The sequence below is a fragment of the Barbus barbus genome (genome assembly GCF_936440315.1).
Source record: "Barbus barbus genome assembly, chromosome: 38".
In the NCBI taxonomy this organism is placed as follows: domain Eukaryota; kingdom Metazoa; phylum Chordata; class Actinopteri; order Cypriniformes; family Cyprinidae; genus Barbus; species Barbus barbus.
In genome coordinates, this window is record NC_136716.1 from 1,587,501 (window position 1) to 1,727,500 (window position 140,000).

General features: G+C 36.1%; 3 protein-coding genes and 1 long non-coding RNA gene across 6 annotated transcripts in view; 2 read left to right on the forward strand and 2 right to left on the reverse strand.

Moving 5' to 3' along the window:
* Positions 1 to 5,931, reverse strand: part of LOC306857639 — a 72,782-nt gene extending 66,851 nt beyond the window's left edge. The window contains exon 1 of the long non-coding RNA XR_013783126.1: positions 5,490 to 5,931. This is a non-coding gene — a long non-coding RNA (uncharacterized lncRNA). The remainder of the gene's footprint in view (positions 1 to 5,489) is intronic.
* Positions 5,932 to 9,913: 3,982 nt separating this feature from the next.
* Positions 9,914 to 120,738, reverse strand: LOC306857312 (zinc transporter ZIP11-like). Of its 3 annotated transcripts, none has more exons than XM_079397203.1 (10): positions 120,591 to 120,738; positions 119,636 to 119,836; positions 118,484 to 118,522; positions 105,384 to 105,542; positions 62,409 to 62,550; positions 48,574 to 48,741; positions 31,493 to 31,562; positions 12,628 to 12,726; positions 11,304 to 11,462; positions 9,914 to 11,228 (listed from the first exon to the last, which is right to left on the reverse strand). In XM_079397203.1, exons 2-10 carry the CDS (start codon positions 119,741 to 119,743, stop codon positions 11,150 to 11,152), a joined length of 1,023 nt encoding a protein of 340 aa, XP_079253329.1. In that variant the 5' UTR covers positions 119,744 to 119,836; positions 120,591 to 120,738; the 3' UTR covers positions 9,914 to 11,149. The 3 variants fall into 3 exon arrangements, with proteins under 3 accessions (XP_079253329.1, XP_079253330.1, XP_079253331.1); XM_079397204.1 differs by having other exon boundaries at positions 119,636 to 119,748; positions 120,591 to 120,644; XM_079397205.1 differs by having other exon boundaries at positions 10,009 to 11,228; positions 62,430 to 62,550; positions 120,591 to 120,702.
* A 1,807-nt stretch (positions 120,739 to 122,545) lies between these two features.
* On the forward strand, positions 122,546 to 126,126 carry LOC306857557 (somatostatin receptor type 2). The gene has a single exon (XM_079397544.1). The coding sequence runs from the start codon at positions 123,276 to 123,278 to the stop codon at positions 124,308 to 124,310; it is 1,035 nt and encodes a 344-aa protein (XP_079253670.1). The 5' UTR covers positions 122,546 to 123,275; the 3' UTR covers positions 124,311 to 126,126.
* A 7,885-nt stretch (positions 126,127 to 134,011) lies between these two features.
* sstr2a (somatostatin receptor 2a) lies at positions 134,012 to 139,354 on the forward strand. The gene is made up of 2 exons (XM_079398488.1): positions 134,012 to 134,255; positions 135,694 to 139,354. The coding sequence occupies exon 2, from the start codon at positions 135,768 to 135,770 to the stop codon at positions 136,908 to 136,910; it is 1,143 nt and encodes a 380-aa protein (XP_079254614.1). The 5' UTR covers positions 134,012 to 134,255; positions 135,694 to 135,767; the 3' UTR covers positions 136,911 to 139,354.
* Positions 139,355 to 140,000: the final 646 nt, after the last annotated feature.

A 140,000-nucleotide genomic window follows, 5' to 3' on the forward strand; every position in this document is an offset into this window, starting at 1 on the left:
CGCATTCCAAAATAATCCTTGAGATCCTTTTTTTTTTTACCTTTCATTGAACTAAACCAATTGAAAATGGGGGGAAATATCATTATGAAATAAATGTTTCTCTCAAATACATGTTAGACACAATTATTGGCACCCCTAGAAATTCTTACGAGTAAAATATCTCTAAAGTATATTCCCATTCATATTCACAATTTTGAGCACTCCAGGGTGATTATGAACAGGAAATTATCCAGCTATGGCTTCCTGTTTCACAAAAATATAAATAGGAGGGAAAACAAAGCCCAGATTCCTTTAATCATCCATCACAATGAGAAAAAACAAAGAATATATTTCTGATGTGCGGCAAAAGATAATTGAGCTTCACAAATTAGTGAAGTGGCTTTAAGAAAAGAGCTAGAGCAGTGAAACTTCCCATTTCCACCATCAGGGCAATAATTAAGAATTTCCAATCAACAGAAAATGTTATGAAACTGCCTGAAAGAGGACGTGTGTCTATATCGTCCTAATGCACGGTGAGGAGGAGAGTTTGAGTGGCTAAAGACTCTCCAAGGACCACAGCTGGTGAATTACAGAAAAAGGTTTAGTTTCAGGGTCAGAAAACCTTTTAAAAAAAATTGTCAAAGTTTTCAAGAAAAATTCTCCTAGTTCATCCAAAAACAAACTCCAGCATATTCAGTTATCAGACACGACTGGAACTTCAGATGGGACTGGCTTCTATGGTCAGATGAAACTAAAAAACACTCAAGATGATGTTGTGGGCCTATATTTCTGCTGGAGGTCCTGGACATCTTGTTCAGACACATGGCATCATGGATTCTATCAAATACCAACAGATAAAAATCAATAAGTGACTGATTCTATTAGAAATCTTATAATGGGCCATGTTTGGATCTTCCAACCGTACAATAATCCAAACACAAACCTCAAAAACAACACAAAAATGGGTCACTGAGCACAAAACCAAGCATCTGCTGGCCATTCCAGTCCTCTGACCTGAACCCTGTAGAAAATGAGTGAGGTGAACTGAAGAGAAGAAGCTGTGAATCTGAAGGATCTGGAGTGATTCTGGATGAAGGAATGGTCTCTGATCTCTTGTCAGGTGTTCTCTAACCTCATCAGACATTATAGGAGAAAATATAGAGCTGTTAAACTGACAAATGGAGGTTTCAGAAAGTATTGAATAAAAGGGTGCCGTTAATTGTGGCCAATGTGTATTAGAGAAACACATTTATTTCATAATGATACTTCCCCCCCATTTTAAATTCTTATTATCCAATGAAAGGTTAGATTTTTGTGAATTTTTTAAATAAAAGACCAAAAGGATGAACAATGCAGATTAATTTTCACAGCCTTCTTTGATCATATTTACCAAGGGTCCCAACAATTCTGACCAAGTGTGTGTGTTTGTATACACACACACATATTATATATCAAGTCTGTCTAAACTGGTCAAATTAAATACAGTAATTTAATCTTTATTTGGTTGAACTTCAAAATGTCTTTGCAAGTATATTTGTGTAAATGTGTGTGATTGATTGCCACTGTGAGGTTCACATCTGCTTGCTGTTTCAGTATGACTGCTGAGCATAAACTAAAACACTGAGATATTACTGTAATCCAGAGGATTTAAGAGTATGATTACGATGTGACTGATGTAGATGAAGAAACGTATCACTGATACCTGCAAACACAAGAGAGTGGAAAAACACAGCTGACAAGAGAAAATTTTGGTGCGATGTTTAAATGGTGTCAAAATGTGCTGTGATCTACCGATGTCACGTGCTTATTCATTTTCTAACACAATGAGATGCAGAAAATTCAGATTGTACAAACTTGTTGCTTCTGCATGACCTCCTGCTCCAGGCGTTTTAGGAATAGAGCACTGCTGCCATCTTCTGGCTGTGTTTGGAACAGACACTGGCTGCTGAACACTAGAAAGACTCAGTAAAAATAAGGCCCAATGCACTAATGTACATTAATGTTAATATGAAGGAATTCTTTGTAATGATTGTTTACAGGAGTTTTATTTGTACTTAAAATTACACATTACATTTGTTTTTTTAGGGTTAGTGGAATTTTTTTGGAGATTTTTTTTTCCGTACAGTTTTTATTGCATTTGAAATTACGCAGCAATGAATATTTTAAATAGCATGATGCTACATCACATGGCATCGTTTGGTTGCATGTTTAACCCTTGCGTTGTGCTGAAAATCCTTGATTTAATCAATAATGACCGCCCAGTCTTTTGTAAATTCTCTCATTCTGCTACATTATGACCAAATATTACATTCAATCTTTGCATTCTTTCAGTTAGCGCAGGTTTTGTATTTATTTTGGTTGTAAGCCCTTATTGATATGATCTTATGCACCTCAGTTTTTGAGTGAAATAAAGCATTATTTGTGGATAATACTCTCAAATGTAATATGTGAATGTGAAGTGCATGAGCTCAGATCAGTGAGGTCACTATACAAAAACATACATGTAACAACAATAGTACTGATACAAATCATGTAGAATCTTTCAATTTAATCAATAATAAAATTCTAAAATTCTTCAGAGAGAGACCTTTTTAAAAATGTATTTTCTGAGTAAAAACATTGTCTAATATCATTTAAAATTGGACAATTATTCTAATAAAATATGTTTTACACTTTTTACTCAAGTCACAAACTGGTTTATCTTCCCCTTTCAATAAATATGAGTCTTGAATATCCAATTCAACATCTTGTGTATACAACCTATGCTAATTTAAAGAAAACAAATTGAAAAAAAGAGATTGAAGCCAATATTTGGAAGTAATATAGCATACTGAGAGATTTATAAGGTTTTTGTCAGACTGGGATATGTCAACAATTGTGGCTAATATTACTTCTGGTTCATCTGTCACAGCTATAGTAAAGTAATGTGCTGTTTCAAATACAGCCATACAAGACACAGTTGAGATAACAATGGTTTAGTGGCGCTGGCTGAAGAGGTTTAACTGGTTACTTGGTTTGAGTGGACACTCCAGGTCTCGTTCAAAGTAAGGGAAGCTCACAGGACTAAGAAATATGAAGCTTTTCAAAATATTTCAAAGAGTCCATGTGGAAAATATTAGCCAAACTATCAGACCGATTCATATTTGAAAAGACTCCAAACCCTGCGTAGAAACACAATCCATATTAGCCTATAAAACACTGCCCTAATGACCAGTATCAGTTACAAACAGTGCGAGTCATTACTTTCATTATAAGCCCACAGCACTGCCGCAGTCCTGATGTTTTGACCTCAGTGGAGACTTTTAGAACAATTAACTATTTTAATGATGTTCAGCATCTTCTGGGAGCATCAGTTCAAGAAAATCCTCACGATTAATAATTTTATGTGCACTAAAATAATGAGAGCAAATACTTCTCATCAGGATTGCATAAGCAATAATGAAAAGTGCATATAGCCAAGCAGAGCTACTGTACACAATAAACAAACTATATATTAGCAGTCAAATGTTCATTTATGACTATATAATGGATCAAATAAAACACTGTCATTGTCACATATTCACCACATTTCTGGCAGCAATATACCCATAAATCACACAATATATGCCCATTCAACTCCAATGAGGAGTGAAATAGAGAAAAAAATAAAACAGTGCAAGTGCTAGCAAACTACCAGCAGATGGAGACAAACAGACTGGTGGAGGATCGTCCTAAAATCCGAGATGCTCCTCACTGCAGAACACAAGATACAGGGGGAGAGGTTGGATCCAGATCCAACTGCCCCCACCTTACATACACCTAAACCCACCCATCTCCAGCCCCTGATCCCTAAACCCACCCATCTCCAGCCCCTGATCCCTAAACCCACCCATCTCCAGCCCCTGATCCCTAAACCCACCCATCTCCAGCCCCTGATCCCTAAACCTACCCATCTCCAGCCCCTGATCCCTAAACCCAACCATCTCCAGCCCCTGATCCCTAAACCCACCCATCTCCAGCCCCTGATCCCTAAACCCACCCATCTCCAGCCCCTGATCCCTAAACCCACCCATCTCCAGCCCCTGATCCCTAAACCCACCCATCTCCAGCCCCTGATCCCTAAACCCACCCATCTCCAGCCACTGATCCCTAAACCCACCCATCTCCAGCCACTGACCCCTAAACCCACCCATCTCCAGCCCCTAGATGTGGATCCAACCCCGCCCCCTGGATCTTTGTTCTGCAGTGAGGGGCTACTGTAAAATCCAGGACTATTGACTGCACCACTGAAAGAGACCAGCAGAGACCAACAGAACTCAATCAGGTTGATCTGCTGCCCTACACTTGAACTTTAATGCTTCTGGTCTCTCATCCAATCAGTTGTCCTGGTGAGACTGAAGGAACAGTTTCTCTGACTACACCAATCAAAGGATTGATGCACCTTCTGCCAGCCAATCAGTGGGTTGTATTTACTGTACAGATCAACAGACTGCTGAAGATGTAGATGTGCTTTCTGTATCAGTCCAGAAGTCCTTCTTCCAATTCAAGGGCAACTGTCCAGAATGGAAGTGGCCATTAAAGTTTCTGTATTTACTTATTTAAGTGGCAGTGGTTTTTGCATTGTTTACTGTCTTACAGAGAGACAAAAGTATCTTCTTTAACTTTCTTGAGGTACTAATATAAAAATGTTTATGCCTGACCCATAAAACTGAAACCTGATCTCAAATCCACTCAAATTCTCTACTTGAGAACAAAAAGTATACCAATAAAATGCTTTCCACCTTAAATTCCCTCACTTTTAAGGTACAAACATTTTTTTTATTATCCTGACTCAACTTGATAATAATAATGTCATCATCACTATCATCATCATCATCATTAAAAAAAAGTTTTGCATTTCTATCAAGTAAAATATATGCATTTTCTTTAGACATGCTAATCAAGTAAGCAGGAAAATACACTTCATATTGCATTTTGTCATACTATATGGGGTAAGTTGTCACAATGAAAGCTGCCATTTAACAGACTTTTAGATTCATTCAATATTGGGACAACATTTTGAAATAATTAAGAAACACAACATTAAAAATAATAATGACTGATTCAATCATCCAAGTTAACAAGAAAAGGTCTCAGCTCTAACAATTTTGTTCTTCAGAATAATTTTAATGAGTGAGTTGATCTAGAATAGATCTGCTATTGAAAACACACGTAATTAAACAAACTTAACTTAAGGAACCACACTATCCTCATCAGACAGGCTTTACTGGTCTAACAAATCTTACAGAAGACGATCATAAATCATATGCAGTGCAAACACCTCTATCATATACCACAGGTGGGGAAATAATAATGATCTGAGGGCAGTTTGCGCAGGTGCATCACATCAGTCCACTACAGCACACACAGGTTATTTCATCTGAGCCACTGAAGAATAAAGTCAAAGTGAGGCTTCAGTGTGACAGTCGGCAGTGTTTATAATACTGTAGCCTTTTTCTAGCATGTCTTTTAAGATGCAATAATGGTCTTACCTTGAGAGCAGCGATGTTCTCCAGTCTCCAGTCTCTTTAGACTCCAGTCTCGTTTAAAGTCCGAAGATAGTCCATAAACGTCCAATAGCGACACGACACGTCCTTCAGTAAAGCGTCCTATCTCTCTCCACCAAACATGAACTCTCCTATAGATATTAATCGATTAAAGGCACGTCTTCTTCATCCTCGCAGTAATGTTATTTATTCCTCCTCCTGCGCGCTGTAACGGAGCGCGTCTGACGCGTAAAACACTAAAGACAATCAACATACACTTCGACAAAGAAAAACATAGTCCTAGAAGTGAAAAGTCAGCAGGAATCCATGTCGCCTGATGATAATGATGATGAGAGAGCTCCGCTGCGTCCAAAGTGAGAAGTTCAAGCCTCTGAAAGTTCCCAAACTCAACAAGTGCCCTTCATTCCACAGGCGCGCACACGCGCTCAGAGCACCGCTGCTGCATCATGGGAGTTGTAGTTTGTCACAAACTTATTTATTATTATTATTCTTTTATATATGCTATATACCAGGGGTCGGCAAGTAAGTTTGGCATCGGGCCAAAAAAAAAAAATTCACCACTAGATGGTGGACCAGAACATAGTCAAAGGATAATTTAGGATATTAATTGATGAAAAATGTAACCAGAATTGCCTGTGACTGACTGTTCCAGTGTATTTTGTAACAGATAGTGAGCTGTTACTCTGTGTAAAATCCTGCGACAGTCATTAACAAAAAGCCACATTTGTGTGGCGGTGTCCGATCAGAGTATGTGAGCTCCGAGCATTTAATAATCACTGATATCAGAAACACCGCTGGAGTCTACAGTATTTCAGTATGTTTGAAATATCACAGTTCTATGGAAGCCCGTTGACTGGAAGGAAGAATTTAGGACAAGAATTTCAACAGGGATGACCGCAGGCTTGAGAATGCTGTCAAGCAAAGCCGATTCAAACACTTGTGAGAGCTTCAGAAGGAGTGGACTGAAGCTGGAGTCAGTGCATCAAGAGTCTCCACGCTCAGACGTCTTCAGGAAAAGAGCTACCAAGCCACTTCTGAACCAGAGACAACGTCAGAAGCGTCTTACCTGGGCTGTGGAGAAAAAGAACTGGACTGTTGCTCAGTGGTCCAAAGTCCTCTTTTCAGATGAAAGTAAATTCCCAGGTCCCAGAGTCTGGAGGAAGAGTGGAGAGGCACAGAATCCATGTTGCTTGAAGTCCAGTGTGAAGTTTCCACAGTCAGTGATGATTTGGGCTGCCATGACGTCTGCTGGTGTTGGTCCACTGTGTTTTCTGAAGTCCACAGTCAACGCAGCCATCTACCAGGAGATTTTAGAGCATTTCATGCTTCCTTCTGCTGACAAGCTTTATGGAGATGGTGATTTCATTTTCCAGCAGGACTTGGCACCTGCCCACACTGCCAAAGATACCAAAAGCTGGTTCAATGACCATGGTGTTACTGTGCTTGATTGGCCAGCAAACTCTCCTGACCTGAACCCCAGAGAGAATCTATGGTTTATTGTCAAGAGGAAGATGAGAGACACCAGACCCAACAATGCAGATGACCTGAAGGCTGCTATCAAAGCAGCCTGGGCTTCCATTACACCTGAGCAGTGCCACAGGCTGATTGCCTCCATGCCACGCCGCATTGATGCAGTAATTAAAGCAAAAGGAGGCCCAACCAAGTACTGAGTGCATAGAAATGAACATACTTTTCAGAAGCCTGACATTTCTGTATAAAATATCATTTTTTATTGATCTTATGTAATATTCTAATTTTCTGAGACCCTGAATTTTGGGTTTTCATTATCTGTAAGCCATAATCATCAAAATTTCGAGAAATAAAGGCTTGAAATATTTCACTCTATGTGTAATGAATCTATATAATATATGGGTTTCACTTTCTGAAATGAGTGAAAAAATATTGACCTTTTTCATGATATTCAAATTTTTTTTAGATGTACCTGTATAATATCTCATCTACTATCGGTAAGTCTAATATAAATGATGCATTAACATATATTAACCAATATTTTCAAAGGGCATTATAATATTTTAGATGCAGTTTTTTATGAGGCCAGATTAATTAGAGACTACATGGAATTTGAACCTTAATATTACTGGCATAGCATCATTGAATCACAGCATCATTGAAAAGAACTAGTCAAATTAAAAATTAAAAAATGAGAAAATTGTAAAGAAAAAACATTTTTACATAAAAAAAAAAAAAAAAAAAAAGTAAAATAAAATTTTTATATGCAGTTACAGCATATAAAACGATTAAATTTGAAAACCCATATAAAACCCTGTATGAAATACTACTTGATATATTTATATTTTTAAGAAATATTAATAAATAAAAAGTTTGCATATGTGTTTGTTTTGTGCTTTGTATCATATTTGATACATTCTTTTCTGGCTCATATAGTCTGATAGTGAGAATATGGTGGGAAAAACACCTTTATTCAGAGGCTCAAACTGAGCTAAAATATGCAATTTGGTGCGGAGTCTGATATTTATATGGACAAAAAGTAGATACATGTAAATGCATGTAAATCAGTTATCACTCTATATCTACAATAATATATGTTAGTAAGATGAGATTGAAATGATCCAAACATATAATGCAATGCAATGCTGATTGAGAGATGAAGAAATAAACGCTCCTCAGAAGATGTGAGATGAAGATCATTCCTCCGCTGAGGAACACTGAAAGTAAAGCTTCTGGAAACAAACGCTCCTCAGAAGATCCTGATGATCAGATTTGAGACGCACTGATTTTTCTAAAAAATGATTGATGGAGAATCAAGTAAAACGGAGCTGCTTCGGTCCAGTAAGTGTTCATCTGGAAATATGACTGCAGTTATTCTGACGTTTATTTGATAAAATAAGTAAAGTTTGACAGCTAAAAGACACGTGAAGCACCAGCTGAAGGAGGATGTTTGTACAATTACACTAAAAGAGCTTTGACTTTGTTATTCAGATGTATGGCTGCATATTTAGGATTTATTTTATGTTCAGATTTAGTTTTGATAGAATTATTTCCTTTACAACACTATATAGTGAAATAAATCTGTAAGAGTTAGTGCATATGTGGTCAAAAGCGCAATAATACGCGCTCACCCACACATAATTCTTGGTTGGTGAGCTCGTCCAAGCTGCATTACTGTGTGACCGGGAGGCCGAATACCAAACACAAAGACATTGTGAGCCGTTTCTCTGTTTAACCCCAACACATTCCTTCACACATGCCATAACCAAAACCACTTCAGTGCCACAGCTCATATGACTGCAGCCAACTATTCCAGGTTATGTGAAAAACACAAAAGAAAGACCTCTTTCTTCATGATCTGGGTCAGGGTGATGAGAACGCCACGAATCATAAACATTTGTTGTGTACCATTGATTCAAAACTGACCTTTTTTTTTGTCTCTATTGTAAGTGGTTTCATTTACATGACAAACTCAGTGCGGTTCATTAATAAAACTGATGTAACTTTCAAGACAGAGTCAGTTTTGTTAATTGCAATAACCAGCTCCAGCCTGGAGTTAACAGTCAGAACAGAGCTCTATTGACTCAAAAGACAGATGAAGGGCAGCTCGGTGCAAGCAGTTGGTCGGTCTCCCTCTTATTCAAAGACTTAGGGATCAACAATGAAATCTTTTAAGCAAGGCTTCTAATGTGATGAAGTATTGATTGCAACCTTCTTATCCACCTCGGTATAATCAGAAAGTTTAGAGGCTGAAATTGAATCCATTGCGGATCACATCAAACTGCTGCCACAATGCATTGTCTGAACTATAAATATGCGATCCAGCTGGCTGAGCTCGGTAAGAAGCTTATGGAGAAGCATATTCAGCTGGTATATGGGAATCTGACATTCAGTTTCTTTGGTCGTCCTGTAGTAGTAAATAAGTAAATGTGCAGTTTGAACAAAAGACTGAAGCTATGTGATGGAGGACAAAAATGAGATACTGAGGGAAAATCACAGGAAGTTCAGACGGGCTGAATATAACTCTATGTGCAGTGTAAAACTTCCAACAAAGAAAAGATTTAGCATGAATGCACTGGAGTAACATGTTGTAGTATAGCCACTTGGTAGAGGAAACCACAAGATTAATGGCCACTTCAAGGGCAAAACATTGGGTTTCCTCCACATTTCGAATACAGAGTATAAAGCAGAGTCTGATTATCATCCAGAAAATGTCCAAATGTCAACCTCAGCATGTTTATACAAATTATATATGCTGTTCTTATCTTCTGTTGAAGCTGCTATTTTTCTAAACACGTTACCAACCTTTGGGACAGATTTGTGTCATTCTATCTAGCATTTTAGCAATTCATATTAAAATAAACATATTTAAATAAAGGAAATTACATTTCCCTTGTGATATATGGTCAAAACCTGAAATAAGCTGAACAGGACATTTTATGAAATATCAACTTTACAGTTCTTAAAAGTGAAAAAGAATGACACTTACACTAACAATCTGTGCCAGAAGACATCAGTTAGCCTCAAAACAACAGCAGTGTGAAATCAGTTTATTACTTCTTTCTCCCTGTTTGAGCAGTGAAATTAAACATTTCCATGTCTTTCACACACAGTGCAGAACAAAGGAAGACAAATGGGTTGTACAGTAATCATTTTACATCATTTACACATGTGCATTTTACCTTACATTTCCCCTATTCATAGTCTTGTTGCATATCTGTAATCATCAGCAATTAAAAAAAAAAAAAAACCCAAAAAAACATTATCCATAAAATGACAACTTCATTTCATAACTTGAAAGCAAACAGCTGACTGGAAAGAATATCTAGAACATATGGTCTTTAAATTAATGATGGGAAACACTCACCTACACACACACACACACACACACAACCCCTCAAGTCACTCATTCAAGTTTGAATAATTTTTCAAGTATCTTTCCGCCCTGTCTAAATAAATGTGGTCCGTGAGTCATTCATAAAACTATGGAAGCTTGTTTCCGCCATTGAGTACAAAATAAGAAAAGATGATCGTCTTTTTATCTCACAATTCTGGATTTTTTTTCTTATAATTATGACTTCTTTTCTCAGAATTGTGAGATGAAGACTCAAATTTTTAGCAAAAAATACTATTTTCTTACAATTGTGACTATTTCTCAGAATAGCGACTTTTATTTCTCAAAATTGTGACTTTATGTCTCACAATTCGGACTTTTTTCTTGTCATTCTGACTTCTTTGCTCAGAATTGTGAGATAAAGACTCAATAATGAGATTTAAAGCCCAATTTAGAGGACAAAAAACTATTTTCTTACAATTGTGACAATTTTTCAGAATTGCAACTTTTATTTCTCCAAATTGTGACTTTACAACTCGCATTTTTTTTTTTTTTTTTTGCGAGTTTATATCTTACAATTCTGACTTTTTTTCTCAAAAAAATAAAAAATAAAAAATTTGAATTTTGAGATGAGTTGCAATTACCTTTTTTTATTTCTAACCAGTGACAGAAACAGGCTTCCATATAAAACAAATAAAATAGCAAACAAATTACATAAAATACATTAAGTAGAAAAATATTCCATTGATCAATAAACCTATACACTGAGAAGAAAGGCTGCTTTGGTCACTTTTTTCAGTGCAGTAAAGCTGACATTCGAAGATTCGACCAATGAAAAGGCTCAGCCAAGCCCCACATCCAGTGACATCATGACGATGAAGCCCAGAATGGACATCCATGAGGCCAGTTTCCCGTTCCCGCTGTAAAGAAACACACACATTCAGTGGTGTGTGAGCATCTGCAGGCTTGAACGCTTTCACTGTGCCGCTGCTCACCTGACTTGGGCTTCAGGAATGATGTCATCAACCACCACATACACCATGGCTCCTGCAGCGAAGGCCAGAGCGTAGGGTAGCAACGGCTCCGCCAGCACCACGGCAACGGCCCCTAGCAACCCCGCCAGAGGCTCCACCATCCCGCTCAGCTGCCCGTACCTGTGAGGCAGAGACACGCATAAAACACTGCAGCGCTCTGAACTCTGAAATCAATCAGGACATATTAGGAATAAATTAAGACCATAATAAATGTTTGTGACTGTGGCCTTGGTCCAAAACCTAGAGAGATGCCTACATAAGCAGCTTCGTTCTAAGATAGCATCCTAACTAGTAGCTGACCAATATATAAGGCTGATATACTGTACTGGCTGAAATTTGGCTTTTTATTATAATTTGTTACATTTATTTTATTTATTTAAATTACGCTATTTATTATTTTTTTTTTGCCAATAATTGACAGATGCATGATTTAAACCGTAATTATTTATAAAAAAAAATTTTTGGCCGATAAGTGTCAGAACCAGGACTTAAACAGTAATATTTATTTGCTTATTTATTTATTTGTTTGTTTGTAATTACATTTTTCTGTTTGGCCAATATCTGTCAGAAGTGGGAAGAGTAATCTTTTTCTTTCTTTCTTTCTTTTTCTTTATATTAAGCTTTTTCGGTGTTGGAAGCAGGCTTTAATCAGCATTTATTTATAAATTATTTTTTTATTAAGTTTTCTGTTTGGCCAATAAATGTCAGAAGCAGGACTTAAACAGTCATTTTTATTTATTTAGTTTTTTATCCTGATTGGCATTTAACAAATAGCCATTTTTATACTTTAAATGAGTCTTTGAATATGTAATAAATATTTAAATCCATGAACCTTGCAAACTTGCAAATTCCAGCATCGGTCATCCAAAAAAATCCATATCTGTCGACCACTAATCCTAACAGAAATGAACCTCATATGTGACAGATTTAAAAAGTTTTTACATTTTACACCAAATAAGGCTATTTACCAAATGGATTGGACCCCAAAACACAGCCTATTTAATAAAACAGATTAGGCCTTATTTGATCAAATAAGGCCTAATCTGTTTTTAAATTGGCAATTTATAAGTAATAAAAAGAATATAGCATTTTTATTTTATGATAATGTTTTTTCCACTGAGCTTGGCACGGTGCATCACTTTATCAGTAAATGTTTGTCCAAATTATAGTCTCTAATCTGTCTGGAGCAGCCTTAGCACTGGAAGTGCAAATGACACCTTAAAACGGCACCCATGCAGGCAGCTCACTAGGTTGTGGATGTGAATGTGTATCTGTCTGGACTCACCAAAAGGATCGCCATGTGGACACCCCAGAACCCCGCAACGGGAGACTCACAGCAAGGCCTTCTGGAAAGTTCTGAATGCCAATGCCAATAGCCAGATTTCTGAAAGAAACAGACATTATCACTAAATCAGTTCCCAACCGTCAGCACACGCAGATCTTTTCAACTTTTTTGAACTATTTTCCTGTTTTGCAGATTGGTATTAAAGTGGTCCAAATGATTCTGCTTCTGAGTCTTCTGAAGCAAAACTGTACGTTTTTGTCTGTTCCTTCAAATTATCATGGCAATTCATAACTATTTTACATTTTGACGAATTAGTGGCTAATTTGTATGAATTTGTACATCTTGAAGAACATTCTGGCTCTTCAACATAATGCATGTGACCGAGGACTAAAACTTCCAAGCTCCAAAATGCCAAAAGAGCACCATTAAACTATTATTAATGTGGTCCAAATGCCTCTTTTTCCAAATCTTCTGAAGAAATATGACCCTGGACCACAAAACCAGTCATAAGGGTAATTTTGTTTTTACATTTGGATTTATACATAATCTGAAAGCGGAATAAATAAGCTTGTTAGGATAGGAGAATATTAGGCTGAAATACAACTATTTGAAAATCTGGAATCGGAGGGTACAAAAAAATCTAAATAAATGGCATTTAAAGTTGTTCAATGCATATTAATAATCAAAAACTTAAGGTGCAATAGGTGATTGTCTTCAGAAACATTTTTTGTTATTCTGGTTGAAAGTCTCTTCACATCCTGATAGCAATCATTAAGTTAAGTGGTCTAAATGTATTTATCTGAAGGTGTATGACCAAGAAATGTTCTCGTGCAGACAGAGCGAGATTGGCAGGCAAACATCAACAACCCGATCTTCCTTCCTAGTATTGTAGTACTTTTAAAAAATTTATAATTTTGACCCATTCAATGTATTGTTGGCTATTGCTACTAATATACCCCAGCGACTTAAGCCTGGTTTTGTGCTCCAGGGTCACAAATGATGTCAATTTTGGTCTGTTTCTCCAACATCCTCATTCAATGATTTTCATACAATCTGTTATTCTGAATGCCAATGTCAATAGCCAGATTTCTGAAAAAAACAGACATAATCGCTAAATCAGTTCCCAATGGTGAGCACACGCAGAACTTTTCAACTCTCTTAACTTCACACGTGATCTCAGCGAGAGATTTAACGGAGTCGACCGTGCCAGGCTAGAGAAACGACTGCTGACTAAAGCTCTCCAGACGAAGGCTTTCTGAAGGGCAACATATGGGTGTGTCGTACCACAAGACCCCGAGAAATGCAGGTTACGGACAGGGCACGAGCTACATCTGGAATCACGCTGTTGTGTTTGGATAATCCTGCGTGAGAGTTTCTCACACAAGCCAAGACTGTAAAACGGCTCACGAGTGTGTCAGCGGGCATTGACTCAAACGAGAGCGTAAGAACAACACTTCATTATGAGGATGGTTTATATTTGTGGGAAGGCGCTGGGAGCCGGTTTCTCTCCCGAGGCGGTCTGAGGGTGGTCTCCATCGCACAACTGATAAGCAGCTCTGTTTGTTTGGCCTGCACTTCTCCGCATCGTAAGTTCCCGGAACCTCCCGGAGCCTGCACTCACAAAGCAAGAAAAGCTGCTCTGTTTTGACTCCCCCTCTCCACCAGCCCAACACTCTTTCACTGCCTTCTTCAATCTCTCCTGCTGTACGATGTGCGCTGGCATGTGCTCAAGGTACTGCCCCCAGAGAAGTCAGATTAATGACAGCTAGTCACGGAAAGGCTTACAGCGCCCATGTAATGCTGGAGAGTTTGAGGGAAAGACTGAAGAGAACTGATTCAACTCTTTCTTACATGCAACACAGAACCAAAGTAATGCAACAAAAATGAATGTGCATAAAGGAGAACTAGGACCGTCAAGCTCCAAAATGACAAAAAACACCATTAAACTATTATTAAAGTGATGTAAATGACTCTTCTTCCAAGTCTTCTGAAGCAATACTGTAAATTTTGGACTGTTCCTTCAACACAATCTCATGGCAATTGCTAACTATTTCACGTTATGGCAAATTGTTGGCTAATCTGCATGAATTCCTAAAATCTTGTTCATACAACTTGAACATTCTGGCTGTTCTTTTCAACGTAATGCACATGAATGACAACTAGGACAAAAAAAAAAGACCATTAAAATAGTATTAAAGTGGTCTAATTATAGTGGTTTTTCCAAGTCTTCTGAAGCGATACTGTAAATATTTGTCTGTTCCTTCAACAATCTCACGGAAATTTGTGACTAATTTACATTTCAGCAAATTGGTGACTAATTTGTATGAATTTGTACATTTACATTTAATGTAATGCACATGAATGAGGACTAGGACTGTCAAACTCCAAAACATAAATAAATAAAACAAACTTCACCTCTAAAATATTACCAAAGTGGACAAATGGCTCTTCTTCCAAGTCATCTGATGCAGTACTGTAAATTTTAGTCTGTTCCTATAACACAATCTCATGGCAGTTCCCAATTACTGAAGTTCCTTTTTGGCAAATTGCTGGCTAATTTGTTTTAATTTGTACATAATTCATACTTTTTTTGCACATCTTGAAGAACATGGCTATTTTTTTCAAAAAAAAAGAAGAAAAAAAAAATTATATATATATATATATATATATTATATATATATATATATATAATATATATATATATATTATATATATATATATATATATATATATATATATATATACATACATATATATACATACATACATATATATATATAATTAAAGTGGTAGAAATCACCCTTCCAACTCTAAATTTTTGACTGTTCCTTCAAGACACTCTCGTGGAGGTTCATAATTAATTTACATTTTGGCAAATTGGTGGCTAATTTGTACAAATTTTACATCTTGAAGATTCTTGACGAATCCTGGCCTGCTCTTTTCGATGTAATGCATGTGAACGAGGACTAGGACTGTCAACCTACAAAAAACAAAAAATGCTGGGCCTTTTTTTTTAAATTGGAATAAAATGAAAACTAAAAGACTTTCAAATCACACAATATTTTATTCACAATAGAACATTGAGAACATAACAAATGTTTAAACTGAGAAGTTTTACACTTTTATCCACTAAATGAGCTCATTTCAAATTTGATGTCTGCTACAGGTCTCAAAAAAGTTGGCACGGGGGCAACAAAGGGCTGAAAAAGCAAGACATTTTGAAAAGATTCAGCTGGGAGAACATCTAGCAACTAATTAAGTTAATTGACGTCAGGTCTGTAACATGATTAGCTATAAAAGGGATGTCTTAGAGAGGCATGGTCTCTCAGAAGTAAAGATGGGCAGAGGCTCTCCAATCTGTGAAAGAGTGCGTAAAAACATTGTGGAATACTTTAAAAACAACGTTCCTCAATGTCAAATTGCAAAGGCTTTGCAAATCTCATCATCTACAGTGCATAACATTATCAAAAGATTCAGAGAAACTGGAGAAATCTCTGTGCGTAAGGGACAAGGCCGAAGACCTTTGTTGGATGCCCGTGGTTTTCGGGCCGACACTGCATCACTCATCGGCATGATTCTGTTATTGGCATTACTAAATGGGCCCAGGAATACTTCCAGAAACCACTGTCGGTAAACAATCCGCCGTGCCATCTGCAGATGCCAACTAAAGCTCTATCATGCAAAAAGGAAACCATATGTGAACATGGTCCAGAAGCCCCGTTGTGTCTTGTGGGCAAAGGCTTATTTAAAATGGACTGTTTCAAAGTAGAAATGTGTTCTATGATCAGACGTGTCCATATTTGACATTCTTGCTGGAAATCAAGGATGTCGTGTCCTCTGGGCTAAAGAGGAGGGAGACCTCTCAGCGTGTTATCAGAGTTCAATTCAAACGTTCAGGTGCTTCATCCTCCTGCTTTTAAACCCCGGTCCTCATTCATTGTAATTGCATGCAAAGAAGCGATGAGTACATGACTCAAAACCGCTCCTTCTGTGTTGCACAGAAGAAAGTCAAATTAAAACAAAATACTGCAATCCATGTGTACCAATCTTTGGAATTACAGGTTGAAAAAGTCCTGATTCAAACATTTATTTACATTTTCATTAGTGGAAATTTACTGGAAATCAAACCCATGACCTTAAGTTCAAGCTCTACTGTTTGAGCTACAAGAATACAAGAATGCATGAACATACAAGCAGAACATTTGATGCAATACGATTTCAGTCTGTCCACACTGAACATGAAAATGCAACAAGATTATACAGAGTATAACCAGAATACAAATATTAAGAAAAAGAAAAGTAGAAAAAAATAAAAGAATAAAATAAAATAAAAGATAAAAAAATATAAATATAAATGTGCAGGTCAGTATGTTGTTGACATAAATAGTAATATAACAGGAATGTGCAAAAGAATGAGCAAAAAAGTTGTACAGGGTATTTAAATAGCAGCAATATGAGGTAGAAAAAATTATGAATAGCTTATAGATATATTGATATTAACATGGAGTCAAGTGATGTTATGACACAGAGTTAGAGTTTAGGAGCCTGATGGCCTGGGGGAAGAAGCTCCTCCTAAGTCTCTCAGTTTTTGCCATCAGGCTACGGAAGCGCTTACCAGATGGAAGCAAAGTGAATAGTCGGTTAGCAAGGTGATTTGAGTCCTTGATGATTTTGACAGCTCTATTTGTGCAGAGTTTGAGGTAGATGTCCTGCAGAGAGGGGAAAGCAGACCCTGAGATGCGCTCAGCTAAGCGCACAACTCTCTGTAGAGCTTTGCAGTCCTGATTGGAGCTGTTTCCATACCACACTGAGATGCACTGAGTTAATACACTTTCTATGGTCCCTGAATAGAAAGTTTTCAGGATTGCTGGTGAGACCCTGAATTTCCTCAGCTGTCGCAGATGGTACAGTCTTTGCCTGGCTTTCTTAACCTGTGTTTGGATGTGTGTAGTCCAAGTCAGATTCTCTGAGATGTTTAAGTCGTGATCAAATGGCAGTAGCAGCGGATCAGCAGATATTGTGATATATATATGAGTCATTGTTGGGAAAAAAAAAAGAAAGGTGGGGACTCAGTTCTGTGCATATGTTGTTGATTGGATGGAGGGGGAAAGGTGCAGGGTTTAATCAAATTAAATGATTGGAGAAGTCCTGCATATGTCATCAGAAAGAAGTGACGTTTCACCAGAAGATCGAGTTATGAGGTTTTGAGGTAGCATTGATCTCAATGTGAAATAATTACCAGATAAACTGAATAAATATCAAGCAAAATGGCCTTTCAAAAAACATAAATAAAAAATTAATAAATAAATTTTTCTATATAAAATAATTATTTATTTAAAATGTAAATATTCATGAATTTAAACCTTTAGATCAACACTGTAAAAAATGACTGAATTTAACGGAAAATGGTTAACGGTAAGTTCCCCTACTATATACTGTGAAAAACTGTACTGGACATTACATGTAATTTTACGGTCAGATCACTCTCGATTGCTTCTGTCTGTTCCTGTCTGTCGTGCTGCTGAGAGGTTTGCAATTGTAGCTCCGTGTAGCTTTGCTTTTCTGTTGAATCTCTATCTTACTTTCACTCTCTGTTGTTTAAGTGGTAAAATATAACTTAATTCCCACCATATTTCTGATATTATCAACCAAACTAACCTGACTATTTTGATCATTCGCTTTTAATCTAAAACCGCGAGTGTAGCGAGTTAACATTTGTTAGCCGGTTAGCTTGTCATAAGTGTTTCTACTCGCATCTATTACCGTTTTATTTTTTTCTTGCTCCGTTTCATTTCTCTCTTGCTCCGTTTTTCACGAGTTCATCAAACAACAGTGGTAAGTTAAGTCGGTATCATTCATCAGTCACGGTGAGTAATGGCTTCTTCTCCTGCTATTGTTGTTTGCACTGTTTGCCACATGTATAGTTTATCTCTCTCTGTTGGCGATGAGGGATTCACATGTGATAAAGGCAGGGAAATTGTTAGGCTGACAGAGAAGGTTTTAGAATTAGAGACACGCATTCAAACTTTAGTTGAGGAGAGTAAGAATGTGAGGGCTGTAGATACTGCTTTGGATGCGACTAGCTCAGGGAGTCGTGTACATTGTTTGGTTCCGGCATTAGAGCCCGTGCAGCAGTCCATTGTTTACCAGGAGCCAGGGAGCCTGACATCTTGGCAAATTTAAAAGTGCTGGCTAATGCTAAATGTAAATTCGGTAAGATTGTTATTCACGTCGACGATACTGATGTTCGACTTCGCCAGTCGGAGATCACTAAAAATAATGTTTTTAAAAGTGAAAGTGACGTGACATACATCCAAGTATGGTGACCCATACTCGGAATTCATGCTTTGCATTTACCCATCCAAAGTGTACCTAGACATTTTGAGGTTGATTTTTTTATGGATGCATGGATTTTGCATGGATGATTAGTTCGCAATAAGATCTATGAGACGCATTTAGAAAGTAGATGGGGTGATTTTCCACTGCATGTTGACTTAAGAGAGGAATAACGGATGAGAGGACAGGAGAAACTGTGGTGTGGCAATAATGAAAGACTGAAGAGAAAACCAAGGGGAGTTTTTTGGAGAAGGGCGAAGCGAACTCGCTCACCCAACTGAAGAGTCCACAGCCTAATGTTCACACAGTGTGGAAACAACAGCCCTTCTCACCATTTCAGAAACATGTTTTCCCATCCCCAGGAATTCTTCTCTGGCATATTTCACTCCTCTGAGGCAGGTCTATTTCTGTGAGTCTATTCACCCACCTCTGAGGACAGGCTACAGTAACCGCAAGCTCTCAGCAGTAAAACAGGGTGGAGATCTCAAAACGTACAATGCCATTCAACACGTCCCTTTCTTAGCTCAGTATATGAGCTTAAGAGCGAAGGGAAATGAAGCGGGATGTGGGTTTGTGATACAGTGTGTGTCTGGGCTGACGTCTGTATTAAAACAATCAAAAGAAGCATAAAGGGAAACATTCCAGCGTTATTGCAAAAGCATGAAGAAGCCTCCATTGAGAGGGGAAGACAGTGGCTCCAGTGTCTGACCACAGAGCTCCTCTCTGGGCACAAAGGGCCTTTGGTGCCCCCCCTCCATCCATGGGGGTCTGCCCTGAATGGGCATCTGTGTGTTGGGAAGAGCATGGGGATCTGGGCGAAATGAGGGAAAATCCCCTAAACCATCTGCACCAATCACTATGGCTTTCCAGCGACCTTTGACCGGCGTACCCAGCGCACCCGCTGCTTTTCACTCACAACTGTGGGAAAATATACCTACAAACAGTTTATAACAGCCACGACATTTCAGTCAAAATGGCCTTCAGTCAAAAGTGGAAGAAGCATTAAATATTCAAGAATTTAAGCAAAATTTAACAAGCATTAAATATTCAAGAATGCAAGGCTTCAGATCAAAGTATTTAAAATTATGAGAAAATGCATATTCTAATGCTCTAAAAGACACTAAAAGATTCTCAAAATACTGTACTATACATATATAAAATACAGCGTTTTATTAGATATTATTTTCTTGTTGCTCTGCACTGCATGGACATTAATGCAAAGTTTTACTTGCATGAGTGTAAGATGGTGATCACAATGTTTGTGCTGGCTTGTCATTTGCCATTAGTTTGTTTCAAAGAAGGCACAGACCAGAGCTTTGCTTTGCTGAACCAGAGCCTCTTTAAAAGATGGCAATGCCACCACACTGACATCTTATACTGTATGTACAGATTCTACAGCATATACCCAAAGACAAAGACCCAAAACCTACAAAACTGCACAAGTATTTGTACAAGCATGAGTAAGTATACTCAAAAGTACTACGGTAATTATAAATTGCATTTAAATCCCATTTAAAATCGCATTATTTATCTATTGTTATTGGATGAATATATGTATGAATTAGTGCTGTCAAAATTAGCACATTAATGCAGGTGTTTAATTTTTCCAGTTTAACGTGTTAAAATTATTTAACGCCGTTAACGCAGGGGCGGGGCCTAGGGATGGCCTTACAATATGAAGAGTTTCAACACTCATAATAAATATGTATATATATGTGTGTGTGTGTGTGTGTGTGTGTAAGTACTTGTTTAGTAAGTATATGTTTGCAGCGCTTATTTTGAAGTTCCAAGTAAAAAAGCTCAAGAAACCTTGTACTTCAGCTACATGAGGGAAAATTAATGTGAACAATTAAGGCTGAACTATTATACAGACATTCTGTGCCATTTTATAACTCTAAGCAATTCACTGTAATGCAGAATCTCACGGTTTCCTCTCTCAAACTGTTAGCTGTTATAAAAGCAGCTTTGAGAATGGCAGGTGCGTCTCTGAAGAAGCCAGACAGAAAGTTGGATTGTGGGACGTATTTCATGTATAAACACACACACACCTGTAGTGTGGAGCCAAGTCCTGCTAAACCTAACCTGAATGACGTCCAAACTCTGATTAACAGCATTTGCTCACAGAAAAACCTTCACTGTTCTGAGGACACCCAGATGCACGCTCAGCACTGATTTTTAGGGAAAATCTGCACAATTATGTACACGAGGCATTCATGTTGGTAATGAATGTGATTCTTTGATTATGGTCAACTGCCATCAACATGCTTTACCTTTTAGGAAAAAAACAGACAAACAAATAATAAGAGGGCAGGGAGGATATAAGAGCCCGACAAACTCTGCCAAAACTCAATAAACAAGAGAATAAAAGCGGTTGAGAGAAATGAATTCTTCCAATCCCTTAAGGTTTCTTAAAGCCCTTATCATGTGAGAGAGATGAGAGACGGCGAAATGAAAACGCAGGAAAGCAGGGTGGGGTGGAGGAAATGGAGGGATGTGGAGAAAGAGGGAGAGAGATGGATGAGAGACAGAGAGCCGGAGAACAGGGGCCCTATGTTTTTGAGATTCAAAGCACAATGTGCTCTTTGAGGACTGCAGAGAATAACATTTAGATAGAGAGCCATCAGTCCAGCCCTCGCCCTGCTCTCTCTCTCTCTCTCTCTCTCTCTCTCCTGCTTTCTTTTCTCACTACATCACATTTTCACTAAATATGTTCACAGCCTGCAGATACAGTACATTTTGAAGCGTAGACTGAACTTTTAGCACACGGTTCTTCTCATAAGTTTACAAACCACCCAGAAAGTCTACGTTAATCGATAGAAACAAAATTACTGATCATTAAATTTGTAAAATGCAAATAATGCTTTGAATATTCATGGCTTAAAATGTTTATTTAATAATTAATGAGCATTCAAAGCTCGCTACTCAAAAATATATAATATATTTATTTTAAAATATATAAAATAAAATTATAATAATTTTAAATCCCACCCTTGTCACTTATTTCTCTTTAGCTGTGTTAGATTTAGCTAGATATCATAATGGGCACTCAATTTTCTTTCTACACAAAGACATTTATACCACTTGTACAATCTGCAAGATATTGATGAACGTTATAAATAAATAAAAATATGTGAAAGTAATGTAATTCATGAGAATTTAAATCTCAATGTATTATGTTTTTTTAAAATTACACTTAAATTATGATCTTGACTTGATTCTTATACTCATAAGCTCATTTATGCATTTATAATAATAATAATATATTTATTTTAAAATAAGCGATCATTCAAATTGTCAAATGTAAATGATATCATTTTGCATAACTAAAAGCAATGCAATTAATGGGTTAAAATGTTTTTAATTCATGAGCATTTAAAGCTCATTAATGTATTATACACACACATCTCATTAACCTGAGATACAATCTTGATATGATCCTTAAACTCAATAGTTGTTTTTAATTTAGCTAGTAAACACAGTGGGTGTTTTTTCCCCATATAGACAAAAAATTTCAAGCAACAACAACCTGAATACTACATTTAAAAAAATCAAGCTCTAGCGGACTTATTCCTGATGGATTTGGGAGAAAAGGAAACAAGAAACAGGTCCATCACAAACCTACCAACCCAAATCCACAAAAACAATGTTTGTTTAGCAGCATTTCTGACCGATTCGTTCACTGAATTCAGCAGATGAGAAATTATGATCGGTTTCAGCCCAGCGTTAGTTGTGCTTTCCTTCTAAAGTAAGAATATACATTTAGAGACATATAGAAGAAATGGAAAGAAATATGTAGCATCCATCACTGACAAATTGATGCATTTGTGCAAAAAAGTCATGTGGACGAGATGAGAAAGAGACTTCAGCAAACAGTGGGAACGTTTCGACGCTGTGACACACAAGATTTCCAGACTCCATTTAATCTTAAAAATCACAACACACAAAATGAGTTCAGAAACAGCTACTTGTTTAGTCAAAAGCAACATAATGTGTGATGTTGAGGAGCACAGAGACGCTGGAGACGAAGGATCGGGACATTAGTGTTGTTCATTATCCTGAAAGCAATTCGTTGACAATCTTAACACGTGGAAAACAATGCATAAAATATGACTTATGAGAAGAGCACAGAGAAGAAGATGCTGAAATGCACAGATGTGCTTATTAGAAGATTATATTCAAGTCGTTAGTGTTGCATGCATCAAGTCTTGTATGGGTGATTTCACAAGCAGCATTAAAACAAATCATACAGTAAATTCAGGCTTCATTTGTCTGAGGAGGGCACGAGCTTCATCCATAATTGCATCACGTTTGCACAAAAGTCTCCTAAAGGCAAATCAGCCAATTTCTATCCAGACAACAAGCATGTCAAAACAATGATAAACTCAAAAATACAGTATCATGTATTTAGCTCAAATCATGCAAAAAAAATGTATATGTCAGACTGCAATAATCTTATTTGATTAATTAAATCAGGTCAAACCCTAATTTGGCAGACTTTTTTTTTTAGATTTTATACCTAATATATTTAGCTGCTGGGATTGAATTGTACAGGTCATTCCACCAGGAGGGAACAGTTAATGTAAAAGTCAGTGGAAGTGATTTTGTGTCTCTTTGGGATGGCACAATAAAGCAATGTTCACTTGCAGAACGCAAACTTCTAGAGGCACATAAGTCTGAGTTAATGAACTGAGGTAAAGGGGTGCAGAGCCAGAGGTGCTTTTGTAGGCAAACGCATAACGTCTGTGAGGAGCCCAAATTTATGTCCCACACTGATGCCCATCTCAACTCAACAAGAAATCAGTCTGGAAGTGTTTCGGTCTTGGCTGACAAGCTGTTTATGATTTTTGCGAAGGTCCATTGTGCGGCAGATTCCTGTCAGCATGTGTGTTTGGTTAAACCCGCTCACTGGCCTAGTAAACACAGTGCCGCAGTTTAACGCAAATAACTCTAAAAGCTGCTAGATCAGCTCCAAAAAACACTGAACGCTGACACCAATGCTTCAGTTTGACAGAGGAACAGCATCAGCTAATGAAAATACTTTTGAGCATAAACTATGATGAAAATGTGTGCTATAAATATTCACCAAACAGCTTTTCTCGCCAAGTAGAGTTAAAAACTAGTTTTAAAAAATGACCATGAATTTAACAGTAAAAGACTAAAAATGCTTCAGTAAAAACCTGTTAAATGGTTAACAGTAAGTTCCCCTACTATACATGGTGAAAAACTGCATTGGACATTACATTTAATTTTACAGTAGTATACTGTTTTTGGAAGTGGAAAAAGAATGTATAATTTACAGTGAATAACCGTAAACTGATTACATTTTCAGTTACATTTTCAACTATGTTTCTTCGTTTTTTTTCCTTATCAGTTTTGTACATTAGGGTTGTATGTTACATCTAATGTTAAATGAATGTTTATTGCATTATTTCAGTTTCATGTGTGTTAGCTACTGTATTTTTTACGGTAAAATTCTGGCAACCACAGCTGCTGTGTTTTTTACTGTAAACTTAGTCAATGTATTAAAGCATATCTAATAACAACTAGTCTAGAAATTAAACAGTGCAGACATCAGTAATGTAATAACTATAAATCATATGAGATTCCCAGATAAATTATTCAATAATGGCTTGATATTAAATGGCAGATGTCTTACTGTTTGGACGCAATTTTAAATATATGATAATACAATTATTATTATCCATTCTGACATTCTTAATCAATTCACTGACCCACTTTGTGTTAATATCTTGCAAACACGTTAATTCCGTTAAATTATTTATTCACAAGCCCTTTGTATATTTTTCTCTCTAACCTTCATCGTTTGAAGTTTTTCATGAGCACATCTGAGGAAATTGGCTTGCTTTCTTTGAAGAAAAAGCATGTATAAGATATATTTCTATTAAAATGAGTTTGTGACACTTCATTATAATTAGTATGTGGACTGATGTTAGTATGATTAAAGGTTTGAGAGAAACACCTCCAGCAGAGAAGCAGGCGGGGGACTGTTATTCCAGCTGAGTTCGTCACATTTAGCTCTAGAAATATTATAAACTTGTTTTGACAGCTCCAGGGTCACGTCACCTCCTCTGCTGAACGTGATGAGGAGTGACTTCACTCATGTCACACTTATCCAGCCAGCATTAGTTAGTTAAATAAAAATAAACCAGTAAAAATACTTTGCATACAATAAATGTTCACTAAAATGAATAAATAAATAAATAAATATTTTAAAACAATATTTGAAACATATTATTTTAGCTATAGTTGCCATGGCAATATTTTTCATTTTAAGTTTAAGTACTAAAACTAAATAAACTAAAAATAATTAAGACAAAATTAAATAAATAAAAAATAATAAATATCTAGAAATATTTATAGATAGACCGACAGACAAATAAAAACTAATTAAAATTAAAGAGAAAATATAAAAAAAACTAAAAATAATAAATAAAAACAATAAATACTATATAGCCAATAAATAAAAAATGAATACAGATGAATAAAACACAACAAATTACAAAAGTAACTAGTTAAAGAGAAAATATAAAAATAACTGAGACTAAATAAAAATAATAAATAGTATATAGAAATAAATAACAAAATGACAAAAGCACAAGAAAATGACTAAAAGTAACTCGTTAAAGAAAAAATATAAAAATAACAAACTAAAACTAAAACTAATAAATAAAAAGTAATAAATATCATGAATGAATGAATGAATGTGCAACAAAATTACTAAAACTAGCTAAAATTAAAATGTCAAATAGACAGTAGAAAAATAAAATCTAATTCAAAATATTAGCAAACGCAATGATAGTATTTTAATGCTACTAAAATAACTCTGATCCCAACATTCCCCAAACTCTATACACTGCATGCCTGGGCCAGTGGGCTTCAGTGGATCCGGTCAGCAACATATGCTCTGTACCTTCAAACGCTGCCTACACTGGAGCTGCAAAAACCAGTCCCCGTTTCTTTGAAGAGCCTCTGAGCATCTGGTTTTAACAGTTCACTTGAGTATGTGGGTACTGGGGAATGCAAGGACTGCTTTGACTGGGAGAAGAGCGCTGGGAAAGAGGGAAGAAACAGAAGAGTGGCTCTCCCTGGAAAACAAACAGACTTTTGTTTCAGAGCGCAGAGAGAGAGAGAGAGAGAGAAGACTGTCTGACTGCCTGTCTGGCTTCTGCGGCTCACGATGGAGAAAGAGACAGTTTCAGAAAATGCACAAACACATCCAAAAACCTCCTAGAGCTCTGAGGCCGTGAGGAGGTCAGATCAAGACTCTGAATAAACAACCAGAGCCAAGGTGAACTAATGTTAGCAGAAGCACTTCAGCTTGTTTATACCTGTCCAATCAGGAAAAATCACAAAAATATGAGACAGGATTCAGCATAAAGTTCAGGCCGAGAAAGTTTATGGTTTCGGTAACATCCCAAAAAAAAAAAGGCAGCAATTCTTGGTTGACTAACGTCATGCTTCGCAAACGTGGCTTTTCAAGAGTCACCGCTGACTGAACAGTCTATAATGTCCATTATTATCATTTGGTGAGGGTTTCTGATGTTTGGAAAACATTTGGAAAGTTTTAGCTCTTTGGTGAATGGAAAACACGATCTGACGTGGCTTCCCTGTGATGCTCAGCCAGCTCACCTTAATTACCAAAAACTAATCACGCTAATGTAAACGCTTTCTCTTCCCAGAAATCCCTTAAAAGAGGGCTGGGATTCTCCTGGTTCCTCGAAACAACAAACCGAAGGACTTTACGCTCATGCAAGTATTGATTCCATCATTGCTTTAACTAGAAAGAACAGAAAGAAGAATACAGTGCAGTAGAATAGAACTGTAAGAGTAGTTTGTGAGATCTTTAATCTTGCAATCTTGCAATTCTGAGAAAAATATATTCTTCCTTCCTTCTCTGATGCAACACAATAAAGACTCAACATTATATGTGTAACGAATGCTATATTTCATTCTCAAAAAAAGACTGCCACAGAATAAAACTTTTAAAATGTAATTCAACTTTTTGCCTCACAATTTCCACTTAATTTCTCTGAGAAAATGTGACAAAATTATGAGATATAATACCAAAATTCTGAAAAAAAAGTCATAATGGAGAGATATAAAGTCACAATTAAGAGAAGAATTAAGAGTTAGAATTAAGTGACATAAACAAGTAATTATAAGAATTCTAGGAATTCTGAGTTTATATTTTGCAATTCTAAATTTATTTATTTATTTTTTATTTAAAATGTTCTTTTTTACATTCCTTTTAAAGTTTATTTTTCAAAAACATGTATAAAGTATGTTTTAATGAAAATCTCCCAGTGATATATTTCAATCGGATAAGTATGTCCAGCTTTTTCCTCTTTTATATATTGCTTTTATTAAGTGATATAAGCAAAATGTACATTGTCGCCCAGCTTTAATCTGCCAAATGCGACATTAAGATATTACAAACATCAATATCACGGTTTCTTGTCAAGCTGAAATGATATGAAAAGCGCTATAGAAATGAAACAGACTCTGTTTCGTTGTTTTCAGGCTGACAAAGCCCTCTTTCTTATGCCGTATCATAAGTTCAACACACCGCAGAAAGCTGCTGCCTGTGTTTACTTATTGAACAAACCATGTATCTATTCATCTTTGAATCACGAGCAAACAGAAAGCACAAGCCCTCAGCTGTCAGTGCGGATGTAAAGAGATTACATGATCGTAAGACTAATGCAGAACAGCTTTCCCTATGGAGAAACACACAAATACTAAATAAAGACACGGATTCTATCTCAACATCTGCAAGCTTCAGCTCACATCTGGATGGCGGTCTCTCACACACACACAGGACCTCATTGAGACCCATAGTGGAGTCCAGGTGCTTCAGCGCTTACAATGCGGCTCTGATTCTCAGCGACGGCTAATAGATTCCATCTGGTGGTGTGATGTGAACACTTGTTAGCCGGTTTCCTTCTCGCTCGCTCGCTCCAACCCTGTCTGCCAGGATTCTCCCGCTTAAACAGACTGTCCCGAGAACATGGATACTAACATAATCACAACAGCACGCTCTGTGTGTGTGTGTGTGTGTGTGTGTGTGTGTGTGTGTGTGTGTGGGTGTGTGTGTGTGTGTGCGTGAAGAGATCTCACCATACCAGCTTTATCCACTTGGTGACAGCAGCACACAATACTGTCAGAAAACACTGCATGTGCCCTTTAAAGAAATAATTCACCCCGAAATGAAACTTATGTCATCTTTTCCTCATCCTCACATCCTTCTGGCCCCAGTATTAGTTTGACAGAACAATTAAGCAGACACTGTTCTGTTCTGCAATACGCCTGACCGAGCTCTCAACTCTCAACAGAAGAAGCATCTCAGCATTTCATTTTCACTCATTAAATCTTAGTCATTGAAAATCAGCTTCTTCCTCAGTATTTTTGCCTTGTTTTCCAATACAAATATCTACACATTCTTAAATCGAGATATGTTTACTTCAGAAGCAAAATGATATCAGATATTAAGTCTTGCTTTCTGAGAAAAGCATCAATTTCTTTGGATTAAACAAGAAAAAAGATACAGCCAATGGGGTCAGAAAAATAATCTTGTTTTTCTGATGCCATGACAATTGAATCTTTCTTATTTTAATGGAATGTTTATGAGATGTAAGCAGTTAAAACCATTACCTTCAATCTAGATGTTTAGATGTTCTTCCAAAGCAACTTTTTTTTTTATTCCAGTTACAAGAAGTAATACAGATCCTGGGTCACTATGACCTAAAACACTAGCACATATTGTCTTTTACCATTACATCATTACATTTTGTCTGCCTTCATTCCAATGTTTTTCCAGCCTCAAGTTAGATTTAATTCAATTCAATTTATCTGTGCAACACAAAATGAGATGTTCAGAACATCTAAGAGGCTCTTCTTCAAATAACAAAATAATGGTGATTTACATGGCGAAGCTCAACAAAGCACTATCAAAGTACATTAAAATGATGACTTTTGCACCGTGTTCTTCCGAATTTAGCTTTTTGTGAGGACCAGAGTGAAAGTCAGGCTGAAAATCTTTGTATGCTCAACATTTATTATTCCTTTCCATTTGCTTGCAGACAACAGAAGCGCAGATGTTCTGCTTTTGTGCTTTGCGAAAGAAAATAAATGTGCTGGAATGATATAGTGGTGATAAAGACTTAAAGAGATGGACCAACGAAACAGACCGGGGTTTACAAGCTTGTTTCGACCTTACTGATTGGAGTGTTTTTGAAGCTGCTGCCACCGATCTGGACGAGCTCACTTCATATATCAGTTTCTGTGAGGATATATGCATTCCCATCAGGACTTATTTAACATTCAACAATGATAAGCCATGGTTTACAGCAAAACTCAGACATCAGGCCAAAGAGGATGCCTACAGAAATGGGGACAGAGTCTTGTACAATCAGACCAGGAACACACTGAATAAGGAGATTAGTGTGGCTAAAAGAAGATACACTAAAAAGCTGGAAGATCAGTTCACTTCCATTGACTCAGCTTCAGTGTGGAAAGGCCTGAAAGCCATCACCAAGTACAGGACACCATCCCCCAGCACTGAGGTGAATCAACAACTTGCTGAAGACCTGAATGAGTTTTATTGTAGATACGAAACCCCCCACACCCGTTCTGATCATCTCTTCACACAACCGTTAACACCTCCAGCATACTTCAGATCAGTGAAGATGATGTGCGCCAGATCTCCAGGTCTTCAGAAAGAACAAAAGAAGAAAAGACACCAGTGTGTCTGAAAACCTGTGCTGACCAGCTGGCCCCCATCTTCTCCCAGATCTTCAATAGATCTCTGGAGTCGTGTGAAGTCCATTCCTGCTTCAAACGCTCCACCATCATCCCCATCCTAAAGAAACCCAAGATAACAGGACTTAACGCCTACAGACCTGTTGCTCTAATGTCTGTCGTCATGAAGTCACTTGAAAAACTGGTTCTGGCTTATCTGAAGGACATCACTGGACCCCCTGCAGTTTGCATACCGAGCAAACAGGTCTGTGGATGATGCAGTCAACATGGGACTGCATTACATCCTGCAACACCTGGACAAATAAGCGACTTATGTGAGGATCCTGTTTGGGGACTTCAGTTCGGCCTTCAACACCATCGGTCCAACACTCCTCCAGACCAAACTAACCCAGCTCTCTGTCCCTAGCTCTAACTGTCAATGGATCAACAGCTTTCTGACAGATAGGCAACAGCTAGTGAAACTGGGGAAATTCATGTCAGACAGCAGCATCATCAGCACTAGGGGTGGTGATGGCGCAGTGGATAAGACACATGCCTTTGGTGTGAGAGACCCGGGTTCGAATCCACTGTGAGACACCAATGTGTCACCAATGTGTCCCTGAGCAAGACACTTAACCCCTAGTTGCTCCAGAGGCGTGCGACCTCTGACATATATAATTGTTTGTCGCTTTGGATAAAAGCGTCTTTTTAAATGAATAAATGTAAATGTGGTGCCTTCTGATCATCTCTTCACACAACCGTTAACACCTCCAGCATACTTCAGATCAGTGAAGATGATGTGCGCCAGGGCTGCGTTCTCTCCCCACTGCTCTTCTCCCTCTACACCAATGAATTCTACTGACCCCTCTGTCAAGCTCCTGAAGGAGGTTAAAGAGCTGGCTGTCTGGTGCAGTCTTAACAACCTGCGCTTAACATGCTCAGCACTGTGGCTGCAGTGGAGACATTCAAGTTCCCAGGACCTGAATTGGGACACTCACATCGACTCCATTGTAAAAAAAAAAAAAAAAAAAACCCAACAAAGGCTGTACTTCCTTCGCCAGCTGAGGAAGTTTAACCTGCCACAGGAGCTACTGAAACAGTTCTACTCTGCCGTCATCGAGTCTGTTCTGTGCACTTCAATAACTGTCTGGTTTGGCTCAGCTACAAAATCAGGCATCAGAAGAGTACAGAGAACGGTTCGGACTGCTGAAAGGATTATTGGCGCTCCCCTGCCCACCCTTCAAGAACTATATACATCCAGAGTGGGGAAAAGGGCTCAGAAAATTAAGTTATCCCCTTTTTGAACTTTTGCCACCTGGCCGGCGCTACAGAGCCCCAAATACCAGGACAGCCAGGCACAAGAACAGTTTCTTCCCCCAGGCAATCCACCGTATGAACAGTTAAATACCCCCCCCCCCCCATTTATGCAATAGCAATGTGCAATAACCTTATATCTATTTGCTACCACCTCCATCCTTGTACATCCCTGCATCTCTTTCTATTCTATTTCATTCTATCATCTATAGCACAACTGTACATACACAATTTGTTTATTTTTCAAATTATTTTTTAAATTTTTTGTATATTTATATTTACATGTGTATTTTTTTATTCTCATCCTAATTTTATTGTCTGTGTGTCATTGCTTCTGTGAACTGGAAGCTTATGACACTAAAATAAAAATAAAGCAATAAAGCTCTTTCTGATTCTGATTTTGATTAAATGTTTTAAATTAAAAAGTTTTGGATGAACTATCCTGTTCATGTCTTACCTGGCTCTTTCAAATGTAGCCGAGGGAGTTTTACCGATTGCTCCAAAGCCCACGCCAACAGCCAAACCCTCTGAAACACACAAAACACACACCTGGTCACGCTTTCATCATTCGTCTGCTAAGAAGTGCACTCATGTTTAGGACAGAATTCCAAAAGAAAATGAAAACTGATCACACAAAATCAAGCCCGATGACGGAAGTGTCCCATCATTCCTGCACTGCACTCCATTTACAGTCATCAAATGTGCTTTGATGGCAGTCTGTGAGATGTTAGTAATGCAATCCATTGCCCACAAGCTAGTGGGAGCAGAGGATGTTTGTTATCTGGGGTCCAAAGTTACTCAGACCCCAACATTCTTCAAAATATATTCTTTTGTGCTCCATACAGGTTTGGAATAACAATTAAAATTTTCAGATTCCCTTTAAAGAGATGTGGCCTTAAAGAAAAACGGAGAGTTTTTGGTCTTTGATTATGATTAGCTAAGCCGTGTTTGAAGCCATTCATAAACACATTTTTTTTTTACATTTTATGTTATTAAATTGATGTTTATTACATTACGTTAGTGTAATTTAGTGTATTTTTCATGCATTTCTGGAAAAATTAAAGTTTTTTTTTTTTTTTTTTTAATAAACAAGAGGGGGAAAACCGTTAAAGAATTATAATCTTGCTTGTTTGCTCTTTGAATTAATTTTAATTTAATTTGTCTTACCTTACTGGCAGAGATTTGTTTTTTGTCTTTTATGGAAGTCTGTTTCTGCCACAGGAAAATAAATAAATAAAATGAAATAAAAATAAAATATCATTTGTCTTACCCTACTGGCAGAGATTTTTTTTTTTTCTTTTATGGAAGCCACAGGAAAAATTAAAATAAAATAAAGTGTAATTGCGACGTGTCAAAATTTGCAAGATATAAACTCAAAACTGTGAGACAAACTAAGAACTGCAAAATATTGTAATTTTGAGAAGAAAAGTCAGAATTGTGAGATAGTAAATTTAATTAATTTTGTTAAATTAAGGTTTATCACATTATTTTAATGTCATTTAGTGTATGTTAGTGTATTATGCATGATGGTGTGTGTTTGTGTGACTTTCTCATCACCACTTGTGTTTTTAAGTTGGTCGTCATTTTATAATAAAGGTAAAAATCAGATTTTAGTAATTTGGCATATTAACATTATTTAAGTTTATGAAAAATAAAAATCTGTAAACTTAAAATGTTGCTACTGTATCTTTTACGTTAAAATAAATTTTTGAGTCATATGTTACTTAACATTTAACAATGCATTGTGTGTTTCTGGTGTGTTCCTATATTAAATGTGTAACGTCGAACAAAGTTCATGTTCAAAATCACTTTCCAAACTTGCTTCCTGTTTACTCTTAGTTCTCAGTTTCCTGTTATCAGCGAGTTATCGGTGCATGTGTGGGGCTGGATTTGTCTTGATCTCGTGGTTTGTTCTGCTATTTGAGTTTAGATTTCCAACATCTCACACAGCATTGAGACATTTGCGCTTTTTCAGTCCAGCAGAACCTCAGCCATCTGATAAACTGACATCCAATCAGAGTCCAATTCAACTCCCATCATCCACCACAGCGCTCCTGCAGCGACACACACCTCCGGACAGATCCGTGTGTGTGTGTGTGTTTATGTAAATATGTAAATTCAAAGCCATCACTCAGACTAATCAAGTCAATCTTATCTTTAGCCAGGAAAATTCATTCTGGGCTCAGAGGAAATTAAGGATATGTAAATGCGTTCGATATCAAATCAACCTGACATTAAATCAGATAAAAGTCTGAAGTAAAAGTGTCAGTTCAGGTTGTCTTTCAGAATCTAAAAGCACATCAGCAAAGCATCTAAGGTGAACCTGCACCTATCACTTTATTAAAACAAGAAGAGACCATGTGGAGAGTCTTTAAGGAAACCAATTGCTTTAAGAAAGCTGAGATTAAAGAGGTGGGTTTGGGGTCAGTAAGATTTTATTTTCCATTTTTTGAAAGAAATAAATACTTTTTTTTGCAAAGAGTGACAGAAAAGACATTTATAATGTTAGAAAACATTTATATTTTAAATAAATGCTTTTCTTTTAAACTCTAAGGATCCTGACAAGTAAAATATATCACGGTTTCCACAAATAACTGTTTGTTGAGCAGTAAATCAGTATATTATTATGATTTCTGAAGATCATGTGACACTGAAGACTGGAGTAATGATGCTGAAAATACAGCTGCACATCACAGAAATAAATGATATTTTAACAGATATTCACATAGAAAACAGTTAGTTTAAATTGCAATAATATTCTAAATATTACTGTTTTAATCAAATAAATGCAGCCTTAGAAATGTCTATATATACAGTTCTCTTTTTTATGCATTTCATGTATATTTATATGTATATTTTTGTATTTAGTTGATTTACTTTTACTTTTTTAGTACTTCTTTAAAACTAGCTGAAATTCATATTTTATTTTATTTCAGTTAATGTATGTGTGTTTGTTTGTTTTTATATTCATTTATTTAAAGCAACAAAAAGTATATATATATATATATTTTTTTTTTTTTTTAGTTAATGATAATAACTAATGACATGAAGTGCCTTCAATTTTTCTCCTCTTCTTCTTTTTTTTTTCCACATAAACATTAACATCAAATGGGTTATTTCAACTTAATACACTTTACTATATACATTATATTTATATTTCATACAATTTTTATTTATATATTTTTTAGAATGTATTAAATTCTGCAGTTTTTCTCCCACAATCAGCAGAAAATGTCCTAAACCTTTTTTAATAACACTTGTCATTAGGACCCACCGCAGTGCTGACGATAAGATTCCTGAGAAATCACATTGTTCTTGTGTGAAATAAATAAACTGCAGGTGAACACACATCTACATGTTAACCCCAGCATCGCCGTGAACGCACGTATCACACACAGGTGTAATCACATCGAGAGATTCATTACAAACATCCCCTCGAGCTGATCTATACTTCACCTCCATCTATAAAACACGATCTTCCCTCGTTTGGCCTCCTCCTCATCACTCACGTGCTCCAGAAGAGAGAAATGAAGACGTCTTATCTCACCAAATCTCCAGCACAAAACAGCCACTTTCTTGACTTGAAGAACAGAGAAAGACTTGACTTCAAATCAATAATGAAAAGACGAGATGAATGGCCTGAAATGTCTAATGCAGTATTAGTTGAGCATCATGGTGTGTTCAGCAAAAGCAGAAGCCGGATGCGTGTGTGCAGTATTTGTGCTTAATAAAACACGATGGCGTATCTAGTCCTGCTTGCCCAAGTGATGCAACACAGTTTCACAATTTATTTTAATAAGTGAGTCATGCACATCATAAATGGACAAATTGTGCTTCATTTCTTTGCCTCGGGACTCTGGCCAGAATAAATGAACAAAAGAAATCTTCATTGTCACAAAAAACCATAAAGTCGCTTTTATTTTCCTCTACAGTGCAGCCCCTTTTGACCATTCAGAGAGTGATTTTACACCATGATGACCTTTGACCTTTACATCACTGCCCTAATTTTTTTATTATTATTCTTATTATTAGGCTATTATTTATTAAGAATTATTAAAAACATATTGCCAAAAGTGGTGAGTGCCTCTGGGATATTTTACATGATCTTTTATTGCAATAGATGTGCAACTCAAAATACTCAATATTATATACTTTTTATATTTCCATTTTGTGATTTATACTTCGATCTAATATACTGTAAGAATATCAGATTTAAATATTATTACAAAACAACTATATTTTCTGTTTAATCCATATTACAATTACACCAGTCTCACTTGTCCTCTCTCTGTCTTTATATCACATCTATATAACAATATTGCATTTAAATTGTAAATATTTGAAAATATAAGAATATAGGAAATATAAGAATATCAGAAAATGTTTCAATGTTACTAAAAAAAAAACTATATTTCCATTTAAACTAATTTGATTGTGAATGTAACTCATTTTATTATAATAGATCCTACATACAAATGAGATGTAATATGAGTATATTACATTGAAAAGGTTTTAAATTTGAAATCTATCTTACATATATGCCAAAATAAATCAAATAAAAATAATAATCTTCCAGCTCACTAGGGCACAATATTAACATGACCCGGCAGTCTCACACCCACCAGACCTAGTCCCTACGGATTCCTGAAATAAATCTGAAAGCAATGACGGCGGGAGAACACTCAGAGTAATCAATAAAACACTGCTTCAAATGCACATTCATAATCATAATCACAATGTTGTCGTTTGAGCAGCACGTCTGCAGCATATATGAAACTACAATGGCTAACTGCCATTGGACAAAAACAAGATGCAGTCGATGCACAAGATCAATATATGACGAGTTACAATGTCTCTTTCACACATCAGTATAATTAAGTGTGTGGCAGTAAAATAGCATCAGTGTGCACGTGTGTGTTTAATTGAGCTCTGGGATGCACAGTCATACTAGCGGCTTCACGCATGCATACTAGAGATTAGAGAGCAATGCTTGATTATACACAAGAGACACGACTGCAAATAACTGAACACTTTATGACCATCTCACCTGTGTTCAGCTCTGACAGCAAACCAATGGGGAACAGAGAGTAAAAGATCTGGTGCAATCTCGCCCACAGGCAAAAGAGCAAATATCATTTTCTTTTCCCGAGTGCAATCTATATATTGAATCAGGGTCGGTTCGCTTTCAAAGGACCATCTGTTTGCTTTTAGATTAGTTGCGATATCTTTTAAGAAGGGTTTTTTATGCTTTGTTCACAGAATGCCTTTGTACGAAGTTCTCAGATGGGAAGTGCTAAGAAAACCTCAAGCCAAATGACCGTATTTCACAAGGTTATTCTCTGCATTTAGTTGCACTTAACTTAATGAACTGCAGGCCCATATGAAAATCAGCCCAGGGTTTTTCACAGGACATGGAAACCACACACACATACACACAAAGATCATCATGCTTAAACTAATAATGTCTACATGTAGCAATGAATGCCACTAGACTTTATTAGACTATGTCATTCGCATTTGATCCTCTCACAACGCCTGTGTGTTTGTGTGCATGAAAAAACGCCAAGCTTATATTAATGATTCACACCTGCATTATTTTTTCAGACTTTGCACGTAAAAAAATTATCTTTGGAGTCAAAACAATTAATGCATATTAAAAATAAACTGAAGTCGGTAATTCTGCATCACATCTGAAACATCTGACTTGTTAACTACTCAAACCCTTGAGTCTGGTGTGACGTTGATGAAACGCAGCAGAAAGAGAGCAGAGAGCATCTTGGGAGATGCAATTTATGCATGCATGCAAACTTAAACTCAGAATCGTGTCTTAATTCTAGGTCAGGATGAAGCATGAGACTGTCACATTAGAGTCAAAGAATGGATGTACAATGAGGAGGAGTTAACACAAGTGGATGTTAAAGTGAGCAGCGCGGCTTTAGAGATGAAACACTCCAGTCGTGACGCACAGAAACGTGACCCTGTACTAAACACAAATCCACTACACTTCAAATGGTTAAATGGGTCATGAGAGTGTCTAAAATCATTTTAAAATAAGGCTTACAACATGTGCCAAGTTTCATTTTCATTCCACTGGGTAAATAATTAAGATATAATTAATAGTTTAATTAAAGTGTCAGAGCTTGACAAATTTCTGCAAGTCTTCTTTAGATTATGACAAAGCCAAATTCAGTTTTTAAAGTACTATAGAACAGGAATGGCCCATTTAAGCCAACTATTATATCTTTTACATGGGTGTTTATTTCTGTTTAACAGCAAAAATACTGTCACTATATTTTAAACAAAAAAATAACCATAAATAAATTTTTAACCTATTTGCTTTAAGCAGAGGCAAATCCTGATCATGCCATTATAATTCATCTCTCAGACTCGTGCTCTCCGTTCCACTCGCCGCTCTCAGAGAAAATCATTTCTGATATAGTGAGGAACTTTCTCCATGTGCTTTACTTCACTGCCCTTCTCACTTCAGCTGCTATCTGTCTGCACAGAATCAGGATAAGCGGCCTGCCTTTGGGTGGAAAAGTGTTTTTACCTGCTTAAAGCTGTCAGGAAAGAGAGAGATTTTCAACAAGTATACCAAAAATCTCTATATGTCCATATGTTAAAAGAATAGTTCACCCAAAAATGAAAATGTGCTGAAAATGTCATCATCCTCAGGCCATCCAAGATGTAGATGAGATTGTTTCTTCATCAGATTTGGAGAAATGTAGCACTTGCTCAGCAATGTCTCCTCTGCAGTAAATGGGTGCCGTCAGAATGAGAGTCCAAACAGCTGATAAAAACATCACAATAATCCACACCACTCCAGTCCATCACTTAACATCTGGAGAAGACAAAAGCTGAAATAAATCCAGCATTAAGATGTTTTAACTTCAAACCACTGCTTTTGGCTAAACTATACTGTAAGTCCATAATCTATAATAACCACTTTTTCACTGGAGGAAGTGTTATTATGGACTTGTATTTTAGTTAAAACATCGTATGATGGATTTGTTTCAGCTTTTGTCTTCTCCAGATGTTAACTGATGGACTGGAGTGGTGTGGATTATTGTGATGTTTTTATCAGCTGTTTGGACTCATTCTGACGGCACCCATTCACTGCAGAGCACTGCAAGTGCTACATTTCTCCAAATCTGATGAAAAAACAATCCCATCTACATCTTGGATGGCCTGAGGATGATGACATTTTCAGCACATTTTCATTTTTGGGTGAACTATTCCTTTCAGTCGTTCAGACTGATCTAATTGCACGTTGAACACATTTTTACAGAATGTACTGTATGAGGAATATTAATAGAGCGCTGCACAGCAAACACTGTAATTATGTCCTGACAAAAGCAGCAGAACCTCGGCATCGGTGGCTGACAGAGGTTACAGCAGGGCTCTACAGCAGACAAAAGCGCTCTCAGACGTCTACCAGCTTATTTTCTGTCTTCTTTATTTCAGTGACATTTAACATGAAGGCAATTTTGCTCTGCAGACATTTGACCTCAACACTGTGAATAAAAGTCTGCAGATGTTTTATACTAACAATAAAACCACAGTCTTCTTCAGGAATTTTCTGAGTAATGGTATTAAAAGGCCAAAGTCTTCATACCATGCAACTAGGACATCAAAAAGAAAGGAAAAAAAGTTTGGATTACAAAGTTTTACTAAACTTAATGTGATGCATATATGTGACCCTGCAGCACAAAAGCAGTCATGAGTAGCACAGGTATATTTGTAGCAATAGCCAACAATACATTGTATGGATCAAAATTATACTTTTTTTTAATGCCAAAAATCATTAAGTAAAGATCATGTCCCATGAAGATATTTAGTAAATTTCCTTAATTTTTGAGTAGTAATATGCATTTCTAAGAACTTCATTTGGACAAAAGGATTTCTAAGAATTTCATTTGAAATAGTAGTGTCTCGGCCAAATATTGTCCTATCCTAACAAACCATACATCAATTGAAAGCTTATTTATTCAGCTTTCATATGATAAATAAATCTCACTTTCCAAAAAGTTGACCCTTATGGTTCTGTGGTCCAGGGTCACATTTGTCAGTCATATTGTACATAAATGAAACAGGTCAGATTTCTGTAATAAACTGAATGTGTTTTTTTCATGCACCTGTCAAATTTATGAAAAACCAAAAAGCCCAAAATCTCAAAGTATTTTTTCAGACTAGTGGAAAGAAAACATCCAAAAGACACTTAAGTGTTTCTTTTATAGCACTTTATCTATTTGTGTCAATAGATTTCAATAACAATACATATTTTCTCTCCTACACTGAGCCATACATCTCCACTTCAGTAGCACTTACACATCTTTACATCTTTATTCTGTCTATATCCTGAAGGTTTTTACAGAGGGATTTGATCATATAGAATTTGCTTGATTATATACAACATTTTATTCCCCCAAAAACTGTGAAAATGTATTGTTTTCTGTCTGTTCTAAGTATTTTCTGAATTATGGAGTGACACAATTAATACTCAGTAAAACCTTTTGACTCTAATATGTCAATAAAATGAAATAAGTATTTTGAAACCAACTTCATCCAGTGTCTAGATTGTTGTTCTAGCAAAGCGCATATTTAATTAAATAATGCATAATTTGCATATTTAAACCTAATATTTTAGAAAGCTTGTAATGTAAAAAATGTTTGCAATTATCAATGTAATCAATCAACTAGGTAAGTAAGGTGATGACTATTAGTTATTTTTTTTACCCTATTCACCTGCAGTGTCTCGCCTTAACAAGATTAATATATTCATCATCAATAAATTCAATTTGATTCAAAATTGATTATTGCTTTTTCCACAGCGTTATAATTTTATAATGTTCATAATTTTGGCTCTGTTCCACCAGAATAGAATTGAAATTATATTGAAGTGCAGACTTTAAGCTTTAATTCAAGTGGTGGAACAAAAATATTAAATGCTTAGGAATTACAACCATTTTTATACCCCCGATAGAATACCCTTAAATTAAAGCACAGAGTCTGCACTTTAAGCCCATATTCATTATATAACTGTAACTTGAATGTGTTTTGGGCAACAGCTAAAATAATAATAAACTGAAAAAATTGTGACTGTGTCCAAATATATATGGACCTAACTGTATGTATGTGTGTGTGTGTGTGTGTGTGTGTGTGTACGTATGTTTGTGTGTGTCTGTGTGTGCGTATGTATGTGTATATATATATATATATATATGTTATGTTGATTCTAAGCAATTTGAATGAATGCATTTTGAAATATGATTATTTAAATGGATGCAAATAGTTGATAATAAACTATGGCATTCATTTTAGAGTGCAGAAATCTTATAGATTTGTATGTATGACTTACAAACATGCATTGCATTAATTTTTTTTTTTTTTTATGTTGCAACTGTATAGTCCAAATGGATGGATATTAGGGGTGGAACGATACATGTATTCGTACTGAACCGTCACGGCGCGGAAATCTCGGTTCGGTGCACGAGGCCTTAAATCAAATACAGGCAATTCACCCTCAATCCAGAAGGGAGCAAAGCCCTGCGCCGTGCCATCAGAAATCATCCAAGGAGAAACACTCAATTCAACCTTATCAAACATCCAGACTGTAGCAGAAAGCAAATCCACATGGGTTATTTTCCCCAAAGTGCATCGGTTCATCTCTTCCAGAGCTTCATTAACATGTCAGTAGAGCCTTGTGGCTTTGCAATCAAGATCTGAGGTTAGAAAGAGCTGAGGCCATCCAAAACCTCAGAATATCTCTTTCTGACCCTAACAGCACAGCCCAGGATTATTCAAGGAGAAGTTGCTCTTTTTTATTCTCTTTGGAGTGCTTCCTATCTTTGATGTGACAAAGAAGAAGATGAAAGCTGGTGCTAATAAGGAAGAAGTAAGCAGCTCGTGTCCTGTTTTCTCACACGCTCAGAAACTGACAGGAACTGGTTGTGCATTGAACACTGAACGCTTTATTGGAGAAAGTAATGGGAGGTCATGATAGCATGGGCTCTGATCCGTGTCGGTAATGATGATGTTCCTGAAGGCATATTTTCAAAATCGATAATTTGAAGGAAGCACTGAATAAAAGAGGCTCTCAACTGAAAGCAAAGTAAAAAATCTAAGAGGGACGCAAGATAACGTAAATGCAAATAAGTTAACACAAAAATTGTGACATTATTGCATTTTAATGAGTGAAATAAGTATTTGATCCCCTATCAATCAGCAAGATTTCTGGCTTCCACGTGTCTTTTATACAGGTAACAAACTGAGATTAATACTCCTTTAAGAGAGTGCTCCTAATCGCAGCTCCTTATATATATATATATATATACACACACACATTTATTTTTTTTATTGCAGATGGTAATATTTATGATCTTTATAACAGTACAGCTTACATAAAATGATATAAATATCAGTCATATTGTTAATGTAAATCTTCACTTCGTCAGATGCAAACCGCCCTGGAGAGACTGAATGACATGTAACAGACTGCATATGTTTTTTGTGACATACTTCTACTGATGCTTCGTTCATATTTCATATTCAACGACTTAATTATTGGGACAAAACAACTAAGCAATGTTATTGTTCAGAGTTTGAGGGGGTAGACGATTAAGGGGAAAACATATAAGGAGAATATAACGACTTAAAGACTGAACCAACATAACGTTAATGCTGTTGCCGCATCGGTGTGCCGAGAATCATATCAAAGCTTTTTGACCTTGCTGTGCTCTTTTTGAATACTCTGCTTTTTTTTGTGTTATATTGAAGCTTCATGTAATGTTTCCAATGAGACAGGGTGGCGATCACTATTCTCAAATATGCTTGTAATATGTTAATTGTAAATAGTTCTGTTTTCTGTTTGACATACTTTATTTTTATTTTTTTTCTCCTCAATGCTATACATGACATCACCGTTCATTCATTTTCTATGGGAACAGCTTTCATGTATATCAGATCTAAACAGACGAATCTCTGGTGATGTCAGTGAATAAATCAATACTAAACATATGCAACTGGAATTTAAAGGGGGTTCAAAATCCAGTAAAAAGAAAGAAAATTCTAAACTATTTAAAAAAAGAACAAATTCATATTGCATTTCTGCAGGAGACACAGCTAACAGCCAGTGAGCACATCAAATTAAAGAGAGACTGGGTGGGACAAGTATACGGCTCGTCATTCACCAGTAAAACAAATGTATAACACTATCAGATATTACTACATACTCCCATAAATCTGGACTGTTTATCCTGCTTAAAGCTACACTAGCGGGACAACCCATTACCCTTATGAATGTTTATATCCCCCCTTATTCAATCTAACAAATTAATTACACAGGTTTGTTCTCTCCAGTTCGCTGAATGGCAATGTGAACACAGTATACTCACTGGGGATTTTAACTGTACACTACTACCAAAGTTAGATAAATCTCTACATCTAATGATAGGCCTACCAACAGAGCACGAGCTCTGCATGAGACGTGTGAAGAAATTGGCCTGGTAGATGTCTGGCGTTCCCTTCATCCCAGAGACAGAGAATACACATTTTTTTCTGGAGTCCATAAAACTGGAAGCAGAATAGACTACTTTTTCTCTCCCAAACCCTCACTTCAAAATGTAATAGATTGCAATATTGGGAACATTGTAATTGTAATAACCTCCTTTGTATCCAACCAGAAAAAAAAGCAGCTGGCAGACCAGAGAAAATTAGAAATGACCCTCCATGGTTTACAAATAAAATATAATACGCGCCCCTCAGATGTACTCCTGGCGGAGATAGAAACAGTAAAAACCTCTCTCGAAGCAATTCTCACTAATAAAGCTGAAAAATCTATATTTTTTGCTAGAAAGCGGATGTAGGAATTCGCTAACAAACCTAAACAACCGGTCTCAAGCGCATGTCATATCCAGTATCAAAGATAAAGAAGGCAGGTGCCATCACGACAACAAAGCAATTAACAACATTTTATAAAAGGCTGTACACGTCCCAATCGGGCTGGTCTTCTGGTGATAATATGAATAAATTCCTTGCAAATTCAAATCTGCGGGAATTAACTGAAGAGCAAAAACAGACGTTAAACAAACCAATTGAACAATTGAAATTTTGAATTGTATTAATAGTCTCCCCAAAGGAAAAGCACCAGGGCCCGATGGGCTTACAGTGGAATTCTTTCAGAAATGTAAAATGGAATTAGTGAGCTTAATGCATGCAATGATACAGTTTTCATTTGATTCTAATAAGCTTCCTGGCTCCATGACAGAAGCCAAAATCTGTCTTTCTAAAATAAAGATCGTATCATCCAATCTCTTTGCTTAATGTGGATACAAAAATTTTAGCTAAGATATTAGCCACCCGACATGAATCAATTCTCCCTACAATAATTAATCCTGACCAGACAGGCTTTGTTAAAGGCAGATCTTCAGCTCATAATGTTAGAAGGCTTCTTAATATAATTCAGTATTCAAATCAGCACGCAAATTCTGGGTTAGTCATTTCATTAGATGAAAAGAAAGACAGGGTCGAATGGCCATATTTATCCTCAGTGCTCTCTAAATTTAACTTGGGTGATGTATTCATTAAATGGGCAAGGATTTTTTACTCCTCCGCCACTGCGAGAGTTATTACTAATGGTCTTAAATCCCCTGAATTTATGTTAGCGCGTGGTACCAGGCAAGGATGCCTAATGTCCATTAGAGACGACCCATCCATTGAAGGGCTTAGACTAGAAAAGAAAACGTATAAAATTTCACTTTATGCCGATGACATCTTAAATTTACCTCAATTCTCCACAACAATCAATTCCATATCTGATTGATACGATTTCCAATTTTGGCTCCTTCTCGGGGTATAAAATAAATCTTTTAAAAACAGAAGCAATGCCTGTAAGTTAATCACATTCCCACGACCCCACAAGTTCTCATCCATTTAAATGGTCTCCGACGGGCTTTGTCTATCTGGGTATAAAGATTACGCCCAACTCTATTTTGCCCCTATCTTTAAGAATATTAGATTAGACCTAGATAGATGGTGTAATCTTCCCTTATACCTATTAGGCCGTGTTCCCCTTGTTAAAATGAATATTCTACCCTGCCTTCTATACCCATTTCAAATGCTACCAGTTCTCATTCAGAACAAAGCACTAAAACAGTTACGTGGCTTCATTATTTCCTTTATCTGGCGGAAAAAAAGACCAAGACTGAGATATAACTTCTTAACACTACCGAGCAGATGTGGACATTAAACTATATCAGCTCTCTGCCCATCTTCGTTTTATACTGGAATGGCACTTAAATGATCCAAACTCAGCTTGGATCAGCGCAGAAGCCATAACTCTCGGGCCAGTTCCTTACGGAACTTACTATATCTTTCGCCCAAAAACAGTGAATTCTAATTAAAGATAATTTTATTCTTAAGAATATGATTAAAATATGGAGATTAGTCCGCAAAATAGAAGGGTTTGACTCCCACCTTTCACTTCTCACACCCTTACATAACAACCCAGATTTCCCCCCGGGGATGAATGACGGCCTAATACATTTGAGAGGCAAAGGAATACATGTCATTGGAGATTTTATGAGAATAAACAGTTAATGACCTTTGAACAATTCACTGCAAAATATGATCTCAATAAGAAGTTTTTCTTGATATACCAGCAGATACGCAGCTTCATAACAAAAAATCTCAGCGTCTATTCAAGTGGCCTCTGCGTATCCCCAATGGAGGAACAATTAAATAAACTTACTTCATCTCGATCTGCATCCAAAATCTATTCTATAGCATTTCGATAAGGGCAAATACAGATAGCATTTGAAGCTTTTTCAACAACATTAAAAGACAAACCTTTTCAATTTGATAAAGTATGGGACCCCTTCTTTACCTATCTGGGGGCTGGAGAGAGACATCTATAAACACTGGGAATACGGAAGCTGGCGCGGAAGGACTGAATAACAACCCAACGGTGATGTGTCAACTATGTTTAAACCCTGTAAACGTCAAAAAGCTTCAATAAAAAAAAAAAAATAAATAAATAAAAAAAAACTCATCTTGAAAAAAGCAAAAAGGCCAAATATTACCAAATCTGCTAATGACTACTGGTATTGGACTACCAAAATGTCCCTGGCCATGATTTTAACCTTGAAATCAGGATCAGGCACAAATCATGTCTTCAGACTCATTCATAGACGCTTGAACAAATGATTGTAATCTGGCTCAAAACCAGACAGAAATCATGTCTTTCCGACAATTTTTCTGCTGATTAACGATAATACAAAACCTTTTCAGCTTACAAATGGCTGTTGAAAGCAGAGATTTCAATATAAATTGGTTGGATAACAATAAAAAAAAAAAAAACTTATTGCATCTAAATATAAATTGCATCAAAGGATAACGAGTCCTACAAGAACCACCCAAACTAAAACTTTGATAGATTTAGTTTTTACAAATAAACCAGAGCGAGTTACTAAAATGTATCATTTGTTAACAGGTCTGTCTGATCATAGCATGACCTTCATTGTTGGAAAATTAACAGAACAACGATTTCAGAGCCATTTTTTGGGTTAATTCACAAATGAGAATTTCCAAGCAGAATTGATCATCCAAAGGAGTGCTGTGATTTTTTTGATGGACACACTTGCAAATACAATCCAGAAGATTTCATGCTCCTTTAAAAGTAACAAGAAAAAAGTAGTTTTGCCTTGGATAAATAATGACATTCATCAGCTAATGAAAAAGAGGGATCTGGCACAGAGAAAATCTACATCTACAAAACTACAAACAGATATAATGATCTTAAAAGGTTTAAGGAATAAAACGGGGATAAATGAACTGAGAAAAGCAAAGTCATCTTATTTGTCATCCTACTCTCAGGGCAATAGCTCACTTATTTGGAAATTCAGTCAAAGTAAAGGCATAATAAAACTGAATATAAATGGAAAGGTCAGTACTGATGCTTTGGAAATTGCAAATTAATTGAATACCTTTTTTGTTAAATCAGTAGAAGAACTCGCAGGAAATTTCAGTTCTGCTTGTTTATCACGTGATACAGTAAGAAATTCATCTTTTTATATTTCACAGATTGATCAAGATAAAATCGGTAAAATTATTAAACCATTCAAAATCTAAAGATATATTCGGTTTAGACTCAATTAAGAAAATGTCTAAGACTATTAAGTCAAATTTGAACTGTTTCCGTATGATAACACCAGGTATATCACTTAAAGCAGCTCAAATGTTTATGCATGCTATGATATTATCACATATGACCTATCGTGTGACAATTTGGGGTCAGGCTTCCCAATCAGTTTTTGAGCCTGTAATTTCATTATACAAGCAAACTTTAAAAATAATGGATCAGAAACCAATGTCAAATTCTTCAAAAGTATGATTTGTTAAGTTTTGATCATTTTTAGAGTTTTAATTTATAAAAACAGTATTTAAGTGTATATACGGCCTTGCCCCTGATGTAATCTGTCAGTTGATGGAAAAATACAGTAGTGATGGGGCGAAGACCAAGTTCGGAGATGCAGAGCTACTGTGGGTCAATCATCCTTTTCAGTGAAAGGTTCACATCTATGCCTGTCGATTTAAAGTTGCAACCAGAACTCAGAGTTCTCTCTACAAAGCTGAAACAATGGCTGAAACCTTTACAGCAATGTGAACACCGAGTAACTTATTCAGGATAATATACATTTTATGCAAGGAAATATATAAAGTTACACATGTGCTAAGATATGTCAGTATGCCATTGTTGATTGTTTAGGAACAACATATACACACATAGTTACCTGTATATACAAAAGTATATTTGTTCCTTGTGACGATTGTGTATGTTTTGTATTTGGTTGCTTGGATTTTACGTAAAAGCCTAACCAAACTAGCTTTATGTTCTATGCCCTATGTACACGGCATTGGTTGTCTGTGTGTGACGATGTCTGGTGTATTAAAAGGCACTTAAAGGCACTTAAAGGTGCATTCTGGACACTGGCTTTGTTCCTTTCCCATACTGACCTATTCACAATCAAATTGGCCAACGGCACTTTAGATCACACATCAGAGACCTGAGGCAAAGGTCAAGTCTTCATCATGTCACGGGGGGAGACAAATACAACTCAATGCTCCACACATTATAAAGACCGATCTGACCTGTGTGGAGACCAAGACCGCTCGCTGGATAGCTGCTCAGATTAAGGTTCAAAGAGGCAAGGCTATAAATTGTACAAAGGTGACGAGGAAGGTAATGAGGAAACAGCAATATAATATTTTGGCAGGTCACTTTTCACACAGTTGGGAAAAAAGTCCATTTGCAATTGTTTTTACTCCATTCAATTCATGAATTTGAAATTAATGATTCCACTAAACTTCAAAATAATTAAATTAAATTAAATTAAATTAAATTAAAATGTAGTATATGGAATTTAATATATTTTTATTTGTTTAGAAATATTAATAATGTACATTGCGTTCAAAAGTTTGGGGATGGTAAGATTTTTTAATGTTAATGGAAAAAAGTATTGTATACTCAGCAAGCCTGCATTTATTTTATTTTATTTTTTTTGAATACTGTAAAAACAGCAATATTATGAAATATTATTAAAATTTAAAATAGCTACTTTCTATGTAAATACATGTTAAAATTTTTAAAAAATCTGTGATGCGCAACTGAATTTTCAGCATCATTTCTCCAGTCTTCAGAGTCACATGATCTTCAGAAATCATTTTAATATACTGATTTACTGCTCAAGAAACATTTCTGATTATTATCAATGCTGAAAACTGTTGTGCTGCCCAATATTTTTGTGGAAATCATGATATACTTTATTTTTCAGGATGTGAAATTATTGCAATATAAAAGTATATTTAAAAATGTTAATGTTAGGTGGGATTAATCGCGATTAATATCAGAAAAATGATTGATTTTTAATTTAAATTTATTTTTCATTTTAATTGAAATGATTTTTTGAATTGATTGACAGCACTATTATATATATATATATAATACTTTGCTGCACATAAACATTTAAAACCCTTTTATATATACAGTCCTATGAAATGTCTGTTTATATATAAATCATGTAAATCAGACCGATGTCAGACTGGATCTAGTTTTAAACGAGCCCCAGTTCACTTGTGCATAAATGTAGAAAGTCTCCTGTTAAAAATGTGTGTTGCACACAGGTGTCCTGATCGAAAGCCTGTCGCTTCGTCAGCATGGTGAGGAAAAACCTGTATTTTTGCATGTTTCATTACAGGATCAAATCACAGTTTGAAGCGCCTGTCATGGGGAAAGGTCACATGCAGATATGGATAATTATGCAACAATCATAGGATTAGGCCACACAGACGGATGACTAACAGTGAGACGGATGACGTGGACCACGCAAAAACCCCTAAATTAAACAATTTGCTCTTAAAATCAATGCTATAATGTTATCTTCCATCATGTGCAACACATACACTACTATAAAGTGTACAGACGTGCTATATGAGGAGACATGTGGACTTGAGTAATGGAGAAATATATGAGGAGAGACTCACCGGGAATGTTGTGTATAGTGATGGCCAGTATCAGCAGAACGATTCTCCTCCAGCTGCTTCCTGTTTGACCGCTCACTTCCTGTGCTTTAGGACTCACGTCCTGCTCCTCCGTGTGGCCCGTGTTGGGACCCCTGCGTCTCTGGTACACCTCTCCATTCTCGATTTTATCTAAAGGAGGAACACAAATTGCATGTCAAACATCTTCTGGAGAACAGCACATTTCCATTAAGCACTGAAAGAATCAATACAACAGCAATTCATTAGTCAGTGTCACAAAATGACATAAATCAGGGTTTAAATTTATTTAGACCCGCTGTGAACAGGGCTGTAACCTGATGGAAAATGAAAAGACATTAAAACGGCTCATAAAATGTGACCTCTTGAGGTTAACCACCAATGTTTTCTGAAGCTATTTCACTGACCATTTGTTGAAGTCACATTAATTCAAATAGTGTTTTAGGGATTGTTTCAAAGCAGCGTCACTATTATAAACAGAAAAATAAGTGTTATTGCAAAAAATCATCAGTTATGAAAGATAACATATGTATTATCGATAGACCATTTTTGAATGTTTTCATTCATATTTCATTTTTATGTAGCCAATATTAGCAACTGCAATAATTCAATAAAATATGAACTATTGGGCTTAGACTAAGCCAGGATTAGGCCGTAGTTCAATTTAGGACATTTAAGGAGTTTTTTATAAACGTACCTCAGAAAAAAAACATTACTAGTGTCCCTCTTGAGACAAAACAAAGGCATTGATAGATTTTAAGAGTTTCTTTCAGTTGAAACACCTCAGACTTAGACTTAAGCCTTGTCTGTGAAACCAGGGGAATATATTATATTTATAAAATGCATATATTATATAAAATATTACAAATGTTTTAGATTTTTTACAATATGTACACTTATATTTTCAATTATTCTTTTTAAGAGTGTTGCAACATCGTCAATTATGAAACGAGCTCTACAGTAGACAATAGTGGAATTATTCAGCTCAATTTAGTTCAGTGTTGACTGAATCTAGTACAATAACTCTGTCGATGTTGTACTTGGAAAAACTTGAAAATTAAATAAATACTGTTGTTTTTGTACCTTGTTCATGAACTGATCAAATCAAACACAAAGTGCAAAATACACTATTAACCAATCAGTTGTTTAGTCTCAGATTGATCCTGTCAAAACTTACAACACTGAGTTCAATACAGCCAATAAATCAACCTGGAGTCTCATTACTGTAGTGCACTGGCTTTCCCATGATCAATACGTAATCAGCAGAACATAACGGAAGAAACGGCTCTTTTCAAAGCAGACCTCTCTCAGATCTCACACTGTATTTATCACAGCTTTAAACGCTAATCATCAAATCAATTATTTCCTTTGATCGCCACAAAAACGATATACGGAGTGCATCTGAAACTCACACCGATAACTACCTGTCGCTTTAGAGCGCATCCGGTAAGAATTAGAAAATAAAAGAGAATGACACTGATGACCCTCAATTGTCCTCCGTGAAGCACGTCTCTCCCGACCACACAGGAAAGCACATAATCAATGCAGATTACTGAGGCTGAAAGGCCACGAGGAGCACATCCGTCATGTGTGATCACCACAGCACATGCAGGAAAAGACCAGAGGATTCTTCAGACGAGTTCACATCTGAACCTGCTTCATGAACGGTAACGCTGTCACACCACGGCCGGATCTAATAGTCCCGTACCTATCCAGCAAATGTTTGTGTTTGAAAAATGTTGCACAGCCATAAAATGAAATAAATTAAGCAATGTGCATTTATGAATATTCATTGAGAAATGATAGAAATAGTTAAAACATTTAAAAAATAATCAATGTTATTAATAAAATATATATATAAAAAAAAATGCATTAAAAATAAAATGCAATAAAATAAATAGAAATGTGGCACATTTGGTGGCATTTTATGTCATAATTCATAATCCAACCACAACTGTTTCTGAGGAACTACATTGTTTGGTAGAAGAATACTGTTTTTTATTAATATCATTACACTTCGCGTCGTGCCTAACAACCTCCCTTAGCTGTTATAAATTCACCGTAAACCATGGCTTCTTGGGGCTTATTGCTTTAATTTAACAGGAGCAAAAGAAACAATATGCATTTAATGAATATTCAATGAGAATTATAAATTTGATTTTAGGAAATATTACAGGTGCACTTTCAGCCTTACTGAGGCTTAATCCTCCGTTAATTAATGAGAGCAGTAATGTAGCACATCTGGATGCATTTTATTTCACAATTTAACTGGATGAGCGACAGAGAAGATAATCACACTGACAGCTGAATTAATTACAGATTCTTAGATGATGCCTGACATGAAAGACCCCAAAGGCCAATAGTTTTCAGGCTGGCAGCCACAACATCTCAAAAAATTATAAATAATATACCAAATAGTCAAAAACTGCTGCTTGGCTGTTGCAATGAAATCCTAGATTTGGACTTTTTTTAGGTGTTTGCCCATGCAAACCTCATCACAATGTTCTTGTTGTAAGTGTTTGTCTGAGTGATTTCTTCTTAACTCGAGCTAACACCCAAATCTCTGGTGTCTAGATATGACTCTGCACTTCCCTTAAATGTAAGTACTTCTCATCTTCTTCACTTGTTTTATCATCTGCCGAAAATAATTTAGAAAAGTACTAGCACACCCTTCCCAAGCCATGAAAATTGAGATATCATTCATATCCGCAGCTCGCCTAAGCAATAATTATTTATTTCATGGATTGTACCAAGCAGAATGCACTCAGGAAAATAAAAACACTTTGCTGTCTCTGTCAGTAACACACACACACACACACACACACACACTGATTCTCTGAGGATACTGAGTCATAACAGCACAGCTTAATAAGCATCCAGTGAATCCGTGCAAACACAGGCCTGATACAGTCCACATCACAGAAACATCAGTGTGGCATGAACCAAAAAATAAAAAAACATATCTTCAGCTCAAACATATTATTACTTAAAGGTCAGAACAGCGAGTCGATCAAACTGTCTCCACAGGCATCCAGTTTTTCCTGTTGATTACTGCTTGTTTGCTGGTTTTCTTGACAATATGCTAATGTGTGTTCTGCAGCTTCATCCCATATCACGACTGATTTGCATACGCTCGGCTTGGCACCAGGAGACTCAAACCTGTCTTCAGCAATCAGCCATAAGACATTTTCTAAATAAATGACACTTGCACAATATGTGGCATAAAGACAAAGACACGCATGTGACATTTTAATAACTTGAACACTTTGTGATAACTGAAGCATAATGAACTTTTTAAAGTTTGAGGTTGGTAAGATTTTGTTCATGTTTTTGAAAGAAGTCTCTTGTGCTCACTTCATTTGCATTTATTTAAGCAAAACTAAAAATTGTGAAATATTATTCTGATTCAAACAGCTGTTTTCTATGTGAATATTTGTTAAAATGTAATTTATTTTTCTGTGATCCAAGCTGTATTTTCAGCATCATTACTCCAGTCACATGATCTTCAGAAATCCTACTGATTTGCTTTTTAAGAAACATTTCTGATTATTATCAATGTTGAAAACTGTTGTGCTGCCCAATATTTTTGTGGAAACCGTGATACATTTAATTTTTCTGGATTCACAGATGAATAGAAAGTTCAAAAGAACAGCATTTATTTGAAATACAAACATTTTGTAACAATGTCTTTACTGTCACTTTTGATCAATTTAATGCGTCCTTGATTAATAAAATAATATGGTAGCTTTAAAACACATGAAATATATTGCATTAATCATATTTACATTTATTTATATACTTTTATGGCCTTTTACGGTATGTCCTTTTTGAAGCATTACAGCCAGCGTCTAATTCCTTTGCATGGAGATTCAGCCCAACATCTCTCCTTTTGTGTTTGACAGAATACATACAGTGACATGAGTTTGACTGATATGCATTTACAGATATAACCCACTGATCCTGTCAAACACAATACAGTTTGATTCGCTGCAAACTGGCTTTATCCAGAACAAAGCAGGAGACATCAACTCCCTCTACTGGCCGGCTCTGACCCGATGGGGCATTTCAACCCAATTTAGGGTCACTGCAATCACATGCACTTCTGCATCTACACACAGAGTCCTTACTTATATTTTGCCTCAAGTATTAAATATAGGAGATGTATAGAAATGAAGTGGGTGCAGAATTAACTCAATACTCCACAAGCATTGACTGTAACACAACTTTTGCCAGAGTGAATATTTTACAGCAGTAATAAGCTTGCTGAGCTTTTGTCTGAGTCCATGATCCAATCATTCAAATGATTGGATCATGGACTCAGATTCAAATTAATTTATCCTGTCATGAGTTTACAACACAAACAATAACATGTTATTATTTTTGTTTATCTAAAGAAAGCACAATTCAATTTATCAGCACTTAAAGACAACCTTTGTCTGACAGAATGCTTAAAATCAGAAATTTACTTCTAAAATGAAAAAGGCATCCAGGCTCAAATAGCGGTCATCATAACAGCAGGTTTGTGGAAATCAATCATTTCCATCTTATTTCCCTTTCAGGCTCAGCCACACATCACCATAGAAACACTCGGCCAGCGGTCGCAGTCGAACCCAAGCCAGCACGCGGCTTGCATAATCACGCTTACATTTATACTGTATATTCATCATGTGTCGCAGTAGCAGTCGAAGCGTGCATATTCCCAGAATCACACCAGCAGCATATGCGCTCCATAATGCAGCAGCAGCTTTAACCTCCGCTCACCTCATCTGCCGTTTATGTGATCAGAAAAGTTGCACATGCATACATCATCAGACCTGCTGTCATTCTGAAAGAACATGCTGCCCTTTATTTCTGATTTTGTCAGCAGGAGTGATGATCACGCCGACTAAACAGCCTCAACTCAATCGATTTCAATCAAAGTTGCATTGCATTGAAAAGCGCACTGTGGGCATCCAGCCAGAGGTTATTTAGTCACTAAAATACATTTCATGACTCCAAAACACTCAAGTAAATAAATAAATATAAAAAATGCCACAAATGTATTTGAATTTTTAATGCATGGTATATTATAAAGGTTGAAACATTTACAACCTGCCTGCATCAAACAGCAATAACACTAAACTAAAACTGAAACTACAAAAATCTTACTTTTAAATTGTAGCGTATCATGGCTTCCACAAACATATTGTTCAGCAAAACTGTTTTCAACACTGATAATAATCAGAAATGTTTCTTGAGCAGCAAATCAGTATATTATAATGATTTCTGAAGGGTCATGTGACACTGAAGACTGGAGTAATGATGCTGAAAATACAGCTTTGATCACAGAAATGAACAGATATTCACATAGAAAACAACTATTTCAAATTATAATGATATTTCAAATTTTTTGTGAATTTCTGATCAAATAAATGCAGCTTTGGTGAGCAGAAGAGACTTAAATTAATTTTAGTTTTTTGAACATTTAACATGAAAAATGCCATTAGTTATCAATAGCACTAAACTAAAGTAAATAAATAAATAATACTCTTCACCAGCCTTAAATATAAAAAAGTCTGAAAATTCAACTAAAACAAACAAATAAATAAATGAGTCGAAATGAATGAAAACTTATTGGAAAGCCAATTCAAAACTCATTTAATGCCATTTATTATATGCAAATGAGTAATATATCATATGATATCATAAATTTGTTTACAAATGCTTTCCTTTTTTTTTTTGAAAACGTGTGTTTACAGAGGAGTTATGATAAACCATTCCTATTAAATATGACTAATTACTAATAAATATTTAATAAATAATAAATTAATGATAAAAAGCATTACTGGTAATGGTATCAATATTAGCATTATAGGTCTTTTAAGTTCTCTGTATCAGAAGAAAAATATTACAATTATTTTTATTAAATTAATGTTATACATTTTTTTAATCTTCAAATTTACTATTAAAATTATTCTATTTTATACATTTATAATAATTATTAATATTAACATGATTAACTAAAATAATCAAAAATTAATTACAATAACACTAAAACAAACACCAAAATTACAAAAACGTTTAAATTAAAATGATAACAATATACAAATCTAATTCCGAATATTAACAATTAATATAAAAACATCAATGATACTAAAATTATACTGATAAATATCTCATTTATACACCTATAAAAGAAAATCTGCTGTGATGTTTGTTCAAATTAAAATGATAACAGAATATAAAAATCAAATTCCGATTTTTATTAGAATTTTTTTCTTTTGTGCCATTTGGTAAATCGCACACAAATGAACCACATCAACTTAGATTTGATAACATGCATAACTGGGAATTCATCTCTCATCATCAGGGGCTTATGATAAGACAATCATAATACCTCAATAATTGCACAAATTGATTACTCAAGATCTGGCATCTCAATTTAATTAAAAATACAAGAGACCCTTATTAAAAATATTATTGGTAATGCTGGAATTGTTTCCTGTACTCTCTGTGAAAGGACTACTTATGGCCACAGACACAGAATCACATTGTTAGGTTAGGTTAACTTTATTTGTCTCCCGTAGGAGAACGTTGTACGGCTGTAACAGCTGCTCTCCGTCAGAGACAGAGAAACACACGGGACAAGCTGGGCTGTTAGGGTTAGGGTTAGGGACCTAACCCAGTCACGTGGGTGATGAAACACTGCCATGGCCATCACAACCACACAGACCATTCACATTTATACACTTTTGGTCAAACAATTGTTTTGAAACAAAGAGGATTTCAAAGGGAAACTATCAACTCCATGAGCAAATTTCAGTGCCAGAATTTGAAGCTCAAAAACTTATCCTTAAAGCTTGGCATCGACTCGAAAGTGTTAAATCTAAGCATAGAAAATCTGACTACATGGTTAAACTGCTAATGCAAGAAAAGAAAGAAGGTTGTGATATTCTTCATGAAGGATTTAGATGAGGGAATCTATACTTGTGTGAATGACACTGTGCACCTTCTACATGTGTTATTATTTAAAAGCTGCTTGTGATGTGCTTTGGTTCATCATGTGACTTTCGCATCACGACCTGCATTTGGTGGTTATTACTGTATTTCAAAGGTACAAATCAGATTTCAGTACTTTAATAGGTTGGTATATTAACAATATATCAGTTAATTAAATTATGGTATTTAACTGTAAATTTAAGTTAAAACCGTAAAAACCTAAAATGTTGTTACCGTATTTTTTACGGTAGAATTGCGGCAACCACAGCTGCCGTTTTTTTACCGCAAATTTTTCTTTACGGTGTACTCTGAACTCGACCCTAAACCTACCCAATAGTGTTACCAAAGGCAAACGTGAGATAAAAACATTACATTTAGTTACTTAGCAGACACTTTTATCCAAATCAACTTACAAATGAGGACAATGGAAGCAATAAAATCAACAAAAGAGCAATAATATGCAAGCGCTATAACAAGTCTCCGTTAGATTAACGCAGTACACGTAGCAAATCACATTTGAAAAAAAACCCCAAAAAAAACACATTTGCTGGCCTGTTTCATAAAACAAGTTTACCAAATAGGCCAGGCTTATATGAGTTAGTCTGACTCACTGTCAAAGGATTTGGTTCCATAAAGCAACTTTAACAAAGATCAACCTCAGTCACTGTGGCTACTTGCTGGAAAGCTAACCTGGTTCAGGCTAAACTGAGCTCGCTGACCAATAGGAATGCAGTATTACGACTGACTCTCTCACATACTATCATAGCCATGCAGCCTTTCTCTCTGGTTTTATAACAGCTGTACCTCATATAGTTAGAACAGATAGCATTAGAACATTACAATCTAACATTGCTGTTTAAAGCATTAACAATCACTAAAGGCTGAAAGAATAAGCGTGCATAAAATTAGTTAGATTGTGTGAACTTACATTGTCGTTTTTTATCAACTCCTTTCTCTTTCCTTTCTCTGCATGAGAGTTTATAATGTGGAGTATTTGCCGTTTATTCTCCTGCTGCAGTTTTTTGTGAAATCCCTTCGGCCCCCGAGGCTCCTGCTTGTTATATGAGATAGTATTTGAAGGTGAAGATGGAGGCGGAGCTCATCAGCCGAGCTTTTGCCAGGAAACACAGCAGGCCTCCATAGACAGGCATTATCGCTCATTCTCTCCTCCATCACAGAGGCTTTCAGCAGCAGAATATAAGCAGCGTGCGCTGAGCCCATCCTAACTTGGCTGCATCTTTAACATTACAGCAGCAGCAGTGCTTCGGCAGACTGTTTGGAAACACACACAGTCGTCATGAATGCTGCAAGGTGAGACCGAACGAGGCGCCATGTAGAACGTGTGTTGCTGGATGAACCTGGAACACTTTTCCTGGCACACAAACATAGTGTTGAATAACTCCAGGCATAACCTAAAATCTGATCGATTGATGATAACGTGTATATTAGGGATGGGAAGATTCCCCGATTCGCTCGGTGCATCAGCAAAAAAAGTTAATGCGATGCATCGGTTTAAAAAGTGTGCATGGAGTACAAGTTGGCATTTGTATCACGATGCATCGTTTCGAACATATTCGGTAAAAAGCGATTTATTTATATATAGTTACTAGTGGATGCGCTACACTTTTATTGTTTAGATTAGAAAGTGACCAGTAATCTGTGAACAATAGTTTATATGTAGATTGATTTCTCCTCTCTAAACTGTGTCTCAAGCGCTTTCTCTCATCACCGCTGCGCGTGAATACGATCCGAGGAAAAGAAGGGATTAAAGTCCAAAACCTGACTTGAAATCACCAACAAATCAACCGGGGCTAAAGTGAAAAGATGGATCTCAAAATCATACAGTCACTGCTAGAAAGGGTTCAAATATGCAAAAGATGCTGGAAAACTGAAGAATCTGCAGGACATGGAGGATTTTTCTGAAGAACAGAGCTCAGTTTAACTGTTCAGAACAAACAAGGGACTCATGAACAACCATCACAAAACAAAACAACAGTCGTAGATCATCCAGGTACCCACACACAGTATTAAAAACCATTTTAATAATTTCAGCTATTTTTTTTAGTCTTGTGGACTAAATGTAAACACATTTGATGTCAAATATCTTACTCAGGACAGTACTAAATAAAAAGTAACATGCATTTTGTATGATCTCTCTTATTTTGTTAAAATCACTCACATTTACTGCAAGGGGTTCACAAACTTTCAAGCAGCACTGTATATAACATTTATATATGTATATACTATATTTGATTATTATTAATGCATTTGCTTGTCTTATTTCTGCTAGGAAATTTGTATTCCTCCTATTGAAAATAGTCGAATAGATGTATCAAATTTTTAATAAATAAACTATGTCTTTTAAATAAACATTTAAAAGTAGCATATTCATATTCTTATATTTTTATGCATTTGCTGAATGCTTTATTTGCCATTCAACATTTTTTTAAATGTAACTGGACAACTCATCACATGGGAAAAGTCACAGCAAACTTTTGCCTAAAGCACATGACAAGGCAAATGTTGCTTTTATCCCCCAGACATTATAGTAAGTGAAACTACATGCATGCATCAGATTTCTAAGTGCAGATAAAGCACAGTGTGTGTCAGTCGTGCTCGCAGGGCCCCTCCAGCACTGAACATCCCCACTGTCTCATAGCAAACTCAGCTCACGCATGTGAATCAACTGCTGGAACAAGACAACTGTGCAGTGCTGAGAAACACGGGCCACAACTAAACCTGCAATACTTTCCACAAAAAATGCATGCATTTGCATTGGTTTTATCTTTATGTGATGCAAAAAATGGCAAACTGACATCTTCACTTATACACCCCACATTTCTCTCTCTAGTTCTGATTGTGTCTGATAGATGCTGTGTACAGTGATGGCAGGAAAGGAAAAACACCCAAAGGAAATCACATAATACAGAGCAGTTATGATAACACTTTCTATGAAGCCTCTATATGAAAATACATTATAAAGGTATTACTAAAGCAACCAGAATGCATTTTAAATAACTGTAATCACAGTTATAATAAATTATATTTCATTCCTGTTTTTGGTAAACAGTAAACAAAAATTGCTTGTTTAGAAAAGACTAAATGGTCTTTAAAATAGTCATGCATGCAATATGTATCTATATATCTATCTTGTATAGTGCAATAATAAGTAAATACAGTATTACATACATTTCTCCCACTAGATGCCACTGATCTGGCTTTAATGCATTGGATTTTAAAAATTAATTTAGCTGCTTAGGTTTAAATTAAATACTGTATTGACTGAAAATATAATGAAATCCTTTCAAAATATAGACCATTAGAATGAATATTAATAGTATTACTAATTATTTGAATTTAAATTATAGTTAATTGTGTGTGTGTGTGTGTGTGTGTGTGTGTGTGTGTGTGTGTGTGTGTGTGTGTGTGTGTGTGTGTGTGTGTGTGTGTGTGTGTGAGATGAGGTATTTTGAATACCTTTATAAAACACTGCATATATAGGCTTCATGGAAACTGTTAGCTGATTTATTCCTGTCTGAGATCATTCAAGCAGAACAGATTTGAGAGAAAGCAGTCAATCACGCTCTTGCAACAGCAGCACAGGAGTAAGCAGAAGATAAGAAATCTCTGTCAGATGCTTAGCTTTCCCTCGGACCCTGTGTGTGATCGTGTGCAAACACAGGATGTTTTCAAAGCTGAGGGTGAATTTACAAGCAGTCTTAGCCAACAGATAATGAACAGCACACAAACTAAAACTAAAATTATAGTGTAAGAATGACAACATATCGACGTGTTCAAGTCTACTAATAATACAATTATAATCAAAAAACACTTTTTAAAGGAGTATTTACCAGAAATATTATTTACCAGAATTTATTTAGGATTAAACCATTAAATGATCTAATCCTTGTTTAATATTGACCAAACACCATTTAATTCAAATATCCACTTATTATTTAATATTTGGCCATTTCTTTAGGACAGAAATGCCATAGCCGCTGTAATTATATCGGTTTAGACATTAATGTCTGTGTGTTGAGTTATTTTGAGGGGACAGCAAATTTACACTGTTATACAAGCTGTACACTCACTACTTTACATTGTAGCAAAGTGTCATTTCTTCAGTGTTGTCCCATGAAAAGATATAAAATATTTACAAAAATGTGAGGGGTGTACTCACTTCTGTGAGATATTGTATGTATGTGTGTGTATATATATATATATAAATACATACATGTATAGACACACACACACACACACACACACATATATATTTATATATTTATTTACGAGATAACTACTGCAAACTGTCATCTTTGTATTTGTGTTGTTGTCTGTACATCTGATACAAGTAAAGTTTGAATGGTTGAGTTGAACTAAAATAAATAAATAAATACTATTTACTAATTTGTTTACTTTAACCAAATTAATTAACCAAAATTAATTAATAAAATACATTAATGATTTAAATGTAATTATAATTTTTTTTTGTTCTCAAGGCCACAGAAATACAGCTATGTTATATATATATATATATATATATATATATATATATATATATATATATATATATAAAGAGAGTGTATCAAATCCATGTTAAACTACACTTCTTTGGGAAAATTGCCGATATTAAAATAAAAATGCTTTTAATCTTAATAGGTTGAGTTAAGTTTCTGCTGGGATATTCATAAAATATTTATATAAAAAAATATTATATATATATATATATATATATATATATATATATATATATACTGTATATTTATAAAAAAACAGAAAAGCTTGATATTATACATATCAGCCAGGGTCAAGGATGAACCACAGCAGAATCATTTTCAATTCAATTGTGAAAGCAAAAAATGTATTTTCTCTGTAGTTTAGTGGGTTTATTGTCACCATATGATCTAAATGATCTGTATTAACTGTACAGAGGTGAGTTCTGTTAAACATGCAGCTAAAAAAGTCATCAAAAACCATGACAAAAAGACAAATAAAACACTGAATTAGAAGAGATTTCAGGGGGTGCACAATGCAATAAAGCTATAAAGTAATAAATAAATAAATATTTTTGTACTGTACATGAAAAAAAGTTTTAAATGTTTTATATTTACTTGTATACTATTTTTAAACACATGGCACAGTTTATTGTATTCCATTCATTTTTTTAATATAAATATTTTAAACTTGTTTACCACATATTATATTCATATAAACACACACACTAAAGCTAGATCTCCCTTGAGTTCAGTAAATGTCTGATCTGCCTGTGCTCTTTTCATGGTGTTAAATTGCAAAAGTTACACTGCAATATTTCCATAAAAAAAAACACCCTTCTGCACTTTATTCATGCCAAAGCAATTAAAAGAGACCCACCACCAGCCCTCGATAGTGCACACTACAGTTCAGAGACTTAGAGCCCGGTCCTGTCTCAGAAGAGCCTGAGGACGAGCAGATTCACAGGAAATGACAGACAGGGATCCTGGACACCGATTAAACCATCAGGGAGCGTGTAACCACCATAGGACCACAATACAGAGGAAAAACCAAGTGACAAAACCTAGTGAGCTTCATCTTTAAAAGAGCACCATTATGACACACACACAGTTAATTCACTGAAATCAAGGAATAATTCATCTGGAAATTAAAATTCTGTCATCATTCACTCTCGTGCCAAACCCCATCAGACTTTAGTTCATCTTTGAGACATTTTTTTTATATTCTCTCATCATTCTATTTTTTTTACATTTATTGAAAGTTCACATAATCACCATTTTCAAGCTTCACAAAACACTCAATAATCAAACATGCCTGAAGTCATATTTGATCTGAGAGCATTTGAGAGTAAATCCAGTTCTCAGAAGCTTTACATTACAGCAAAAACGGCATGTTGATTACTTTATAGTGCTCTTTTTATTTTTATTTTACATTATTATTTCATTTAGTTTTGTTATATTTTTTCTGCGAATTACCTTTTAATAATTGTGTAAAAATATAATGGTGTAATTCTCAATAAACTGACCCTTTGTGTTCTACACATAACATCCAACAGTAAAGATAATGTCTGGAATGAAGGCAAATGAGAGTAAATGATGGCAGAGTTTCATTTTGGGGGTAAATTCTCTCATTAATGGAATATTTATTATATATTGAATTAAATCTTCCTCACATCCAGCTGTCACTGAGACTGCAATGCATTTTTTAACTTATCAGTGTTTGGGGCAAGATTTCATCATGGCTGCATTAAATTGATCAAAAGTGACAGTAAAGACATTTATAATGTTATAGAAGATTTCTATTTCAAATAAATGCTGTTCTTTTGAACTTTCTATTCATCTGTGAATCCTGAAAATTAAAATACATCACAGTTTCCACAAACATATCATGCAGCACGTAAATCTTCAACATCTTCAGCAGTAAATCAGTATATTAGAATGATTTCTGAAGATCATGTGACACTGAAGACTGCAGTAATGATGCTGAAAAATCAGCTTTGATCACAGAAATAAATTACAGTTTAACACATATTCACATAGAAAATAGCTATTTTAAATTCTAATAATATTTCACAATTTTTACAGCATTTTTGATCAAATAAATGCAGCCTCAGTGATCAGAAGAGACAGTTTTTTCAAAAACATGACAAACTTCTGACTGTGTGTATATATAATTTGATACATCACAAGTGCCAATAATGCCTAAAATAGTTTATGCGACACTAGGTTTCAAGACAGAAGGAAAAAAGTCAGATTAAGAGCCAGGAGGGACCCCGAGAGAGCCATCAGTGCAGCTGTGTGATTGGCAGCTCTAGAGAGCAGACTGTGGGTTGGTGAAGAAGAGCTTGCCTGAGTGAACTCCTGCTCTACCTATCCTGATGGACAGCTCCTCCTCCTCCGACAGGCCGGCCATCGAGCTCTTCTTCTTCTCTTTGGCCAGTTTGGCATCAGACGGCAGCGCCGGAGCCACATGAGGGTCCATCCCGATACCCTGCGGAAAACAACCCACATAGACCGATATAAACACACTAAACCAAGGGATGCAACTGAAAAGATCTCAATTCAGATTTCAATGGTTTGCCAGTCAAATAATATGTATGTATTATTCATTCATTCATTCACTTAAGTAACAATCATTTATTTACTGATACTTATCCACTTATTTACTATTTAGTTTAGTATTGTTTGATGTTCATACTTACATGAATAGTTAATTATTAGATTGATTTATTCATTTATTTTTAGTAAATAAATGAATAAATAATGATAATTTGTTACTTAATGACTTAATTTATTTCCTGAAATTAATTCATATAGTAATGTATTTTAGTATTGTTTTGAAGTTCACACATGGCTACTTGAATAAAGAAAAAATTATAATTCTATACATTTATATTTATTTTAAATGTACTTGTTCACTTAAAGTAACAGTAATTTATTTAGTGAAATAAGTTCATAAATGAATCCATTTATTTTAGTATTGTTTTGATGATCACACATGGTTAAAGAAATTAATGAAAAAATAAACACTATTTATTTATCTACTTAAAGTAACTAATTTGTTTATAGAAAAATTAATACATGCTTTTAAAACTGTTTCATGCAGAGTTAATAAACAAACAATCAAATAAATAAATAGTAATAATAAATAAATAAAAACCACTTGAGATAGTCACCACTGATAATCAGCTATTACTAAATATGATGTAGAAACGTTAATTTTCTGTGAAGCTACTTTGCAACGATTTGCAGGGTGAAAAGCGCTATACAAATAAACTTGAATTGAATGGTTGAATCTGACCAATCAGAATCAAGTATTCCAGAGAGCCATTTAATAACAGAAACCCATCAACTGAGCCGCTGCATTTACATTATTATCTTTAATAAAGCTCACATCTGCTGCATCACACACAGTGAAAACCTTTAAAAGCCTCACAGCTTGTGTTTGTCATTTATAAACATTATTAAAGACACAGTCTGACACGACTGGTCTAGACGTCACCCAAGAAAATATTTACCTACACAAACCAAATGCCACTGGGCTTCAGACACTGAATATAGTTGTCCTTCTTTAAAAAAAACATTAGCTTTTGAAAACACAAGCACGGTGAAATTGCACACATCCATTTCAGAGCTGCCATTAATAACGTTCCTCGGGCTGTTGCATTCACTCAGAATAAGCAAACACACACAGACAGAGAGACATTACCACAGGCTGAAATCCATTACAAAACTAAAATACAGCTGAATAATGTGTGACAGGCTAATACATGTTTACTGGGTTCATTTACAACAAACCTTTGATTATGAAAATCTAATGAATTATATAATTACTCCTCACAGATGATTGAGGATGGTTTTAGTGGCACAGATGCTGCATGATTCTACTCTGCAAACATTATAAACTCATATCGCTGCTGAACTTCACGTGACTTCACTGAATGTTGAACAATACTACTCTTGAGTCAAATTCCCCTCAAAGCAAACAGGCATAATAGCATCATCTTCTGTTCAGTCGGATGCATGTGGAGAGCAGAAAGAGCGTCAAACGGCACACTTTTATCTTCCATTAGAGCCGATGGAGGTACTGTTTCACTGATTGTTTGCTCTTTATGTCTAAGAGTTTAAATCACCTAAAAGCATCTGGTTATCTGCTCACTCAGACCTGGTCAGGCTGACCTCAGGCTGGATTTAGAGCGGTTTCAGACACTTTACCACCGGACCGGTCAGAACGGGAACCGCTGACAGCAGCTTGGCATTAGTTTAAACCAATAAGACCAGCTTAAACCAGCAAAAACAAATAGTAACATTTTATTTCTTAACTTTAGTAACTGTAATTCATTGAAATAAATTCATTTATTTTAATATTGTTTTGATCTGCATACTGTACAACATCACTGTGTGCAGATTTTAAACACTTCTGCACTAAATGAGGAGAAACAACTGAAAAGATGTCTATTATGCTTTGCCAGTCAAATAATATGTACGTACTGATTGACTGACTTCATTCCCTTAAGTAACCATCATTTTTTTATTGAAATAAATTAGTTTAAATTGAATTAAATATATTTATTTTGGTATTGTTTGATGTTCATACACACTCATATGAACAAATAAATACTGTTAACTTAAGTATTAAATTAATTTACTCATTTGTTTTTAATAAATAAATAAATAATACATTTATTAAAGTAACAATATTTTAAATAAATAAACAAATAAATGATTTAATGTAGTAATTGTCAGTTCCTGTTTTGCTCCCCATGCCCTAGTTTCTCCCTCGTGTTTCCTTATGCCCATATTTAGTAATCTTCCTGTCCTCATTACAGTTCATTATGTTCATTTGGTTCCACCTGTGTTTGATTGATTAATTATCTAGTATTTAAACCCAGTGTTTCCCAGTGTCTGGTGTCCGATGTTAAATGTCTTCCAGTGCTCCTATGTTTGTATGCTCTATGGTTTCTTTATTAAAGTCTGTTAATTCTTTGTTTATTCCCCGTCCCTCGCTCCCGTTGAAGTGTGACAGTAATTGATTACTATATTATTTAATGTTACTACCATGCTATTATATTTATTTATTACTTATTTATTTCTGAAAGATCGTGTGACACTGAAGACTGGAGTAATGATGCTGAAAATGCAGCTTTGCTTTACAGGAATAAATTATATTTTAAAGTAGCTATATTAAAATAGAAAACTTATGTTAAATTGCAATAATATTTCACAAAATTACATATTTTTGATCAAATAAATGAGCATAAAAACTCCTTTGAAAAAAAATCTCATTGATCCCAAACGTGCGTATGTGTGTGTTTTAAAATTTTTAATATATTCAAAATAATCATACACATATTTTATTATTACTTTCATATTTCTCCCGCATTTCCATTATCTCAATTATCTGTTTACTTTTCCTTGATCTGTCAACAACCTCGGATACGAAGATAATATTCACATGCAGTCATATATTTATTATAAATACTGATATATATATATACGGCCTGAAGATGCTCACGTCACCTTGCACTCGCCAAAGAAATCAATAACGGCTCTTGCAGGCAATCTGGGAAATAGTTTCCATCAACTAAACTAAAAAGCGTTTCATCTCTAAAATGTATAATGAAGGAAATGCCAGTCACAACCACAGGTGAAAAATATCAGAAATTCACTAAAAGCAAAGTTCTGCATTAAACACGAGCATTGAAGAGCTTTACACAGAATAATCACTATAACCCAAACACACCAGGTGTTCAGTGTGCAGAAAAGAACAATTCATGGCTTTTACAAAGTTTAAAGTTCAAAATATGGGAACATTCCTCTGACTGACACAGAAAAATATATGCAGTCCAATCATGCATCAACCAACATATAATCAGTCGCCTCAGTGCAGATCATCGGTGAGCTTTTGGCTCGTGGGACGAATGTTTGTGCAAATGCTTCAAATCAATTCAACAGATGAGATCAGAAGCATCTGTATTTAAAGTTATATCAGCAAGTTATCATCCGAGATTGATGGCGAAGTGTCATTTTTTCAATGAAATACTTTGATATACAAAGAAAATTTAAGAAACGCTTCACACAGTCTCAGTAGAGAAGAAAGTGTGTGACCTCCAGCAGAACGTCACTGCTCCTTATTCCAGATGAAACATGACTGTAAACATCGACGTGTGTGTCTTAGAGAAGTGCCAGTGTGCAAGCTATTAACCTCTTTCACTTCAGAGACGAGATCGAGACAATCTCATCTGCTCAGACCCTCCAAACAAACACACACACACACAGATGAAGGGAGCGAGACGGTGGGAACATTATACTGTTTTACTACAGATATGATATCAGTCTATGCATGAACACACAAAGCACCCGAGCAAGAGAAGCACAAGTGTGTGATTGTGTTTTAGGTTTATTTAACTCCACAAACACATCACTGCAGTTGTTCAGCTGGTGCAACATGCCCAGAATATACTACCATTCAAAACTTTGGGTAATGTTTTTTTTGTTTTTTTTATAAGAAATTAATACTTTTATTCAGACATGATGCATTAAATTGTTCAAGAGTGATCAGTAAAAAGCATAAATAAGAGGTAAAAATAACATTTATTAAAAACTGAGCACCAATAATAATAAAAAAGGCAGCAAATCAGCATATTAGAAGGATTTCTGAAGATCATGTGACACTGAAGACTGGATGCTGAAAATTCAGCTTTGACCACAGCAATAAATTACTTTAGATATTCAGATAGAAAAATGCTGTTTTGAATAGTGCAAATATTTCAAAATATTAATCTTTCTAAAAAAACGTAATTATAGTGTATCCTAGCACATAAATGACAAACGACAATTCTGATTGCAGAGGGTGTTTAAACCGTCAAATTGTGGTCTGAGATCTACAAAACCCTGTTAAGTTTGTAAATGTATGCGAGACATAAGAGTCTGATTTTATACCTGCAATTTATTGCTCTTATCTAATGTCCTCACAATCTCAGGGTGTTTATGACATTACCATTGCATCGTCAAACGAAATGCACACCATGTTCTCAAACAAGATTCGTTATCGTTGAAATAACATGTTCAAGCAGTGTCCTTTCCCATGTTTCCCAAACATATCACATTTTCCTCAACTAATGCAAATATATACGTTCAATATGGTATCGACTGATATTCATGCATGCGAGGATAAAGACAAATGTCAAGTATTGTAGAGGAACACGCGTGCTTCTCTTTAAATAACAGAATGAGCGCAGTTTCATCATAGGCGGTGCGTCTGTGCATGTGTCAGTGTGCAAGAAATGCATCATGTTTGTCATCCTCTGTCCTTTGTTTGTGGGTAAGTTACGAGAGCTGACATACGCAATCAATCCAAATGAGCAAGCCGTTAGCAGGATTTATGGAGGAAGGACGCACGGGTGATATATGATCACTGACCGCTCTTATCAGCGCTCTATGCACCAGATGACACACAGCAGCTCCCAACGGGACAGTTAACACACACTCTTTGGACTACAAGATACAATCATTCTTTAAGGCATCTTATCATGTAAAAATACATTTTCATTGATCTTTTAAAATAATCGAGTTTTATATACTGTGTAAACATACTCTAACATGCACTCAGTGGCCAATAAAAGAATCACTATGATTTGTGGTTGACAAATATTATTGAATCATGTTCATAGTTAATGTGATGAACAACTGATGTACTACATCCACTAAAATCATCTTGGATATTGGTTAAAAAGCAATTGCATGCTTGAGTTACATTGTTATGACAATAGGTGGCGACAATTGGCTGCTAATGAGTCATTGAATCATTAATTCACTACTCACTAATTCATTCAGGAGCAAAACAAGTATCTGTCTTTATGATCAGTAAACAAATAAGTGACTTCTTATGAATGAGCCATTGAATCATTCACTCAGATAATCTGTTCAAAAACACTGATTCATTCGGGTACAAGTTAATCATTATAGCAGAGTCATTGAATCGTTCACTCAGATAATCTGTTCAAAAACACTGATTCATTCGGGTACAAGTTAATCATTATAGCAGAGTCATTGAATCGTTCACTCAGATAATCTGTTCAAAAACACTGATTCATTCGGGTACAAGTTAATCATTATAGCAGAGTCATTGAATCGTTCACTCAGATAATCTGTTCAAAAACACTGATTCGTTTAGGAACAGAACAGCTGACTAGCTTCATGAGAAAGTTATTAGGACAATAACTTATTTATTCAGGAACAAAACAAGTGAGTCCTTAGGAGTAAGTCATTGAATCATTCACTCAAACTGTCGATAGTTACATTTTTTGATGAAACGATGACATTTTTTCAGATCCAATCCAATCCAGAAAATTCGGAGTATCAGCCGATTCCGATCCGTTCGCTGTTTATTTTTATTTTTTTTATCAATGTAGATTTTTTATACTTCTGTGTGTTGACCTTATCATCGCTCTTGTGTGTGTTTAACACAATCTACTAATAGACAACTTAAAAATATATAACAACAAAAAAAATATATAAAAATCAATGACAAAAATACTATTATAAACTAGGTTAAGAGATAATTTAGCAGCAAAAGTTATTCTAGAAAAATCTTGAGCGCACAATTTTATAAAATCGAAACATTTAGTGAAATAACATTATTTAGTGGTGAACAAATAAAAGTGAATAAGTGTAGGACTAAATCCGGTAAAATGTTAAACATTGCTGTCTGTATTGTTGTAAAATACATGAATAAAAACAAGTAAATGTATTTATATAGAAATATAAACTATAAAATTAAAAGACATTTCTTTTAAATGAACAGCACAGTAATGAAGGCAGCAACATATGATAGATAGGAGTCCATATGTTGCTGCCTCCATTACTGTGCTATATATTAGATTATTAATAGCCTTATAGGACAGAACAAGAAACGCTATAAATAATCTTTCATTGAGCAAATGTATTATAACATGAAAAGCTCCAATACAGATGATGCTCTTGAAGCAGCACGGAGTCACAGCGTGCAGCACAGTGAAGTTCAAAGCACAAAGGAAAGAGATATTGATGCGTAGTTTATTAAATCTGTGATCATTTATTGAGCCTTTTCTTTGAACAGTTTTAAATTTCATTTACTATGTCTCGTCTCACCGATACCCGATCCACAGAAAATTACCGTATCGGAGCCGATACCGATCCTGCGTATCGACTCGATGCATCCCTAATTTTTACACCAGTAGGTGGCAACAAATGGCTGTCAATGAGCGAGTCATTGAATCATTAATTCACTAATTAATTCAGGAAACAAAACAAGTGTCTGTCTTTATGAGTGAGTCAATGAATCATTCACTCAATTTATTTGTTTGCAAAACACTCATTCATTCAGAAACGAAACAGGTTCATCTTAATGTCATTGAATCATTTATTTAACGGCTTTGTTCATTTTATTTACTGAATCACTTTATTCAACCGGAATCAATACTGTGTCTAGAATATAATATACTCAATATTAACTTTCTAACTGTTGTATAAAAGCAATTTTACTCACCAGAATATTAACTTTTTCAACACAGAATATTGACTTCAGAGGGGGAAAGTATGTAATAAACAAGTGTTGACGTGTTTCTTTTTGCTTTTTTATTTTGAGATGGTTGCAGGAAAAACTTATTTATTTTTTTCCCAAAGTAAAGAGACCACATCACTTCTATTCTCACTGTGGTGTGAAGATAGCAAGCTTAGAGAACGCCGTCAATGATTGAAAGAGCACAGCAGTAAAGTGCATGTAAGTATGAAGTGGGATTTCATAAGCTTCTGCTGATCTTCTGAAGAAAAGAGTCAGAAGATACACTTGAAAGCATGCTGTTATATGCCTTTTAAGGAACAACGGTCATCTGTTTACAGAAACACTTCATGCACTTCCATCCACTTCAATATGTGCATCCAGAGTGGCCTATAATGGAAATAAGGGTTCATCACGATGTCCTGCACCAATCAGCTCAAAGCCTCATTCATTAACTGTGCAGAATGAGATTTGCTTGAGTAGTGAGAGTCCACAGCTGGGCTCCTGAACACCGACAGATGTGCACAGGAAAATGAGCTCAGATTTGCGTGAGACTTATGAGAGCTTCAAAGAGAGAGATCCATAATATCCATAAAGAAATATCTGTTAGACACTCTCAGCCACAGATAAAAGCTAAAGGTGCTACCATACGCCTGAGTGAAAATGCTGGGTTTTTACCTCTCATATTTCTAATTCTAATTTAATGATTTTTTTTATTATTAATAATTGCTTTATAAGCATAACAATCTGACTGGTGATCATGATTTGACGGTGATCTGAGAATCCAAATGCCATTTTGGCTTTAAACTGAAGTGAATGTCACAAATTAGCCATTATTTAAATCTCTAATATATTTCTTCATTTTATTTTTTTCAAAAACTTTTTTGCCAGGTTTAAATTAGGTTTTGAATCACAGAATTTCAATTAAACCTTGAATTTCACTCCAAAAAAAATTGATACACGATCGTGTTATTATAATTTTAGAATTTTGGGATTAAATTGGTGTGAATTATACAATTTTTAAATTGTATTTATTGTTTACTTTCTTAAACTAATCCAAACATTTTTTTCTCTTCAGTTTTTAATTAGATTTTGAATCTCAGAATTTCAGTCCCACCTTTGGACGGCATTGCATTGATGGGTGAGTCTCCACAAAAAAGCACATATTTCATATCAAAAACTAAAATCAATGATGTAAAACAAATATATCCAAAAACATTTTCCGTTATTTTCAGGTTTCCATTAATGTTCAGTCGTCCAAAAATAGCTCAAATGTCACACCAAAAATAAAAAATTAAATAATTTCTCAGAGATTCAGCCAAATGGATGAACAATGAGTTGGACAAGAAAGCTCATCTGAAGTCTTTATCCATCATTGTGACACCATCATGGAGTCCTAAACTAGACAGAAAACCTTAGAAATCATCCAACAACACGAGAGCAGGAGAGAACATCATGACCCGTTCAGACGACATACAGTACGTCAGATCTTGAAGATCTCTCATCCACGAGCCTGATATTAACCTCCATCCCATCTTCTCCTTCAAGACCATCCAATCTCAATCTCGCCACATCACATTTCCAATCTCAAATTGAACATGCCGTCCATCTGATCTCATTTCCAAGACTCCTCTCAATTTCAGAAATCTATTTCAGTGTCTATTTTTGAGTTCAGCCTCTGCAGCCCCAAATGACTCAAGATACACATTTCTCAGATTTGGAAGGACTTCTAATGGATTTTGGTGACCAGAGAGACATATGACCCCGATATCATTCCTCTAATCCACACAACCGAGAATGACACACGAAACACGCAGATGAGCAGATGCATCCAATGATGATTAGGACCACCATGACCACCACTCTCCTTCAGTTCTCGTCCTCTCCCTCCACCACCTGCGGAGAGAACATGTTTTCTCTCTAACCCTGACCCAGTAAAACTCACTCCTGCAGGCCCTTCTGTCACAAACTCACTGCAATTGAAAGCCGCTGAGGAGAAATGGAATTAAATGTAAGATGCAACCTCTTCTTTTCATGATAACAGAGCTAGACACGCTGAATGCAGTTTTGAAAAAGCGGATCATTGATTCACGACATGAAAAGGCCTTTCATATTGACAATCTTAACAATCTGCATAATTAGACACCTCCTCTTACAACTCTTGCATTATTCAGATTCCCAGACTGTCGATAGTGAAGGCAGTGAAGTGTGCAAAAAAAAAAACAGCAAATGCACTTTCAGGAGTCTGTGAATGAAAACATACCACCATGTCAACAAAATTAGTTTTCATCACTCAGGAGAATTAATTAATCACTTTCCGAAATATACACTGTAAAAAATGATCGTGATTTAACGGTAAAAAACTGTGAAAATGCTACGGTAAAAACCTGTTACATGGTTAACGGAAACTTCCTGTAAAATTTACAGGGAAAAACCGTAAACTGATGTTCCCAGAATTCCCTGCGTTCCATTTCAAATTCTGTTTGAATTTGACGTTTTTTCTTTGAAATAACTATGTTTCTTAGTTTTTTCTTATCAGTTATGTTTATTAGGGTTGTATGTTACATCTAATGTTGTTAAATTAATGTTTATAGTATATTTCATTTTAAGGAGTCTCACCATGATGGTGTTTAGTGCTTGTGTGAATGACACTGTGCACCTTCTGTAAATGCTATTGTTTAAAAGTTGCTTGTGATGGGCTTTGGCTCATCATGTGACTTTCTCATCATCACCTGCATTTGATGGTTATCAGTGTATTTCAAAAGAACAAAACAGATTTCAGTACTTTAATAGGTTGGTAAATTAAGATTATATCAGTAAAAGAAATTACGGTATTTAACTGTAAATTTAAGTTAAAACCGTAAAACCTAAAACGTTGCTACTGTATTTTATACGGTAGAATTCTGGCAACTACAGCTGCCAGTTTTTTACCGTAAATTTGACAGATTTGTTTTACAGTGTGGGCATAGGGAACTGGGTTCATTTTTTGCAGAAATAAAAACTACATGTAAAATACATCTTTTATAGTTTTTATCAAATTATTTATTTTTTTAATTATGTCAAATAATATATAAAATATTCTGTGTAAATGTATTTATCTATTTTAAAAAGATGCAACAAATATTCTATGCAAATTCATAAATTGACCATTTAATAATGTCAAATAAATCCAATAATTACAGTCACGGAATATACAGGCCTACATTTTTAATTGAAAAGACATCATAATATCAAAAAACTGTCAATTTATATGAAACGATTTCACTGAAGTAGCCTAATTCTGTAATCCTATTTATTTATTACTTACTCACCATACTAAACTATGAATTCAGATTTAATAATGCCACTCAATTAACATAAATTATGTTGAGTTATATGTTTAAATGTAAGGAATTATTAAATAAAAATTTAATGAATTTGAATTTATTAAGCTAAGTAATAACTATTATTATTTAACACTTATTCAACAAGAAATTGCTTTATTAAACACACCAACATGCCACTGGGTCTCTTTCTTGAAAGTTAGATTAAATTAAACATTAATAATTATTTTAAATAAACCATCTGTTATTATAAAGGTCTAACAATAACAATACATTAGATAACCTCAAAACCTTTCAGATAAAAGGTCAAGACTAATAAAAGAGTTGAACGCATGTGCTGAGATGAGATGCAGTGACATCTAAAGGAAAATTAAAGGTCAAAAGGAGCACCGTTCCTCATCTTACACTGCTAGGACGACGTTAAAGATAGATGCAATATGTGCAATTCCCATAAACCTAGATGCTCTTTCTGCCTGACCTTTGCACATTAAGATGGTCATAAGTGTACAAATCAAAGCAGCAGCTGCCAAAGTGCTTCAAAAACCAACCACATCTCAAGAGGAATCTGTGTCACTGGAGAAACCTTCTCTGACGGACTCCTCAACACAAAGTACATGCTATCACTTTACAATAGAGAGGTGGAAACTGGGGTCATTTAGAGGTACTGTATGAGAAAGAGAGAGCAGCTGAGCTCAGATGGACATCTTGTTCAAAACCTTCAAAAAGAAAAAGGAAACACGGCCACAAAGCCAATGGTACAGCAGGTATTAAACAGCACAGAAGCAACCGTTCAAGCAGCTTCGTGACGCATTGTTTTCTGCTGTTTATATGCGTCTATGGTGCCATTTTTATGGTAATATATTCAGGAAGGCCAGCACTGCTTTGTGAATCATCTGTCTGTACAACAGCTGCTTGAAAAGCGCTGACCGAGGGTCCTGGCAGAGGCTCTGCTCACCACAATGTTATTGAGCAACCAATCAAAAGACAAAAATAATAATAAAGACAGACAATTATGGGATTCGGACCAGATCAAGCCCCACAGCAACACTGATTCAAACAGTTTCCTGACAATTATGTAAATATGCAAATATATGCACCTGAGAACTAAACAAACAGGATCCAATCATTTTCACTGCTGCTACATCAAGCTCTTTTGTCCACTTATATCAATATACTGTATAGAATGATGTAATGCAGTTAATTAAATAAAATATCTCAAATTTAAAAAAAAAAAAGAAAATTAAATTTGTTTAATTAGAAAATTATTAAAATACAAATTAATGAAATTATATATTATACCGTAATTAATTAGATTATAACTATATAATTAAAATTGCAAAAATGTGTGTGGTCTATTTATATAAAACTTAATATAGGATATTTTATATTGTATTAATTATTATTATTATTAATTATTTTAAATAATCTATATTTTTAAATAATTTAAATATTATAATTTATGTATATATATATAATTTATATTTACTTAATTTATTAATTTAGATTCAATATAAATTATAATAACTGAAATTAGTAATCTAATCAAATTATATTTAGTTGTAATATTTCCTAATATAAAATATTTAAATTATATACATTAACATATACATTATAAACATTTATATACATTTACATATATAGGGTCATTTAGCAGATGTTTTTATCCAAAGCGACTTACAAACGAGGACAACAAAAGCAATCAAAATCAACAAAAGAGCAATAATATGCAAGTGCTATAACAAGTCTCAGTTAGCTTAACGCAGTACACATAGCAAGGGTTTTTTTTTATTATATAATAATTAAAAAGAAAACAGAATAGAAAAAGAATAGAGCAAGCTAGTGTTAGAGGCCTTTTTTGCTCTTGTTAATTGTATAATAAATAAAAAGAAAACAAACAGATAGAATACAAAAAGATTAGAGAAGCTAGTGTTAGTTTTTTTGTTTTGTTTTTTAGAAACCAAGCAGTTATTATATTAATAGAGTGCAAGTCTAAAAGGGGCAAGTTTTTTTTTTTTTTAAGAACATAATTAGAATAGAGAGTGCTAGAGTTAGAGGGTCAAATAAAGATGGAAGAGATTAGTTTTTAGCCAATTCTTGAAGATGCCTCTTTGGGATGGCACAATAAAGTGATGTTCACTTGCAGAACGCAAGCTTCTAGAGGCACATAAGTCTGAGTTAATGAATTTAGGTAAATGGGTGCAGAGCCAGTGGTGGTTTTGTACGTAAACATTAATGCCTTGAATTAGCTATTGGTAGCCAGAGCAAAGGGCCTGAGCTTCTTGATGTTGAATAAAGCAAATCTGCAGGACTGGGCAGTTTTAGCATCGTGGTCTGAGAAAGTGAGATGATCAATCAATCATAACTCCAAGGTTTCTGGCTGTCTTTGAAGGAGTTATGGTTGATGAGCCTAACTGGAAGGTGAAATTGTGATGAAACGATGGGTTTGATGGAACCACAAGCAGTTCTGTCTTGGCAAGGTTGAGTTGAAGGTGAAGGTCCTTCGTCAAGCAAGAAATGTCTGTTGGACAAGCTGAGATGCGAGCAGCCATCGTCGGATCATCAGGATGGAATGAGAGGTAGAGTTGAGTGTCATCAGCATAGCAGTGATATGAAAAGCCATGTTTCTGAATGACAGAACCTAATGATGCCATGTAGACAGAGAAGAGAAGTGGTCCAAGAACTGAGCCCTGAGGCACCCCAGTAGTTAGATGTTGTGACTTGGACACTTCACCTCTCCAAGACACCTTGAAGGACCTATCTGTGAGGTAAGAGTCAAACCATTGGAGTGTGGTTCCTGAGATGCCCTTCGCCAATAGGGTTGACAGGAGGATCTGGTGGTTAATCGTGTCAAAAACAGCAGACAGATCCAGCAAGATAAGTATGGAAAATTTGGAATCCGCTCTTGCCAATGTATACACATATATCTCTCAGAGATGGGCACTCGAGTTAATGACTCGGACTCGCATTTTTATAGACTTCAGACTTGACTCAGACTCGACCTGAAATGACTCTAGACTTGACTCGAGGAAAAGGAATCGTGAATATTTTAAAAGCAACTTGAGTCTTTTATCCTTAAATACTTTTATAACTGATATTCAAAAGGTGGACCACACCCCGGCATCCATCCAGACCGCACCTTTTTAAATGAGCAGCACATCAAAACAGCGGAGCGGATCACATAACAAGCGCTCAGGGTCATTTATGGTACATATCTTTCAGTGCTATATCCTCTAGTATTTTTATCTGAAGCCAAACGCGCTTTATTCAAGCCCTTTCAGCTCTGTGCACTTTCTCTCTCTATCTTCGGGCACGCGCCGACGTGGATGACACGGTTATTTGAACAACAACAGAAATACGGTGAGCAGCAAAATTATAGATTACTTTCACTAAAACACAGCAGAAAAAAACAATGCTGCAAATATAGTTATTTTTCTTACTATATTTATCTATCTATAACCTATGACTCTGACTGTTCAAACCAGATATGGCAAAACGTTTCTGATCTACATTTAGCATTATTAATCTGTAGGCTAAGAACATTTCAAAAGAATCATGTAATTATTATAATTGGGAAAATTGTTGTAAGATGGCCAGGATAGAACTTAAACTTTGAAAGTGCTAGTTATCTTTCTTTTCTGGTCAAGATGAGAACGTTTTGATTATTGTAGCTACATTGTTTTTAGTAGATAATGCTTTTAAGTAAAATATTAAAATAGTATAGTTTTCAGGAGGAAAACCACGAATAGTATTTTTTCTGTCACATGGCCTCGCATGTATCTAAATGTATAAATACAAATACATGTAAAAATGTACTTCAATTTATTTATTTAATTTTTTGTTTTTGTCCGGACCTCTGCTTGGAAGAAAATATAGAGGCCGCACCTCTTGGAACTTTAATTGAATACCCCTGACTTATATCATAAAGAAATACTTTATTTGTATGGTTTTGTAATATCTGTGTCACAGGCTATTTCCTCATGTGTCATGGTAGATCAGACTCTTTTACAGAATTTGATGACAGAAAAACAGTTTTGAACATGGTAATGCATTAAAACATAAGTAACAGGCTGGATGTATATTAACCTTACATCTTAAAGGGATAGTTCACCCAAAAATTTTAATTCTGTCATCATTTACTCACCATCAAGTAGTTCCAATCCTGTATGAATGTGTTTGTTCTGCTGAACACAAAGGATGATATTCTGAAGAATGTGGGAAACAGAGCAGTTCTGGGGCACCATTGACTTCCATTGTATTTCTTTTTTGGTCCCACTTTATATTAAGAGTCCCTAATGCATGTGTACTTACATAGTAACTAGTGTTAATAGTGTAAGTACACATTGATACATAGTATCTACAGCTGTAATATTTCTGTAAATACACGCATGTAACAACACTCAAAATGGTTTGTGTAAGTACAAATGTGTTACAGGACATTGGTAACAACACTTTTTTCACTTCACTAATTACTCGTGTAACAGGAATTACATAACTACATTTTGTAACAACAGTATGTATAAGAGTAATTGGAACAATTTGAACTGGGGGTGGAGATGGGTAGGTTTAAGGATATGTAAAGTGGGAGGAGTTGGATCTGGAGTTGGTGCACCACAGTAATACAGTGTACTTGCATGGTAACTCATCAGGAACTGTCCACTTAATATAAAGTGTAACATTCTGGACACCAACCACAATTTATATGTAAAGGCTAACTTACTGACCGCTGCTCTGATATATATATTAGTATATACATATGCATGTTTATTTGTTTGTTTTCTCTTTAAGCAATTCTGTCCTTTAACATGTAACCCTGTTTTGCAATTCTAGTGCAGTGAAAGCTGAAATTAAAAGGAGAGGATTGGTGCTGCAGGGGACAGCAGATGAGCTTTACTCAAGCATGCCCATCTGATGAGGTGTCCGACCCTTCTGAGCTCTGAACTTATTGTGTCAAATAAATAGGGTGAGATTGGGTCAAGCAGACCTACGACTAATGCTGCATATCACTGATGCATGATGGAGCTCAACACACACATGAACGCAGTTAAACGAGCCGCCGCCAATGACGTTTGTGATCAGCTTGACCTCTGATCCCAGCTGACCAACGGCATGAAATAGAGCTCCAATAAGCCTGTGTGCACTTGAGGAGAAAACAGCATAACAACCGACCAGTCAAACACACATCAAACATCCTCACAGACCAACAACCACGCTGTTATTAATCTCAGACAGCACGCCTTCCAATCGACTGACGTGACCGCACACAAAAAGAGGAAAGGAGTAAAAATGTACAGTAGAAATAAAAGATGGTGGAATATTAAGGGATGGTGCTTGTTAGATATGAAACATCATGCCTTTTTATTCATTTGCACATTTAACTTTAATCACAACAGCCATAATATATGTAGGGATTTATTATTTTTTTTGGTCCCCATGTATTGGATTTGAGGGAATTTTATTTTTAGTCACAATTCATTTCCAACCCTACCACAGAGTCATAAAAACAAATCCAAACTATGGTCATCAAATAAAGAACAAACAAACAAATAATTAATAATAATAACAACAACAAGTAAAAGATTTGCACCGAATCAAGCCCAACAGCAACGCTGATTTATTTATATATTTTAGTGCTGTCAAATGATTAATTGCAATTAATCGCATCCAAAATAAAAGTTTTAGTTTATATAACATCTGTGTACGGTGTATATTTATTATGCATATATAAATACACACACACGTATATATTCAAGACAAATGTTATATATAGTTTGTGTGTTACCCTGAATGACTTTTTTGACATTTTATTTTCACAAACGTTATTAAAATAACATTAAAGCAGACAATTGCATTTAATATGTTGTATAAAATTAATTCTGTAAATTGAATTTAATGCAATTTGTATTTGACCCATATATATGTACTGTCTGTTTCTTTTCAAACATGCAAGATTTGAACAAAGCCGCCATTCATTTCCAATCTCGCCACAGCGTCATATAAACAAATGCAAACTCTGCTCATTGAAACGGCTTGTTTTTGCTCTGGTCCTCGTCCAGAATAAGCCACATGGTCACTTCAACCTGTTCCATACGATGTGAAATCAGGCAGTGATGAAGGAGCGGAGCGCTTCATTAATCACCGCAGGACAGACTCTCTCGAGTCCCCCTTAAATATGAGCATCAGGAAAACAAACTACGTCTGGAGTGAAGCTGCCTCGTGCCAGCATGAGTCAGTCGGAGGTCTGGCGCCGGCTTATATAACCACAGGACATCTGCACACATCCCAGCCGTCTAAAGACAGTCCAGCACGCGTGTCAATGCTTGATCAATGCAGCAAGATACCTAACAAACACTCACTGCAAAATCTGCCCAGAAAACCAGTAATTTCCCCCACTTTCCTGTTCTCCTGCAGCTATTTTCAACCTCGTCTGAATGAGGATTTAGGAGGGTCTCGGCGCTCCTGTGGCGACAGAACAGAGTTTTGAAGATATGCAAATTCACACGCAGTTATCACCACACGACATTTCACTTCTAAACACCACACTTTATTCAAATATGTCACTGTTAAAGACTATTTAAAGGGGCAGTGCAACCAAAAAAAATGATTTCTCTCAGTATTTAGTTTAATCCTTCTTCAAATAAACTAAAAATCTGGAGCCGTTTGCCACCAAAACAATTCATTCTTAAAAATTGTCAGTGAATAATTAGTTCAATTTCAGTTTACTTGTCACACATAGCCATTATATGACTTTGGAGGACTCGAAATACAATGCACAAAGTGCATGGAGTACTTTTATGATTTTTTTTTTTTTGTAATTTGGGAGCATGACCCAGTCCCTATTCACTTTCATTATCCAGAAAAAGTTTAGACATTCTTCAAACATTCTGAATATGTTATCTATACGTCCAATATAGATCAATATTTGTAAAAATAAAAAAACACTAATATAAAGACTAAACAAAACAAAAACAAAAAAACACTAATATGTTCTTACCACTTTCAAAGTTAAAATCAGAATTCACATGAATAATAGATTAATGAATAATAAATAATAGAATTTAATGAATAATAAAAAATTTAAAAAAACATTTAACAAATGACAAATTAAATTTATTTAAATATACTACCATAACTCAAATATTTAATATATGGAACCATACAAAAATGACCACTTTTTTTTTTTTTTTTTTTTTTATATATAACCTTTTTTTTTAGTTTTATAGCTGAAATTCCTGGGGGAAAAAATGCACAGAGCTAAATAATAACAGTACTGTCTTCTGTAGAGTTGCTAATAGCTGAATTAAACGTACAGTATATCCAATATAGACCAGTATTGATAAAAAATCAAATAAAATAAATCCTATTTTGGACAACAGCAGGTCAAAGACCTTCAGAGAAGGTACAGTGCATCACACTAAGACATGCGTGTCTCAGCATAGAGACATTGAAACAAGCATACAGAGGAACATTTGATATGATTTTAGTCATGTTCAAACAGTCAAGACTGCGTTTCCCTCTCCTGCACACACACAGCCACTGTTATCTGTCCTCCCACCGTGAGCCATGAACACATCAGAGGACAGGTGGGAGTGAACACAAGATCAATGACTGATCTTAAAATTGAGTTTCTCATGTCAATTCATTGAAAACAGATATACCAACATGTGCAGACATTTGTGTGGAAAAGCAAAAAAAATAAATACTAAAATGTCCCGCACTGGGGAAGGCAGTCTTACAGCTATACATCAGAAGTTATCAAACATTTGCCATGTCGATGCCTCACAGGCCCTTCCAAATGAATTAATGTAAAACAATTGAAATCAAAGCGTTTCCGTCACGTCTGACACAGAAACTGATGACTGTGGGCTGTTTGACATCAGAAATCCCAACTCATATGTAAATACAGCGCAAAACAGGATCTGCAGAACAAACCGTGGAAATGTGTTGGAAGAGGCTCAGTCTTTCTCTCAGCTTCAGTCTAAAGACATTAGATCTTGTGTGTGTCAGGATCCTGGACTGTTTTGTTGTGTTTTTGCTCCTCATGTGTTCACTGTGACCCAGTTTCTCCCCAGTCTGATTGTGTTCATTGTGTCTCGTCATCTTCCCCAATTACCCTGTGTTTATAAGCCCCAGTCCTTTCAGTTAGTGTTTGTCGGTTCTTAAACGTCATTCCTTGTGTTCCCTACGTGTGTGGACTATTAAAGATCGTGTTTAGTATTACTCCTCGCTCCTTCGTTCCTTGCTTCCTGCTCAAGCGTGACAGTGTGAGGATTTTGTCAAATATTAACCAAATATTTATGGCTTTTAAGGAGTTTTTGAAACATTCACTTTAGTTATAATTTATGCTTTAAAAGAAAGTTTTTAAAAAATGCGATGCATAAATAAAAATTGATAACAATGTGACGCAAACATTGTTTTATGGAATTTTCACATTTAAAAAAAAATAATTGTCATTGACCTCCTTGATCAACCTGTAAGTTTAAATTCAATTTAAGTAAAATTATAAAAAGAATGCATTTAAATAGGATCAAAGTGCAAATTTAAATCCAAAATGAGGGAAACAAAGTAAACCTACTGAGATACATCCAGTACAGCTGTGAGGAGAGGTTTCAATGAAATCAAACCTACGGCTGAAACACACTGAACAATTATGAGCCATTTGCTGACGGCATAATAAAGTCTACAGACGCCACATCAAAACTCACCCGAGCTTGTCTTGAGCTCAGAATGGCATCTGCAGACTAATTGAGCCATAAATAACTCAACAGTGCATTGATATATGAAGACAGTCAGCTCAGCTTTTACAGCAGTGTATGTCCTTCTGATTCCCATCCGCTGTGCAGCAGGGGTCTCTGCATCCGATACACGGACTGACAAAGGACTTTCTAAAGTGTGTACAGAGAAACACTGTTTATGAGTTTTTTACGTGATGTTGGTAGGGTTTGTCACTCACAGATTGTATTTCTGTAATCTAGCCAATGATATGCACAGCTTACGAATGACAGAGAAGTGACTATGATATTTCTCTGTTGAACAGCTGCATGGTGCAAACGTTTGTGATTGAGTGAATGAGGATTCAGCTCATAGAGTGGCTTTACTGTGTGAATGTAGAGCGATCTCTTAAGTAAAAGCATGAGTTTGTGAGTGTTTCTTCAACATTTTGAGTGCTGTTTTTAAAACCGACAGATTTCAGGTTTTTCTTTTTGTTATGAGGTCACAAAATTGTTCTGGAAAAGTCTTACATATAAAATAAAACAATATTTTAAATATAACCTAAATGAAGAGTTATACACTCTTTTTCTCAATATTTAATGTTTAAAAATGATTTCTGAAATGCTTGCTTAGGTAAAGTTTTTATAAAAGTAAGTGTACTAACTTTCAAGCTATAATTTCAATATATTATTATGCATATTAATGACACAGAATTCTGATTGTGATAGAACAAAAGAGTTGGCCATTTTGCTAAATAAATAAATAAAAAAAAAAAATAATAATAATAAAGATTAATTATTTCCCACCATAGAATAGTAAGAAACACAGTATATGATTTGAGATGTGGTGGAAATTTACATGCTTAAAAAAAAAGACAAAAATTAGACTGAATTCCGCTGTGATGTATTTGGCATATTAGTGATTATTTAATTATTGCCCATAGTTGAAGAAACACCCTTATGAGGAAAATCAATCAATCAATTCATAAATAAATACATTGATCACAATTATTAAACACACCATGTACTGCCTCTTCTCATGATTTCCAGCCAAATTATTTGGCTCACTTTTCAGTTAAATCCAGATAATAAAAGCGTGTCAGGGGAATTCCTCTCGTGCCAGCAGCAGATCCACAGCATACACAACACTTGCTTTCCTAGAAAGATGAGATTCCACAGCCATAAATCAGCTGTGCCGGAGCTGCATTAAACCTGCCTGCGTGACTCTGTGACCGTGTCCATCTTCATGGAAAATGAAGAGCGTGTCAATCACAGGCGGACGGCTGTTTATCATTAACGAGGACATGGAGAATCTATGCGATCCTGCGCTGCTCAGAGTCCCATTAGACACACATCCCAAAACATGCTGCAGGTAACAGAGTCCAATACTTCACTGACACGTTCTTCATTAGCATGCAAACAACAGAACCTGCATATTCTGCCAGATCTGTTTCACAATCCCAACTCTACGAGTGTGAAGTTTGGAATAATTAAGAGGTTTTGGAAAGATGATAATAGCTTTGTATTGTAATATATATAAACTGTAATTTATTTCTGTGATGCGCAGCTGTATTTCCAGCATCATTACTCCAGTCTTCAGTGTCACATGATCTTCAGAAATCATTCTAATAAATTACAGTTTACAATATATTCACATAGTAAACAGCTATTTTACATTGTAATAATATTTCACAATTTTTACTGTATTTTGATCAGATGCAACCTTTGTGAGCAGAAGAGAAATAACTTAATTATTACCAACTTTTGACTGGCAGTATATATTTATTTTGTTACTAATTCATTTATTGAAGTGATGAAAACAGTAAACCTTTTTTCTTCTATTCTTTGATTAAAAACACAAAAAACTACACTGAAACACACAGGAAGGTGACGAGCAGATCAGCAGCTGCAACAAACTGATACTCTGGTTAATTAGTGCTGTGCCGGGAATTGCTCAAATGTGTTACTGATTAACGCTTCGACACTCCACACTTCCTGTGCTCACACTGGCCCTAACACCAGAGAGCGGACACAGTTAATGAGGCCACACACACACACACACACACACACACACACACACACACACACACACAGGCTCTAGATTCCTGCATCACGGCTAATAATGTTAATGCTGACAGACTCTCATGGCATTTCTCAACAACAATTACAGTCTATATTCTGCATCATTGGGGCTCTTGTGGGTCAGTTATTAATAAAGAGCCATTAACGTGATGGAACGCAGTACGAAGTTTGAAGGAAAGTCACTTCAGTCGTCTGCGTGTTTACGGTTTAATTGGATCCTGTGAGCCAGCGGTGCTCAGTCTGTGGGAAGGCAAGGTACTGTTAAGAGTCTTAGAGAGACTGTCCAAGTTCTGCAATCCCTGCCACTTTCACACATTCAGAACAAATATGTGAGAAACAACACAGCTTCCACTCAATTTCCTTGCAGAAAAGCAACTGCACGACTAGAAAATACAATTCTTTCAAAACCCCCTGAAACTAATCAAGTGCCGCCCACAGGTTTTGCATCGTTTATAACAATGCAGAGATCCTGAATATGAATCTGGCATCTAAGATGCTTTAGTTTCACACCCAAATCATCTCAGCTGCGTGGATATTCTCTCCGCTCACACACTTTCATCTACACAGCACTGGACATGCCAGAAACAGAAAAGCACTGATGAGCGGAGTCATTTCAGAGCGCTAAACACTGGCCTGCCAACTACTGCAGTCTCTGAACGACAAGTACAGTGGCATAAATTAAAAAAAGAAAAAGTTATGCAAGCATTGGAAGCATTACAGTGTTATTTGACAGACACACACTGTGTCACATACGCCACTGGACTGTCCATTTCCAACAAGCCTGGAACTGCATAAATATGAAATAGGAAATGCATGGCATGTTCAATAAGTTCCCTCAGGGTTTCTCATGCAACATACTGAAAATAACGAAATATCACATCCTCCATGGAAACTTAAGTTTATCTGAGAGAATGAAGTTGAAATAAACTGATTTTAAAATATCTTAGAGTCAGTAGATGCTGTCACGTGACATTTAAATTAAAACTAGAATACAATATCAGCCAATAAATATGCAAAAAACATTTTGAAAGCCTCTTAATATTGGCTTATAAGTTGTGTTCTAAATTTGAGGATATCAAAAAAAAAATTTAAAAAAAAAAAAATGTGCGAACAATACAACAGTGACTTCTTTTCAAGACTGTTTGTTTTCATCTGCATTTTATCATCATAAGTTGCCCATGATTTTGTGTGTGTGTGTGTGCGTGCGTGTGTGTGTCAACATAGCAAGTGCCAAAACCTTTATCAAGTTTCGTACCATTCTGATGAAATAAAAAATACAAGAAAAACAAAATGTAAAATTTTTTGGTCAAAAAGAGCGTTAATACATTATGATGCTAGATCTCCAAAGTGAGATATTAAACAAGGCACGTATGTGACATCTGCGTTTTATTTACACGATCCAAACATTTCAAGGATTTAAGTGTTGCTTGAGCAGTGATACAAAACCAGAGCGTCTCATGAGGACCCTAAACGTCACGGGACTGTCAGGACCAGAGCGTGTGGTCGAGCATTGAGAGACAGATGAGCCTCTGTCCGGTGTTTATCAGTTCCTCCAGCGCAGTCAGACAGATGGAGTACAGCTGGACCACAGCACTGTACAAATGAGATAAGAGAGCCGCGAATCCGAGCACACTGAATACGCATTTATGGAAATTTCCACTTTCACACGACGCTCTGCTTTCCAACTTCATCACAGAAGTGCCAAAACTGTTTTGCAGATTAATGTTACTCCTACTCGCCATCCCACAATGCATTGCATCTCCAGCCTCCACGCATCAAATACAGTATTTAGAAAAATCATGCAACTGTGAGGTAATAAACCTGCAGTGACTCCCTAGATTCACACTTCATTAGTCGTGTCGCACCTTTCCTGCGCTGCAATAAAAAGGCCTCTTAATAGCAATGCGATGGCTCAATATACGAATCATACAGTCGTGCAAACCTCAAGAATTAAAGTATATGGATGATGCTGCTGGTGGAGATCGGTGCATTCGGCTTATGCCATCTGCGAGAGGAAGAGGCGGTTGTCATGGAACTTGTTGCCGTGAGGCTGTCGTCAAGAGCAAGAGTGCCTCTGCGGCCAAGCTAACAAGAATCGCATCAACACACGACCACCTGGACGAGGAAATAAAACACTAATGGAAAGAGAGAATGGAAATTGTTCTTTTTCTGCGTAAACTGATACAGGCCTATGCTGAAGAAAAGAAGAGGGTAAAAATGATAAATAAAAAGCACTGCATGTTTACGGATTAATAGCCCCAAAATCTGGAGGACTGATGAAGGGATTAATTCCATAATATATTATTTGTAAATATGATAATATATAATGTTTTTGAAAGAAGTCTTTTCTGCTCACCAAGATACATTCATTTGATTAAAAATAATAATAATAATAAAAACTATAAAGAGTGTCATATTGTGAATTGTTACAATTTAAAAGAATGCTTTGTTGCTCAAGAAGTATTTCTTATTATTATTAATATTAATAATAATGCTGACAAACACTGAAAACTATTCAAATATTTGGAATAAAATAATATTTTTTATGCATCAAGGACACATTAAACTGATCAAAGGTGACAGTTAAGATATTTATAAAGTTACAAAAGACTTATATTTAAAACAAATGCTGTTCTTTTGAACTTTATATTCATCTGTGAATCCTGAAAAATAAAATGCATCACCGTTTCCACAAAAGCACAACTGTTTTCAACATTAATAATAATCAGAAATGTTTCTTGATCATAAATCAGTATATTAGAATGATTTCTGAAGATCACGTGACACTGAAGACTGCAGTAATGATGCTGAAAATTCAGCTGCGCATCACAGAAATAAATTATATTTTAACAGATAATCACATAGAAAAGACATTTTAAATTTTAATAATATTTCACAATTTTTACAGTATTTAGTCTTTTTGATCAAATAAACGCAGCCTTAGAGAGCAGAAGATACTTCTTTTAAAAAATATTTAGAAATAAGTAATTATTCCAAACTTTTAATCAGTAGTTAATCAGATGCTCGGGTTATTTTTCTATTGAAAACTGTGTTGAGGTCATCTTGTAGGGTTATTCTCCCATCACTTCACACTGCAGTAATGCAGCGGGTGCAGAATGATGTGCTTCAGTAGCTGTGGAGGCAACATCTAGTTCATGGCATCCAACAGAGCTTTTCTTCTACTTTTGTAAAGCAGTCGTCTGTCTGTTCTGGTGTCAGAGCAAATGTGACGTATAGAGTTGTGTGTTTTTTATTTTTTTAACTAACAAAAAAACCTTGCTACTGCATTAGTCCTCATTTGTAAGTCACTTTGGATAAATGGCAAAATGTAATTGTATTATAGGCCAATTACATTTTTTTAAACATCCAGCCTATACTTTTATTTAGTTTTTCTCTCATCGATGCAGACTCGTTCACAGCATCGCGCTTCATGTTAGTTAGGAGTTCATCAACCAGAAGCATCAGCATCATGATCAGCATTCAAAGACCGAATGATTTCGACACGTATCAGGCATAAAATGCCCTTTTGTGAATCTATTGTATATATATAATTAATCCCTGAGATCAAAGCTGTATTTTCAGCATCATTTCTCCAGTCTTAAGAGTCACATGATCTTCAGAAATCATTCTAATATACTGATTTACTGCTCAAGAAACATTTCTGATTATTATCAATGATGAAAACAATAGCGCTGCTCAATATTTTTGTGGAAACTGTGACCAACGTCAGTCAACACTGAACACCAAAAAGTAGTTGTAATAGTGTGTTGTTGGATCACGACCCACTACAGGCGTTCAGTAACTTCTTGATGCAATTTTCCATCAACATCATTACTCTGTAAACTCCCACTGCTTGCAAACAACGATGTTTCCCACCTGCTCTCTCTTAACGCATCTGCAATCTCACATATTATTTTCTTTCCTCAGAGCATAAATCAAACAAACACACAAGTGCACAAAGCTGCTATGTATACTTTTCAATTCTCATCTTTAGCACGTGACCATTTTCCCATGAAGAGGCAGAACTTCAAATCTCAAATATGCACGGCTACCTTTAATACTTATTTTGCATTTGACAGACAAAACAGATGCATGATTGGCAGGAACAAACACAATTTAAGAGTGTTTTGGGTGTGTGAGATTGTGTCGAGCAAATGAATCCCAAACCACTTGAAGTCAAAATCACGATTAACCTGGAAGAGTTTGCCGGATGTCTCTTGCTCTTTCAGTCTCTCACGAGTCAAGCCAGAGTTAATTACTATTAAAGATAACAAGGAGCAGATGAGAGAGCCGTGGCTGCGATGAGCAGATACTTTGATGATTAGCAGTGCAATATCTTCCTGTCAGCAGAGAGAGAGAGGAACGCGTCTGGAGAGGAACACAGGCTTAATAACAGCCGGAGGTTTCTGCAAAACAAAATCATTGATCAGGTGTGCTAAACTAACGCTTATGAGCCACTCTGGGAATATAAGGAGACGTGTTTTCTTTCATCTAGACTTTTGGCTCATATTATGCATAATAATAAAATGGCCAAACTTTTTTTTTTATGTATAGTTCAATCAAAGCAAAATTTACAACCAATTTAATTTATTTTAAAATATATTAATGCAATTCACATATACAGGAACTTAAATTTCTTCTATGACTATCATGGTTTTAATTTCTGAATTAAAATTAATTTTGATATTTTTTGGCATAAAAAAATGTTAAGGTGATACTGTGCTGATATCACAATGATAAATAAAAAAGCTTTTTTAAAAGTACACAATTCTTGAAAAAACATTTTTTATTATTATTTATTAAAAAAAAGAAAAGCTTTTGTCCACTAAAAGTAATGTGATGCAAAGGACATGCAGAATTACTAAGAAAAATACAAATAAAAATACAGCAGGAAATAATACAAATATATGAAAAAAATATATTTTTATCGTAAACTATAATTTAAAACTTTCTTTAATTTAATTATTTATATTTATGAAGTAACATTAATATTAAGGAAGTTATATTTATATACTTTTTATTTAAAACTTTCTTGAAAATACTAACTTATTTTTATGACTTAATATTAATATGATTAATCATATTCGTAAAACTGCCTTTCATCTAAAACTATATTTAAAGATTTCTTGAAAATTATTTTTATTTTTAATTTAAGTTAATATTAACAAATTTATATCTAACACTTAAGCTATTTAAATCGTTCTTGAAAATTAATATTAATATTTTTATTAATGGCTTTTATCTCAAACTATATTTAAAGCTCTCTTGAAAATAATGAATCAGATGGGTACACACACATATAAAGATGATGATTTTTATGAATCTTAATATGAATCGATTCATTATATTTGTAAACAAAATGCTTTTTTATCTCAAAAACTGCAAATAACAAACTTATAAATAATTATGAAAATAATTCAGATGCATACCCTCACATATATTTCAGGTGTAAGGAAACATGTTATTTACTTGACAGTAACACCACAATAAATGTAAACTTTTCTTACAAATGGTATAAAGTCTTTGAAGTCCGTATGAAACTAACATGGATATAAAGAGCACTTGATGCATGTGATTCTTCCTTCTCTTTATCTTGCACGCTCTTATATGTCACTGACTCTGAAGTCAGTTTGCAGATGGTTTTCATCCGTCTCTCTCTGACCGTTTGCCCACAAATGCCACAGTATCACCGTATACTGAAGCACGAGTCACATCAGCAGCCATGAAGACATGTTTCTATGCATCTATGCAGTGTCATCGGCCACTGAGATCAAGGCACAGAAAGACATTTCTCAGCGTTTCTCAATGGCTCTGAATGTGCAGGTCATTTGATGACGACACACTGATTTTAGCAGCACACAGAAATGAAATGAAGTTATATTGAGCGTGTAGCACAGTTCGGCTCCTCTCTAACTAATGAAGGGAGGATCCCGCTATAAATCCACCCTAAACCCGAATGTCGAAAAATGTCGAGAGAGTGGAAAACACGCACGGTGGCCTTTACCTCACTGCCATGTGAAGAGCAAAGAATCCTTTCCATAAACCCTGAATCAACATATGAATCAATCAATCACTGCTTAGAAAAACGCAATATCAATTAACACAGGTGCCAAGGAACCTTTATAAACTAAAATTATGATCGTCACAGGACCTCCTTCCACCCAACCAAAAAATATAATAATAATAATAATGAACTGTATATGCATACAGACTTATTCATTCTGTCCAAGAAAAACTATTGTTTCAAAAATGTTAAATAACTGGCTTTTATACTGTCATTTTACTAAAGCAAATTTATCAATTAATCGTAAAAAATATTTAATTTTTTTAGTCAACTAAACTATTTGCAGATTCTTTTTTCTAAACAAAATAAAATCAATAAAATGTAAATGATATCATAATTAATATATTATTAATTATAGGTAACTGAAAAAAAAGTTGAAAGAAAAAGCATAAAAATGTATTAAAAAAAAACAGAAATGTTGCATTGGCAACTAATAGAAATAAAGTACTAAAATGACTAGGAAAAAAGCAATAAAATTATAATAAAAAAAATTCAAATTAATATAAATGATGTGTTATAAACTAAACATAAAAAGAAAAAATATTCTAAATATTAATAAATGCAATATAAATAATTCTCAAATAAAACTGATCATATCATCTTTGAATAATCTTCATTTGTGGGCTTTTCTCAGCAAACGTTGATACAGCATATGTGATTAACTGAAATGAATAAATCAGCATATCACATAATTAATTGGATCTAAAATAGATTAAAATGCATAATCAACTGGCAGCCATAGTTCATACTGTTACATCAGACACTCTATAAAGACCTGAGTCTTCATCAAACATGTGACTGAAGGCCAGCATCAGCAGCAGGAAGCCTCAAATTGCTTTCAAATTGGACAACACTTCAAAGAACTTCAGCTGTTCTACACAAGCACTTTATGCATTTTCCACCGTCTCTTTTTTGGCCTCCAAACACACTTTAAGGCATCTTTGAAAGCTCCTGGTTTACCCTGTAGACAGACATAGAGACAACCTGCCTTGATGAACGCCAGCGTCGTCGTGCAAATGTGAAACAAACCTGACACAATTAACACCATCTCTTAGGGTGCATTCACACCTGTCTTGTTTGGTTCGATTGGTTTGGAGCTTTTGGGCAGGTGTGAATACAGCAATCGCACTCGGGTGCGGACCAAACAACCGCTTCCAAACCAACTCTGGTAAGGTTCGTTTAAGGTGTGAATATGACCCAATTGCAGAAATCACGCTCACAAATAGACAGCTTGCACATGCAGTGCTGATTTTTGCGTTTTAATTACTTGTTTTTAAACCACAATGCTTAAAAATGCATGCAAATGATTTTCAGCAAAAGTTACCATTTATATGTTGGAGAAATAGTAAGGAGATGTTTGAATTATTTATAAACTAGTGTTTTCTGAATCAGTGTCACAAAGATGAAATTGATGATTTTGACACGCCATCTCATCATTGGACACGCCGTTAGAAAGGAATGCATTCAGTTACATAATGAAAGAGTTTTTGTTTTAGATTTGAATTATTTTATTTTGTAGTTATTTAAAGCTTTCTACAGATATAGGCTATTCATCGTGTCTGTAAGCAAAATATTTGCTGAGTTTCGGTGCATTTTTGTGAAGCGCTCCTGTTGCAGACCGACGCACAACAATTACAGCATGTAAACATGTTTCATATCATTAACATGTTGTTCCCAAAATTAAATAAATAAAAAAGCAAAACTAATTACACTGTAAAGAAATATTTTTAAATAGTTTTTCCAAGAAAAACATTTGACCTTTAAATGACCTTTATAATGCATTATAAAGTCTTACCAAATATTTCATTTATATGAGTTTTGGTGCATCTCAGAAAAATATATATGCTCATCAAATATCTTGATGTTTAGACATTTTCTATTAAAGCTGCATGCAACCAGCAAAGGTTTAAAGTATTTTAGGTTGATAGTTGGTTCGTTGCTGGTGTTCAGGACACATTTGGGAAATATTAGTGTTTATACTATAAATGTAGTCTGAGTGATTAGATCACAAACCGTTCTGGACAGATCAAAATGTGCTCTGCACTCGCGGTCAGAGTAAATGAGACAAGCATGCCACCCAAACAAACCTGCACCACCATGAAACTTCTCGTCTGAGAAAGCTCACGTACAGAGACAGGAAAGGCCATTATAATATATCACAGGAACATAACAGATCTTCATTACCCTTTAAGACTGAGCGTCATTCTGTGGCATTTGGAACTCAGCTTATGAAACCATGACTGACGGCTGAACGTTTCCCTCAGCTCTCCATTCATTAAATATAGATGAGCTCCTTTCTGAAGTGTTCAATGGCTCTGATGTATGACCAAACTCTGGCTAAAACAAAAAGAAGTTAAACTCAAAGTTACTCCAATGTAAAATCTCATGCACAAGCGTATTAAAAATTCCAGCTCAATGCAATGAAACACTTGACAGATCCAGAATTAAAATGAATGCTTTTAAAGAGCTGAATCAAAACGGTCTTTCTATAAAACTCCTATGTAGTTTTTACTTCAGCTGCATTATTTTAAACGCATCTGAGCAGAACAACTTATCTATAAAGTAAGATCAAAACACAGAACAATATGCTTCAGCATATTCAGTGATCTTTTGATTCAATAACACTAGATTCTCCCGGAAGACAAAAGCTGTACACACACACACACACACACACACACACACAGCTCTCCTGCTGTTCTGTGTTTGGGAGGTTCAGCAACTAAAGTACATAACAAGCAGAAGATCAAAGTATGATGCTGGGTTTGATGAGACAAAATGAGCATAGAAATCTGAAGTGGATGACTAAAAGTGTGTATTCCTGTAGCTCAAACAGTAAATGACAAGGTCATGGGATCGAATCCCAGGGAATGCATGAAGTGACACAATATGTGCATCAATGCAATTTAATGTCAGTTATGGAAGAGTGTTTAAAGGGTTAAAAAATAAAAAGATAACTGAGTTTTTAGCTCACAATTCAGACCTATTTTATGAGTTTATACATCATAATTGGGATTTTTCTTGCAATTGTGAATTAGGGACAAACTGTGAAAAAAGTCACAATTTAGAGATTTAAAGTCAGAATTGCAACAAATAAACCTGCAATTCTCAGAAATAGTTGTAATTGTTAGATATAAACTCATAGATTAGATTAGATTCAACTTTATTGTCATTTATGCAGAGTACAAGTACAGAGCTAATGAAATGCAGTTAGCATCTAACCAGAAGTGCAAGAATATAGTGTTTTATATACATATAAGTGCAGAGTAAGTGAAGATATGATTTACAGAATGTACAGTGGAATTGCTATATACAGTATTGAGCAGAGTATATACAGAATATAAATAGGAATGCATTTATATTCTCTCATAGCTGTGAGATTTAGTTAAAATGTTGATATTTAAAGCAAAAAAATTCAACATTTAAAGTCAGAATTGTGAGATGTTAATTTTCTTTTAGTTTTAATTCTCAATTGCAAGATATAAATTGTAATTGTGAGATATATACTTTTCAAAGGTTACAAAAAAGTGAGAATTGTGAGATATAAAGTCTAACTACAAGATATAAAGTGAGCATTTTGAAATATACAGTCAGATATAAAGTTGCGATTCTAAGACGTAAAGTCAGAATTGAAAGATAAAAAGTCTAGCTTAATTTATTTATTTTGAATTCTGTGGTGGGAACAAAAAAACAGAACTGTGAGATGTAAACTCAAAATTCTGAGAAAAAAAGTCAAAATCACAAGATATAAACTCAATCACTTTTTTGTTTCATGTTGTAGCAGAAACGGCTTCCATAGTAAGTCGTTTTGGATAAAAGCTTCAGTGTTTCCCACACATAGACGAATCTGTGGCGGTGCGCCACAGATTAAATTCCGACCGCCACAGATTCAACACCGACCAAAAAAAAAAAAAATCAATACCGACCGTCACATATTGCGTTTCGTTATTCTTTTGTACGCTATTTAAAACACGCAGCGAATTCGTTCAACTGCATTTCCTTTCCCTGCTCTCTCTTCATCTCTCTGTCACTCACGCGTCTCTCCCTCTCTCACACACACACACACACACACACACACACACACACACACACACACACACACACACACACACACACACAGCCCCTCCCCTCCGTGCACACCACATCTGTCTGGATCATCTGTGGAGAGAAGACGGCTGGCGAAAGGTTGGTATCTCGTGAACACTTTTAACACACAATCACAGATTAAAAAGTGCTATAAAATATTTTATATTCTGAATACAATAGTTTCAGTGTGTTGATGTTACTGTAAGTCCCGACCCTTAGCAAACGCGATTGCGCCTTCTTTGGAAAGTTAACTACTCGCAAGTTTGCGGTAAAATGTAGGCTAGCCTAGTTGGGTTGTCGAGGTCAAAACACTATATGTAGCAGCTGTGACTCAAATAAACGTATTATAAATTATGTCGTTTCTTTACTCTTACACCGAATATTTGCTGCTTCAATCCAGATGAGTATCTATTTTCCGCGACTGAAAAAGGCACGTGTTGAGGATGAGGACCATCCTGAACCGGAGGTATCAGTCTGAATCAGAGCTTAGTCCGACCAGTGTAATTAGTTATGTTATTGTTTACAATATTTTCAGGCTTCAACTAGTGCTGCTCAAGCAGAAAGACAAGGTCAGGGAGAGAAAGAAATAGATTTGTTAGGCATTGAAGAAAGAGTAGGAGAGGAGGAGAGAATTAATGTAATAAAGTTCTGTGTAACCAATTATTAACAGTTTTTTTAAATTATTAACCTTTAGGAATTATGAAATCCCTTTAGGGGATCCAATCGTATCCCCTATCCAATCGTTCTTTTCATCTGCAACCCCCCCCCCCCCCCCCCCGGGCTGACCACCACACATTGCCTTCAAACCTGTGGGAAACACTGAAATGCATGTAAATATAAAATTGCAGGGCTAAAAGTACAGGCCAGCACTGGCAAAAATGATTTGCTGGACCTTTCTAAAAGGTTTTCCATTGATTAATGTGAATAAGATTAATCATTGAAGCGTTGTTTTATCATATCGTGGTTTTAGACTGTAACAATGTCTTCTCATAGCTTAACGTTTTAATAATGCATGAAAAAGCTGATTCGTATATCCTAAATGATGCAGCGGTGGGAAACAGTCCAAGCACAGAAAGCCTCTGCTTACGTCTCTTCCATCCGGCATCCAGCTGGTACTGTGCGTTATTGAGCTCGACAGAAGCCAGACAGGGTCAGATAACGATATCGTCACACTGAAACGAACAAGAAACAGACTAAAGCGATTCTCTACCTCACACAAAGATCCTAATCAGAGGCGCTTTAGTCTCTAAAAGAGGAGAATGGCATTCTAAGAGTCTCCACTCAAAGTCATTATGGAAGAATATGCATGAGCGATGAGATCGAGTGTCTGCGAGCTGTGACGCTATGCAGCGTATCAAGATTCAAGGGTTGCTATTTGAGGATCTTGTGTTCCTCCAGCCTGCTCCTGCTTTGACGCAGTCAGATGAAAGCATTTTAATTGCGCATCTGTGAGCAGGAGTGATACCGCTACACTACAAACAGGCCAGTTCATTCCGGTCACATAGATTGGGATGCATATTAACAGCAACAAAAGAATGGTTCTTTCTGAAAACAAGTTTGGTTTTGTTGTTTTGCTTGTAGTCTTTGATTTCCCATAAAAATTTGGCTGCATTGCAAATGAACATTTTGGCCACATCTATCAATATTGGATGTATTAAGAAGGAGCAGTGTTTTCAGTTAAACACAGATATTATGTTGCTTCTCTAATTTCACATGCAAGTATAGCCGAAATCACAGCACAGTTATGGTCTTTATCTTATGTGTATTTGATTATCAGACGACGGCTTGATTATCAGGATTTTTGTGCAGATTAACATCTTGGAAGTGAGAGCTGGTTATGTAGCCTAGTCTTAATGGGTTGTGTTTCAATCACTGTTTCATATTCATTCTATTGTCTGACAACAGAAACTGTAAAATATATAAATGAAAACAGTTTTATTGAGAATTTGTCTGCATCAAATACAGTATGTGGGCACAGAGAGGCAAACAAATCTAATAATAAATAATAAATGTACATTTTGCATATTCAGAAGAAGTGAGCTGCCCTGTCGTACAAAAATATAAACAGGTTTGTGCAAGTACCTGGTATTTATTTTTTCATGTGTCTAATAGACATGAACAAGTTCTTTGAAAAAACATCTTTGACCTTTGAAACATGTCTAGTCTTCATGCTCTATGTTGACTATGGTTTCAATAATAATAAACATAATAAATAAAAATAATAAATAAAAATGTGCGATTAAGTTGCGATTAATCACGAGTTAACTCATGACAATCATGCCATTAATCGCGATTAAATATTTTAATCGACTGACAGCAAATAAATATATATCAATCAGTTAAATCAGTTAAAATAATCACGATTAAATATTTTTATTTATATATATATATATATTTTTTTTTTGTGTGTCTTAATTCATTTTCTATTAGGTTCAGTCGCTGGGGGGGTCATCTTCAAAGTTAAAAACAATCTTCCTTCATTCCTGGCCCTATGGATTAATAAAATGTATATGGCTGCATCCATCCAATGGCTTGAGAGAAATAAAACCAGCATGTGTGTATTTTGGGAGTGACATTAAAAGTGGAGCGTCGCTCTGACAGCCAATCAACAGAAACGGAGCACCGTCCAGACCAGCATCCACCCAGCATGCCGGCAGCAAATGAAGCGAAAAAATAATACAGTAATTTGCATTATTATGGGACCCGTGGGGCAGACAAGAGAAAATAGTCTTTGAGACGCTAATGAGGATAGATAAGGGCAGGTTAACACAAGGGGTAATGAGATATAGCACGAGTCGTCCCTTTAGCTGATACCCAGACCTTATCATTCAAACCTCACCTCTGACTGCAGTTATACGACAGAGAGAGAGAGAGAGAGAGAGAGAGAGAGAGGAGAGAGAGGAGAGAGAGAGGAGAGAGACAGAGAGAGAGAGAAAGAGTTTTCAACACACTTTATTCAATCATTACAAAGTCGTTAAAACAACAAAACTAATTTTCCAAAACTCAAAAAAGTTGTGCAAAAGACCAAAGCTTATTGTAACATAGTAGTAAAGATCAACATTTATTCTACAATTGTACAAATAGCTTCTTTAAAACACCATTTATACAAAAAACTTTCTATATCATTCATCATTTTATAGAACTTAAAATCAAGCATAACCCTTGATTTTATCAGATTTTTAAAAACCATTACCACATGTTGTCCTTCTCTACCTTCTATTTTGTTTTTCCTGCTTATATAAACAGCAAGTTTGGCTTGTCCAATTAAAAAATTCAACAATTGGCTTTTCATTCTTTGCACCACACTGTACTTAGGGCCAAGAATAAAAATTCTAAAATTCCCCCAAACCTCATGAAAAGAGCATCAAGAAAACAAAACAAACCACACAACCTTGAGCATTCTAAAAAACAGTGAAAAATTGTCTCCCTCATTTTACAAAAAGGACAATCACTTGATATATTGGGATTTATAACACTCACAAATGCATTTACAGCAACTGCGCCGTGTAAAACTCTCCACTGAATATCCCCTGTGCGTTTTTCTATTGGTGGTTTATATAAAACCCTCCAAACAGGTTTAACTTGATCATCTAGTCCCAATTTCTCTCTCCACACTGTATCACTACGATCTTTTAAAGTTGCCTTGTTTAAAACTTTTACAATGCATTTATATAAAACTTTACTTTTAACATCCTGCAAACTTAAACCTTTAAGCCCCCTCAGGTCCAGAAAAGATCCAGACTGTCCTTTCAGATTGGGACAAAAAAGAATACTTGGAAAGGGATCCGTGTTATTAGGAACCAGTGTCCCATTATAAAAGTCATTTAACATATTGTTTTCTTCCTTTGTGAGTTTCTGCTTAAAAAAGTCCAGAACTTTTTCTACTTGCCGTACCGACCGCACACCTAGATGTGAGGCAAAGGACTGAGCATTATTTAAACCAGGACCAGCAGCATTCAACACATGATGCAGTTTTAATGTCTTAGTGTGAATTAAACAATGAAGCAGTCTAGGTGTAAATTCACAAGTAACATCAAAACGAGCTCAATGTACAAGAGGTTCTTCCAAAAGCCAGTACAACGAAGAAGTCGCCTCCAACCTCCATTTTCCAAATAAGTCCCAAACTTTGAAAAGACCCTTATAGAATGGAGTAAGTCCACTGCACTGCAGCTTGCTTGAGTCTATCAAAAACAAAGCAGAGTTCAAACCCAGTCTTCCGGCTTGATTAAAAATAGCGTCTGCCACCTTTCTCCAAACTAGATCCTTAGGTCCTGTGAGGTACCTTTGAATGAAAAGAAGTCGAAAAGCTGCCCCCCTGCTTGGCAGATGAATAAGTCCTTGTCCTCCTTCACCTCTAGGTAGAAACAGTACGCTCTGAGGTATCCAATGAAAAGTACTCCAAAAAAAAGTCCACTAGAATGGCCTGAATTTTACTCAAAAGTCCATTTGGAGGGTCATGGGTATGGTCCACCCTTCAATACTTTCTCTGATTTTAACCAATAAAGGTTCAATGGCAAGAGCATACAACATTCCAGAAAGAGCACAACCCTGTCTAATACCTCTAGAAATTTTAAAAGTAGCACTCAGACCTCCATTTATTTTCAATACACTCTCAACATCCTGGTACAAAACCCTAATCATGGCAATAAAACCAGAGCTGAGACCAAACTCCTCCAGCGTACGCCAGAGATAGCTGTGCTCAACCCGGTCAAATGCCTTTTCCTGGTCCAAAGAAATGAGACCAGTATCTATATCCAATAGCCTAGAGACCTCCAGGATATCCCGAATTAGATAAACATTATCAAAAATGGACCTGTTTGTTACACAGTAAGTTTGATCCCGATGAATAACCTGCCCAACCACCTCCCTCAATCTAATGGCCAAAGCTTTAGAAAAGAGCTTTAAATCAGAGCACAAGAGTGAGACAGGGCGCCAGTTCTTTATTTCTTTTAAGTCACATTTTTTGGGTAACAGGGTAATAACTGCCCTCCTGCAGCTCAAAGCCTCCGGCCAGACTATCGTTGAGCACAGACAGCAGATCTCCACAGATCTGTCCAAAACGTTTTATAGAACTCAATTGGTAGACCATCGATTCCAGGAGCCTTACCGCAATCCATGCTCCGCAGAGCAACATGCAGCTCCGATACTGAAAACGGCTTCTCGAGCCAGGAGTTGGTCTCATCTGATACTTTGGGCAAACCCACATAAAAAGAGCTGGCCAGCTCATCCGCCTCTGTATTTTCACTCCTATAAAGCTCTGAATAAAAGAGTACAGCTCTTTTTCTAATTTCTTTAAGCTCCACAGTTTCTGTGCCATCCAATGAGTATAAAGAATGTATAAGTCTGCTTTGGCCATTCTTTTTTTCCAAACCAAAAAAGAATTTAATTGGGCCATCCATCTCTGCTACACTCTGAAAGCATGAGCGGATCGAAGCTCCCTTTGCTCTGATGCCTAACAGGTTATCCAGATCCCTTCTTTTAACTTTGAGGAGCTCAATAAGTCCCCTGTTTCCTGTGGACTCTACCAAATCTCAATCTCTAGGGTTCTCATTGACTGATGTCCTTGGATACGTTAAGAGTGTACTGACGGCACAGTTGCTGTATCTCTTTTTTCCCCATGATCCCACCATTGCTGTAAGGAACTAAAATCTTTTTTCCTAGAACTAAACTGCTTCCAAAAAAAAAGAAAAAACATCCTTAAAAAAATTATCTTGTAGCAATGAAGTATTAAAGTGCCAGTAAGCACTCTTAGACTTTATGTTAGCAATAAAAACACTACAAATTACTAGGCTGTGATCAGAAAAACCACAAGGCAAAATCTCACATTTCTTGATAACATTAGAATGGTATTTAAAACAGTAAAACCTATCCAATCTAGCCATGGAAATAAAGTTCTCTCTTGTTTGAGCCCATGTGTACTGCCTTTGTTCTTTGTATAAAATCCTCCATATATCACACAAATCATGTTCTACTATGACTTTTCTTATTGCATGTTGAGAAGCTGTGACTCTTTATGGTTCCTATCCATTGTATCTTTTGCTGTACAATTAAAATCTCCTCCAATAAACATGAATTCCTCTTCTTTACAATTTGACAGAATATTGCTTAATTTATCCAAAAAAGCAACTCTTTCAGAACCAAGAACAGGGGCATACACATTTATAAAAACTAAAATCATATTTTCAAACTTTGCTGTTATTTTCATTAGATGTCCCTCAACAACATTCTCTACATTATATGATACAGGTATAAATCTTTTTTTAAAAGTACAGCTAAGCCACCACTGCAGTGGGTTTTGTGGCCCATCCCATTCCATTAATCAGTCATTCTCATTGAAAACATCACTATGAGTTTCCTGGACCAGCATTACATTTATTTTCTTTTGTTTAGTCAAATCATAAAGCATTGCTCTTTTCTTGCTGTCTTGTGCACCATTTCAATTAAGTGTGCCCAACCTTATCCTACTCATAAAAAAGTAAATTGAGCATACTAAAAACAAACACTTCACAAAAAGAGAAAAAAAGCTAGACTGATTCGAATTCATCGTTCAGCAAATTTAGTTTTAACTTTTGGACAATTTTCTTCAGCCTAAAGACTTCTTATTCGGAGAAGGTTCCAGCCTCTTTCATTAAAGCCCTGCTTGAATTTATGAATAACTCATGAACTGGAAAATAATCCTCTACAATCACACCCTTCATGTCTTTCGTTGTCTGAAGAATTTTTTTAATTTTGTCCAATGTGCAAGCGCTGCGGACAGATCGTTTCTGTGAAACTGAGCTCACCGAGTCTGACGAATCACAATCATTATCCACAGCAGACTCCTCAACATTACTTAACTGAGAACTCCCTTGCATCACCAGCAACTATTCCAGTAGCTTTTTTGCTATTCCAGTAGCTTTTGTTTCCTCAGTTTTTCTTTTCAGTGTCGGTGTTTTAAATAAACTTTGATCTGACATGTCAACATCCAAAGCATCTCCCAATATGGCCTGCTCACTAGCCTCAGAAGCACCACCTTAATGCATCCCTTCATTTGTGGCCACACTCTCATTTATATTATTTCCAGGTCCACTTTATCAACACAAGATACTTTATCACTCGTTTGTGCTTGATCTATATTGCTAAGCGCTTCACCTGCATCATGATTCTGATCTATACTCTTCTCAGGGCACACACGTATCACATGGCCCTCCTGTCCACAACCGAAACAATCATGAGAATGCAATCATGACCAACAACAGCAGCAACAGCGAGCACACAGTCCTCAACTGAACAACGCTCCGCCGGCATGACCTTAACGCCATGCCAAACTTGCGCACTGAGACGCCACCAAAGCGATCAGTACACACTGACCAATGATGCTCCTCACATGTACCCACAACCTTTTTCCTGTTTACTTAACAACAAAGCCACAAAAGATAGAAAAAATATAGAAAACTCACTCGCACTGTGGAAAACACTCCAACTCCCTCACGCCAACTCCGCCCACTCACTCCCAGCATGCACTCAGAGAGAGAGAGAGAGAGAGAGAACCCAAGGAGAAAAGGAGGAAGACAGGAAAGAAGGAAAAACAACAACAAGGAAAGAGAAGAAAAAGAAAGGAAAAAATGAAGGAGCAGGAAAGAGAAGGAAAAGGAACACATGAAGGAAGAGAAGGAAAAGGAAGGAAGAAGGAAGGAAGGAGACAATATAAGTGAAGGAAGAAGAAGAAAGGGAAGCAAAGAAGAGGAAATATGAGGAGAAAAAGAAAGGAAAATTAAAGAAGAGGTAGAGGAGAAGAAGCAAGGAAGGAAGGAAGGAAGGAAGAAGAGAAGGAAAAAGGGAAACGACAAAATGAGAAAGAAGGACGACGAGCATGAGGAAAGAAGAGAGAAAAAAGGAAGAAGGGAAGGAAGGATAGGAAAAGAAATGAAAGCGAAAAGTGAAGGTGAAGAAGGAAGGAAAATGAAAATGGGAGAAGAATATGATGAAAATGATATAGAAAGAAAGGAGGGGAACAGGAAAAGGAAGAGGACAGAGAAGAGTGAGAAGAAGAGGGCAGGGGAAAGAGAAGGAAAAGGAAATATGGACAAAGAAGTTCAAGTTCCTTTATTTATAAAGCATATTTAAAAACAACCACAAGACTGACCAAAGTGCTGTACATAAGAATTAAACCATAAACACATAAAACAGAAAAGAAAGAAGGGACAATAAAGGAAGTAAATAAAGAATGCAAAAGCAAATCTAATCAACAATGTCTGACATTAAACGGCTTCAGTGAAACAATCATTCAGGGTTCAACATGAAGGCAATGAGCTCAATTAACAAATCCTGCATTACACCTACAAGCTCAACACACACACTTCCACATTCATCTCTCAACCTCAGTAAAGCAGTCCCCAGGAGACCCAGAGTTTCTGATGTTCCCATTGTTCCCCTCAGATCAGACCCAGAGCTGCTCTCAACAAAACCATCACACCATAAAATACCCCAAGAGCAAACGTTACTGTAACTTCGTCCAGAGTAAACGGCCAACTAATCAGAGTAACAGAGCAGCGAGGTGTGTGTGTGTGTTTGTGTTTGTGTAAGAAAGACACTCAATCCTGCAGCAGTCACCCGAGCTAAGGACGAGAAGCAGGAAACAATGGAGATGTGGGAAACGCTGGAGGATGAGCGGCTCTGGAGCAGAGCCATGGTAATGACTTCGCTGGGGGTTGCTGGGTTGGCATCTCACGCTCTTTCACTCCAACTGTTTGCCAACAGTGCCAGTAAAAGTGACTGCAGCAGCTGTCCAAACACATCCTGAGCGCGCACGCACGTATTTCACACTGATTACAATGTCACCGCATTCAACCAGCACTGTGTATGTCACAGCTCACCCCGAGACGAAAACTATGGCAGGATATAAAGAGCATTTACTGATTGATTTACTTGGTGTAAATAAACATTACACTCTGCATATAAAAATGCACTATATATTTACAAATATTCATAAATATATAAATAAATTTGTGTAATTGTTACTTATAATGCATAAATAATTATGTCAGCATATATAAATAAATAAATCTAAAATTAAAAAGTGTGCATATATATATATATATATATATATATATATATATATATATATATATATATATATATATATATACATATATATATATATATATATACATATACATATACATATACACATACACACACACACACACATATATATAAATATATATAAAAGCACACTATATACATATACATGTGTGAGAGTGTGTGTGTGTGTGTGTGTGTGAGAGTGTGTGTGTGAGAGTGTTTGTGTGTGTGTTAGGGGTGTGCGATATATATTGTCTGCGATAATATTGTAATTGTTGTTTTAACGATGGGCAATTTCACATTATCGAGTATTTAGCAAAAACCAAACAAAACACCTACAGAGTGCAGGCATACATTATGTGATGATGAAGAGGGTTAAACAGTGCACGTGCGCATTTAGAGTGAGTTCTTTCACTGCATGATTCAGTCTATTAAAATGCATTAAGAAAGATTGCAAAATTCAAGATATGGGGGCAGAAAATGTATATATTTACGTTTCATGCTGTTTTTTCTTCAAAAATAATGTGTATTATCTTAATTGACTGATTAAATGTAACAATTTGACTCAAAAGATGTACAATAACACACTTGGCAAAATATCGTCTAATTATCGTTATCGAAAAAATATTGAGATATCTTTTCTTTTTTTTTCCAATATCGCACACCCCTAGTGTGTGTATAAATGAATATGAAAAATACACCTAAATCTATGATATATATTTTTGTTTATTTTTATATATTTTTTTAACTATATATTATACTTTGCATATAAAATTAATTATATATTTAAAATTAACCATAAATCCAAATATATATATTATAAATAAATATACATATTAAATATATGTAAATATAAAAATACATCTAAATCTTATTATATATACACCTTTTATATTTTTTCAAACTTTTATATTTTATTTTATATTTATATTTGTAATTTGCACATTGAAAATAAATATTACATTTTGCATATAAAAATCATTAATTATATACATATAAAAATATTCATAATATTATAAGCACATGTGTAAATACACTCAAATACATGTGTGTAACTTTTTTATAATAAGTAAATAATATAGATCTTAAGATAGATATAAACAAATATAAAAATATTGGATTTTATATTATTATTATAATAACAAAAATATATTAATTAAATATATTATATAATATTACATTATACTATATTAATTTATAATGTTATACTATACTAAACATCTTATAGTATAGAGAAAGAAAGATATTCATGTGTGTTTAGTAAATAATAATAATAATTCCAACATTAGTGTGAAACCAGGATGATGAATGCTGGAGTAAAATTCAGCTTTGATCACAGAAATAAATTAACTTTTACAATATATTCAAACAGAAAACAGCTATTTGAAATGGTAATAATATTTCACAATATTAACGTTTTTACTGTATTTTTAAATGAAGCCTTGGAAAGCAGAAGAGACTTCTTGCAAAAACAAGTAAAATTCTAAATGTCCCGTTTTCAAAATTATGACTACCTCAGAAGTGCAATAAATATGAAATTACCATTTAAAGTACGGTCACTGAAAATACACTTAGAGCTCATCTGACTGCGATCCAATGAGCAGCTGCACTGCAGTCACAAGAACCTTAATTATCTGCATATCTTAATAAAGTCATGAGAACAGATTCTTAATATACTGCTCATCATTCTCATCAATATCACACCACATCCATGTAATGAGTATATGAATATATGATGGAGATTACTCAAAAATAAATAACCAAATAAAAACAATAGTTGCAATGTAGATTACACAACCTAAAAAGCAGCTAAACTAACAAATAATAAAATAAAAAAACTACTTTGAGACAAAAAAAACAGTTTGTCACTAAAATAAAATGTACCAACATACCAAATTATCATATGCATTTGTAATAAACTATATTTACTTGCATACCTATTTCTGCGAACACTTTTGATTGATTACATACAGTAAATGTGATCCTGGAGCACAAAACCAGTCATAGGGGTCAATTTCACAAAATTTAGATTTATACATCATCTGAAATCTGAATAATATTTCTATTAATGTATGGTTTGTTATGATAGGACAATATTTGGCCGAGATACAACTATTTGAAAATCTGGAATCTGAGGGTGCAACAAAAACTAAATTATTGAGAAAATCACCAAAAATTTAAGTTTTGATATATTTACGGTAGGAAATTTACAAAATATCTTCACGGAACATGATCTTTAGTTAATATCCTAATGATTTTTGGCATAAAAGAAAAATGGATAATTTTGACCCAAATGTATTTCTGGCTATTGATACAAATATACCCCAGCGACTTAAGACTCAAGGTTTTGTGCTCCAGGGTCACATATGATGAAATTGATTTAGAACCAACTGGCAGATGTGCAGTATTTTATTAGAGACCCTGTTTGTAACACATGTTGGAAATGATTGTACAACTCACCAGAACGGGCATCATCACGTCTGCGATGTAAACGAACAGAGCACCGAGTGCGAAACCCACAGCGACAGGGAAGAAGGCAAAGTCGCCATATTTCCCAGACTCCTCAGCCATCTCGATAGCAGGAGCCAGCAGAGACCAGTAGGAGGCCGCCAGCATGACCTGAAGACAGGAAAAGGAGAAGAGTTGCTGTCAGACAGAAGAGATATCACCATCCACAGCACATACTCAAACACTAAACACAAGAACTGATCAGCATGATGCTGCTAAACCTGTCCCACACAATCTACTCCACGCCTGCTGTTTTTGCCATTCAATTTTAATTAGGATTTTTTGATGAATCACTTCAGTGTGATTTAAATCATTATTTTGTAAATGTGACTGATGAGAACTGGCTATATATATATATATATATATATACATACATATACACATATACACATACATACACACATATAATATATACATACATACATATATGATAGCTACTCGCATCTCTGCGTGTCTAACAGACATTTCTTGCTGGATGATGGACCATCACCTTCAACTTAACCTAGCTAAGACAGAACTGCTTGTAGTTTCAGCTAACCCATCGCTTCATCACAATCTCAGCTTCCAGTTAGGCTCATCTACCATAACTCCTTCAAAAACAGCCAGAAACCTTGGAGTTGTGATTGATGATAAGCAGAATTTCTCAGACCACATTGTTAAAACTGCCCAGTCCTGCAGATTTGCATTATATAATATTAAGAAGATCAGGTCCTTTCTCTCGGAACATGCAACACAACTCCTTGTTCAGGCTCTTGTTCTGTCCAGACTTGACTATTGCAATGCTCTCTTGGCAGGTCTTCCAGCCAATTCTATTAAACCTCTACAATTAATCCAAAATGCCACTGCAAGATTAATCTTTAATGAGCCGAAAAGAACGCACGTCACACCTCTGTTTATCAATTTGCACTGGCTACCAATAGCTGCTCGCATTAAACTCAAGGCATTAATGTTTGCCTACAGAACCACCACTGGCTCTGCACCCCTTTACCTAAATTCTTTACTTCAGACTTATATGCCCTCTAGAAGCTTGCGTTCTTCAAGTGAACAACGAATTATTGTACCATCCCAAAGACACACAAAAACACTTTCAAGGACTTTTTCATGAACTGTTCCCATCTGGTGAAATGACCTGCCCAACTCGATCCGAGCAGCCGAATCCTTACCCATCTTCAAGAAACGGCTAAAAACTCATCCGTTTCATCTTTACTTGACCCTCTAACTCTAGCACTATCTATTCTAATTGTATTTTATCTATGTCTTTTTATTAAAAATAACAATAATAATAATAATTATCTGTACTGCGTTAGGCTAACCAAGACTTGTAACAGCACTTGCACGTTGTTGCTCTTTTGTTGGTTTTGATTGCTTCTTATGTCCTCATTTGTAAGTCGCTTTGGATAAAAGCATCTGCTAAATGACTAAATAAATAAATAAAATAAATAAACATACACAGTCATGGCCAAAAAAATTGGAGGAAATGGGAAGGACGGTGAGAAGGAGAGTTTGAGTGGCTAAAGACTCTCCAAGGAACACAGCTGGAGAATTGCAGAAAATAGTTGAGTCTCGGGTCAGAAAACCTTAAGAAAAATGGTCAAAAAGCACCTACATCAGCACATGTTGTTTGGGACGGTTTCAAGAAAAATTCTCCTAGCTCATCCAAAAACAAACTCCAGCATATTCAGTTATCAGACACGACTGGAACTTCAAATGGGACTGGCTTCTATGGTCAGATGAAACTAAAAAATGAGCTTTTTAGCAGCAAACACTCAAGATGGGTTTGGTGAACACAGGGATAAAAAGTACCCCAATGTGTGATTATACATCAAAATGACTAAATATGTATTATTATTGTTAAAACTACTACTAAATAAAAATATTAAACAACAAGAAATATTGATATATTTCACTGTGTCTTAAAAAACAAAATAATTTTACAATACAAAAGTAAAATTACAATAGTAATATTTATTGGCGTCTTATTTTCTTAGTTATTTATATAGTGCAGTTTGAGTATTTTGGAGGAAGATGATGGGGATTTGGGTTTTATTTTGATGAATCAGCCTTAAATCTGTTTAGCAGTTACAAATAAAACAAAGATTAGTGAAGCATTTAATAAAAATACTATTTCAGTCTTTCTACTTCAAAAGTTCATGTTTAAATCAATGTGTTTCTTGCAGTTTCTTTATAAATTGTTACATTTTGGAGCAATTTCTGAGTGATTTTGTATTTTTTTTTTAATGTACATTACTAGACTAAAATGAATAATAGTCTAAATCCCTACATAAAAGTTAAAGCTTATGAACGAGCCGCAACCTGTCTCTAGAAATTACACCTATATGTCCTTAGTGGCCAGAGCTGCACTTTATGATTATTGTTATTATTATTATGTCTTGTGGAAAACCTCCATTTGGCATCTGTTTTGTTCCCTTTGTGGGCAAAGCTGTTATTAAGATCAGGGGTGAAACGCGCAGGTTAATGCAGGACTTCTTCTATAATGACAGTCTATTCTCTGCCACCGTTTCACCGCAACTTCACTGCGCATTTCAGGTCAATTAAACGCTGAGGTTTTCTACGAGGTGTGTTATTCATTTTCTCTTGGGAAGGGGGTAATTATTACATTTTCTTGTGCACCCATTTCCGCCGGAGGAAGCGGTTTCCCTGTGCAGAAGACGGCGTAATAACGTCCTTTCTGGAGCGTAGACAAACGGACCTGCTCAGTTAATAGCTAATTACTGACGCTGTGATTGAACAGAGACTCGAGTCCGATCGATTCACTGAGAACTGGAGACTCAATCTCAGGAACCGAGGAATGATGCACGGCTGCCCACAGGAGATAAAGGGGAACTTGTGCTTTCACCAGTTTTCTCATGATTTCCAGAATGATTGGGAATGATTCAAAGACTGACCCATGTGTAAGTCTAGATGTCTGTATTCTTCATTTCAGGGTCACACTTGTGATCCTGGTGCTCAAAACAGACCAGAGACAATAAGCATATCAATTTTATAACAAAATGTACTCTCTTCTGTTCAATAATATTTTTATGAATTATTCATTAATTTACCTATAAATTATTCACCATGCATTTTTATATAAAAAACATATTACTTTTTTTTAATAGAACAAATGAATTTAAAATGCAATGAATGGACACAGATTTTAAACCTAAACAGCAATATAAAAAAAATAGACAAAAGCACATAAAATAAGAAAAAAATACTAAAATTAAAATCACATGTAATACCACTTCAAAAACTAGATTAAACCTAAATAGTAATATTTAAAAATATTTTGAAAAATAAAAATAAAAACTAATAAAAAATACAAAAGCACATAAAAAATAAAATTTAAATACTAAAATTAAATACAAAACATGTTAATTAAAAATATTAATAAATGAAAATGAAAACATTTACACACTGAAATAACTAAAAACTATTCTTATTTGAATTAGAATTCATAAATATCATTACATTTCATGATATTTAATTTTTTGTCTGCATGGTTGCACCACATGACAAAAAGATATTTAAAAAATAAATCAAACCAAATTTGAAAACAAAAAAGAAAATCAAGCTGAATTTCATTTAACTTCAAATAAAAAGCTGCAATTGCTTAACGAATTTTGATGGGTTCATGTAAAAACATAAGCTGCCATGACTTACTGATGATATCATGTTTTACAAGTCACTGTGTGTGCATAAGATTTTACATAAATGAATAGCTGTGGATCAATGTTGTTGAATCACAGCTCATTCCTATCTACAGTATAAAACAAAGTTGCTTTGTTGTTTGCTCTTTGGTCACGTCTCGTCCAGCACTCAGAGTGACTGTGAAGTACTTTTAAGTCAGTGTTGTACTGCAGTCCAATTACAGAGCCACAGCTAAAGCCTAATTACTTTTCAGCAGCTCAAGGAACATTTAATCCTTCTTGAAAACCCCTTTTCTGTGTTGCTGAATGAAGGAAAACTCATTAATTAGCCTGTCTTCAGGTGGAGACACTTTCTGTCCTGATCTTAACACACTGTCAGTAAATGTGCTGCTGTCGTGTTTCCTCTCACACTCAATTATTCTGTTTGAAGCCGATCGCTGACATGAATGACAGCCTTCCCGTGTGTGTGTGTGTGTGTGTGTGACGCTGCATCTGTCTGAGGATCAGTTCTTCTCGAATCCTTTGGCGTTTCACTTGAACCTTTGGGTTTCCAGCAGAAATACTGAAGCACTGCACTAACATCCACATTCAGACAAGTCTTGTTCACAACATCTTGGAGTGAAGCGGCAACAAACTCAATTATGATGCATCATAATGTCTGTTTTGAGCCAGAAAATATAAATAAAAATGTCTAAAATCTGCATACACTTTCAAAATACACATCCGTTATTTATTTCATATTTATTTCATGTATTACATCTGACCCTGGACCACAAAACCAGTCATAAGGGTCAATTTATAAAAATTGAGATTTATACATCATCTGAAAGCTTTCCATTGATGTATGGTTTGTTATGATAGGACAATATTTGGCTGAGATACAACAAAATCTAGAATCTGAGGGAGCAAAAAAATCTAAATATTGAGAAAATCTCCTTTAAAGTTGTTCAAATGAAGTTCTTAGCAATGCATATTACTAATCAAAAATGAAGTTTTGATATATTTACGGTAGGAAATGTACAAAATATCTTCATGGAACATGATCTTTATTTAATATCCTAATGATTTTTGGCATAAAAGAAGAATCTATAATTTTGACCCATACAATGTATTTTTGGCTATTGCTACAAATATACCCCAGCGACTTAAGACTGCTTTTGTGCTCCAGGGACACATATTTACAATATTTTTAAATGATTTAAAACAATGTATTTAACTTCTGTGAAATTCATTCAGCCTTTTCTCCATATCTCTCACTGTTTTTTTTTATTAACATGAATGTGTGTCTATTTTTCTATTGAAAAAAAATCACTCACTTTATTATCTGAAAGTGAGATTTTAAGCAAAAATTTAAAACATTTCCGAGAAAATTTTTGTTATTTTGATGTTATTTTGTTAGAAATAAATATGCAGGTTCTCTCTTTTTGAGAAATCATGAGTTATAAATTCAAAGGAATATAATTGAATTAATTCATTCCAATGGCGTTAATACTGATAATTGTCATATTAAATGTTCTCATAAATTTCATATAAAACACAATTCAAATACAATTTCTCATCAGTATACACAAAAAACATACATATATTTGTCACCTTCTGTTGTTTGTTGTTTGGATGTGGTTTATATGTAATTTGACAGATTTTTCAAAAAAAGTGGATACGTGGAGTAATAACGTAATAATAACAACATGGTAACAATGAAAACGAGAAGCTGCTGCTCAGATAACATATGGTTTTAGTTGAAAAATATGAAGTTATGAAAATATAAGTTATAAACCACAACAATTGTTGTTTTTAAGTTATAAAAAATGATCTAAATTCTTTGGGTACAAATGGCCCCAAAATGCAAAAACCGTACACAGATTTTGGAAACAGGCTAAATGTTACATACTGTCTGGTTTCCGTTATAATATGGGTTATAAAAGATGATGAAAACATCAAACCCCAGTGAAACCAGCTATGACTGACTGTGTGTCTTGGAAATAAGAAACCAAAGAGAAACTGGTCAGGGTAAGACAACACAAACGTTTGCTGAAGGTGCTGCAAGTGATTTCAAGCATTTTACTGAAAAAAGCCCTCGGTCTAAAATCCCACCCTTCAGAGACACGCTGGCAAAGCTTAAAAATGCTCAGTGATTGACAGACAGAGAACTTCACTGACTCACTGACTCATCCAGACGTCTCCCGTATTACAGTCAAATCTGATCTCTATTAGGAGGGACATGAATGAATGGAGTAAATAAACAAATGGATTGAACAAAAAGAAATAAAAGCTTGAATTGATAAATGTATTGAATAAATATTGCATCAAATAAATAAATAAAAAAATAAAATGTATTAAATAAATGAGTGAATGTAAAAAATAAAAAAAATTAAATAAATTAATAAATTAAATGAATATGTAACTACCTTTATTTATTCAATAATTAAATTGAAGCTTTAATAAAATGTGTACACTAAATAAAAAAATAATATACAAATAAAAGGTTACATAAATAAATATTAAAAGTATTAAAAGTTTAAATAAATAAATAAATAAAAGATTTAATACAGAAATTAACTACATACATGTATTTAATACTTTAATCACTTTTTATTTTAGTTTTTTCATTTATATGTTTATTATTGAAATTATGTTATATGCATGTGTCAATTTTATTTATTTTCTTAAATATGTGGGTATATAGTATTTATAGAGTTGTAACTTTTACTTTTTATTATTTGGACAAAAGCGTCTGCTAAATGACAAAAGTAAGTAAGTAAAAAGTAATAAATAAATGTATTTAATAAATCAACCTTTTTACAAATCAAGGGATAGTTAACATTTCAATCCAAATATTGAGGCTGAAATAAGCTGATGTTTTTATATTCAACTGTAAAATAGCTTATTTAATAATAAACCGGCATTAACTCAAGTAATCATATTAGAGCGAGTATATTAAAATACAGAGTCAAATATGAGTTTCACAAAAATGTTGCATCACCACAAAAACTGAAAGGTTTCAGTAAACGTCACCAATGTTAATGAAACGAACCGAGAAACTCCAGCAGTTTCCCTCGACTCTATGAGCAACACATGAATAGATCTGCAACTGAACACAAATGAGTGAGAATATGAAAAACCAATTAATCATTCAGACTATCAGTGCTTTGCTTCATAAAGAGAAAACATTAACAGAAACCAAACAAAAACTAAGAAAGGAATTGTAACCTCAAAACTAGCTCTGATGTATTTTCTGCGACGAAGCTTTCAAATCATGCCATTCACAAGAACATAAGAGCATTAGCACACACACGATACAGCATGTCTATGCCTTACTTGTCATACAGATGTGAAAACCTGTTCAATAACTGTCTGTGTAAACATACATACCTTCTATGTAGAAATCAGAGAACAATTTAAAATATTGTATCAATGCATTCTATGGCACCTTTAAAAACCATTCACATTATTACAATGGACACTACAAATCTTATAAATAATAGCAATATCTCCTGCAAACAGGTAAAGCTAAATGCTCAACAATTAAAATGATTAAAAGATTATAAATCATGCAAGTATTTTCATGGCAATCAAAGAAGAAAATATCACAGTGATTATGGTAGTTATTCTGAACCAGAAGGCATCAGGATGACTTAAAAGAATTATAATTAAAAAATTATGATTATTCACTTTACAATAAGACAAATAGATGAAGTCCATAAAACTGTAAAATGCTTTGTGCTCAAAAATTGCTTTACGGTATTAGTACATGATATGATATTTGCAATATTTATCTCTTCCTGTTTTTGTTCCTGTGTTTTGAAAATGTTATCTTATATACTGTATATAAATTATATATATATATATATATATATATATATATATTAATAATATATTAAAATAATTAGCTTTAATCTTAAAAAATAATGATTAAATCAGTAACTAATAACTAAAAATCAATACCCACTGTCTTTAATCAAATAATCCGTTCTTGAAAATAAGCAGCTTTGTAATAATTGCAGATTTTGAGATATGCGACCAAGCTTGATGCATTCTTACTGCAGAGACAATCACCTTTTTCCTTCGGGGGACGATTATAATTAAAATCTGCTGGTTTTGCACTAAACACATTATATAAGAATCTAATCTAATAGTCAATAAAATAAAAATGATTTTAAAAACACCAAAGAAAACTTATTAGAAATAAAATGCATGCAGTTTAAGCTGAAATTTTACATTAGAATTAAGAGTGACCTGATATAAACATGAATAATAATTACAACAAATAAACTGAATGAATAAACGGTGGGGGGGGGGGGGGGGGGGATTTAAGACAGAATCCAGTTCAGCCATCAAAGTCTTTATTACTAATTAAACAGTAATTGATTTTCTCCTCTCTAATAGAGTGACAGTTATTTATCCAGCACTTCAGGCTGGCGTCGCTCTCATCCTGAACACTATTGACTGGTAATCAGGGTCAGTGATGGGGATGGAGACCTCGAGACCCGCTTAAAGTCTACAGCCTGACTGTTGAAACCCATCCACTGTCCCTCAGAGGACTCGATGGGACACTCGTTTCAACTTCAAGGCCTATACTTTGTCCTGAGTTAGGCGACTTTTTGGATTTCACAGCTAATATTGTTACATGTCGGGTTTTCTGTTTTCCCCTGTGACTGTTCCGTGTCGGGTTTTCTGTTTTCCCCTTTGACCTAGTTCAGTTTGATTAGTCATTGTGTTCACCTGTCCTCCCCAATTATCTGCCCCTTTATAAGTTCCTGTGTTTGTTAGTCTGACCGTCGGTTATTGTTGCTATCATTGATGTGTGTGCACTCCCCTGTTTGTATCTGCTCCTGGAATCCTGATTAAAGGAAAAACTATTGTATATCCTCGTCGTGCGCTCCTTGTTCCGCACAGCATCGTAACAGAATAACCGACCGAAACAGTAAGATTGTGGCGTGTTTTTTCCCCGTTTTGTTTCCCGTTTTTTGTCAAGTTTTTTATTTTTTATGGATCCCGCTGTCCTCGTCATCCTGCTGGAGCAGGGGGACCGCTCTCTCGAGGACCACACCGAGGATTTTTTGTTCCTGGCCAACTTAACACACTTCCCGGACTACTGCCTCTGCACGTTCTACAAAGCTGGACTGAACAACACCACACGTGGGCAGTTGTCCGGGGACGGTCCTCGAGAGAGCCTCGCCGCATTTATCGAGTGGGTGCTGGTGTCTTGCAGATCACAACTCACCGTGGACATCGCAGATAATGACACCAGCCCCACTCGGGACCCAGTGCCCAGTCCGCTACCACCCCGCAGCGCGGAGCTGCCCGAGCCCACCGCAGACGGAGAGCCAGAGCCTGCCGCGGTCGTTGAGCCATCTCCATCTGGAGCGACAGAGCTACCGATCGTCCCGGAGCCCGAGCCCCAAGTGTCTGACCAGGTGCGAGAGCCGGCAGTTCAACCGACGGTGGATGAAGCTGTGGAGATCGCGAGGGCGATGGAACGCCCCGCCCACGGCGCCACCGCTGAGGGTGGGCATGAACTGGACCTGGGAAACCTCATTGACTTTCACACTGACACAATCATCCTGAAGCCAGCTCCGGTGTTAGATTTCTGGGAAGTTATCCCACCCAACCTCCCTCTCCCACCGCCTCTCATTGACCTGGTCCCTACTCCATCACCCTCATCACTGGAGTTCGTCAGCCCCTCTGCTCACCCTCAGCTCACCATCTGTGGCGTGGGCTCGCCGCTGGTCTGCCGATCTCCAGTGCTGTTGGCGTTGAGTCTGGATGATCCCTCTTCTCCGCCCTCAGCCTCCGAGACCCAGACTCCGCCTCAGTCCGGCGACCCTGCGGCTCCACCATGCCTTCAAGCTCCCTCGGCTCCACCGGATCCCGTCTGCCCACCAGCTCCACCGGGCTCCCTCGTCCTTCCGGCTCCGCATTGGTCAGTCGTCCCCCTACCTGCACCTCAGGACTACTCTCCTTGGGCTGCGCCCCGTCCCTTCGTCCCTCCGGCTCCGTTGGGCTCCTCCTTCCCTCCTGCTCCACCTATGTCCTCTGTCGCTCCGGCTCCGCCGCGGCCATCCGGATCTCCGCCTGCGCCGAGGTCGCCGAAGACATCTGCTCCGCCTTGGACCTCCGGATCTTCGGCGTCACCCTGGCTCTTCGGCTCTCTGTCTCCACCTCGGGCTCCACCACCACCTGCTCCGCCGCCGTTGGTCGGCCCCATGGAGTCGGCGGTCACTCCTCCACCATGGCTCCTCCCTCCGTCGGCTCCCCCGTGGGCCACCATCTGGACTGTGGCCTGGGTGTTCATCTGGCCCCTCCTGTTCCTGGCTCCCCCTTGGCTCCTCCCACCCTCCACTCCCCCATGGACTTATTGTTTGGATTCTATGTTTTTTTTTTTTTTTTTCTGCCACCCTCCTGTTCCACATCCTCCTCCAGAGCCCCCACCCTCCCTCCTCAGTTGTTATGTTACGGCGTGAGGTCACGCCTTGCCGGGAGGGGGCGAAATGTTACATGTCGGGTTTTCTGTTTTCCCCTGTGACTGTTCCGTGTCGGGTTTTCTGTTTTCCCCTTTGACCTAGTTCAGTTTGATTAGTCATTGTGTTCACCTGTCCTCCCCAATTATCTGCCCCTTTATAAGTTCCTGTGTTTGTTAGTCTGACCGTCGGTTATTGTTGCTATCATTGATGTGTGTGCACTCCCCTGTTTGTATCTGCTCCTGGAATCCTGATTAAAGGAAAAACTATTGTATATCCTCGTCGTGCGCTCCTTGTTCCGCACAGCATCGTAACAAATATAGAGCTGAACAACACTGAATCTGTCTGAGAAACACTCCTGCTTTGAGAAACACACAGATCATTCACTGCCTCGCTTACATACAGTATGCACTGCTTTCCAGAGTCTCCGGCTTTTCACTTTTAGCCTTCAAATGTACAATAAAAATGCAAACATAAAACACTTTCTAATAGGCCATGGATCTCATTTATAGAGAAAACACCCATCCACTCAATATATAAATAAAAACGAATTTTGTTGATCCTGATTTCATTTGATTGGTAACAGCCTATAATGTCTATAACATCATTTATGTATCTTTACATCAAATAATTTTAGGTAAAATGCACTGGAAATCTATTTAAACTGGCATATATCACCCCTTAATGGGAAAGTTAATCATCACAGAGAGAATATGACAGGGCTAACCTAGTCAATCTACCAGAACAAAAACACATCCCGCAAAATATTGTCTAATTATTGTTATCCACAAACTCCAAGACAATATCATTTTTGCCAATATTGCACACTCCTAATAAGATGCTCAGAAAACTGTCCTGCCAAGTCGCAGTGAGTTAATAATGGGACTGCAAATCAGACAAATCCATAATAAATCCACCAATATATAGCAGTTCTGGGAAAATGTTGAAGATGGAACTAAATAGTTTTTGCTGCAAGAAACCTCAAGTACATTATGAGTGAACCATATAATAAAAAATAGTTGCAATTCTTTAAAAAGTGGAATCTGTCAGTGTTGTGCAACAGCAGTAGATTTAGGTTTTGACTGCTTTACATCCCGATCCTTAATTACTTTTTGTCACTCTTCACTTTCTGTCAAAGAAAAAGCCAAAACACACACACACACACCGACTACAACTTCCAGTGATTACAGCCATTAATCTTCCGTGGAAAACAAAGAGCAGAGCGAACAAATGCTTCCTCTAAACACATTTATTTCTGGTGACGACTACTGTTGAAAACATCACCCAGCTCCTAGAGTTATAATTGACCACACAAATCAGACTAACAGCCCTTCGGCATTTCTTAAAGTCTCTAACAAACAGCCTGTCCAGATGCCATCACCGTTCCTTCGCTGTAGAACCAGAGAGTGATCTTCTCAGGAATATTTGCTCTTGGCGAAGTCATGATGCCAGATGCTGCAGTGTTTCAGAAACACAGATGCTTGAGGCAAAGCAAGACCACCAAACTAAAGGACGATCCATATGGACAACAGCAGACTGCAGAAGAGGAGGAAGATGATGATGATGACTGCAGTGCTGTAATTAATGTTTTCATAGGAGGAACACTTGCATTACCTTTCAGATAATTTTGCACATTTCCTACCGTAAATATATCAACTTTTTTTTTTTTTGCACCCTCAGATTCCAGATGTTCAAATAGTTGTACCTCAGCCAAACATTGTCCTAATTTAGCTAATGTAGTATCCAGACTAAAAAGTTTCAAGCCCTGCAATATATCTACCTGCAAAGATACAGTACTGTAAAAAGCACTTGTGTAAAAATTCTTTAAAATGAGGATACTGTCAAAAATAATGTCATAAAAAAAAAAATGTATATGTATAAACGTGTGTGTGTGTGTGTACTGTATGCATGTATAAACAAAGCAATGTTCAATGTTTTATGAAGATTATTCTAAGAAGAAGAAAAAGCCTTCTTTCCAAATGCAGTCCTCATATTAGGGACAATAACTTACAATCTGAAGGTAGGCTCATAATATGAATTTGATTAAATATTAGCATAACCTGCAAAAATATGAAAGCAAGACACTGATTTTACAAAGTTGAACCAATGAAACCAAGAGAGAGCCATTTAACCTTTGCATACATATTAAAATGAGTTACATAAAGTAATTACTTTAATCACACCATGGTAAACTACGAAGCATCTGCCAAGATCAATCACCAGCATATCTGCATAAATATCACAGAAGTCTAGAAAAGTAGGAGCAACTCATTTCTAATTAGCAACCAACAAATGCATAATTCTTATCCAGTTTTGTAGATCAATGTGCTCTTTAAAAGACAAACGGTCATCAAGTGCAATTATATTTAAACGTTGAAAAACTCTCAATCTCTGCAACCTCAGCAGAGCAATAAAATTATGCTAGACGACACTGAGAATTGAGTATCATTACACAAGTTCTCATGTAAGAATTTGTAATGACTCAAATGTCTAGAACATGGGGGCAGAAAATAAAACATTTAAACCATTTATTAGTTTACTGGATTTTCAATTCCAGTCCACAAAACATACATATTTAATGACACGGAATTGATATTTTTCCATCTTCAGTGCAAGACCATTTTTCACAGCCCTGCAGGCGTGAACTGTTGTTTCTGAACATTTGATAAGGATTCGGCAAACCTGGTGTTGCATTCAAATACTGCAGATAATCAAAACGGGACAGTGTAATTAACTCTGGGTCACATCTATTCTTTTTTTAAGCCTTACTGACAGTTTTCCTGAACAACAAAGTGCATAACGTGCTCCTGCCGGCCCTCACTGAATGAATATTTCATTGTGTAAAGAAAAAGAGATGTGATGCAAACACACCAAGAGAATGCACGGCAAAAATGGGAAGAAATGATAGACATATAAAGCAAAGAAGCAAAGAGTTTCTTACCCCTGCGGCAAATCCCAGACTGCCATCCAAGACCCGCTTCTGTGAGGAAAAAAGAAATACACTATAAAATCAACAACAACACAATTAAAAAAAAAGACAGCTGTGGTTGCCAGAAATTTGCCATCAAAATACAGTCCCAACAGATTAGGTTTTACAGACTGAACTTAAATTTCAGTAAAACTTGTATATTTTATTAACTGATATAATGTTAATACAGTAGTCAACATTTGAAGTGGATCAATAAAGTTGTCCTAAGACAAGAACGCAATTTTGTTGAAAGGTTTTGATCCACTTCAAACGTTGACTAGTGTGTAACTAATGACCTAGTTTAAAAAAAATTAAGAAAAAGTGACCATAAAAAATTATATAATAAACATTCATTTAACAATGTTAAATAAAACCCTAAAGCACATAACTTATAAGCAAAAATTAAGAAAAAGCATTATCTACATTTTTTTTAAATCAAACGTTAGCTGTGATCGCTTTGTTGTTTTACTGTTAATTATAAGATAAATTAATATAACTTGTTATTTTTAACTACCAAAAATTTTACATTTAACAGTATTTTACTGTAAAATTACATGAAATATCCTGTTAGATCACTCACTTTTTTTTACTGTATATAGAAAGGGACCATAGCATTTTTATAGCAATAATTAGTTAAAAACTAAAATCTTTAATCACCTTATAAAAATAAAACTTATAAAAATATATAAAATTGTATGAAATTATAATATTAAGAAGAAAATTTAAAAATGTATTTTTATAAATATTTTAATTATTTAAATGTTAAGCCTATTTTACTTGAATAAATATTAACTAAAATTTCCCCATTAAAGGGAAAGTTCACCCAAAAATTAATGAAGTCATCATTTAATCATGTACTAAACCCGTTCCTTCTGTTGAACATGCAACCAGATCATTTGAAGAATGTGGGTAACAAAACAGTTTCTGGTACCCGTTAACTTTTACAGTATTGGGGCAAATAATATGGAAGTCTACCAGCAACTATTCCTTTAACTTTCATTATATGGAAAGCAGTGGTCAGTACATTCTTCAGAATATCTGTGGATATGACAGAATTGTCATTTTGAACTATCCCTTTAAGCTTCTCTCTATATTGAAAGCCTTGACTGATGTAACCCGTCTCACCTGTCTGCTGGAGAAGACGAAGACGAGAGCGGCTCCAGCTGCGGTGAGGCCCCAGGTGAACAGGGTCCCCAGCAGGGCCTGAACCACAGGACTGACGCCTGCAATCATGGTGCCTGTGCAAATCAAACACAGAGAGACGAGGACGCAGTTTATTCCTCACACAGACGGGTGTGTGAACCAAATCCTGTTTATCCAGGATATCTGCAAACACAGAGCTCTGTGCATTAAAGCAAGCCCATTTAAACCAGTAAGTTTAGTTACAGGTAGAATTAATGTGACCCTGGAGCACAAAAGCAGTCATCAGTAGCACCGGTATATTTATAGCAATAGCCAACAATACATTGTATGGGTCAGAATTATACATTTTTCTTTTATGCTAAAAATCATTGGGATATTAAGTGACGATCATGTTCCATGAAGATATTTTCTATATTTCCTACCATAAATATATCAACTTTAAAGGCAATTTTCTCAATATTTAGATTTTTTTGCACCCTCAGATTCCAGATTTTCAAATAGCTGTGTCTCAGCCAAATATTGTCCTATCATAACAAAGCATTATTTATTAAAATCGACTCTTATGACTGGTTTTGTGGTCCTGGGTCACATTTATGAACATATGTGGACTAGATATATATCTGTCTGAGTGAGTTTAACATCTGTCATCAAACAATTAAACATATTAACTAGCACTGCAGTTCCTTCCTATAGAAGCAATGTTTATAAGCAGTTGAAACACTCATAAATTATATAATAAAGCAAATGCAGCGCTGTTTAATGAAATAACAGACTGAAAAACTCCTGCAAAGTTCATCTGCTGAAGCCCATGCTGCATATAAACATGCCAGTATTTCAGAAACACAAAATAAACGCGTCGATAGCAGATGTGTGCTTTTTTGAGCTTGATTTCATTCATTTTACTGCAGCAGAATATATTGAATAAGTCAGTACTTACTGTTTACAGACAGCAACTGAAGCTTCACTTCCTGCTTCCCTGTGTACACGTGTCTAAGTCCCGCCTCTCTCAAGCTCCTATTGGTTCGTTTCACACGCACCGGAGTTTTAAAGTGGCCACGTCAGCTACGTTCCAACAGGTTATGCGTGTAGATTCCTATTTACCTGCCTGAGCATTATTACAGCTGAATAATGTTGTGAACTGTTGATTAGAAAAAGCGTCACTAGTTACATATTTTTCTCCATGCAAGATCATTCTGGAAGGATTTGGAAACTTATTAGGAGAAAGTAATGCGTTAACCTTTGGAGGAAAAATAACTAATTATAAATACATAAAACAATAAATATAATTTACTCATCAAATATATATAATTTACATCTTGATATGGTGATCTGCTGCAGTATACTATAAAAAAATAAAATTAAAAAACTTTTTAAAAAATCAAATAAAATAAAGACTATTTGAGCACGTTTTACAATAAAATACCATTTCAGTCTTTCAGCTTTTCATTTAAATGTGTTAGCTGCCTTTCTAATAATTTTTTTAATTTAGTAGCAATTTCTGAGTGACAATTGTTTCAAAGTAAAAAACAAACAAAAAACATTCAGTGTAGTCTATACAGAATAATAATATTAAGAAATGAATAATACATTTAATTTAATTAATAATATAAATAAATAATTATAAATAAAATTACAAATGATAAAATTATTGAATAATAAATGTTTTATTATTATTCTCTGCACCCCCGACTGTATTATTCTGTATACATGATATTTTCATGCTGCTTTATATTCAAGTGACCTGAGTTTGAACCCCGTTCAAATTATATTCCAATCCCATCAATGATACAATTAGAAAATGTAATACTTTTTATATTGCATTATTTCTCTAATCAACCTTTTCTTATCTCTAGTCCTTTATCTTTTCATTTTTTGTCACGTGTGCTCTTTAATTAGCTCCTTTATATTTGCTCTTCAGTTATTATTCTCCTTTTATCTCTTTTCTCATTTATTTGATCTAATATCTTGTTTGATAACGACAGCTTTCTTAGAAACGCATCTGGTAATGTATCCTGCGCTGCTTCTCGTCTCCTGAATGGTGAGCAGACTGATGTTTCTTTCATGACAATGGGATTCACTAACTATATGAACTTACATTCGTCTTTGAGAACAGAGTCCATCAGGGCTGTTCACTGAAGTTTAAAATAGCAGGGGATCACAAACTGAAATATTAAAATGACTTCCATCACATAGAACATGACTTTATTATTTTTACTGCGACAGTGAAACCAAATGCCGAGATTTATTGGAGAAGTCAGGATACCTGTCTTCAAGTCACCTGAGGCCCTTTAAACCTCTAAATAAGCTTAAAGCATTTCCAAGTTTACAGTAACATGCCAAAGGAAAGTTCCCAATTCTAGGAATGATTTCATGGAATTGGAAGTAGAGCGACCTCCGAAACAATCTGCTTATTGCATAATCTACTACCAAAGCTGTGCTTGTCAGTGAGGTGAGTATATAGCTCACAAGCATTACCTCCTTCAGTTACTGTTATCCTGGGAAGTTCACTGTGAGAATTGCGGCATTCCAACTATGCGTGTCAGAGGAGGAACAGGACTAAGGCGATCGCTCATTACTCTTGCCCTATTATCTGCAACCGTTTCCACCCACCGAGGCCTTGTGCGTGATAAATGATTCACTGACCAACAAACAAAGACAATCGGCGAGAAATATAAACACTGAAGGGGGCAACGCAGCACATTAAAACAAGCAGAGGGAGACAGGCCAGATTCATCACTCATCCTTTGGGGACCTATTTGGAAAGTGGGTGGCCCAGAGGGGAAGTTGGGGGTTGATGGGCTCAGATTGACCCCCCACTGAACTGCGAGAAAAGGGAGGAAACAGAGGAGTGGAGAGAATGAGGAAAATGAGAGGGAGTGAGCAAGGGAGTGTGAAAGAAAGAGACTGGATGGACCTTCTGACAAGGGTGTTTAGTTATGAAAACAAAAGTATTGTAACAGATGGCACCCTGGAAACCTCTTAACAGCGGATTGGAACGAGCCGGCGCAGCTTATCGGAGTCAACGGATGACTTTAGACACACACACACACACACACTCTGGGCGCTGCTGGGGGGACATATAAGATCTCACCAGGAGGGTCAAACACCCACTAGATTTCTGCTTTGGAGTCTAGATCTTTCAACAAATATCCTACCAGTCGTTTGAGTGCCAGTTCTTTTGGGTGAAGCTTGTTTTTCCTCCAAGCTTATGCTGAAATTTCTTCAAAGACCAACTGGGGAAGTTCTCGAGAAGGGAAAATAAACCAGCTTCAAGGACAAGGTGGATGCAAACCTGTGGAGATCAAGAACAAATTTTGGACGGCACAACTTGCAAGGACTACAAACTGTTTTCGACCAGAACATTTGTCAAGTTCTAATATGATTGATCTCCTGCAAGGACTACAAACCATTTTCTTCCAGACATTTTGGCAATTTCTAATACATTTGTACTTCTGCAAGGATTATAAACCATATTTTTCCAGAAATTTCAGCAAGTTATACTATTTAATCAATTTAAACTTCTCCTGCAAGTACTACAGACCATTTTTGACATTTTGGCAAGTACTGTAAATGTAAATACATTTGAACTTCTCCAAGAACTACAAACCGTTTCTGACCAGAAATGGAAACCTCAAAACCTTTGGGAATGTTTTACGACAACGTGTCGATCGTAGATCTGGACAGCTCTGCGATAAACAACGTCTACATTCGGGAGGACTTTGATGCTTTCAGCGTCACCATGGCCGTCTTGTACCTGGCCGTGTGTATTGTGGGATTGGCCGGGAACTCGCTGGTCATCGTCGCCATTCTGAAACTGGACAAAATGTCTTCAGCGACCACCGTCTACATTTTCAACTTGGCTCTGGCGGATGGACTCTTCATGGTAGGACTCCCGTTCATCGCCATCCAAAACTTCCAGGACCAATGGATCTTCGGAGACGCTGTTTGTAAGCTAGTTATGGTTCTGGATGGCATCAATCAGTTCACAAGCGTGTTCTGCTTAACGGTGATGAGTGTTGATCGCTATATGGCTCTGGTAGACCCGCTACGCTTCGCTCACTGGCGGACACCACGACGGGCGAAGATCATCTCCGCATTAATGTGGTTTATCTCTCTGTTTCCAGTGCTTCCAATGGCTATTAATTATTCTGCCAACTATGGTTTGTGCACCGTCGACCCTCATGTTGCATCTGACGCCTGGTGGTTGGCCTTTCTTAGCTACACATTCATACTGGGCTTCGCCTTGCCATTCACCATAATGATTGTGTTTTACACAGCACTTCTAGTGACTCTGAGAAACGCCAGACAGCAAACGTCTTCAATGGAAAGTCACAGGTTTGAGAAACAGGTTACTAAGATGGTAGTGGCGGTCGTTTTGGTGTTTGGCATCTGCTGGCTGCCGTTCTACGTCTTCAACTTTTGCTCTCTGCACCAAATAGATCTGGTGCTCGATTTCGCACGTGGCTTTGAGTTTGTGGTGCTGCTGTCATACTCATGGAGCTGTGCCAATCCAATACTGTATGCATGTTTGTCGGAAACCTTTCGAAGGCATTTCCACGCTCTCCTTTGCCCTCACAAGAGCTCACGGACACACTGCGACAGAGACACCGAGGGCTTTGTTTTGCATGACACCAACGTACAAAGCATGCTAGCTTAGTATGTCTTTGTTTTAAATATTTAGAAGGGTTTGTGTTGCAATGCATTCCTGCTTTGTAAACAGACAATCTTTGCTCGCCTCACTTTTGTAGTACAGGCTCTGAGACTGCATTTGCTTCTGTGCAATAGAGAAAAAGACATGAGCAGACTGAGGCATGATAAGTGGTGAGTGGAAGTCGATAACTCACACTTTGCTGCAGCAATGTTATCTCACCACATAAGAAAATTTGCTTGGTTTCCGTGTAAAGGAAGAGCCGTGTTGTAAGGATGATTATGCAGTTTCTGCCCTCCTGTACAAGTGCTGTCAAACTGATAGTGGACTTCGTGATGATGTCATGGTTGTCATGGTATCCAGCTTGGACCAAATATTTGAGACTGTTACTGAATAACACATGAAAAAGGAATGTGGCTGTGAATTTGTTTGAAAACAGTTGATAAATATGATGTTAATGGCCAACATTTGTTTAAATAACCATGTGTTATTATATAATCTACACAGGGTAATGTATATTTTTATTACTTGATTTTTTAATATATGTTATTTGATTTTTTTTATATATTTTTGCTAATCTTTGGGGGGGAGGGCATTGCTTTTTTGCTTTGAAGTAATTATGCTTTGTACATTTTTGATAATATATTCTGAACTGATGATTCTGAAATGATTAGAAACTATTTTATGCTTCTGCTTTGATGCCAATATTTTACTTTATTGCATGTATTGAATATATGGGGGGGGGGGTATATTAATTTCTACATATGTCATTTATCATTGTTCATAAACATTAAAATTCACAGCTAACAACAAAGTGTGTAATTCTATTTCTTCAAGCAAGGGGAATTAATTATTCAAACATTTATGAATCTCTGAGCACCTCCTTTAAAAAGCTTTTAGTGGAAGTTGTCAAAAGAGCAAGTTTCCAGATTAAAGCTTATGGAGAAACAAACATGCATTCAATTTGAGCTGTTTCTGCATCAAATGTAGAAATATATATCCACTTACAGATAAAAACAAATCTATCATCTACTTTAAGTTTGACTCAGGTTTGTTTTTATATATTGACAGCTTGAAGGCTTGCAACTGAGAAATTCTTGAGAAAATGGTCTCACATGTGGCCCACATTGGAAATGTTATAAACGTGTTGTTTTTGCAGCAGTTTATAGGCAGTCAAGGTGCAATACAAGCCCATAACATACCTTTCCTTATTCAGCATTCATGACTAAAGGGGAACCTGGTATAGCATACAACTTTTCTCATCAAAATACGAACGTACATATATGTATAAATGCATATACTGTACATACTCACACTTTTCTTAAAATAACCGTTGTTGCCTGTCATCCTGTTAAAAATAAATAAGCATAAATGTATAAGCCAGGACTTGGTGGGAGACAGTATACTTAGATTAGAACACTTAAAATGCTTCATTCCCATGTACAAATGTCACAGAAGTGTATCCCATGGCTCCATGACGAATTTGTTTTTGTGACGATTGTCAAAAATGTATACCTCTGACATAAAGCAGATCCAATCTCAGCTCATCATATCTTCCAAAAAATGATTTAGATACAAAATTAGAAGGTTAGCAATAGCTCTCACGCACATTATGTACCAAAACAATTTTAAATATCATCTCTCAGGAGGTTATGGGATCACGTCCCTCATTACTCTGAACAAAGGGCAGCATCTATATTCTGTCATAAGCAGCTAAACAGAAAATCACTAATTCAGAATCAGCATTAAAATATGAAATGCAAATGATATAAAACACATGACATAAAAATATAGCAAATATAATACACATATTATGTAAAACTCCATCTAGAATAAAAAAAGTCCTAAAATTATACGTACTAGCACATTTAATTTGATTCACAGTTCTGTATTTTTGTGTCATTCTTGTCCAGAAACTTTTCACTTTAACCCTGCCATTATATATCCAGTTGATAGTTCAACATACTCGTTAACACTACATTTGACCGTTTTTAAACAACAAAACTGTCCGCTAGTTCAGCTGTCACTTGTCTGTCACCGATGACCTGGACTGTCTAAAAGATTTCATTTATCGTTCCCCAACCTTTGGCTTTGCGCCTCAGAAAACATCCTTTTAAACTCCTAGCTTGGCTATCTGACTATGATCATCTATCATTATCACTGTGCATACACTGACAAAAGCTTTTAATTGGACCCTTGGGCATCACATGTCCAGTGCAGGACTATAATGTATAGGTTTGGGACATATCATAAAAATAATGAATAGTTTAGTTATCCTGAGGCACTTATTCAAGACAGTAAGAGAGCCATATGCCGTTTATTAAAACGACAGTGATAAACTGCATCATTTTGCATTCATATTTTACCTTATTTCTTTACAACAAACTGGCAATAAAAAAATACTCTTAAAGTTGATGTGACTCAAAGCAATTACTTAATGACTATCTGACAATCAAACAAGCTCGCTAAGGAAGGATACAGGCTATTTAGCTTTTATACTTACATACATTGTGAACAAAAGGTAACACTTTATTTCGATAGTCCACTTTAGGCATTCTACTAACAGCAAGTAACTATGCAACAAGCCTATACATGTCTCAGTCATTAGAGTATTTGTAGACTGTCTGCTTAATAGGCTATCTTTTAATACTATATTTTGATTTGTCCATAACATAAAACATACTGACTATGAGAAACTTTGCAAATATATGTCAACTTATTCGACTAACCTTAACCCTATAACAGTCTACTCTGAGAGCTAGTAGACATGTAGTTGCAAATTAATGAGAAGTAGTTGACATGTAGTTAAAAACTTACTTATAGTTAGTAAGTGGACTATCAAAATAAAGTGTAACCAATGGAAATGTTGAATGAACGCTCACTCGTTTTACTTGACGGTGTTGATCCAGTGGCGTTGCGATGCGGTTTTCCGATCAGCCTAGTGTCTAAAGCCTGTTATTGGAAGATTAAACATGTTTCTCTGAACAAATAATGTCTCATTAGGTTTACTTTATCAGTGAATAAAGTCATGATAGACCCGGCTGCACTGCTTTCAAACTGCTTTTTTATGTAAACAGGATCGATACGGACGTCTTTTGGCGGTTTTGCCGCATCCGAGCGCCATGTTTAATTTTTTTTTTAAATGTTTACTTAAGTGCGAATCACATAAATACATTCTGTCTGAACAGCCTTTACACTTTACTTCAGTTCACCTACTACCGCCCATTTCAAGTCCTCATTAAATGTGGCCTATATTTATGTTCGACATGTAGGTGGCACTGTAACATTGAAAGCATTCATCACCAAGAAATAGCATTTTAAACGTTCCAAATTTTTGCATTTTTTGTATCCCAAATAAAAGCTACCAATATTCTAATATTATTTTCACAAATAATTCAACAAAATTTACATTTACACATGTCAGATTGACAAATGTTTGTCCGGGATAAGCTTAAAACATTCAAATACATAAATGGAATTTGAAAAGTATAAAAAATAAATGACGAAGGCATAGTAAAAAGAAAAAAAGTTGAAATCTGTTTTAATAAAAATCAGCAACTGGTACATAAAAGTGGCCAAAGTTAAAGAAACACAGAAATGCTTTGCTTTCTCATTACTAATGCATAATCCTCTCTCTCTGAACCACACACCGTCCTAACAACCCTATCAGATTTTCCCATTGCTACTTTGTCAGCTTGAACACAATGGATTTCCTCTCACTATTGCCCTTTTCTTGAAACCTGAATTTAATTTAAAACAGTACTTCAGAGAGCAATGCAAATATCCATTTGTTTAGAGCTTCATAACACTTTGATACCCAAAGTTTGAAAATAAATGGCTTGCTATTTCAAACACTTATCAAATATACAGGATACTTCCATCTGTTTCCATACACATTTCAGTTTAATCGTTTATCATTTTGACGTATTTTACCCTTTATGCAAGCTGCGTCTGTTTATTGTCATTGCCACAGTTTACCTTTCATCAAGGCTTTTCATGGCTTATCTGCCATTGACCTTTAACCCCATATATTTTCAGTTTCTGCTCTCGTTGACTAAGTGCTGTCAGAGGTGAAGGCCCACTGGTGTGTTCACCATTCTCTACTGTTAGAATGACCAATTTCAGTTCTGTTAAAGCAGACGATACTGTAACTAATCTCAGTATTCATGCAGTCTGAATTTCTATTACAAATTACTTGACTTGAAACCATTTTACATAGGCCTACTGCCTGCAAGAGTCAAAAAGAAGATTTTGAGGTCTATCATACATTTATAAGGCTATAATAACTTATAAAGTTATGATAGTGTGTGTGTGTGTGTGTGTGTGTCAAACTGTTAGAACTGAGTTCCAGAAACTTTTGGAACAATTTGTTTTGTTGTTGTTGTTGTTGTTGTTGTTTGTTTTGCCACTGTACCTTTAAGAATCACACCTCTCACATAAATGTGACCTGCTCATGTGCTATGGCCTGTTTGTCTGTTTAATCAGTCAAGGTTAGCTTCATTCAGCTTCACCCATTCAGTTATTTTATTGTGTAAATAATTTACCCTTTTTGCTGCCTTTGATAAGTGATTGTCATGTGACTGTTCCTGGATCTGAGTACCTATGAGCAAAGATGGCAGAGTCCAGGGGCCGGTTGCATAAACTGTTTAGACTTGTCTTAAAAAATTAGCCATGTAAATTGTTTTCTTTAAGACTGGTCATATGCCAGCTAAGATGGTCTCCGAGCATGGCAGCCACAGTGCTTAGCTCTCCAGTGTTCGTACTGTTTTTGTTAGTTTTTCCTGTTTTTTGTTTCTCAAACACGATCAGTTTTACCAGGGATGAACTGCTGAACATTCGGCAGAACACACCACAAAATCTTTTACCGGATTTCGATTATTCCGTCGTTTTGCTGAACGTTGTAGTTGGTGGAGCTGCAGCGCTGATCAAACGCAGGAGGCGCAGGCGGGGGAAGTGAAGCTCAGAGAGCGTGGATTTAGAACGCGCTGCCTAGCATCCATCTGGTGAATCTCCGCACTCTACCCAACAAACTGGACGAACTCCTTCTGCTCTCTTGGACAAACAAGGAAACCAGGCTGAACGACGCCATTCCAGACAACTGTTTAGAGTGGACCACGACGCGGAATCAACAAGGAAATGGCGCGTCAGCGAGACGTGCTTTTACATCAACGAAAGGTGGTGTACAGATGTAACTGTGTTAAAGAAGATGTGCTGTCCCGATCTTGAAACACTCTTCATTAACTGCAAACAGATCTATTCGCCGCAGGAGTTCTGCTCGTTCATTCTCGTGAGTGTCTACATTCCACCGCAAGCGCACATGAGCTCAGCTTTACAGAAACTCACTGATCTGATCACAGACACAGAACAACAACACCCAGACTCTGTTTTAATCATTCTCGGGGACTTTAATAAAGTAAATCTCTCCTGTGAACTGCCAAAATACAGACAGCATGTTACCTGTCCCACCAGAGACAGTAATATACTGGATTACTGTTACACAACAATTCAGGATGCATATCACTCTATCCCACGGGCAGCTTTGGGGCTCTCTGATCACTGTTTAGTTAATCTCATACCGACCTACAGGCAGAAACTGAAATCAGCTAAACCTGTATTAAGGACTATAAAGAGATGGACTAAAGAGGGTTTTACAAGCCTCTCTCGACCTTACTGATTGGAGTGTTTTTGAAGCTGCTGATGATCTGGATGAGCTCACAGAGACTGTAACATCTTATATCAGTTTCTGTGAGGATATGTGCATTCCTACCAGGACTCATCTAACTTATAACAACGACAAACCGTGGTTCACTGCAAAACTCAGACAGCTCCGTCAGGCCAAAGAAGATGCTTACAGGAATGGGGACAGAGTCTTGTACGAACAGGCCAAAGACACACTGGAAAAGGAGAGGAATGGCAAAGAGGAATTATTCCGAAAAGCTACGGATTCAGTTCTCTTCCAGTGACACGGCTTCAGTGTGGAAAGGTCTGAACGACATCACCAATTACAAGACACCATCCCCCAGCACTGTGGAGAATCAACAACTGGCAGATGATCTGAATGAGTTCTATTGTAGGTTTGAAAAAACACCATTCATACCTCCTGCAACCCCCCTCTCCCCCACACCTGCAATTCAGTTCAGTGAAGATGATGTGTGCCAGGTCTTCAGAAATAACAAGAGAAAAAAGGCACCAGGCCCAGACGGTGTGACACCAGCCTGTCTGAAAACTTGCGCTGACCAGCTGGCCCCCATCTTCATGTGAAGTCCCCTCATGCTTCAATCGCTCCACCATCATCCCCGACCCAAAAGAAACCCAAAATTACTGGACTTAATGACTACAGACCTGTGGCCCTAACTGGTCTGTAGTTAATGAAGAGTGCCTTATGCCACTTAATTTATCTCTTTTTTTATTTTTCTACAATGTCCTCAGACTGATAAGCTCCTCTTGCACTATATATATATACACTCTATACATATACACATATATCTGCACAGTTTTGTTTTATTTAACTGGTTTGCACTCTATCTGCCATGTGCCTTATGCCACTTTATCGGTTTCTTTATTTTTCTACAATGTCCTCGTATGTCCTTGTATGTACATATGTTTAAACTGTATTTATCTGTATTTGAACGTCTACTGTCAGTGTTTAATGTTAACTGTATGCACCAAGGGTCTGAGAGTAACGCAATTTCAATTCTCTGTATGTGCCGTACATGTGGAAGAATTGACAATAAAGCAGACTTGACTTGACTTGACTAACATCTGTGGCCATGAAGTCATTTGAAAGACTGGTTTTGGCTTATCTGAAGGACATCACTGAACCCTTACTGGACTCCATGCAGTTTGCCTACAGAGCAAACAGGTCGTGAATGATGCAGTCAACATGGGACTGCATTACACACTGCAACACCTAGACAGACCAGGGACTTATGTGAGAATCCTGTTTGTGGACTTCAGCTCCTCTTTTAACACTATCATCCCATCACTCCTTCACCCCAAACTAACTCAGCTCTCCGTGCCCATCTCCATTTGTCAGTTGATCACCAGCTTCCTGACAGACAGAGCTGCTGAAACAGTTCTACTCTGCCATCATTGAATCCATCCTCTGCACTTCAATAACTGTCTGGTTCAGCTCAGCTACCAAATCTGACCTCAGAAGACTACGGAGGGTAGTCCGGACTGCTGAGCGAATCATTGGTACAACCCTCCCCACTCTCCAAGAGCTGTACTTATCCAGAGTGAGCAAAAGGGCTGGTAAAATCACTCTGGACCCCTCACATCCAGCACACTCCCTCTTTGAACTGTTACCGTCTGGTCGACGCTACAGAGCTCTGAGCACCAGAACGACCAGACACAGGAACAGTTTCGTCCCTCAGGCAATCATCTCATGAACACTCAACAATAAACGCGGAACACACAACTATAATACATTATTTATTTAATACACATACGTATTTACATTTCAAATTTGCACATATCATAACTGTACATACATAATTGTCTATATTATATATTGTGTGTTTTGCTATTTTGTACATTGTGTATTTTGTATATTTGTATATTATTCTTTTTATTATCTGTGTCTTGTCGCTGTCAATCTGTTGCACTGTGGAGCTACTGTCACTAAAACAAATTCCTCGTATGTGTAAACATACCTGGCAATAAAGCTCATTCTGATTCTGATTCTGGTATCTTTTTTAAATCAGTTACAAAAAGGTAGGTTGGCCCAATTATTATAATGCTTAACACTTAGCTGACTGCTAGTTCCCTGTTGAAAAATCCAGCATATACTGATTAGGTATGTTTTGAAGCATGGCTGCTGGTTTTAGATGGTTTAAGCTGGTCCAAAGATGGTCCTGAGCAGGAGCTAGTTGCTTAGGACCAGCAAAGGATCATCTTAAACCATGCTTAAAAACATACCTAACCAGCATATGCTGGATTTTTCAACAGGGTTGGTCAAACTAGTTCTTAAGACACAACATAAGTGACTATGTTTATGGCCTCAGGTTGCACAGGCTCTTGTACCAGCCTTGGAACTGTCATTAAGAATGTATGGAAGCCTGTTTCACCAAATAAAAAATAAAAAAGATAATTGTGACTTTTTATCTACAATTCTTTCTTTTTTTTCTCGCAATTGTGCGTTTAGAGCTTACAAAACAGATTTTTTTCCTCAGAATTGTGTGATATAAGCTCACAGTTGCAAGTTATAATATCAGAATTGCGGGATAGAAACTTGAAATCATGAGAAATAAAGTCACAATTGCGAAATATAAACGGTCAATTCTGACTTTCTTTTTCCTCTTGCAATTGCGAGTTTATATCTTGCAATTCTGACATTTTCCTCTCGGTTCTGACTTCTTTTCTCAGAATTTTGAGATATAAACTTGCAATTGCGCATGAATAGTGTAGTTCTGAGAAAAAAAGACTTTTGCCCTATTTATGCACCTTTTTCTTCAACGTGGAAGTAAGCCTACTTAGTCGCTATAGGAAAATAACGAGAAGAACAATGTGCAGTAAACAGTAAAACCATTTGCACTACAAACTAGTGTGTTCATAACACACCAATTTTAATATCAAGCAGTAAAACAAGCTGTTTTTTACAGCTAAAAATAGCTGGACGCAGATGAGACCGGAAGCTTAACCCATAGATGGCCGCACCCGCTCTTACGGGAAGAAAAAGGTGGATAGGATAATTGCATTTATAGCTTATCTCAAAATTCTGACTTGCAAACTCACAGTTGAGTTTATATCTAGCGATTCTGAGACAAGAATTGTGAGATCAAAAGTCGCAGTTATCTTTTTCGGAAACAGTAATGCTACATATTTCACCTTATTTTTAATAAATCGCGGACGGCCAGTCAGTGCAAAGCTTCCAGTGTCATTCCCTTACAGTTATTTTAGCTGTACAAAAACTGGCAACACTGGTTTAAAGCATTTTAGCCTTTACTGCACTTGTTATTCCTTTAGTTATTTACCAGTAGCGGCTAACTGAAGTAGAAAAGTTTTGCACATTCAAAGAAAAGGTTATTTCCCAGTTTGAGGTAGTTGTAGAGGTTAAGTTCTTAGCTTGGTTTCAATAAATGTTTTGAGAGCAGGGCACAATTTAACACTTTTCGACTTTCTTTAATTTCACACTTGTCTAGTACAAATATGTCACTTTGTTTCATAATTACAGTGTATGTTTTTCTTTATTTACCCTCAAATAATGGAAGTGAAATGTGAGGCATGCCCGTAGGTGGGGTGCATTATAACGTTATAACATGACCATTTGACAGCTTCAATGTTATAGGCTATACAAGACAAACTAGAATACTTTGTCAATAAAATTATATGCATATATAGTAGGATAATCCTCTTTTATCTCAAAGAATGTAGGGAAGATTTGATTTCTCACGATATGACTCATTTAAAATTTCTCAATCTAGTCCCACGTGCATTTGTTTTAACAAAATCTAATTTTAAGCATTCGGGGATTTATATAATAATTATTTGGACCCCTGCCATATTTCCGTATCCTTATCAAGACCACACAGCAATAATAACTGAATATAGCTCTTCACTTCGCGCGCGCGGGAGATATATGAAGGAGCGCGGGAAGCGCGTGCACGAGGATCTCACTGACATCTTTCATCTCTGACTGAAAACACCAAAGGAATTCGACCGCTGCCCCGAAATCTCTTTTTCATGACTCGAATCTTTGTGAAGTTGAAGTGTTTTAAATGTTTTGTGTTAAAACAAATGTTTTAGTTGATGTCCTGCAGAAATAACGGTCGTTCGTTATCTGAGGAGAACTGACGCACGAGCGGACGCGTGCGCGCTCATCAGGAGGCGTCAGGTCCGAGCGTCGTTTATTGTTGTTGGATATCGCGCTCGAGCGCAGTTTATAGTGATCCCTGGAAGCATGTGAAGCTCATATTACAGGAATGGATCTCCAAAGATGCCCCAAAACTACAGGTAAACCACTCACATCAAACACATCGGTGCAGTGTTTCAAATACTTCATTTTTAGACAGATTAATTCACATGACATGCAGTCGTGAGCATATATTTAACTTTTTCATTTGAAAATAAAAAAGCATACGCTATAATTATGCTAATTATTAATATCCGTTTTTAGGTAAAAAACAGTTATGGGTTAGTCAGGCTGTTTTAGTTCATGTATAACTCATTTTGTGTCCTGTTTTCTATAATAATCCATTATTTAATACAATTTATGTCGTGTACTGGCTGAAAAACACAGGGTATATTTAGTAGCCTAAAGAGAAAGACTGTTTAATTGGTAGGCTATCTTTTTTAATTGCTTAATTAAATAGATTTAAGCGATGGAGAGTGTTGGAAACTCTAGGGTTTGATCTCAATTTAAGATGCTGTGATGAAGATGATCTAATCTTCATCACTAATCTCATATAATCAGCAGAACAACACTGCAGTGCTTCACTTTTATATTCATTCATTCATCTGAGCGTTGGACAGCTAAATTAATTCTGCATCCTTTGTTAGATGATCTCTTCCAGATCAAATAGTTGTGCTGTTTGCTCAGTAAAGATCAATTAAACCTATATTTGCTAGGGCAAAAGTCAATGAGCTGTAGAAACCAGACGGACAAGGTAAAGTCCTTGTTTATCCATAGTTGCGGATCAGATTTGTAAGCAGAATTGAGAATCCAGCAGCGCGTGACCTTAAAATTGCAGGGCAAGTAAAACGCATGACTTTGGATTCATAATCAGTTTTGATAAAAGGGCTGTTTACATTTAATCACTTTGAGTAAAACACATTCCATTTTCACTTATAAATGTCAATTTTTTATTTTGTATATTGCTTTTATTTGTACGTGCTTCAGCTGTTCTCTTGTAATATGCAAACATATCAGAATTCACATTTTCTGTTGCATGCTCCATATAGCAATATTGGTTGAGATTTGTGATTGTATGTATCTTATCCATGATTGCTCACTTGCATGTGGGTTGAGGGATTCCCAAACTTTTGTATGCTGACGTAAACCCATTAGGGGCAGGTTAGCAACCATTTACACTTGTATTTGTCTCAAATGCATGAACTGACCAAAACACTCATAGATTCTACGAGTATACGTTACATAACATTTAAAATGCCAATTTCTACAATTTTGTGGTGTGTATTGAATTGTCATATTAACATTGAGTCTGAATTCAGTTTATTCTAATGTGGAAATCATGGCTACAGTCCACCATTAATACACCCAAAACAAGTCTAAAAATATTATGTATAAAAATTGACACTCACATGGGTAGGTTGATTGATTGATTAGGTTTTACTTCAACCAAGACAAAAAACGCAGGTGTAGATGTGACATTTTCAAAATGACAAGCTTGGTTGTTAACTCATATTTCCTTGTTTTTATCAATGCACACAGGTTTCTCATTAAATTGCAGACTCTATCTTCATAAGCCTTTTCCCGGTGAATAAACACCACAAAACACTGCCAAAATGGACACAAAATGGACATTTATGCCCAGTTCCAACATGTCCTTCCCTGACCGCCTGGTCAATGATAGTTTCTTCCCGGGGAACGAGTCTGACTTTGGTCTGGAGATTTACCCTCACAATAGCACCCACCCTGGCTTCGACCAAACCAGCTCAGCAGTCATCACGTTTGTGTATTTCGTCGTCTGCGCGGTGGGGCTCTGTGGGAACGCCCTGGTCATTTACGTCATCCTGCGCTACGCCAAGATGAAGACCGTCACGAACATCTACATTCTGAACCTGGCCGTGGCGGATGTCCTGTGCATGTTGAGCTTGCCTTTCATTGCCATTCAGCTCTCGCTGCTCCACTGGCCCTTTGGATCCGCGATTTGCCGCATCGTCCTAACCGTGGACTCCATGAACCAGTTCACCAGCATCTTCTTTCTGACGGTCATGAGCTTCGATCGATACTTGGCTGTGGTGCATCCGATCAAATCCACCAAATGGCGAAAGCCGCGCATGGCCAAAACCATCAGTCTGGCCATGTGGGGCGTTTCTTTACTGGTTAACCTGCCGATTATGATCTACAGCGGCGTGAACATCAAAAGGAACGAGGCCCGGACTTGTACCATGTTGTGGCCAGAGCCACAGAACACCTACTACACCGCTTTCATCTTCTACACCTTCTTCTTGGGGTTTTTCTTGCCACTGATAATCATCTGCATGTGCTATCTGCTGATCGTAATAAAGGTGAAATCCTCCGGCATGCGAGTCGGCTCCACCAAACGAAAGCGGTCTGAGCGGAAAGTCACCCGTATGGTGTCTATCGTAGTAGTGGTGTTCGTCTTATGCTGGTTACCTTTCTATGTATTCAACGTGACGTCTGTGACCGGAACCGTTCCCACCACAACTGTGCTGAAGAGCACCTTTGACTTCGTTGTGGTGCTGGGTTATGCCAACAGCTGCGCCAACCCCATCCTCTACGCCTTCTTGTCGGACAACTTCAAGAAGAGCTTCCAAAACGTTCTGTGTCTTAAAAGAGTCAGCGGCTTGGATGAGATCGAGCGCAGCGACAGTCGACAGGACAGGACTCGAATGGTCAACGACGTCATGACGGAAACGCAGAACGCCACGCTGCTCAACGGAGACCTTCAGACCAGCATCTGAGAAGAAGATAAAAGCCTGAGATTAGATGTTACATGAAATTGGTCCATTAAAATTCTCAGATTACCTGCGCTGGGAGAGATGTAGTATTTAAGAACAACAATAAATACCTAAACGCAACCCAAAACACATTTTTAGGACATCTGTGTGTGTCCTTTTGGGTGAGCTCGATCTGACTGATGTATTTAAGCGATGAGCAAACAAATGTCATTTACTGTAAATAACTCTAGTTGCTTTGTTTGGTGTTACTGTCTGAAGAAATTCTAAAGCTGTTGTGGTTATTATGAGTGTATCGTCACTTCAGTGCCAAAATTATCTTTAAAGTTCAAAGGTAAATTGTGGCCCTCGTTAGATAAACATGATTTCATTCTGTTTGTGGAAACACAAGGCCCAGCTTGTTAGAGGCTTCTTATTATTCAAGGCTTTTTGTGATGATGAATACAAGATGAGTGAGTGATCCTCGACAAGGCCACATCGCTGAATAGAAAAGGTCTCCGAAATCTAAACAAAGATGTAGATTTCTGTGGCATATTTATTTGTTGTTATACTTAGAATATCTTGTTTACATTTAAAAATCTTCCCTCGTAATATCCCTCGCCTCTGGTTCCCAGAAGAGTTTTATTTTGGTAGAGGAAATGTACATAATGTTCAATGGAGAGGGGTAGGAAAAGATGGGCTCTGTTACAAAACTTAGTAAGCTTCCTATCTAAACAACATTTTCAGGCTGCTCCAAAAAGTGTAGGCAGCACCATTTAAGATACCTCCTTCTTGGCCAGATTTCTAAGGCAGTATTTATACAGTATCCTTCATGAAAAAGGCAATCCTAAAATGCACAGTGAAAAACATTTAAATTAAAACGGACTACTTTATCCATATTTTGTGTGTTATGTGTTTTTATGCTTATTAGAGGATTGTTGTTACCAGTGTAACATACTAATGCATAATTCTCAACACTATCTCACGACCGATTTATATGTATTTTACAAGGTGGCTAAATTGACGGGTAGGTTTAGGGGTGGGGTTAGGTGTAGGTCATTCGTATGAATTGGGGAACTCGTAAAATATGTACGATTTACCACAATTCGTATGGATTAGCCACCTCATAAAATATGTACGAATTATGAGATCAGGTTGGAATTCTATAGGAATCAGGAGTTATGCTTTAAATGCACACTAGGTTTTGAAACAGAGCTGTAGTCTAATCTTTAGTTTAGTTTAGAGCTTAATCGTTATCTGACCAGGTGAAAGTTTCTTTGCATTATGTTCTAATTGTGCAAATGAAGTATGAAGTAACCATATGGCCATTGGTTGTACTAAATTAACATTCATCAGCTGGAAAATGAGATGCAAAGAAATCCTCGTCCCTGCTGTTACACAAACAACTTTGCTCACTCACCTCAGTCATAGCAATGTGGGTCAAGGGATAGTGAGACAGACGAAGATGACAGAGGGCATGCAGTTCACTCGTTATTCTGAGAAAAGTATTCAAACAAGTGCATAATTGTGCAGTTCTTCTTGTCAAAAATATACCTCATTATAAAACCATCATTGTGATGAATGCATCACGTCACAATAATGCGGAAACATCACTGCTCATGGACTGTTCTGTAGTGACGATGAATAGTACCACAGCAGCTGCTTTACATTTGCATTGCTTGGACTTTAAAAACAATTCTTTATTCTAGCCAGGCTGATAAAACGATGCTGCAAGTGCCTTAAATAATCAGTCAAAAAGACACACAGAATTAGAGACGCAGAAACCGTATGCATTCATTCGCAGAGCTTTAACAATAACCCCTCCACCTGAATGTACAATCAATTCATCTACTATTATATGCTTGTAAATAAGATGCTAATTGAAAACCACTGCCGCTCACAGAGCTGTATAATGTGTATATATTGAGCTGGCATTAACAGAATGTATTCAGCTCTTGCCTGTTTGAGGGGTCTAGATCATTTTAACATTTGCGAAGGGCTAAAACTGAACTTGTTTACTTTAGTCTGTCTGATTTCCAAGGGTCAGAATCAGATCTGTTATGCTGCAAGTGTTGTAAAGTGAATGAGTTCACGTTTAGAAGTGTAAACAGTTTTTTCTAGCATGTTTTGAAATATTTTGAAACCTGGGGAAGTATTGATGACAGCAAAGTGGTTATCGCAGTATTCGTCAAGTACTTTGAGTTCAGTTCAATGTGCCTTTGACCGGCAGGCAGAATAGTGTGTTAGTGTGTCATGTTTTAGTGTTGTATCTTATGTCAGGTTGCCCAGAGTCCCTTGTCTGATGGTGTGGGTACAATATAGCATTACCTTTATATTAATAACAAATTTCAAAGATTCATCATACCAAATGTCTGTGTTATTAAAAAAATAGTTCACCCAAAAATGAATATTTCCAAGATGTAGATGAGATTGTTTCTTCATCCGATTTGGAGAAATGTGTCACTGCATCAGTGGATGCTCTGCAGTGAATGGGTGCCGTCAGAAACCAAACAGCTGATAAAAACATCACAATAATCCAGACCACTCCAGTCCATCAGTTAACATCTGGAGAAGACAAAAGCTGAAACAAATCTATCATTAAGACGTTTTGGCCTAAAATACGAATGCATAATCCATAATAACGCTTCCTCCAGTGAAAAAGTCCATGTCATGTTGTCTCTTACATTAAAATCCAGCCACATATTTGTTTAAGACTTGATCTGTGCAGATTTCTCTCCTGATTCAGACCAGACCACGTTTTAGCCACAGGCACTGGTTTGAAGTTGGAACATTTTAATGATGGATTTGTTACACTTGTCTTCTCAAATCTGATGGACTGGAGTGGTGTGGATTATTGTGATGTTTTTATCAGCTGTTTGGGGTCTCGTTCTGACGGCACCCATTCACTGCAGAGCATCCATTGGTGAGCAAGTGATGCAATGCTACATTTCTCCAAATCTGATGAAGAAACAATCTCATCTACATCTCGGATGGCCTGAGGGTGAGGATATTTTCATTTTGTGTGGATGAACCATTCTGTTAAGTCTGGAAGAATGACTCATTCCTCACCTTCTTCAATAGTTGCGTGAATGAAGGCTGTGTATTGTGTGCTGCTTT

Bases quoted from the DNA above. Each gene is read 5' to 3' on its own strand.
- sstr2a (XM_079398488.1), top strand. From the start codon at position 135,768: ATGGACACAAAATGGACATTTATGCCCAGTTCCAACATGTCCTTCCCT.
- LOC306857557 (XM_079397544.1), top strand. From the start codon at position 123,276: ATGGAAACCTCAAAACCTTTGGGAATGTTTTACGACAACGTGTCGATC.
- LOC306857312 (XM_079397203.1), bottom strand. From the start codon at position 119,743: ATGATTGCAGGCGTCAGTCCTGTGGTTCAGGCCCTGCTGGGGACCCTG. The intron at 105,543-118,483 runs GTAAGAAACTCT...TCCTGTCTTCAG, and splicing joins GTCTGGGATTTGCCGCAGGG to GTCATGCTGGCGGCCTCCTA. The intron at 11,463-12,627 runs GTGAGTCCAGAC...TCTGCCTCACAG, and splicing joins TCCACATGGCGATCCTTTTG to GTACGGGCAGCTGAGCGGGA.